At 38.6% G+C, this 123,569-nt stretch overlaps 1 protein-coding gene and 1 long non-coding RNA gene across 2 annotated transcripts; one reads left to right on the top strand and one right to left on the bottom strand.

Moving 5' to 3' along the window:
* Nucleotides 1-27,607: 27,607 nt before the first annotated feature.
* Nucleotides 27,608-84,565, bottom strand: LOC144340874 (uncharacterized). Its single transcript, XR_013417383.1, has 3 exons — nt 84,373-84,565; nt 30,787-30,880; nt 27,608-28,580 (listed from the first exon to the last, which is right to left on the bottom strand). It is a non-coding gene; the product is annotated as an uncharacterized LOC144340874 (long non-coding RNA).
* LOC717248 (keratin 18-like) lies at nt 32,932-34,101 on the top strand. Its single transcript, XM_015139511.3, has one exon. The coding sequence runs from the start codon at nt 32,947-32,949 to the stop codon at nt 34,066-34,068; it is 1,122 nt and encodes a 373-aa protein (XP_014994997.3). The 5' UTR covers nt 32,932-32,946; the 3' UTR covers nt 34,069-34,101.
* Nucleotides 84,566-123,569: the final 39,004 nt, after the last annotated feature.

The raw sequence follows: 123,569 nt of genomic DNA, 5'->3' as shown, positions 1-123,569 counted from the left end.
CAGGGGATTGTGGGGAATAAGGAACCCAACTAAGTATCGTGAGTGGAGGACTCTGGTTAAACTGACTTGGAAAGCTTCTTGCTAAAATTGAGCAATGCAGAGACAAACACAGAAGCCCAAAAGTCAGGGTGTAGTTGAGAAGAAAATTTAGAGTCTGACTAGCATTTCCTCAAGGAGAGAATCTATTACCTCTCATTCTTGTCTTTGAACCATTTTCCACATTGCCTTTTTTCTCAGTCTCCCCCGAACCTCCTTAAGGAACCTCAAGAAACCAAACTCTCAGTGCTCAAGGATTCTCAGTCCCATCACTTTTCAAATTCTATCCCTGCTTTCACAAAGGAAAAAAAAGGTGAAGAGAGATGAGCAAAGGAAAAAATCATTGGTTATTAAAAGCACCAACTTGTAATCTACGTCCTTTTTCAAGAGTGAAGAAAGTGTTGGGTTGTCTGAGCTAAAAATCCAAAACTACAATCTGATAGACTTCATGTCAGTGTACGAAATTATCCTAAAATCAATTTTAATGAGAAGCTGTCAGTCTCTAAAATATCCTATATGCAATTTAATTGCCTGCTTAGTTTATTTTTTAATCAAGATGCACAAACAATTCCCTCTACTCCCGTATTTCTGAATTAATAAAGATGCTTTTTCATCCGCTGGAAAAGTCTCACAAGACAAGTTAAGTATTAAATGTATGTTAGCTGATACTTATGAACTTGACAGAAGAAGGCTGAGTCTTTTAAAAAGTGAAAAAGAAATGAAATTGCCATAAGACACAAGTCCCAGAAATCTTAGTTTGCAGATAGGTGAGTTAATGGTCACTTTTGATCTCGGCTGAAGTCATCTAGTTCTTGCAATTCATTATACAGGCAATTACCAGTAATAAGTTTCTCCAGAAACACAGCAACTACTTTTTCAAGACTATTTCCAATTATAACAGCAATAGTTACCTGTCAGGAAATTACTAATAGATGAGTGGCAACAGGAATATATTAACAAGCAGAGTTTAAAGACAAGAGAATTTTATAAAGTTCTTTCCTTGTTACATTCTTGAGGGGAAAAGTCAATATACTGTGTAAAAAGAGACAAATGAATCCCCGGCAGTGATTATGGTGCATGGCTGTTCTAACTCACATGTTATTAACCCACAGATTTATTAGTGTGATTTGAAATACCATCCACTCCCCTTGCAAGAAATGGTTTAATTATAAGACACGAAAAACTACCTTCAAGTTCTTATGTTTTCTTTCCAATATTATACTGCCCTCCTATGGAAACAGAGATAGGTCCCCTACCTTTGGATGCTGAATTTTTAAAAATGTGTTTCAAGCTTATCACCAGGTATTTCAGGAAAGTAGAAGAATTTTAGAAAGTTATAAACAAATACCATATATACGATACCATTCCTGAATCCACTTGAGCTTCTAACTTAGTAGAGAATGCCATTTACATTTCTAAAAAATGTGTGGCCACTAGAGTTCTGAAACACGCCAAGACGATTACTGTTACTGAGCAAGTCTGTATAACTAGACTATCGTCAACATAAAAAGCCTTTTAGTAAGCTTCTAATGCTTATATTGCAATGGGGTGGTTTGAAATATTATGCTCTTCCTACCAGATCAATTTCAAGGAGTGTGAAGTAGAAAGCCCATCCTAGCAGACTTTCAAAACAGCAATATTTGAAGTTTGGAATGTACAAGAATGCAGGCAAGTACTCAAGCATGTACATCTTGTGCAGTGTTTGTGGATAAAAAAACATAATGAAAATAGAATGAGATGAGCGCATTATACAACATATCTGTTTTAGTTCTTGTTGTATGATATATGCACTTATTGTCATAAGCCATAAGATGCAATGAACACATCAATCACATAAGCAGCTTTCATATCACACACAAAGTGCTGCTCATGCTATAAAATAAAATAAAGCTATTAATTTCTTTGCCTCAGCCAATGAGCCAAAACTAGGAAAATGAATTGTCATTGTAAACACTTGCTAATATCACCTCTCTAATATTTATCAAGATACGTGAGGATGGCAAGTCTAGACATACAAACTCTTGATTTTCCCCACACAGCAGTTGGCCTCAGTTGATTCCCCTTCGCTGAGTTTTTTCTATCTCATAAATTCTTACATGAGAAGTTTAACTCCAAGAGAAAAAAAAAGCAGTCAAAGTCCAGTACTGCTATTTATGATGTATATAAATCTGAGTCATTTCAGCATCACTTGTTCACGTAAGATGAAAAACAAGTTCTATTGATTCCCACAAGTCTAACCTAGCTCTATGTCCCTTAGGATCTAATGAAACTCAGGCATTTTCTTGCATTATAATGATTCTATTTCCTCAATAGTAGTGTATTCATTGCTATATCTGTATTCATTGCTAAGTCTGCTAAAGTTTATGGCTCTTTCACTAATACTGTGATAAATATTTGGTACCGCATAATAAAATAGCCAACAAATTATAATTTTACCTTCTGCTCTGCATAATTATAATTACTGCCCTTAAGAATACAGAGTAGCCTTTTGTCAATTTTCTGTGATTATTATTTTCAAAGGTAGAGTTTTTAAATTATTAATATGAAGAGGCTAAAAATTGCAACAACAGCACTTGAATATTGAGAAATACAAATAGGTACTCAGATATCTGTGCTTAAGTCACATTTTAAGAAAGTAAGTATAGAATGCATTCACGTATAGATATGTATCAAAGATTTTAGTTAAATTTTATCTCAGGGCTTAACATTTAGCAACAATAGGGGCAGCTAACAGCTACTGAGTCGTAATACATAACAGGCTGTTTCTTAGAAACTTGATATACATTACCATATTTAACCCTCAAACAACCCCTTGGGCAAATATTGCTATGGACCAATGTTACAGATAAGGAAATAAAACTTAGCAAGTTTGTTCCAAGAACAATGAGTTGTTATTATAAAGGAGGGGCAATTGTCATTCAGACTATATTCAGACTATATTCCTGTTCAATTTCCCTGTATTCACTTCTACTCCCTAGAAGGAGGGAACCATAATAAAGTAGCAGAACCTAATATTCAAAGTATCTGTGAGACACTAAAAGCATATGGCTAAATTTCTCTTTAGCCTCTTTTACAAGATTATGATCCAGTACGGGTGGGGGACACTGTTGGCGCGTGGAAAGTAGTGGGTGGACTATACTCCAGATATCTTCCCTCTAGGATGGAGGGAAGAGATAAGATAACATAGACAAGCATGAGCACCTCTCTGAGGGGTCTGTCAGTTACCTTGACTCCAACCATCCCTAGAGTCAGAATAAGAACAAAAATTTCAGGCACCAGAGGACAAATGATAGGCTTGCTTGGGAGTACAATGCTATATAATTTATAAAGGGACTTCAAGAACTCAAGTGAGGAAACTGAGGGAATGGGGTTTCTTATGGAACAGATGAGAATAATAACATCAATAATATACATATTGTTTTGTGCCTTTTACTGTGATCTATGCCAGTACATACTGTTGAAAACAAAGCACCCCAACTTTTCATCTGGAACCGCCATCTCTTTTGTAATTTGCCAAAATGACAAACAAAAAGGGAAAAAGAGGAAGCACCCATTATATGTTCTCTAAGCTTTTTAGAAAACTTGGAGTTGTTCCTTTGGCCACCTATATGGGAATCTACAAGAAAGGTAATATCGTAAACACCAAGAGAATGGGCACTGTTCACAAGAGAATGGTCCACACATGTTACCATGGCAAACCTGGAAGTCTCTAATGTCACCCAGCATGCTATTGGCTTGTTATAAGCAAACAAGTTAAGGAAAAGATTCTTGCCCACAGAATCGGTGTGGGTGTGCATATTAAGAATATTAAGCACTCTAAAACTTGAGATAGCTTTCTGAAAAGTATGAAGGAAGATGACTAGAAAAAGAAGGATGCCAAAGAGAAGGCATCCTGGATTCAAGTGAATGCCAGCCTGCTCCACCCAGGGAAGCACGCTCCGTGAGAACAAACGAAAAAGAGCCTGAGCTGCTGAAACCTAAGCCCTGTGAACTGACAGCACAATAGACAGTAAGAAATAAAATCATGAAATAAAACATATCTGAATTGTTTAAAAAACACTCAAAACTTAGTGACTTAAAACAACAGTTGTTTTATTATATTTTGTGGTTTCTGTGGGTCAGAAATTTGGAAATATCAGACTGAATGGTTCTGACATCGATTGAGGTGACATTGAGTAGAGGTAAGGCTGGAGTAGCTGGGGACCAGCTGGGCACCTCTCTCTCTTCATATCGTCTTAAGCCTCCCCATGTGGCCCCACCATGTGAACTAACTTGGATTTCCTCATAGTATGGAAGCCTCAGAAATGACAGTTACATGGTAGGTAAAGAGTTCTAGAGTAAATATTCCTTGAAAAATGTAAAAGCTGCATCACCTTTTATGACTTGGCCTTAGAAGTTGTGCAGGGACAACTTTGTCCCATTCTATTGGTACAAGACAGTCACCAAATCCAGATTCAAGAATGCAGGATTTCGATTCCCTCTGGATGGGATAGTGACAAGGATCTAGAAGAGCCTATGGGATGGATTGCATGCATCTTTGGAATATATCATCTGCCACAGAATTAGAGACAAGTTTTTGCTTTTCTAGAGCTGACACTCTAGTTTGGGATGGGCAGGAGAAGGAAACAGACCACAGTCAAATAAACTAACAAAGAACATGATTTCTAATACCGAGCACAATAATAAAAAGAACAAGGTAATGTGAGGGTGACCAAGGCTGATTGAAAGATTACTTTGAATGGGGAGGTCAGGGAAGGCCTCTCAGTGGAGAGAACATTTGTCCTTGGGTGATATTTTTTTTAAGGGACTAAAAGGAGCCAGCCAATCAAATATTACGATGCAAATGATTCTAGGCATAGAGAATAACAAATGCCATGTACCTTTGCTCACATTTACTATGTTTATTATGCTTATGTTTACTGGGCTGAATGAAGAGGATGAAAAACAATAAAACTTGGGAGCAAGGGTTAAGGAGACGAGGATTATAAAGAGAAGTGAGAGGTACAGGCCTGTGTATTACTTTGCTAGTGCTGTCATAGCAAAGTATCACACACTGAGTGATTTAAACAACAGAAATTTATTTTCTCACAATTCTGGAGGCTAGAAGTCCAAGATCAAGACAAGCAGGGTTGGTGTCTTCTGAGGTCTCTCTCCTTAACTTGTAGATGGCTATCTTTTCACTATTTTTACATGATCTTCCCTCCGTGTGTGTCTGTGTGTGTGTCTGTGTGTGTGTGTGTGTGTGTATGTGTGTCCTAATTTCTTCTTTTTTTAAAGACACCAGTGGTATTGGATGAAGATCCACTCTAATGACCTTATTTTAACTTAATTACCTTTTTAAAGACTACATCTTCAATTACATGCATGTAATTGGATTAGGTACTATGGATTAGGTACTATGGATTAGGTACTATGGATTAGGACTTTAATACATTATTTTGGGGGAGACACAATTCAGCCTGTGACAACATGGTATGTTGACTTGTAGGCCACAGTAAGGAATATGGATTGTATTCTAAATGCAAGGAAGCCAAATTATCTGGTTTGTATTTTTTAAGGAAGATGCTGGCTACTTTGTAGAAAATAGATTATAGAGAGGCAAGAATGAAAGCATGAAGTCTGGTCAATCGTTTACTGCAGGAATCCACATGAGAGCTTATACAGGGTAGTTTGCCTCCCTCGTTACTTTTGCTGACACAAACCAAGAGCATTTCAAACCAGAGATACAAGCCAAGTAGCCTTTCTTTATAAAGATTTTTCCTTAACAGTTTTCAAAGAATTACTATGTTATCGAATGTGTAAAAACAAGTCTCAAGGTTGTAAAAACAAGTCTCAAGTTTATATAAACAATCAGTACTTTAGTAACCATGTAACTTTACACTTTCTCAGAATACCATGTTTCTACATCTTTAAGAGAAGTAGTTTAAATGAAATGATCCAAAATATTTCTTCCAGTTCTAAAATTGTAGAATTGAGCCAGTTAACAAAAAAAAAAAAGATAAATCTTGGAATGTCAAGTATAAAATTACGTGATACATAGTCTATGAATATTTTAATCAGTTTCATATCAAGTCCAGAAGTATTGGGCCAGGAGTTCAGGGATAACCTTGAATTAAAGTGAATACTTTTCAAGAATCTGTAGAGATCATTACAAGCCATTGTTTCAGTCTCCAGCAAAGAGACTTTTTACAGCTTTCTAGTTTATCATTGTTCAGCTACTGAGTCTGAAATAGACCCATCAGACTCATCTCTCAACTTATCAAAGCCTGTGACCGTTTTTAGACTTATTTCATGTCCAGACCATTAAAATCATATTCACAATCACAGGCATAACAATCATGACTAGTCACTCATCTTTTAAAACCCTCTCATAAAGACAAATTGCATCCTTCCTCCCATCAGTACTTCTGCCCGCTAATAGTGCTGTATTCTGAGAAAGCCTGACCATTTTCAAATGACTACACTCGCCCTTACCTTTACAACCTTTCCATTTCTGATTTCACCAGCCAACAAAATTGAAACTTCAGTAAGAGAAGCTGATCAAATGCAATTAATGGTAGTAAAAGCTGAAGATTCCTTGGCATTAATTTCACTGGCTTAAAGAAATCCCCAGGCCCAGTTAATAGCTGTAAGCTGAGGAAAAGCAAAAAAAATGATCAACTAACTCCCTTCTCCCCATATTAACCAGGGACATAAATCATATTATCACACAGATGTGTCCTGGGATAGGAACCTATCTCACATACTTATTCCATTTCTGTGGAAAGAAGACTTGGCTGACTAGACAACCGCCTCCACAAGAAAAAAATGCTACCTGTCATTTATCCTTCATGTCACAACCCATTTATTTTGCCATTAGGTAAAGTGAGAAATAAGGCTTTTCGTTTATCTGTTGTTGACTCAGTTGTTTGCACTGGATTTCCTCACTACTGTCCTGCACCATCAGCCAATGTCGTGCTTCCTGGAGGGCTACAGCCCAGGAACTGTTCTTGCTCTATGAATAACCTTGATTCCTAGTCAGAAGTTCTGCCCTGCCTCCTCTTCCAATCTGTGCAACTGTACTAATCTCCCAAAATGAACCTCTTGGGTCCTAGAGCAAGTTCTAAGGATCCGGCACCCTGCCTCCTGTTCTCTGAGCCCTAATCTTTGCTTGTGGCTCTGTGGCATTAGAGATTATCTCCCAAGATGTAAAAGAGTGCTTGAAATAAATGGCAGAGTAAAGAAGAGGAAATTTTTTAGCCAAAATTATCCGCAACACCCCACTATGTTCTTGTCCCACGTCTCTCAAAATGTCTAATCTTTTTAGCCAGAGATTCACCCTCACTCCAATGATAGTGACATTTGAAAAGGGAAATGTAGAAGAAAGAAGACTCCAGCCCTTTCCACATCACATATACACATAAACATAGGATACTATTACCCTTCCCCTATATTTTCCAATTTCTAGTATGATAGACATTTTCACAATTATTCATACTTTAAGTAGTAGCTTTATGTGGCTTGCCACCACTTTCCTCATTCCTTTTTCTACTACATATCTTCCATGCCACCAACTCTTCTTCCAGGGCAAGTTGAAATGTCAACATAGGACCAAGAGTTCTCAAGCCCTTTAAAGATCTGTGTCCAGAAAACTCAAGAGCCATACTTTCTATATATTATTAAGCAACTGGTAATTCATTTTAACTAATTGCTTAGCACAGTGAATGAGAATGTGATGAAGACAAGGAGACTGTCATTTACTGAGTGTTTCTAACATGCAAAGAAAAAACTGGGATCGGTATTTTATCACATTATCTCATTTAATCCTCAAATAATTTTATGAAGTAGGGATTCCTTCATCCTCATTTTACAAATAAGAAGAATAAGATTTAGAGGAACTAAGGAACTTGCTCAAGTTTGCATAACTAATAAGGAGCAGAAATGAATAATTAAACTTGGGTACCTTGGTTGAAGATTTTGTACCCTAAAACAGCACTTATGAAATAATGGAGAGCATACATTAATATTTTAGAAGTACCCAGGGAAAATTTTTTGACTGCATTTTCTTGTCGCAATCTTCCATCTGCCTGTCAGTATTGTATGATCCTTATTAAGCCTCAGCCTGAAGGAGCTAAGATTAACCAAATCCAGCCTCCTCCAGACAAGAAAAAGGCTTCCTAAATATAGGACATGGCTGAGATAAGAAAAGTCATTAGTAAGTTCTTTCCTCAGTATAAGTTTGCTGAATACATGAATGAGTGAACTGAATGAAATTGATTGGGGTTCTCTGAAACAGTTAATGCGCATAATGAAAAATATGCTTAGAATCAAAGAAAAATATTATCTTTCTCAAATCTATGCTTCCCTGCATAGCTTATTTTCCTCCTCCCAAAATAGCTAGGGAAAACTTTTCTTACCCAAGGCAGGGAAAGAGTGAGTAGTGGACTGTGACCTGTCGGCACTCCTTTTACCTTCCTTGACGTTTGAGAGTCTCGCCTGTTCATGCTTTAGAATTGATTCTTCAAATATTGCACAGAGCATCATGTATGCCATGAAGAGGTGTTTTACCATTGGAGTTCAATAAAAAGTTGCAAATAAGATCTTTTTTTGGAGAAAGACCTGCCTGGCCAAAGTAAGGGAGTGATTTGGAGATTTGAAAAGGTGAAAACAGAAAGGCCATATCTGATCTGTGTTCCTCCAGAAATTGAGCCAGAGATTTGGAATTGTGTGCAGAGTTTATTTGGGAAAATGATCCCAGGGAACAGAAATGAACCCACTGGGAAAAGTGAAACAGGAAAAGAGGAAAAACCAATCTAAGAAATCATCACTGGGTAGGTTACCTCTTTGTGCTACTGGGACTTCAATCCTCCTGGATGCTCTCTAAGGGAATGGGTATCTTTCCTAAAAGGGAGTTAATTCCTTTGCATGTCTAAGGTTGTTCACGAACAGCACGGGTTGACATGACTCCTGTAGGAATTCCAAACAGCGGCAGCAAGGAAGTCCCAGGGTAGAAAACAAGAGATACGTGGTACAGTTCAGTTGAAGAGTTATCAGGCTGCCCCTGCAGGCACCTAGTTGCCTCATCAATGATAGGAAAAAACATTTGGGATGAGAGGATATAAAACCAGTGTTTAAAAATGGCCAATCTTTAGCTAGAGTCAAGGTGAGAAAAAAGACAAACAATGGTTAACAATGGTTAACCTGCCCATTGCACTGCTTGGATTTGCTTAAGCCTTACATTAAGTCCAGTTCATCACAGAGTCGTTAAGTTGACATGTTCACAATCTCTACAAAAGACAAGAAGATACAAAAAACAGCATTAAAAGGAATAAGAAGTCTTGGTGGTTCAGTTCCTGGTGCTTCAAGATGGAATCATACCTGCCACCCATTCTATATTTTCTAACCCTCAGCCAACACATTATATTTTTCGTTTTATTTTTTAATTTGTGTGCGTACATAGTAGGCATATGTATTTATGGGTTACGTGAGATATTTTGATACAGGTATGCAATGCATATTATTCACATCAGGGTAAATAAGGTATCCATCAATTCAAGCGTTTATCCTTTGTGTTACTAACAATCCAGTTACAGTCTTTTAGTTATTTTTAAATGTATAATTAAATTACTTTTGGCTGTAGTCATGCTGTTGTGCTAGCAAATACTAGGTCTTATTCATTCTTTCTAATTGTTTTTGTACCTATTAACCATCTCCATGTCCCCCACCCACTACTCTTCCCAGCCTCTGGTCACCATCCTTTTACTCTCTATATCCATGAGTTCAGTTGTTTTCATTGTTAGCTCCCAGAAATAAATGAGAGCATGCACAAATTGTCTTTCTGTGCCTGGCTTATTTCGCTTAACATAATGACCTCCAGTTCCATTCAAGTTGTTGCAAATGATAGGATCTCATTCTTTTGGTAGCTGAATAGTACTCTGTTATGTATATGTACCACATTTTCTTTATCCATTCATCTGTTGATGGACACAGATTGCTTCTAAATCTTGGTAATTGTGAATAGTGTTGCAATAAACATGAGAGTGTATATATCTCTTGGGTACACTGATTTCTTTTTGGGGGGTTATATACCTAGCAGTGGGACTGATGGATCATATAATAGCTTTATTTTGGGCTTTTTGAGGTACCTCCAAAATGTTCTCCATAGTGGTTGATCACAGGGAACAGAAATGAACCCACTGGGGTTCATTTAAAAAAATATATTATCTTTCTCAAATCTGTACTTCCCTACATAGCTTATTTTCCTCTTCCCAAGCTAGGGAAACCTTTTCTTACCCAAGGCGGGGAGAGACAGAGCGGTGGACTGTGACCTCTCGGTCACATTCCTACCAAGAAGTAAAGTTTCCCTTTTTCCATATCCTCACCAGTATTTGTTATTGCCTTTTTGATAAAAGCTATTTTATCTTTTCGATAAAAGCTATTTTAACTGGGGTGAGATGATATCTCGTTGTAGTTTTGATGTACATTTCTCTGATGTCCAATGACGTTGAGCACCTTTTCCTATATCTGTTTGCCATTTGTAGGTCTTTTTTGAGAAATGTCTATTCAGATCTTTTGCCCATTTTAAAATTAGATTATTAAATTTTTTCCTCTAGAGTTGTTTGAGCTCCTTATATATTCTGATTATTAATCCCTTGTCAGATGGGTAGTTTGGAAATATTCTTTCCCATTCTGTGGGTTGTATCTTCACCTTGTTGACTGTTTCCTTTGCTGTGCAGAAGCTTTTTAACTTGATGTGATTCCATTTGTCCATTTTTCTTTGGTTGCCTGTGCTTGTCAGGAAATCTTTGCCCACACCAGTGTCCTGGGGAGTTTTCCCAATATTTTATTTTAGTAATTGCATAGTTTAAGGTCTTATATTTTCTTTTAGTAATTTCATAGCTTGAGGTCTTATATTTAAGTCTTTCATCCATTTGATTTGATTTTTTATATGATGAGATAGGGGTCTAGTTCTATTCTTTTGCATATAAATATCCAGTTTTCCCAGTATCATTTATTGAAGAAATTGTCCTTTCCTCAATGTATGTCCTTAGCACTTTTGTCAAAAAGAGTTCACTGTAGATATATAGATTTATATCTTGGTTCTCTATTTGGTTGCTTGGGTCTATGTGTCTGTTTTTATGCCAGCACCATGTCATTTTGGTTACTATAGCTCTGTAGTATAATTTGAAGTCAGGCAATATAATTCCTCCAGTTGTCTTCTTTCTGCTTAAGATAACTTTGGCTATTCTGGGTCTTTTATGGTTCCATATAAAATTTAGGATTGTTTTCCTATTTCTGTGAAGAATGTCATTGATATTTTGATAGGGATTGCAATGAATCTGTAGATTGCTTTGGGTAGTATGGACATTTTTAAAATATTGATGTTTCTAATCCATAAACATGGAGCATATTTCCATGTTTTGGTGTCCTCTTCAATTTCTTTCATGAATGTTTTATTGTTTTTATTGTAGACATCTTTAACTTCTTGGATTATTTCCTAGGTATTTTATTTTATTTGTATCTATTGTAAATAGGATTACTTTTTTCTTTCTTTTTCAGATCCTTTGCTGTTGGCATATAGAAATGCTACTGATTTTTGTATGTTAGTTTTGCATTCTGCAACTTCATTGAACTTATCAGTTCTAATAGTTTTTTGGTGGAGTCTGTAGGCTTTTCCAAATATAAGACCATATCATCTGCAAACAAGGATAATTTCACTTATTCCTTTCCAACTTATGTGCCTTTATTTCTTTCTCTTGTCTGATGCTCTAGCTAGAACTTCCAATACTATTGAATAACAGTGGTGAAACTGGGCATCCTTGTCATGTTCCAGATCTTAAAGGAGACGTTTTCCATTTTTCCTCATTTAGAATGATACTAGCTGTGGGTCTGTCATATACAGCTTTTATTATGTTGAGTTATATTCCTTCTACACCCAATTTCTTGAAGGTTTTATCATGAAGGATGTTGAATTTTATCAAATGCTTTATCAGCATCAATAGAAATAATCATATGGTTGTGTCCTTTGTTTTGTTGATATGATGTATCACATTGACTGATTTGCATATGTTGAACTATCCTTGCATCCCTGGGATAAATCCTACTTGATCATGATGAATCTTTTCAATGTGTTGTTGAATTTTATTTGCTCATATTTTGTTGGGATTTTTGTATCAATATTCATCAGTGATATTGGCCTACAGTTTTCCTTTTTTTTCAATGTGTCTTTGTCTGCTTTTGGTACCAGGGTAAAACTGACCTCACAGAATGCATTTGGAAATATTCCCTCCTCCTCTATTTTCTTTTAATAGTTTGAGTAGGATTGTTATTAGTTTTTCCTTAAATGTTTGGTGGAATTCAGGAGTGAAGACATTAGGTCCCAGGCTTGTATTTGCCAGGAGACATTTTATTATGACTTAATCTCAGTACTTTGCTTTTGGTGTGCTCAGAATTTGAATTTCTTCTTGCTTAATTCATGGTAGGTTGTATGTATCTAGAAATTTGGCTGTTTCATCTAGATTTTCCAATTTATTTGCTTATGGTTGCTAATAGTAGCCACTAGTGATTCTTTGCATTTCTGTGGTATTAGTGTACTGTCTCTCTTTTTTTCATCTCTAATTTTATTTATTTGGGTCTTCCCTCTTTTTTCTTAGTCTGGTTAAAGGTTTGTCAATTTTATCTTTTCAAAAAAACAACTTTTATTGATCTTTTGTATTGTTTTCTTTGTTTCATTTTCATTTATCTCTGCTCCGATCTTTATTATTTTTTCTATTAACTTTGGGTTTGGTTTGCTCTTGCTTTTCTACTTCTGTAAGAGGCATAATTATGTTATTTATTTGATGTTTTTCTTTTTTTTTTATATAGGTGCTTATAGCTATAAATTTCTCTCTTAGTACTGCTTTCGTTGCATCCCATAGGTTTTGTTATGTCATGTTTACATTACCATTTGTTTTAATACATTTTTCTGTTTTATCTTAATCTCCTTATTAACCCACTGGTCATTCAGGGCATATTTTAAAGTTCCATGTGTTTTTATAGTTTCCAAAATTCCTCCTGTTATTGATTTATAGTTTTATGCCATTATGGTCAGAGAAGGTGCTTGATATAATTTCAATTTTTTGAATGTTTTAAGACTTGTTTTGTGACCTAATATATTATCTATCCTTGAAAATGATCTATATTTTGAGGAGAAGAATGTGTATTCTGCAGCCATTGGATAGAATGTTCTATAAATATCTATTAGGTCCACTTGGTCTATAGTGCAGATTAAGTCTAATATTTCTTCGTTGATTTACTGTCTGGAATATCTGGCTAATCCTGAAAGTAGGGTGTTGAGATTTCCAGCTACTATTGTATTGGGTCTCTTTCTTTATCTCTAATAACATTTGCTTTATGTGCCTGACTACTCCCATGTTGGGTGTATATATATTTAAAATAACTATATTCTCTCTTTTTTAGATCTTGTAGGCATGTTTTGTTGTTTTTCATTCTTTCTTCTTTTGTGTCCTCTGATTTTGTATTTTCAAACAATCTGTCTTTAGGCTCACTAATTCTTTCTTCTGCTTGATCCATTCTGCTATTAGGAGACTCTGATGCATTCTTCAGTATGTCCATTGCATCTTTCAACTCCAGAATTTCCACTTGATTCTTTTTAATTATTTCAATCTCTTTATTAAATTTATCTGATAGAATTTTTAATTCCTTCTCTGTGTTATCTTGAATTGCTTTGAGTTTCCCCAAAATAGCTATTTTGAATTTTTTGTCTGAAAAGTCACATATCTCTGTTTCTCAAGGACTGGTCCCTGGTGCCTTATTTAGTTTATCTGGTGAAATTAGGTTTTCCTGGGTGGTCTTGAGGTTTGCAAATATTTTTTTACTGTTTTTGCATTGAAGAGTTAGGTATTTATTGTAGTCTTAGTAGTTTGGGCTTGTTTGTACCTGTCCTTCTTGAGAAGACTTTCCAAAGGACTTGGGTCTTGTAATGTATGTTGTATCTGCATTTGGACTCGGGTGTTGTGATCTAAGTTGTATTTGCATTCGATGTACCCCAACCCCAGTAATGCTGTGGTTCTTGCAGACTCATAGAGACCCCATCTTGGTGGTCTTGGATAAAATCTAAAAGAATTCTCTGGATTACCATGGAGAAATTCTTGTTCTCCTCTCTTACTTTCTCCCAAACAAATGGAGTCTCTCTGTCTCCGCCAGCACTTTATCTTCAAGGAGGTGAAGCCCGTAATGGCTTTATTCTTGAGTAGAGCAGCTGCAATTACCCATCTACAGTTATCACTGTGCATGAAGCCACAAAAAAAAGAAAACAAAAAAACACTACTGAATCCTCTAGTAGCTAAAGAAAATTCTTTTTGCTCTCATTGTGTGGCAGTCAACTCCAGATCATCATGATAATCAGGATCAATTTCTTCTGTCTTTATCTCAGCTGACAGTTATAAATGCAGGTTTAGTGAAACCCTTATTGCCATCACAAAATACTATTTGCAGCTTCAGGTTCTGTGAAAATACCACATCCATCAGTAATCAGAATTTCCAATTCATCAGATTTTAAAATTGTAGGAGCACAGATGATAAATTCTGAAATTGTGTCACTGGAAGTGATGATTGGAAGGCCAAAAGTCACATTACCCCTTAGGTTCTACACACAGAACCACAAATCAGCAACATAACAAAATGGAAGATTCCTTTTCCAACACTACATGGCATTGTCTTTGACCTGGCATCTTAATTAAGCCTTTAACAGATTATTCCATCATTTTAGTAATTAAGATTTAGGTGTTTTGTATCCATTCACATAGTCAATCCACCAGCCTCTGCTCTAAACTTTCTTAAATATTATCTTCCAGTTTAGTTATTTCAAGACCTTTGACAAAGCAATCAAACCATTTGCCAATGTTCTGGCATCCGTGATGTCCCTATCTCCAGTCATTTCTTCCTGCACACAACCAAGTGAACTTCTTGCAGCTCAGTTCCCTGAGAGTGTTTCACTTTACTACTGTCTTTCAAAGTCAGTTGTATGTGTTGTCAGATTAGCTCTTGTAGATTTTTAGCTACCACCAGCATATTGATCCAAGCAATCTGTAAACTAGACTTTCCTACCACCATTAGCCAATCATAGGGGACCCTGCATGAGTCCACAGGTGACAGTTGCAGAAAAGGAATTGACATAACAGAAATAGGTGACATGGTGTCCAGGCCACTTGTCATGCAACTTCCTATGCCTTCAGAACCTGTTTGTATTCAGTCTTTAATGTAACATCTGCATTGAACAAGGTGTCCCTTGGATGCCTAATCTCATGATGCAGTGGGTTTGAACTACCAACATGATTAGCAATTCTAGTTTCATACTCATTTGATGTTCCATGGTCAAGTAGTCAATCTACGAAAGCCCAGCAGGATGTCAAGGGCAGTTTTTTAAATATCAAGTAGTCATTCTTTGCTGCAGAAGGTATGGCCTTGCTCCAGAACCTTAAGGACTCTGTTGTGACTCATCACACAACATCCTTATCCATTATGATCAATTCTAACACTATTTGTTCTGTTAGATTACACATCTGGGATAGCTGGGCAACTTTTAACCTAACCTGGATGGGCTGCAGAGCCTCTCTTGCTCTGAGCCATACTCAAAGCTAGTGTCATTCTGAATTATCCAATAAAAGAGTAATAACATTTTTCCTGACCACAGCACCTTCAGAATTAAAACAAACCCATCAAACATTATGCTTCTTCTTAGTGACAGTAAATGCAAGATGCAACAAATTTTCCTTTACTTTAGAGAGAATGTCCAAGCCCACCAAAGATATCTACATACCTAAAAAAGTCACCCCTTGGACCGAATCCTAAATTCTTATAGGGTTTATCTCCCAGACTCTAGAATGCATGGGTGTTACTTATGTACCCGCAGTACTGTTTATTTGTTGCTCAGCAAATCCAGTTTGTATATTATTAATATAGCAAAGTACCATGATCTTTCACATAATTTTTTAATGATCAAGATCCCTGAGGATTATATTGCAGTGGAATTTGGGGGCAAGACAGTGAATATGTACTGCTGTATTTCCTATGTAAACACAAGATACTTTTTTTTTTTTTTTTTTTTGTGAGATGAAGTCTCGCTCTGTCACCCAAGCTGGAGTACAGTGGCACAACCTCGACTCACTGCAGCCTCCTCCTCCTCCTGGATTCAAGCAATTCTCCTGCCTCAGTGTCTTAAGTAGCTGGGATTACTGGCGCCTGCCACCACACCTGGCTAATTTTTGTATTTTTAGTAGAGACAGGGTTTTTGCTGATCTCGAACTCCTGACCTCAGGTGGTCCACCCACCTCAGTCTCCCCAAGTGCTGGGATTACAGGTGTGAGCCACTACGCCCAGTCACAAGATGCTTTTGACTCTCTTAATTATAAAGACTGAGAAAAATGTCTTCGTCAGATGCATTGCCAAATACTATAGTCTATAATGATTTGTTACAGTAAAGATTCTACAATGAGCACAACACTTGGGATTAGGGCTACTAACAGGTTATAGTTACAGTCAGTCATTGTCGTATGTCACATCTGTTTGGTTTTTGCAAAGACCAACGAATAAATTGAGCAAGGACACAATAGGAACCTTCTGAGGAACTATGTAAATTGTGCTTTAGAACAGTCCACTCAAGTCAAGACGAGTTTAATATTTACGTTAACATTAATGTGGATTGGTCAATGGTTATAGACAGAGTGTTAATGGTCTCATACTTCAAGGTTTGTACATTCATCAGAATAGGTGAATAGGCTCTCACAGAATCCCAAAGAGCAGTGGCAGAGAGGATCTAGGGTAGGTATGTGATACAACTGAGGTGCGACAGATGCTTACAACTAGAGGCCACAATAGTTGGAGCACAAAGGTGGCTCAAGAAAATGTGAGATCAGGCCTAAAAAATGCATTAGTCATTTGGCAGACAGTTGCAATATTTTAGGCATAACTCCATAAAGGTCTGAACTAAGGTACTGATGGCAGTATGACGAAAAGGAGACAGTTTCAGTAGATGCTTATGAGGAAGCTGTCAAGGAGGTAAAATAAAAAGTGACCAACATATTGTTTCTTACATTTTTGACCTCAGACTATAAGATGCCCGGTAACAAAACGATTCCTTAGAAAACAGCAAGTTGAGAAATGTTGGTTTACACACAAGCAGTCCTCTTTTCTGCAAGAGTTTTTTTCTAAAATGCAAATTCCTGTATCTAGATATCATCTACGCTAATGACCACCAGACATCAGAGAGAAAAGCCCATGTGGCAGCGTTTAAATCTAAGCCAATTTAATAGAGACAATTCTGATATTTTTATTTTACTACATTATTTTAAAATGTTAATTAGTTGAAACAGCATTCAAATCAATGATTAAGTAGCCCTTTGAATATAAAAGAAAATCAAATTAACTTCTGGCTGACTGTAAAGTAGATGAAAGCTAGCACCAGGGTAATCTCCTAATTCATGAAGATATGTCATAGCCAGGAAGGGTTCAGGTCTGGAATTCTTCAAATTGGGGGTATTTTTTAAAATTTTCCCCTTCTTTACATTGCTGGTGAGAATGTAAAATGGTACAGCCAATGTGGAAAATAATTTTGTGATTCCTCATTAAATTAAACATGGAATTAGCATAAGATCCAGCAATTTCACTCCCAGGTATATATGCACAAAAGAATTAAAACAAGTGTTCCAGCAAAAAATTCAACATGAATTTTCATAGCATCCTTAGTCACAATAGCCAAAAGATGGAAACTACCCAAATGTTTCTCATGGATGAATGGATAAACTGTGATATAGCCATAGAATGAGAATGAAGTACAGATAGATACTACAACTAAGTGAGCTTTGAAAATATTATGCTATGGAAAGAAGCTAGTCACAAAAAATAATATAATATATATATTACAGAATATATATATATATGTATTATACATACATAATATATTTAATTACATAATATATATATCTACTTATATGAAATGTTCAGAATAGGTAAAAATATAGAGAATGAAGTTCAACTGGTGGTTACTTGAGGCTGGGAGGGTAAGAGTACAGAAGGATCACTCTAAAAATTACAAGGCTACTGTTTGTAGTAATAAAAAATGATCTAAACTGACTGTGGTGATAGTACATACCCGTGAAAATACTTAAAATGCATTGAATTGTATGTTTTCTTTTTTAAAAAAAAGAATTGTATAAATTTAGGGGGCACAAGTGCAGTTTTGTTACATGGATATATTGCACAGTGGCAAAGTCTAGGCTTTTAGTGTTACCATCACCCGAATGGTGTACGCCATACTCATTAAGTAATTTCTCATCCCTCATCCACCTCTACTCTCCCGACCCTTGTGGGTCCCTTATGATTATTGTTCCACAAGTTATGTCTATATAATTATTTGGCTCTTACTTATGTGAGAATACATATTTGGCTTTCTGATTCTGAGTTGTTTCACTTAAGATGATGGCCTCCAGTTCCATTCATGTTGCTGCAAAAGACATGATTTCATTCTTTTTATGGCTGAATTGTATTCTGTTGTATGTGTATGTATAGTGTGAAATATGTATTGTGAGATATATATACATATATATCATAATTTCTTTACTCATTCATCTGTTGATGGACAGAGGTTGGTTTCATGTTTTCAGTATTGTGAAGAGTGCTGCTGTAAACATACAAGTGCAATTATCTTTTTTATATAATGATTTCTTTTCCTTTGGGTATATGTCCAGTCATGGGATTACTGAATCAAATAGTAGTTGTACTTTTAGTTCTTTAATAAATATCCAAACTGTTTTCCATAGAGGTAGCTCTAACTTATATTACTACCAGTTGGAGGATGCAAAGGAAAGCATTCCATTTTCTCTGCAACCTCACCAACATCTGTTCTTTATTTATCTTTTGTCTTTTTAATAATATTCATTCTGACTGGTGTAAGATATCTCATTGTGGTTTTAATTTGCATTTATCTGATGATTAGCATTTTTTCATATGCTTATTGACCGTATGTATGTTTTCTTTTGCAAAATGTCTATGTATGTTCTTTACCTACTATTTAAAGAGATTATTTGGGTTTTTTTGTGTGTACTGAGTTGTGTGAGTTCAAATGAGTGAATTTTATGACATGTGATTATATCTCAACAAAGCTGTTTAAATATTTTTTTAAAAAGTCTTCCCCTTCTTTTTAAAAATGTATGTCTATCTACATTTACTTTTCAAGAATGATTTTGCTGAACATAAAATCCATGCCTCAAATTTACTTTGGAGGCCCCAAAAGGATTCCCAAGTGCATTTTGGCTGCATAATAGCAGCACAAATTAATGATGGATGGATACCATCTTTCACACTAGAAAAGGAGTGAAAGAACACTTCAAAATGTTAAAACTAGGTCATAAACAACATTGGAAAAAGAAATTTTGGTTGTGCAGTTGTGAAAATTAGAAGCTGTTTCTTGTGTGTAGTAGGAAAGAATTGAGCCAAGGGATGCAGTAGCTTGTTTTAACAATATTCTAAGAAAGTTTACTTTACTCCCTAGTCAACTGTGAACCTATTTGTTACAAGAGGGTTGGAGGCAAACTTTCTGAATAACCTTCAAGTGTTCTTACCAATTTCCATCAAATCCAAACCTAAGTCACTGGAGATACTAACAGAAAGAGACTCAAAAGTCCTAAGCACTTCTCTGAGAAACTGTAGAAATCATAAGTAATCAGAATCTAGTCTTCTTTCCCAAACCACTAGTGATTTATAACAGTTTTATCAGGCTTTCTATATTAAAGCCAGCTATCATCTCAGCTCTTGAAGAAATACTGCTACAATACAATAATAATAGCTTTTTAGTAAATTGTAGGATACAAGTTGACCTTCTACAAAAGAGTTGAGAGGAAGAAGGGAGGTCTGTGTGCTTCAGGACATGGTTTCTGTATTCTATTTCATATCAAGTGCCAATTATTTTTAATTCCAAAAATGCACAGAGAAAGCAAATACTTCTATTTTATTTTTTTCCACTAGCTTTCCTAATAACTACAAAGGAAAAGACACAATAGTAACAACATGAATATTGCTTACGATTATAATTATGATATTCCCAAACACATTTAATAACCTCTTCATTTTCTCTTCAAATATTCATTGTGGAGATACAATATTCTAAGTACAATTTCCATGATCAAGACAAAGGACATAACATTAAATATTGCAACAGGAAAAACGCATGCCTTCAAACTTAATACATAAAGATACTGTGATGTAGATGTTACCCCATAGGTGATAAGCCAATTCATGCATAAGCTAATTATTCCAATTTACCATGCCTACAGTTAGGCTACCAAATAAGACCACTTGCTATTTTGCACTCTAGCCAATTGGCCATATTTTTCTCAGATAACTAAATCTAAGGACATTAGCACATAATTCATTCAAGAATGTCTTTTTTAAATGGAAAACAAGGCTTTTGTTTAACTAAACACTAATTTCTAATATGAAGCTAAGTGAATTTAAGATAATATACTATCATAGGAAAGAAAAGATAAATATGAAAGTCTTTCTGTTCAGAGTTTTAGCTGAGGACCCAAAACTCATGAAAATAAATATCTCTACATTCTAAAGAGAACTATCAAACCTATAGTCATAAGACTTACCAAAATATAACAGAACAGTTCCCTTGTTAGGGTTCCCCCAGAAAAGAGAGTCTGAGGAAAGTATTTGTATTCAGCTAGTTCATGTAGCAGTCTGTCCCAAAACAAGAGTGAAGAAACAGGAAAATTAAGACAGGGAAGGTGCAAAGCCAACTCATGGGGCATTAGTGAGGCTGCTGCTATGGGCAACAGGGGCTCCCTTCTGCAGGAACCTCTGAGGAACACAGAATGCCCCGCAGGATGGCATACCCAGAAGAGAGGAGTTTGGGGCATTTGCCTACAGGTTTGTCCAGTGGTTAAGGTTTGCTTGGAATATTAACTGCACCGCACTTTGGGACTCAACCTACGAGGGGCCAAGGGGACTTTGCTATTTACAGAAGGTCCTAAGACAGAGAAATGGAGAGATCTATAGTAGATGCTTGAGATGGAATGATATCCACATACTTAATTCTGTCCACCACAGCCATGGCTGGAATTTGGGGAAAACAAAAATGAACAAAAGGAATGGGATACAGAGTACCAAAATGCAACAGACTGAATGCTTCTGTCCCCCCAAAACTCATATGTTCAAATCCTAACTCTCAATGTGATGGTATTAAAAACTGGGGCCTTTGGGAGGTAACTGGGTCACGAGGATGAAGACCTCATAAATGGGATTGGTGCCCTAAGGGACCCCAGAGAACTTTCTAGCCCTCTTTGCACCATGTGAGGATACAAGAAAGAAAACAGATCATTTGCAAACTGGAAGACGACTCTCACCAGAATCTGGCCATGCTGATACCCTTATCTAGGACTTTGCAGCCTCCAGAATTGGGGAGAATACATTTCTGTTATTTATTAGCCACTCAGTCTTCTGCTATAGCAGCCTGAACTAAGACCAAAAAAAAAGCGTTTGTTACATAGATCCACCCCACTCCTACCCTTATTTATAAGAAACATTTGAAACGCTAAGGAAACTGATCAGAAAGAACAATTCCTTGAAGCAAAAAAAAAATTTAACACATTGTGGCATTTCTCTTACTACTCCTGTAGGAGAGAGTATAGGGTTGATTTTCAGCTGCCAAGGCAAGTGAGGAAGCTTTAAAAGAAAGAACTCTTCTAAGTGCCTGGGGATGTTTGCAAGAGAAGAGCCTTGCATCTCACCAGGCATCTTTCTCCCTACCTGAAAGAAATGCTAAGGCCTGCCTCTGCTGCTAACAGAATAGAAAACCAGAGTTTCTACAAGATCTTAACATGTCTCCTTACACTTGCCATCTTCTCATTTGGAAATTCTGAAGATAGCAGGCTAGCTGGAGCTATTCATATGCACAGAGCAAAGAGAAGAGAATGCAGTTATGAGATCAAAGGGCCCCTCTGCCATATAATGCAGTGAGGTTATATGAGCTTCCTTTGGCCATATAGACACTTTGCATGATCAGCTAGAATGGTCTTCAAAGGATATTGCCCAAGAAAACTGCCTGCAGGATGAGGGACCACAGCAGAAAGGGGCAGTGTGGGATATATCACTGAAAAGCAACAGTGAAAAGGAGTCAGAAGAGGTCAAAGAGTGCATTTTCTTGGTCACTATGGCAGACAACCAGTTGTCCCCACAAAATTATTTTCCTTTCTTGCTGGACATGTGACTGTCAAGCTTCAGATTATATTTCCCAGCCTCCTCCCATGAAAAGAAACCACATGACTAAGTTATCATCATTGCAATGGTAACAGAAATAATGGGTGCAACTTCTGCCTCACTTGCTAAAATGAAGTTGCTTGCCCTGGATTCACCTCTTTCCTCTTCTCTCTCTGAAAAACAGACATGTCCATGACAGCTTCTTGGTCATGCAAACCAGGATAACACGAATTTAGGGGGTTGGTGGATGACTAATATGGAAGGAATTCAGGTCCCTAAACGACTTTTTGAGGGAAAACTGGACTATCAAGTGAGAGAGTAATAAATCCATATTTAAGCAAATGTTCATTTTTTTTATTATTGCTCCATGAAAAAGAAAAAAATAAACTTAAGGTTAATCCTATTGATTTTTTATTTTAATTTGATTATGTTTCTAACAAGAGAGATTAAACACAAAGAAATTGACCTTATTGGATGCTAGAAGGCCACAAATCATTGTAATAAGATGCTTTTCATTCCCCCTTCCCCAAGAACCAATTTTCACTACCATTAAGGATGCATGATTTCAGCTATTGTGTGTTTTTTCTCTTTGTTACAGCAGCCTAATCTTTGCCCTCCCTTATACAGTGAGGAAGCTAAGAAGGGTGGAAATTTCTTTTGCATCCCCCCAGGAGCCCACTATTACAGCCATGAGAGAAGGCTGGCCGTAAGAAAAGTCACTTGAAAATTAAGAGAGAGCTAGAAACACCAGACAAAAGCACCAGGTAAGTAAAATGGGCTTTGCCACATTTTCTCTCATCTTTTCTCTCCTCAATCCCTGTTCCTCAACCCTACTTGGAGGAGCCAGAGACAAACAGCAGAGGAGAACGGATGTAAAAACAGGAGCTTACGGAGGTGGACTAAATCTTACTTTGCTTAGGTGAGAGAGACAGGTAGAGGAGCTTAAGAAAGCTAAGTTCTAATTTAGACTAGACTGGACATTTTAAAATTTATAAAGGTATTTAAAGCTACGGGTTTCATACAAGATGTCACCCAGAAATGACAGTGAGACATCCACAAAAGCAGTAGAGGCAGAAAAATAAACCTGTTTCCAAATTGCACTCTACCAAATTCAGTACACCCAATTAATCGAGTTATTCGATATCCAATAAGTAAAGCATATACACTGCAAACGTTCAAGAACAAATGATATTTCTCCCACTCATACTCAGCTGTTATCAAACCTGGCTAATCTAATTGTGACAGCTTTTATCCTATTTGAGATTCAATCTTTTACTTCTCTTCATAGATACCTGCTAGAACTCTAAAGTCTGTTCATGGACCCCAATTATTTAATATGCCAATTATGACGTTGCAACTACTAAAAGAATTTAGAATCCTTTGCAACAGAGGTTGTTCTATTTTTCTAGCCAGAGATTGTCACTCCATAATTTACTAATGAGCTTTTCTAGAAATAACAGAAAATGCTTAGCATCTCTACTTTTTTTATCTACTGAAGTCCAAACATCTCAGGGTGATAGCAGGATTATAGGCAGCATCATTTAATAATACCAGTTTTTCAAAGTAATTTCTTTATTTTTAAAAAGCTTTTTTATTTTTATAAAGCTTTGGCACAAAAATTGTTGTGACATGTTTCCTAATTGCAGAGGGAGAGGGTGTTGCTCTTTAAAGCACATTTTTAAAGGAAGAACTTTTGAAAAATCTACAAAGTGATTTCTTAGAAATGCCATTAGTCACAGAATTAAAATTGTTTTCCTCCACTTATTTATTTTACACTAAAATTTAATAATATTATTCTTCCTCTGGAGAGTACCAATGTTAAGGGGTAGTAGCACGAAACATTTAAAGGAAGCTCTCTTGGAAGACTGAGGCAGGAGGATTGCTTGAGACCAGGACTTCAAGACTAGCTTGAGTAAATAGCAAGACCCTGTCTCTACAAAAATATTTAAAACTTAGCCAGGCATGGTGGCACGCAACTGTCGTCCTGGCTACTTGGGAGGCTGTGGCAAGAGGATAACTTGAGCCCGGAAGTTGGAGGCTGCAATGAGCTATGATTGCACCACTGCACTTCAGCCTGGGTGACAGAGTGGGGCCCTGTATCAAAATGCTGCTTTGTTTCTTTGTCCCACCCCAGCTCTTATGATTCTAAAAGTCTGTCTAAGCATAAAGTGTGTCCAGCTTCAAATAAGAGAGATGGAGAGCAAGGAGAATCTTTATACATGTATCTATGTAACTATATAGATAGATACAAACACAGATCTTAAAGAAGTCAAAATATCCAGCTCAAAAATGTCATCTATAAAAATACTAAGGTCGCCGGGCGCGGTGGCTCACGCCTGTAATCCCAGCACTTTGGGAGGCCGAGGCGGGCGGATCACAAGGTCAGGAGATCGAGACCACGGTGAAACCCCGTCTCTACTGAAAATGCAAAAAATTAGCCGGGCGCGGTGGCGGGCGCCTGTAGTCCCAGCTACTCAGGAGGCTGAGGCAGGAGAATGGCGTAAACCCAGGAGGCGGAGCTTGCAGTGAGCCGAGATCGCACCACTGCACTCCAGCCTGGGCGACAGAGCGAGACTCCGTCTCAAAAAACAAACAAACAAACAAAAAAAGAAAATACTAAGGTCTCAGAAACTTATAAACCCAAAAAGATAAACAAACAAGCAAAAGGCTTATCTACTTCCAATTCACCAAGCACTGACATCTTCTTTAATCCTCATCTCAAAATCTCCCACACCTTGAATGTCGCCTCTCTCTGTCCTGAGATGAGATACACATCCTCGTATCTCCTCTATCTTTCCTATCCTATATTATAAAGTCCCATCTCTGTAGTGGCTCATTGTTCTGCTCCACACAGCCTTCCCTTGTTTCCCTAGTTTGGTTGTCTTTGATGCTTTTTCCAAGGATTCCTCTGAGAGAGCCACATGTACCAGGTCAACAAACTAAGCAAGGCAGTAGCCTATGCACTCATCAAGGGAGGGAATAAAGTCTTATTCAATCCTCTATTCCATTTCCCCAGTGTAGCAAGTACTAGTTGAAATTGTTTTCATTTTGTTTTGCTTTGTTCTTGCATTAATTGAGTCACTGGATGAAGAGAAAGAAAAGGAAACATATCTCCTCCCAATGACATTATCACAGCATGGGTCCTAGATGTTTATTGTCAGGAAGTCAGGCACATGGTGGGAACTTAAACTGTTTTCCTCCCCTCGGCATCCTCAGCCTGCCTATTACCTGGTTATTAGTCATTTGATTTACCTCAGCGCCTGATGAGGACAGAGGCTGAGCAGTCCTCAACCACCTACTCCTTGCTTGTTAGATGCCACCTGCATCTATCTCTGCTTGACTAGATGCCACCAAGAAGCTATCTTGAGTCACTAAACAGACCCACCATTTCCAAACTAACAGCTATCCAAAAGCTCTCATTTCGATGAATAGAGTAATTTACAAGCAAGACAGGAAAGACAGAAGGAAAGATGGCATAAAGAGTGCTGCTTCAGCCCTTTCGATAAGGTCCAACTTGTACACCAATAGCCAGTCTTGCCAATTGCTCACTCTGCTTATGCAGAGAAGCTGTTACCCTGCCGTGGAAAGTGCTGGAGGTTTTTTTTTGGCCCATCACCATTCATTATCAGGAAGAAAAATCAGCTTCTTATTTGAAGCTCTTTTTTTCTCATAGCCCATTGGCCATGACTGATGTTACTTTAAGTAATGCAGTTAAAACTGCTTAACCCCAGAAAGCCTCATACATAGGAAGTGCTTGCTCTAGTTAAGATAAAACCCAGAGGAGGCAGAAACTGTAAAGGACAACAGGTGTCTTCAAACTTCCCCTTACCACCTTTCTTATATGTAAAGGCAAAGAGCCAACTCACAAGTCACAATTTCTTACAAGTCATTACACAAATGTCCAAGAATTCAGAATTGTATCCTTATATAGCCTAAATATTTCATAATACTGTTGACATTGATTCACCTCTTAAGATCATCAAAGGACAAGGATATGTGACCTATTTTCACTGTAAATAATAAATACATCATTTTATATTTCATTTGTCATACCTCCCATTAAATCATTTCTTAAAAAGAAATCCAACAGCATCATTTCTTTTTTTAATGTTGTTCCAATTATTCTTAAAATAATTAGAATATGGCTTACTGTATTCTTTTAGGAATCAATATTTCTTTTTGGCAAAACATTATGTGACTTTTTAAAATAAGATAATAGCTTCCATTACAACAAAGTGACTATTTCTCTCAACATACTTGAACTTCATATGAAGATGGAACCAACGAAAGCAGGAATGCTCTCAGCGACTTACTAACATTTAGTCAGTTGATTTCACTTATAAGAAGGGCAACTGGCATCTTCCATTAGTTCTATTACCACAATTGCAAGGGCTAGGATGATAACGGCACATAGGAGGGAAAAAACTAAAAGAAGGATTTACTTTAAAATTAGCTCAAGATGCTTGAAGTAAACAATTTTTAAAACACATAAATAGACAGCTAGCCAATAGTTATTACATTCAATAATTTAGCATGATACGCATGACGGTTTTGACCTCCAAAATAATTTAGCACCTTGAGCTGAGATTAAATGCAGAACATTAATTTTTCCCTCTGGTTGTCAAGTCAACCAAGAGACCCGTCAAATCCATTTAAATAAAGCCTGCATCATGTAATAATATTAAAGGGTATAAAATATTAATATGGGTCTGTGGTAGAACATTGGCCAACAGAGCTGCAGTGAGGTGCCTTTAATTTATTACCCTGACAATCTGTCTTGCACTAAAACTAGGTGTTAAAGCACCATCTAAGAATTATTTTTTTGAGCTAGAAGATGGGCCCATTTAAGAAAGGTCACAGTTCCTTCAACTGCGCAGAATTTTTAGTACCTCCAAGGAAAAGAAGTCATGAGTTCCATTTTAATTGTATGAATTTGAAGAGATAACAAAGTACAAATGCCTGAAACCCATTGTAATGAAAATGGAATTTTCAAAGAAAAAGGTAAACACTAACTCATTACATGAGGCCTGATGAGCTTCCCCCATCGTAAAAGTCCATCTAAATCAATGTATTATTTACATGCCACATACACCAACCTTCATCAGTGCTCTTCTCCTAAACACATTCTGATTTTTATCTCTGAATACCATTTTTCTGGATCATTTTCCAATGAGCTTGCTAGGTTTTAAGTACATATTCTTAAATATTTTATCCTTATTCTGAAGATTGTTTCCCTGCAAGAACCACACTTGTTCCATATAAAAAATCTCATACTGATGAGTAGGGAGGTTACAGATGGAGATAAACAGTGGGAGAAACGTGCAATGCATGCTTTGTTGTATTCAAGTGTTTGCTTTATTGACATAAATACTCAATAGTCATTCATTTTACTAAATTAGAAATTTGTATAAATTCTTCAAAATACGTTTGGTTTACAATTTATTGTAAACATGCCAAACATACTCTTTAATGCTAATCGTGTTATTTTTCCAGGTACATCACACACACACACACAAACACACACACACACAAAACAAAAGCCAGAGGCTGCCTTCTCACTCCCCCATGGTCATCCACCACACAAAGCAGTAGATCTTCCTTTAAACTGAGCTTCCACTAACTTCAAAGAATCTTCTCTGTAGGAGAACAAGGTGCATAAGACACAGGAGGAAACAGAAATCTAACCACAGGAAAAAAACCTTTAAAAATTCTAACCAAAGCACAGAATTCTCCAAACAAGGGAATTGCTCAGCAACAATCAGGTCAGGCATGAAATCACAGACATTAGGGTGAAGTCAGAGAGCTCACCTTCATGTGGAGAGGGAAGACAGCACAGTGATGACACAAAATCTCACAGCAACCACAGTGACAGGAGTGGAGGAAACTGCAGATTTCCCAGGCTGACCTATAGTTACTTGATAAAATGCAATGGACACCATTCCAATGTCTCAAAGGGTGGCTATAATCTTTCAGAGCATGCAAAGCCACTTGTTTCAAAGAGTCAAAGTGTCAGCCGAGTTCTTTATTTCTAAATTTTCTGTTTATTAATGTTTTAATTTCTACAAAATAAGCTTCCTGAATTAACTAATTTGAGTTGTATCTATAATAAAGCTTGTTAATTAAATTTGAGAAAAACTCAATGTTTACCTCATATCCACTGCTAATATGGACCTGGAACTCAGGAGACGTCATTATCACATCATTTCTACAGCCTCTTATCTCATTGGCTAAGTGATCACATGCCAGTCATCGCTGTGAGGTGTTTTTCCTCTTTATCAGATCCCCATCATAGAGGTCACAATAACCTGGGAGAAAAGACAAAGAAAGTTGTATTAAGTTTACATTATTTGCCCAGATGAAAGCAGAAAACCACAGAGTAATGCAAAAAGTATCTCTGTCTCTGAAGGGCCATTATCGCTTCATCTTCTGGAACAAAGGCAGAGACACAGAGGTTTGTATGCGACTGTCTTCCTGGGCTGTCATTCTATAGAATTGCCAAGGTAAGTGTTCCCTTATAGTACAGCTTTCCTTATAAACTTCCAGGCAGTGCTCATGATAAATAGGCTCATAAATTATTAATAAATAATCTAGGCTTGGCGGGTCCTAAGGGAAATTATATAAAAATATCTGATTGTAGGCCAGATGCGATGGCTCATGCCTATAATCCCAGCACTTTGGGAGGCCAAGGCAGGCAGATCACCTGAGGTCAAGAGTTTGAGACCAGCCTGGCTAACATGGTGAAACCCCATTTCTACTAAAAACAACACACACACAAAAAAAGAAATATCTGATTGTATGGGATGCTTTTCATCCCAAAGACTTTTCCATCAATCTATAAGTACATATTAAGAACCTATCACTGCTCTTTTTACTGTAAAGATACAGTGTAGCATGCATAACCCTGTATGCAGAGACCTTATAATCCAAAGTGGTAGAAGGGGTAGGGTTGCCAGTGAAAATACAGGAAACTCAGTTAAATTTGAATTTCAAATAAACAATGAATAGGTTTTGGGGCTTTTTATTTGTTTTGTTTTGTTTTTTCAGACACAGTCTCGCTCTGTCCCCCAGGCTGGAATGCAGTGGCACGATCTTGGCTCACTGCAACCTCCACCTCCTGGTTTCAAGGAATTCTCCTGCCTCAGCCTCCCAAGTAGTTGGGATTACAGGCACGTGCCACCATGCCTGGCTAACTTTGTATTTTTAGTAGAGATGGGGCTCATGCCTGTAATCCCAGCACTTTGGGAGGTCATGTCAGGCAAATCACTTGAGGTCAGGAGTTCGAGACCAGCCTGGGCAACATAGCGAAACCCCGTCTCTACTAAAAAATACAAAAATTAGCCAGGCATGGTGACACATGACTTTATTTATTTTTCTTTTCCTTTTTTTTTTCTTTTTGTAACATTTTTTGTAGAGATGGGATCTCACTATGTTGCCCAGGCTGGTCTCAAATTCCTGGGCTCAAGGGATCCTCTTGCCTTGGCTTCCCAAAATGTTGGGATTACAGGCATGAGTCACTGCGCCCGGCCATAAGCATGACTTTAAACACAGCATGATTGTGTGTTTCTCTCACAATGAGCAGATACTAGCACAAGGGGGCAGAAAGTAAAGAAAGGGCAGATGTCCTCTTGAAAAGTAGGAAGCTGAATAGCTTTGGCTTAAGAAAGATTAAAAACAAGAAGGAAGACTATTACCTAAGCTAATAAAATCAGATCAATAAAATCTACACCTTGAAGCTGATAATTTTATAAGTAATATAATTGAATAATATTCAAATATTATTGTATGATAGTTCCCAGTAGAACTAAGAGTATCGAGGGAAACAATTCTGGGATCTAAGATTACAGACTATCAGTTCTTTTATTGATTTAATTGATGATTTACTGCATTTAAGGAAATAATGGGTTTTTTCCCATAGGTAAAACAGAAGACTAGTAAATTTGCTCTTATTTAGGTGAATATGTAAGCAAGTAAGGAATAGTTAGCATTTTGCTACTCTCTGGGATAGTATCACAATGGCTGTATTTAATTTAACAAAAGAATATATATGATTAATAATAGTATACATTTGATGATAGTAAATATTTTAATAAATTTCAGTAATTGCCATAGTTATTAAAGGCAGTCTTTTTTTTTTTTTTTTTTGAGACAAAGTCTCACCCTGTCACCCAGGCAAGAGTGCAGTGACATGATCTTGGCTCACTACAACCTCCACCCCCCAGGGTTCAAGCGGTTCTTATCCCTTCCAAGTAGCTGGAACTACAGGCACACACTACCATATCTGGCTAATTTTTTGTATTTTTAGTAAGACAGGGTTTACCATGTTGCCCAGGCTGGTCTTGAACTCCTGGCCTCAAGTGATCCACCTGCCTCAGCCTCCCAAAGTGCTGGGATTACAGGCGTGCACCACCATGCATGGCCAAATTTAGTCAACTTTTTAAATACTGGAAGTCTTACTTTTTCTTCATAGAAAATGATTTCTAGTTTTCTAAACTAGAAATAGTAGTATCTTACCTTACATAACATGTTTTCCAAAATCTTGGTGTAATTTCTCTCCTGCTTGTATGTGAAAACTGCCACATTCAACATGAGAGAATAGTTCATGCTCCTGAAAAGAACGTGCAATGGATCAAATTTTCTAGTTTTAATTTTGTTAAAAACTACCAGATATGTTTAATTTCCTTGAAAATGTTTATATGTTAAGCAACATAAAGAGTTTTTTGTATTTATGTTACTTTTACTAAGATATATATATTTTTTGGTCCAGAAACATTGAAATAATGAATACTTTCTTTCAAACTTCTCATATAATAATTATATTGCATTTTATATTTCTTCCTCAATAGACTTCATTTCAGCAATCATTTTAGTAATCCTGATTTAGGTATTGAGAGTCTGGTTTTTAAGAGCCCACTTAGAAATATGTTAAGATTCTCAAACTGCATTGCATGTATTAAAGTTTATAGTACCCAGCGTCAAACATTTTGCTATATTATTATAGTAATATTAAAACTGTTTTGGGTGTGCACATGCACACGTGTGTGTAGGGGTAGGGGGACGTTCTTCAAAGAAGGATAAAACACAGTTACGGGTTGAAATATCTTATAGATAATTGTGTACTTTCCCATCAGGGAAAAGATAAAACTAGCCTAACTATATGTGTTCACTATAAGAGTTGCAGAGATTTCACTGAGGAGGAATATTTTTTTCAAAAGTCACGAAATAATATTATTCCAAAAGGATGTTTATGTAAAATATATGAAAATTTTAAAATACAATAATTCATTCAAAAAGCACTGAAATGTCCATTTTAAGACTCATTTGATAATAATGCTGAGAAAATAAAGATAATTGGAATCTAGAGCTCAATTACATTTTTAAGTTAAAATGCAATAGATTTAGGTTCCCAGTAAATAATGGCAAGAGAGTTAAAAATGAACTTTCATTGAATGAATACATTTGGTTTTATGTAATTCCCTATTTTGAATTCGTTTTTTGCCTTGTACTATAAAGCTTAATATGAAATCATAGCTCAAGTCTTTTGGGTTAAAATATTTTTTTTTTTTTAAAAAAGAAAAAGTAAACGGCCTCAAATTTACCAGCAGCAAGCAAACAAGAGAAGGGAAGTAGCTTCATGCTGCAAATGTCAATCAATGGAAACAGAACATAAGCTAGAAATTCAGATTTGTTCGTATTTTAAAATATATGTATAAACTTTGCATTACATTTGGCATGTTTGGGGTGGTGCCACATAATCAAATACATCAAAATGTTATAGCGAGCACTATGAATATTCACAATATGTATGATAAATAAATACCATGGAATCCAACAAGACTCCCAACAGATCCTCATTCTCCGAAAACCTTACTAAAGAAAAAAGGTGGGTTGAAGAAATTCTAAGAATGCTGCTAATGTCCTCCAACTTAGAGAGAGGGCGACTGAGAGCTGAGTGGAAAGACACAGGAAGATGTTCAATACTAGAGGATCTGGAGGATCTGGAGGATCACACTCCTGGAGGATCTCAGAAAGACAAGAACAGATACTGGAACTTACCATCTTCAGATGGAGAAAACAGATGCTATCAATGGAAACAGGCCCTAGTAGGAGACATTTGTAGGATTTCAGTGAGAAAGCCAAACCCAAATTGTCCAGAACAAGGGTTATAGTTCTCTAATCCTTGAACCCTCAGGTTTCAGAAAAGCAGATAGAACAGACAACCAAGCTGTCAAAATATAGCACCTAAATTAACAAATCAAACAACTCACAAAAACAAAAGAATTATAGCAAAGAGAATTTACTCATACTATGTCATAACAGAAACTTCCAGACAAAGCTCTCTGTTAACCGATAACCAAATGAAATGCATGCCATGGAAACAATGGCAACAGACTACAGTTGGAAAAAAAATTAGCTAGTGAATAACATATGAAAAATCCATCATCAAGAAGACATAGGTCGGCAAAGCCTGAGTCCTGTCGTCTCACCTTCCTCCTATACAGCATAAGCTTCACCACTCGCTCCACCTTCTCTACCAACTACCGGTCCCTGGGCTCTGTCCAGGCGCCCAGCTACGGCACCCGGCCGGTCAGCAGCGCGGCCAGTGTCTATGCAAGCACCAGGGGCTCTGGTTCCCGGATCTCCGTGTCCCGCTCCACCAGCCTCCGGGGCGGCATGAGGTCTGGGGGCCTGGCCTCAGGGATGGCCGGGGGTCTGGCAGGAATGGGAGGCATCCAGAACGAGAAGGAGACCATGCAAAGCCTGAACGAATGCCTGGCCTCTTACCTGGACAGAGTGAAGAGCCTGGAGATGGAGAACGGGAAGCTGGAGAGCAAAATCCGGGAGCACCTGGAGAAGAAGGGACCCCAGGTCAGAGACTGGAGCCATTACTTCAAGATCATCGAGGACCTGAGGGCTCAGATCTTCGCAAATACTGTGGACAATGCCCGCATTGTTCTGCAGATTGACAATGCCTGTTTTGCTGCTGATGACTTTAGAGTCAAGTATGAGACAGAGCTGGCCATGCGCCAGTCTGTGGAGAAGGACATCCATGGGCTCCACAAGGTCATTGATGACACCAATGTCACTCGAGTGCAGCTGGAGACAGAGATCGAGGCTCTCAAGGAGGAGCTGCTCTTCATGAAGAAGAACCACGAAGAGGAAGTAAAAGGCCTACAAGCCCAGATTGCCAGCTCTGGGTTGATCGTGGAGGTAGATGCCCCCAAATCTCAGGACCTCGCCAAGATCATGGCAGACATCCGGGCCCAATATGACGAACTAGCTCGGAAGAACCGAGAGGAGCTAGACAAGTACTGGTCTCAGCAGACTGAGGAGAGCACCACAGTGGTCACCACACAGTCCGCCGAGGTTGGAGCTGCTGAGACGACGCTCACAGAGCTGAGAGGTACAGTCCAGTCCTTGGAGATCGACCTGGACTCCATGAGAAATCTGAAGGCCAGCTTGGAGAACAGCCTGAGGGAGGTGGAGGCCCACTACGCCCTACAGATGGAGCAGCTCAATGGGATCCTGCTGCACCTGGAGTCAGAGATGGCACAGACCCGGGCAGAGAGACAGCGGCAGGCCCAGGAGTATGAGGCCCTGCTGAACATCAAAGTCAAGCTGGAAGCTGAGATCGCCACCTACCGCCGCCTGCTGGAAGATGGCGAGGAATTCAATCTTGGTGATGCCTTGGACAGCAGCAACTCCATGCAAACCATCCAAAAGACCACCACCCGCCAGATAGTGGATGGCAAAGTGGTGTCTGAGACCAACGACACCAAAGTTCTGAGGCATTAAGCCAGCAGCAGCAGGGTACCCTTTGGGGAGCAGGAAGCCAATAAAAAGTTGAGTTCAAAAAAAAAAAAAGACATAACCCAAAGAAAAGAACTTATTTCCCATAAATACTTCACACTACAAAATAATTTGAAAGAAAATGAATTCAATAAAAGAACTCAAAGACGAGATGATAAAACAAATTAGGGAAACTGAAGTGCCAATGGGAAAAAAATGAGAAACAAAAAATTATATTATTATAGATCTAATACATAAATAGAAACAGAAAAAAAAAACAAGTTAAAAAATTGAAATTACAGCATGGGAATGTCTTAAAACATGTATAAATGCAGAGAGAAATAGGGACAAAAAGCTTAAAGCAAATGAAAAGAAATTGGTGAATGTAAATGGCAGATAAATGACATCTATCAATCATTGAAAAAGAGGAAAGAAAAGGTATATGGAAAACGAATACAAAAGTATTTCTTTAAAGTTTGAATAAAACTAAATAAAATTTTAAAAATATATCTTCTAATATGAAAGCTGTTGCAGAATAAGCAAACCAGGTATATTCTCATTAAGTTACTAAATTTTAAAGATGAAGTTAGAATTGTTGAAGCATCCAGGCAGTAAAAGCAAATCAACATTAAATGAGAAAGAAAAAAACATTTGGCTTCAGACTTGGCTTTTTGAACAGTAACATTCAAAATCAGAAAGTAATGGAAAATATCCACAAAACTCTCGGGGGGGAAACAGCATGACTTTATATTGTAATAATGATCCAATAATTACTCCAACAGAAAAGCAGTGGGCAAATATAGGTGCGGTGGCTCACACCTGTAATCCCAGCACTTCAGAAGGCCAAGACGGGCAGATCACTTGAGGTCAGGAAGTCGAGACCAGCCTGGCCAACCCCATCTCTACTAAAAATACAAAAATTAATTTGGCATGGTGGTACATGCCTGTAATCCCAGCTACTTGGGAGGCTGAGGCAGGAGAGTCACTTGAACCAGGGAGGGGGAGGTTGCAGTGAGCCGATATCAGGCCACTGCAGAGCTAGACTCCGTCTCAAGAAAAGAGAAAGAGAAAAGTAACGGGCAGACATTCCCAAGCATCTAAAACCACTGGGTCTTCTTGAACAAACAATTGAAAAATTGATGAACAAGAGAAAATCCAAGTACACAATTTGAAATTGAAGAACCTTCCTTAAAAAGATTAAGAATTAGCATTAACTATAAAATATAGAAATTAAATAGAATGCTTGGAACATGACAGTACATATAGTAAAAATAGTATAAATGTTCTGAAAATTTCTAACACAGTAAAAATAACCTAAATCAAAATCCAGAGGCTCCAGAAATAGAGAAGGGAAAAATGATCACTTTGTTAATCACTTTAGCTTTCATAATGTATCAGTCTATATTATTAATTTAACTATGTTGTATAATTAAAAAAAGATTCATACTTCATGAATTTTCTAATCTTTTTATTAACCTTAGAATAGTGTTAGAGACTAATACTTCTGGTGAAGAAATCTTTATATCTTTATCCTTTATCTGAAATCAATTAATGCCAGAAATTTCATTTTAACTCTTTTTATTTAATGTACAATTGAACAGATTTTACTTTAAAAGAACGTGATTCCAATGTTATTAAGTATTTCTGTCTCATGCATGAAATACATACATATACATTCATGAGACAAATGGAGAGACAAAGATTCATTTCTCTGCCTGTATATATATTTAGTAAGATTTCTAAAATGACTTCTAATGTTAAAATTTCAATTAGTTTGAGTTGTAGAGTTTGGGGATTTCTTTCTACTTTCTACTTTGAACCTGTCTGCTTTGCTTAAATGTTTTATAATGACCTTGTATTCATGTTATATCAATAAGAGTACCTGCTTTACATTTTTTAAATTAAAATGAACTAAGTTGGGTCCTCAGTCAATATTCTGACCAATACATGAAGAAAAATATTACTAATCATCTGGACGGGTTCTTCTATACCCAATAGTTAAAATAAATTTGGACTGAGTTTTCTTAAATCATTGTCATGCTTCTTGTAAGTAATGTTATGCATTGGTTACTTTGATGACCAAGAATAAAGCACATAGTTCTTTGTACTGGAATCAGATTTTTCTCTGCAAAAATCCGGTGAGAATTCTCTTGTCAATACAAGGAAATTGAACCCATTGTTAGCATTTGGACCAACAGGCTACCATTCATTGAGCATCAATTTTGGGTTTGCCTGCATAACATGTCAATGAGCTCGATGTTTTAGATCTTCATCATTGATTATTTCCAAACTACTGAAAATGTAACATTATCATTCTCAGATTTTAAAATGAGTAAAAATCAGACTTAGAAAAGTCTAAGGTAATGCAGATAATAAATGGTGAAACCAAGATTCAATACCAAGATCTATTTGCCATAATCATGATCTTTGGCTAGAATTTTGCAAACTTCACGCCTGTGTGGCTCCGTAGTATAAACAGTTTGCCAAATACAACCTCTGTTCTTTGGACATTAGTAGCCTTGCAACCCTATTTCTTGTTGCTGCCGGTGATACCCACTGTCAGAATAGATCCTATTGTAGTCTCCACTTCTTCCGGCTACTAAACCCTTATTCAAATCATTGTGTAGCGAATTGATTACCAAAGCATAAGTCATGTACCTGCATCTTATTCATATAGAAATGTATGGCTAGCATTTTCAGCTTCTTTAGTAGATGTGAAATCTAAAAATTGCCTAACATACTCTTCTTTAACTTCCCTTACTTACGTTTTTTAATAGCATGTTTCCAAAGTGGTGCTACAGAGCAATTGGAAAAGGATGATTCTTTCAACAAATCATACTAGGTTATATCTATATACAGACATGTGAAAAAATGAACTTAATCTCTACCTCATGGCACACACACACACACAAATGATTCCAGGTGAATTGTAAGTTGAAATTGGAGAACTAAAACAATAAATTTCTAGAAGATAGAATAATATTTTTATGTTCCTGGAGTAGGCAGATATTATTTAAATGAGAACCCCAAACTACTAATCACAGAGTAAAGGACCAATAAAGTACACTACTTTAAAATTTAGAATTTTGTTCGTGAAAAGACATTATTAAGCCACAAAGTATAAAAAGTATAAGAAGTATAGTAAGCCACATCGTATACTTTGCATATGAACACCTTGATCCACAAATATGTTCAACAAGGGATTCATACGCAAAACATATAATGAATTCCTAACACTCAAAAAGTAAAAGACAAACATGCTAATAGAAAATAGACAAAGGATCAGTCAAGAATGGCTATTACTAAAAAGTCAAAAAATCACAGATGCTGGCAATGTTGCAGAGAAAAGGGAACACTTATACACTGTTTGTGGGATGGTAAATTAGTTCAACCATTGTGGACATCAGTGTGGCGATTCCTCAAAGACCTAAAAACAGAACTACCATTCAACCCAGTAATCCCATTACTGGGTATATACCCAAAGGAATATAAATTGTTCTACCATAAAGACACATGCACACATATGTTCATTGCAACACTATTCACAGATTATATTCAAAGACATATAATCGACCTAAATGCTCATCAATGGCAGATGAGATTTTAAAAATATGGTACATATATACCATGGAATACTACGCAGCCATAAAAAAGAATGAGATCCTATCTTTTGCAGGAACATGGATAAAGCCAGTGGCCATTGTTTTTAGCAAACTAACACAGGAACAGAAAACCAAATACTACATGTCCTCACTTATAAGCTAAATGAAGAGAACACATGGACACATAGAGGGGAACAACACACACTGGGGCCTACTTGAGGTAGAGAGTAGGAGAAGGGAGAGGATCAGAAAAAAATAACTATTGGGTACTAGGGTTAGTATCTGGTGATGAAATAATCTGTACAACAAACCTCCATGACACAAGTTTACCTATGTAACAAACCTGCATATGTACCCCTGAACCCAAAATAAAAGTTTAAAAAACAAATAAAATAAAATAAATAAAATGAGCCAAAGACCTAAATAGTCACTTCACTAAAACACATATCCAAATGACCCATAAACAAAAAACACTCAGTCACATTAGCATGAAGAAAATGCAAATTTAAAAAATGGTAACATACCACTACACACCCAGCAGACTGGCTAAAAATAAAAAGACTAATAATATCAGGTGTTGATGTGGATGCCAAGCAACCAGAACTCTCATCCATTGCTGCTGACAACATACATTTATAAAATCTTTTTGGGAAACTAGTCAGAAGTATCCAGTGCTAGCTAAGCTGAACGTATGCATATTCCATTACCCATATTACCCAGCAATTCTCATCTAATACATACCCAACAGAAATGTGTGTGTGTGTGTGTGTATATATGCTCACCAAAAGAAAGATATAGAATTGTGTACAGGAGGACCATTTATAATAAACAAACTTGAAAACAACACAAACTTCATCCACAGGAGAAAAGAGAAATAAGCCATGATATATTCATCTGATAGAAGACTATTCAGCAAAACTATCACTATACCACAACCAGTACAAATGAGTCTCACAAGCATAATGTTAAACAAAGGAAACCAGACACAGAAAAGTGTATGATATATAATGCCATTCACATACAGTTCCAAACAGACAAAACTATTCAGTGGTGTCAGAAGACAGAATAGGTAGCATTTGGGGGGAAGTTAGTTTATATCTTCTAGAGCAGCAGCCCAGCTTCTTTTTTAAAATTTGTTTAACTTTTAATTTTTGTGGGTACATAGCAGGTGTACATATTCATGGGTCATATGAGGTATTTTGATACAGGCATGCAATGCATAATAATCACATCATGTTAAATGGGGTATCCACCACCTCAACCATTGATCCTTTGTGTTCCTAACAATCATATTGTTTATACTCCTTTAGTTATTTTTAAATATACAGTTAAATTATTTTTGACTATAGTCATCCTGTCACGCTAGCAAATACTAGTTCTTAAGGGTTTCTCTCCTAACTTGTAGGCCTTAATGGGCCTTTACAGACACCTTAATAGGCCTTGCCATCACCTTTGAATCCCATGAGCATTATCCTCTTGCCATACTTCTTTGATGTAAAGTGAGTTCTTTGGTCAGAGACATGTTGTTTGAAATAACTTCATCCAAAGTCCATGTCAGTTATGATTCTTTCAGCTCCAATTAACAGACAACCCAACAAGAATGTGGCATTAACAGAAAGGACATTTATTATCTCATTTAACAAACAGTTAGGCGCTAAGGTTGGTACATAATTGGTTAATTCAACAGCTCACAAAGCTCTTAAGTTGCTTTTTTAGTTGCCTTCATGGTCAAAAACCAGAGTCACATTCAGAAAAGAAAAGCTCTTTATCCTGCAGTATAAGGAAAATTCACCTCTCCAGAGACTTCCTCCCTCATTTTGTTAGCTAGAATTTGGTCTCCTGTCCATTTAAAATAAAATATAACGGTTAAGAGAAAGAACATGAGCTAGCCTGCCTAGGTCCTGCTTCAATCACTTCCTAAATGTGTGGAGGTTTCTTATTTTCCCTGGGAATCAGTTTTCTCATCTGTAAAATGTGGATAATAATGGTTTCTGGATCACAGAATTAACTGAATTAAAACATGGAAAGCACTTAGATTCATGCCAGGAATCTAAGAATCACAGAGGAAATGTTCACCAATATTTTTATCATCATTACCATCATCATTTTTATTATTATTCCCAAATCATTCTTTGGCAAGGAAAATAGAATCACCATGTTAGTTACAGAACCCTATCCTGGGAGTGTGGGACATCCAGTCTCTTCTGAAGAACATGGCAGCTGATACCTGCATAAATCTTAGTGCCAATCATAAAATAGGTCACATATAGCACAGCCCTATTATCATTTGCGTGGTGAAAACTTCACAAGCAATCATACTACACTACCTGTATCCATTATTCAGTTAAATGTCTAATGTAAATAAGTTAATTGCTCTTCAACGTTAGAAGAGAGAGGTTAATATTAATAAAGCCTTAGGACAAAATGTCTGACAAACACACACACAGTGTATAACATAATATCACACACTCGAGGAATGTGAAGTCAATAATCAGACTATTCACCAGGCAAAAAACTCTGACCTCATTTTCCACCCCCATCATTGACAGAATTTTTTTGTTTTAAGTAGCATAGTCTCCACATTTCAAGTCTCTAATAAAATAGTTTCTAGCACACTATGAACCTATGCATCTCTTGCCCAAAAATTTATCTCCAGTTTCACTGGACCATCTGTGAAAGAAGTACAGTATTCTGTTGTCTCATTGTCTTCCCTTACCTGATAGTCATCAGTAAGAAAATAGTAGTTTTCTTTCCCAAAACAGTGGTTTCGAGAGAGGATTATTCACAGGACAAAATTTATACTGCCTGAGGTCATGTTTATGCAGTGCATAACAATAGGCTGATAAATGATCTGGTGTTTCAGGTCACTTTCAAGATTCAGTTGGATCATTGTGAAACTGAAGTAAGGATTGTGCAGGTTTCACACAAAACAAAAGTCAATGAAAAATTCAACTCACTGATAATGCACAGAAATAGGCATACGTCCACATGGGTCTGTTTCTGTGTTCTCTTCCTTACTTCTGTAGAGAAGATGTGCTATATCTCCTAATGACTTAGTTGAGGCAAAATGTCAATAAAAATAATCGTATGTATCAATAACAATGCACTAAGATTAAGCTCTTGTTACGTGTCAATCCCTGCTTTAATTGCTTTATATCATGTCACTTCAATCCAGTCAGCAAATTGTAAAGTAGATATTCCTATCAGCCCATTTTACAGATATATCAGAGGAAAATACAGTGCCTTGCACAAAATCACTCAGCAAGTTAGGAACAGTACCAGAGTTTAGAGCCCAGGACTTTCCTCCACTCTCAACTATGTCCCCCAAAATGAGAAAGGCTACAGTGATATAAATTGGACTTGTTTACTGTACTGTCCAGTCCCAACCTCATGCTTAAGACATATGGTTTTGAGGCTTTAATATTATTATATTGATGGTGACTCTTTACTAAGATAGATTTTATGCACCACTGATCCACAACATTTCTAGACTAAAAGTTGTAGTATTATTAATGCAAGTATCATTTTCAAACAATTGTCCATTTTCTACAGTTTGCATAATAGATGTAGATATGCAATTTACATTTATATGATAACAGCTATTAAAAAAGTCCTTGTTCAAAATCATGTTGTCCATATATTTTATTAAGATGAAATGTTTTCTACATGGCATTTTCAACTCAGATGGAATATCCTATCCCTGAAAGTCAAACCTGAGATTACTTTTTATATCACACTTCTAACAATGACCTCAAATCTTATGCTTTAAAAATATTTTCCATTATTTGTCTCAAAACATGTAATAATGATTAGAGAACATTTACTAGTTAGGTGCCAACAAATACCTGTTGAGAGACTACTTTTGGCTAAACACTGTACTAGGCACTGGAGAAAGAATGAATAAAAAGAAAAGTCCTTGTTCTCATGGAGCTTTTATTCTGATAGGAATTACAGACTAATAAAAGAAGTAAACAAATAAATGAATCAATTAGATATTATAAGTGCTGCCATGATCATGATTAGGGGTCAATAGGGAGATGAGAAACATAGGTTGTATGGACAGAAAAGACCATTCTGACAAAAACAATATTAGATGAGAAGATACTGGCCATATTCAAAGCAAGAGGGAGTTCTAAGGGGAAGAAAGAGTGTGTACCAAGATCACAGGCAGAAGAGAAGGATGTGCTTTTAAGATGACCAATGTGTTTGGAATGCGGCAGGAGAGCACATGGATGAGCATAATTGAGCTAATGATAGCAATAGATATCATTACTATAACTTGACTTATCTTTACTCTTCTCATTATTCTATTTATCCATATTCTGCTGTCCTGAAGTGCTGATATGAGTCAGTCACTACGCTCCAGTTCTCTGTCTAGGGGCTAAGCTATAAATGCCATTCCTCATGAGACATACGTTGCAAATTCACCATACACAAAGCAATGTGGCAGCCACTCAGGACACAAAGGTGAGCATGATTTTGCACCAGCCCTTGTATAGGTCAAGTGTCATCTGCAGACTAAAAAAGCTAATAAACACAGACTTAGGTGATGAGCATTTACAGCACACATGTTCACTCAGAGAAGGGCCGTAAAAGCATGGAACACTAACTCAGGAGGCTCATCTTCCTTTCTGAGCTGTGCATCTGGGGCATCCTCCATGTCTTTCCCTTTAATATCCCTCTGACCTAACTTAGGAGCACCGGTTGGATCTGCCTACAACTTCCAACTCATTTTCCAAAGAGAAATCTGTCAGTATGCACATGCTTGCTTTTAGTGTGATCTCTGATAGGGCTGAAAATCTTTCTAAACAAATCTTGGCATCTCTTGCTCTCATAGTTTCAGCAAGTTAATTATTCTTCTGTAAGATGCTGTTTCCTGGGATTCAGTGAGCTGACATGCCTTCATGTTAATTTATTCAAGGCTGAACAGTTACATTGATTAGACAACTCAACAGCACCAGGTCATGATGCCTATGGAGTTGCTCTCTTTGAATTTCAATGCAGTTAAATGACAGAGAAGTGAGGCTTGTATGCCTCTGCCATCACCTTTGTGAAAGTCCAATAGACTTTTTTAATGTTCTTGTTAGGAATGGGTGTTGTTTCTATGTAATACTCTGAAGAGGATCCTCTTAATAAATTTCAGTAATACCAAAGCTTAGGAGGAACAAGCTGATCATGCAGAGCAACGTAGACCCTTTCAGGGTAAGAGTTCTGTATATAATGAAGAGTATTCCATTGAAAGTAGCATTTTGAAGAATGGTGGTAGTGTGATGCACACCAGGAACTGACACAGGAAAAGTGCTACAGTGAATGACTGGCATTTCTGCATGAGCTGCAAATAGAGTGATAGAATGCATTGAAGCAAACTATAGAACAGAGCATAGTACAGAGGAGCTGAAGAAGATGACAAGGTTATTGATTAGCAAACAGCCCAACTTGCCACACTGTTTAAGCACAGTGACCACCTTTCTAACTCTTCATTATTTAAACCTCAGATTACACCTCAAGACAGTTTTGTCGTCTGCTTATGTACACCTTTGAAGACCACAGAGAACTTCAAAATACCACTCCAGAGAAATTCACTAGGACTTCTGACTAGTGAGGGATTTTCATAGAACAGAAAAGATGTGCGAGAAGATGCCTAAAGAAGAAATAATTAGAACTCTAATATCTAATGTTCCACTTCCAATAGTTGCTTGCAGTAATTTTTGCTGTTATTCCTTTCCATTACCTCAAACCTTCTTCAAAATCTGCTATTATCATCAGTTTCGGTTAGTGATACACTAGAGAAATAAAGGAAGTAAGAAATTGGACTTTATTGCATAGCAAAGGGGATAACAGAGTTTCTAATAACCAGATATCATGAGAATTCCATCACAAGACAGCACTAGGTGCTAAACCATCAGAAACCACCCCCATGATCCAATTACCTCCCGCCAGGTTTCACTTTCAATACTGGGGATTACAATTCAACATGTGATTTGGGTGGGGACGCAAATCCAAGCCATATCATTCCAACCCATATTGTCCCAAATCTCACATCTTTCTCATATTTCAAAACACATTCACGCCTTCCTAACAATTCCCCAAAGTCTTAACTCATTCCAGCATTAACTCAGAAGTCCAAGTCCAGAGTCTCATCTGAGACAAGGCACTTTCACCTATCAGTCTCTAAAATCAAAAACAAGTTCATTACTTCCAAGATACAATGGGGGTACAGGCACTAGGTAAATGGTTCCATTCCAAAAGGGGGAAATTGGCCAAAATGAAGGTGTTACAGGCCCCATGAAAGTCCAAAACCCAGTAGGGCAGTCATTAAATCTCAAAGCTCCAAAATAATCTGCTTTGACTCCATGTCTCACTTCCAGGCAGCACTGATGCAACGAGTGGGCTCTCAAGGCCTTGGGCAGCCCCATCCCTGTGACTCTGCAGGTTACAGCCCCTGTGGCTGCTTTCATGGGCTGGCATTGAGTACCTGTGGCTTTTCCAGGCTCACAGTGCAAGCTGTCTGTGGATCTACCATTCTGGGGTCTGGAGGACAATGGTCCTCTTCTCACAGCTCCACTAGGCAGTGCCCCAGTAGAATCTCTGTGTGGGAGTCCCACCCCACATTTTCCCTTTGCACTTGCCTAGCAGAGGTTCTCCATGAGGGTTCTTCCCCACTGCAGCAGACTTCTAACTGGACATCCAGGCATTCCCATACATCCTCTGAAATCCAGGTGGACGCTCCCAAGCCTTAACTCTTTCCCTCTGTGCATGTGCAGGCTTAACACCATGTGGAAGCCACTAAGGCTTAAGGCTTGCACCCTCTGAAGCAATGGCCAGAGCTGTACCATGACCCCTTTTAGCCATGGCTGGAGTGGGAGCAGCTGGGAAGCAGGATACCATGTCCCAAGGCAGCACACAGCAGCAGGGCCCTGGGCCTGGCCCATGAAACCATTTTTCCCTCAAAGTTTCCAGGCTTGTGATGAGAGGGGCTGCCATGAAGGTCTCTAAAATGTCTTGGAGACATATTCCCCATTGTCTTGGCTATTAAACTTCAGCTCCTCTTTGTTTAGGCAAATTTCTGTAGCTTTCTTAAATTTTACCCCAGAAAATGTTTTTTTCTTTATTACAATATGACCAGGCTACAAATTTTCCAAACTTATAGGCTCTGCTTCCCTTTTAAATATAAGTTCCAGTTTCACATAATCTCTTTGCTCATGAATATAATCATATGCTGTTAGAAGCAGCCAGGACATTTCTTGAGCACTTTGCTGCTTAGAAATTTCTTCTTCCAGATACCCTAAATCATCTCTCTCAACTTCAAAGTTCCACAGATCTTAGAGCAGGAGGACAATGCTGACAGTCTCTTTGCTAAAACATGGCAAGCATGACCTTTACTCCAGTTCCCAATAAGTTCCTCATCTCCATCTGAGAGCACCTCAGCCCAGACTTCATTGTCCATGTCACTATTAGCATTTTGGTCACACTCATTTAGCAAGTCTCTATGAAGTTCCAAACTTTTCCACATCTTCCTGTCTTCTTCTGAGCCCTCCAAACTGTTCCAACCACTGTCCATTACCCAGTTCCGAAGTTGCTTCCACATTTTCAGGTATTTTATAACAATGCCGCACTTCTCTGGTCCCACTTTTCTGTATTCGCTCATTCTTGCATTGCTATAAAGAACTATGTGAGGCTAGGTAATTTGTAAAGAAGAGACATTTAATTGGCTAATGGTTCTTTAGGTTGTACAGGAAGCATGGCTAGGAAGGCCTCAGGAAACTTACAATTATGGTGGAAGCGAAGAGGAAGAAAATATATCTTCAGGTGGCCAGCAGGAGAGAGAGAGACAGAAAGAGAGAGCACACACTTGCAAAGGGGAGGGGCTACACACTTTCAAGCAACCAGATCTTGTGAGAACTCCATCACAAGACAGCACTAGGATGATGATGCTAAACCATTAGAAACCACCCCCATAATCTAATCACCTCCCACCAGGCTCCACTTTCAACACTGGGGATTACAATTCAACATGAGATTTGGGTGGGAGCACAAATCAAAACCGTATCAAACAGTTTGCACATAGGAAACTCAGAGAATTCATTAGAAGAGGAGATCAGCAAACAATACCAAGAAAATGGAAACTCCCAGCAGTACTGGGAGATAATAAGAATCACCACGTTTTCTACAATGCAAAGGGTAGAGGCTTAACCATTCTATCAGATACTAAAGGAAAGAGGACTCAAGAAAGTTGAAGGATGTGGGGTCACTCAGGTTACAGATGATTGGTTTATCTACATGCATTAGGTACAAATTTCAGTCCATATATTAAAGCAATTATTTTCTTTTATAACAACTTAGTTTCTGTTGCAAACTTTGACTTTGTGGTGGAAAATTAATATCACTGCTTTCCAGGATGCATATGAGTTTCCAGTGAATATGGAATACCTGTGAAACAGAGGAAAACCTTCTCCTGGTCTTGTTCATCCTGTTTCCATGTTGGCTGCCAAAGAGGAAGGCCTATTCTCTCCTGGTCTCTCTCATGGTTCAAAGAGGAAACTAAATCCTGTTGCAGTGGCCCCTTCTATCTGGTTCATTAGATTTGCTTAATTTAGTGCCTTCTGCAAATGTACCACTACTTCCTTCCCCGCATTGGAATATGGAGGACCTCTGTAAGTCCAACATATGATGCAGTGCTAAGTGTTCCATGTCTCTGGGTAATTCTGGTGTGCAGGGGGCCTTACTTTCCCCAACCCTGGCATGGGAGAAAAGGATGCAAACAGGAACCTTACTCTTATATCATCAACTTTCCCTTTGGGCCTGAGATTTTTACAACATAAAAGTCAATACCTTTGAAACCCAAAAGCTTTTCTTCGCTGTTTTGTAGAATCATAGACTTCCGAGGCAAGGATTGACAACTGGCTGAAAAGACAGAAGGACAGGAGGGAGAACCAAAAGAAAAGTGGAAATATTCATATTTTGTAAAAGTCATGTCCCTTTACATAAGGAAATGTTTTTGTTTTTTGGTTTTGGTTTTGGTTTTTTTTGTTTGTTTGTTTGTTTGTTTGTTTTTTTTTTTGTAAAAGACAAAGGGTTTATAAGATCCAAAGAGAAACCAGAGTATGAGGAAACGTTATTGGCTACTCATTAAGCAATTAGTTTGTCCCACAAAAAAGGCGCTATACTTGCAAGGCTCTTGCTTCTTCCTTGTGACTGTAGAAAGCATGCCAACAGTTCACAGTCTGCTCATTTGATTGTTCCTGAGTCTCAACCCAATCTCTGATTCTATAAAATCTACCTTCCTGGAACATTCAGTCTTTCAAGTTCTTAACGAGTAATAAGTAAACATAGTGATTCCTGAATAGGCTTAATTTAAAATGAAATTAGTTGGCTAGTTTTAGCATTCATTTATTTATCCAGATATTGATTACCTACTTTCTGCCATATGCTAAGGAAACAACACTGAAAAAAAAAAAAAAAAAAAACAAAGCCTTGTATATACATTCCAGGGAAAGAAACAGAAAATATACAAATGAACAAGTTAACCTCCCTACTCGATCACCCTTACCCTTCTAATCCACTAGGAGAATTTTCAATTAACACTAGAGTCCGCTACATTTTAAGTAAGCTGATTTTAACTAATAAAAACAAGTTCATGTATGTTCCTGACAGCACCATGACAAGTATTTCCTCACCTCTCTTAGCATCTTCACCTTCTGCAATCTATTTGCTTCTCATTTCAATAATGGCCTTGGGATGGCATTGCAGGAATTGCAGCATTCTCCAAAAGATAATATCTGTCCCAAAGTTATATGGCTAGCTGTCTTTTTAAGAAAGGCAGGTCTTTCAACTGACTCCTAACTCTTTTAGATAATAAAATTCCTGATAATAGAAATGCCTTTTTCCCATTTCTCAAAACTACATGTTAACAAAAGGTCACAAGCTGGCTCCAGTTCCCTGTGTACTTTGCAAGGTAATATAGTTCTGAAAAGAAAAGCTTAATGTAAAGGTCAAGATACAAAATCTATTTTTCCTGACTATAAACTATTGAACACTTCCTGAGATTCATGAGCCATGCTTTAGTAGCCTGGATAGTACCAACATTCCTTTAAACTAATGAGAATTTTTAAGTATGAGAAAATATGCGAGAAAATAAAACAAAACTAACTACACAAAAGTGTACTGAAGGCTGTATGGATTCAAGTCTCTGAAATTGACTTATGTCCAACACCTCATTTCATAAACATACTCATACATGAAACCAAATACAGTTTACATGGCTTTGTGTAATAAAGGTATTTAAATAAAATTTTGTTAAGATTTTTCCAACAAAGGTGACTCTAAATTTGAATGAATTATAGCATCAAAAATGAATTACATTTTAAAGTCAGAGTATGTTTCCCGTAAGAAAACACATTCCTGGGGAATTGAGATGAAAATGTTTTAAAAAGACCACAGTAAGATGACATGGCCCTGGGAACTCTGTTTAGAAAGACCATAGACCAGCTCTCTGGCTGCTCACATCCACTTTTGGGCATCATGAAACTTGAATAATTCTACCCATCCTAAATGAGGGCTCCCTCAGCCAGTGACCTCACTCACCTAAAAGCCTTACTATTGCCTGGAAATCTCCTGGTTCCCCTTCCCAATATTTTTTACTTTAAATGGAATTCTGACTTTCAAACAGATTCTTCCCATTTTCTCTTTTGTCAGAATATTTCAATAGCTCTTAGAGCTGGTTACACATTTCTTTAATCAATCATTATTATTTATCACTCAACAAACACTTTTCTCCTTTTGTAAATTCTTTAATTAAAAACTAAAGGTATTTTGTTTTCTTCACGTGTGAATTAATCATGCAAAAGCATGGCAAGTAGCCTAAGAAGTTTCATCTTTCTTAACTTTTACCATTTTGGGGGAAATTGTGACAAAGAAGGAACAAGGAGTGGTGTGATTTATGGAAACATAAAACAAGGACAATAAAACTGCCCTAGATGGATAGGAAACTTTCTCTCTAGGAAACGGAGCCATCTCCTATGAAGTACCTTGCTTACAAATGTAATTTCACGGGTTAGGGGTGTGTGAGATGGGGAGGTGGGTTTGGTTGTTTTTGTTTGTTTTACAAATATTGGAACGCTCTAAGACTTCTTCTCCTCAATTTTCACAACCTCTAAAAAATACTGAAAAAGCTAATAACTGTTATTAAATAAGTTTTCGGTGCCACAAAGAAATAGCACTAAAACATAAATTTAATTTTCTCAGCAAAGCAATCTTTACTTCTATAGAAGGGTACGACTCACGAATGGAGAAATGGCCAGAGCACACCTGAACAAGGGAGGGGAAGGGGTTCTTATCCCCGATGCAGGTAGCTCCTACTGCTGTGTCACTCCCCTATTGGCTAGGGTTGGACCACACAGTCTAAGCTAATTCCAATTGGCTATTTTAAAGAGAGCAGGGGTACAAGTCAGAGTGGCGGGGTGAGTAGTTTGGCAGGAACGACAGTTACAAAACAGGTGACTCAGGATGACTCAGGTCAGAGCAAGTGACCAGGGATGACTCAGGACGGAGCAGGTGATAGAGGCTAGGAGGGGGTTGTTTACTGAAACTAGAGGCAAGAAGGTGAAGAGAACCAGGAACTTAAACTTTAAAATGGAGAACAGGGAATAAGAGAGCTGAACATACTGACATACTGATTCTTTGAAGAGAAACTTGGAGTTCACTATACTTAACATAACATTTTTAAGTAGATCCCCTTTGCTTAGTTTTAGCTCTATAGAGTAGAATAAAATGAATATAATGAAACTTCTTTTTAAATTATACATTATATATAAAGATATATATCAACTATGTAAAAAATAGCCATTTATCATAGAACCTAAATAAGTAAAAAACAATTATACAAATTTATTTTTCTATCCACCTAATTGAAAGTCAAAAATTAAATTAAATATCTGTTTTATTTCTTATTAAAAACTAGGGTTCATCCAAGCCATTAGATAAAGGGTTGTTCGGCAGTTTAATATCTGTGTGTTAAAATAATAAAATATATATTGTAGCTGATGGCTTCAATAACAATAACAAATCTAGATTTTTGTTGTCATTGTTACATCCATGGGACAAGAATTTATTCACTTATGTATCCTCAGTAGCAAAATTTGAAAAAAAAAAAAAATGCCTAGCACTTAGTAGAGCAAAATAAATATTAGTTTAGTGAATAAATTTGTACTCTGAATTTAAGTACTTTGGTCCTTTCCTAAGATTTGCCCAAAGCAGAACTCAAGATGGTCAATCTTTAACCATCCCTGCTACCAACTTTGTAACCAAGTCTCAGCACTGCAAATATTTCCAAACTGTATCTAAATTGCAGGACACTTTATTCTAGTTTGCTAGAGTTGGTGCTTAAATAGAAAAAAACAGCTCCTTTCTGGATTACTAATTATTTTATGAATCTAGAATTTAATTTTGAATTGGCCATGGTAGAGGGATAAGAAAAGATAGTAGAGCTGGCCGGGCGCGGTGGCTCACACCTGTAATCCCAGCACTTTGGGAGGCCGAGGCAGGCAGATCACGAGGTCAGGAGATCGAGACCGTCCTGGCAAACACGGTGAAACCCCGTCTCTACTAAAAATACAAAAAATTAGTCGGGCGTGGTGGAGGGCACCTGTAGTCCCAGCTACTCGGTAGGCTGAGGCAGGAGAATGGTGTGAACCTGGGAGGCGGAGCTTGCAGTGAGCGGAGATCGCGCCACCTTACTCCAGCCTGGGAGACAAAGTGAGACTCGTCAAAAAAAAAAAAAAAAGAAAGAAAGAAAAAAAAGAAAAGATAGTAGCGCTAAATAATAATTCACGGAAATAAATTGCTTCCTTCGGTGTTAATTGTATGAACATCGACACACATTATCCTAGGAGAGCTAGAAATAGAAAAAGTAAACAGTAACCTAGCTGGACATGGAGACTGAAAAAATTCCCATTTACTTGTATATATGTAAGGTACCAAAAATAACAAACTCATTCAGAGGCTTTCGTTTTGCAGGAAAGGAGGGAAGAAAGATTGAAAGACAGGCAGGAAGGAAGTTTAACTATTCATTGTTTTCTCAATGTTTTCATGATTGCTATGACCAATAATTGTATGTGGTGATAGCCTGGATATTGCATGAGCCTGGTGGTTGGGTCCTACACACAGCAGGTATAATAATCAATATAACTTGTTTTGACTCGTTGATACATAAAACCATTAAGCTTCCACAAACTCCAAAAAATTCATGAGAAAGCAGAAGACTGAAGCAAGTTTAACTTACAGAAGTATGAGTTGAAAATTCACTAAAATATCAGTTCAGGTACTTCCATGAAGCAGATATTAAACCCAAATGGTTCCAAGTTTTTTAATAATGAAATTAACCTTTCAACAAATTTTCTCTGAAAGTACGTATTTCATCAACAGATTTGAAAAATAACAATTATTATTTTTATAAAAGACAAATTTAACTAAGGGAGTTTTCATTCTAATATTTCACAAACATATTGTTACTTAAATTATCATATCCAAAAACTAGTTGCCTTAGATACTATGGTATCTAAGGTGTTTAAATGTGTTTCACTCATTTAGAGAACTGACTTCTATGCTCTTTGAAATTTTTTAAGAGAAAAGTTGAGTATTACAGCAGTAAAAGAACTGACAGACCAAAGTCATTATTGCTTTCAAAAAGGTTACAAAAGTGCAGCTGATTATGAAAAGAAGAAAATATTATATCAGAAAAACAACAAAGACTAGATACTGTTAATTGCTTCTTTGAAACTGGCAAAAAGAATCTAAAAAATGAATGAATTGGGGATATGTTTTTAAAAATCAGTAAATCCATCACTTTATTTTTACTGTGAATATGTGTACTTATTGTATAATGAAGGTTTGACTTTTTATATAATTATATATGATGACAACAAAATTGCAATAAATAGAGAAAATAAACATACCCTTTGAGTGAGACATATTGTTATGTACTACATGAAGGATAAATAAATTGAAGAATATTCAACCATTCCTTCTAGGTGAGGAGGTGTCACTGCATTAGTGCCATAAAATAGATAATGTTATTTCCCATGTTAAAATAAGGATATTTTTATGTTATACTTTTAAAATAACTTGGCAGTTAGAACATCTTTTAAAGGTAGTTTTTCTAATAGTAATATTTTAAGACTACTAAACTAGGACAATCACAGAATATTATTGGTTTGTTTAATTGATTTTACTCCTTCCCAAAAATAATTTGGAACAACATATAAACTATGGTTTAAAAAGGTTTATAAGGCCGGGCGCGGTGGCTCACGCTTGTAATCCCAGCACTTTGGGAGGCCGAGGCGGGCGGATCACGAGGTCAGGAGATCGAGACCACGGTGAAACCCTGTCTCTACTAAAAATACAAAAAAAAAATTAGCTGGGCACGGTGGCGGGCTCCTGTAGTCCCAGCTACTCAGGAGGCTGAGGCAGGGGAATGGGGTGAACCCCGGAGGCAGAGCTTGCAGTGAGCCGAGGTCGAGATCAGGCCACTGCACTCCAGCCTAGGCTACAGAGCGAGACTCTGTCCCAGAAAAAAAAAAAAAAAAGGTTTATAAATTGCAATATTATTTCAGAACCATAGAAATAAAATGTAAGTGTGTAAATATTACTGAGTTCTTATAACCTGAAAGAAAGAAACTTAGCAACAGATTCTTCAGGAAAGACAAGTTTTTTACCTGTAACCAAATTCTAAAGGAATGGCTCATGTGAGGATTTATACAAAGTACATTAAATAATGTAATAGACGGCGTCAGAGTAAATGAAGGAGCAAATTTCTGCCTCTTTCTTGTTGCCACCTCCATAAAAACTGAGAACATCCCATTATGCTGAAGCTCAGGGAGGGGAGCTACAAAGGGCAAAGCTAATAACCAGGAACATTGCTTTTCAGCCATCGAATCTGACTCAAGGACACCACTGAAAGCACACTGAGGATGAGATGTCAATTACTGTCCCAAGGTGACTTTTTCTAATAGATGCTTCTTTCAAAGGGGCATTTTAAAAGGTCTGAAATAGGGCAATTTGGGTTCACACTCTCAGATGACACTGTAGTAAATTTCTCCATTGGGCTCAAGGGCAGACCTGCATGCTGTAGATACCATAGGAAGCTTAACCAGTACTTTTGCCCTGAGGGTACCCACCCCATCCCTGCATAGGACACTAAGCAACGGTGAACCAGCAGGAAAGCCAGAATTTTCTTTAGGTACTATTGATTTACACTTTAAGAAATTTTACTTTGTACAAGAATAGAAACCCATGCTTGCAAGAACTAGCAATGCAATTTTGGTTCAACAAAATGCTTCATTTTCACAATTTCTTTATATTCAAAAACATGAAGCTTAATAAAAATGTTTATAGTCACAAAATTAATAACCAAATTTGTCCTATATTATTTAGAGGATTATGGTTAGGGTTAAGTTTAGAAAAAAGAATTAGGGTTTTTTCCAAGGGTAGGATAGAGATCAGGATTACTTTAAAGTCATATTCCAGTTTATTTTTCTTTCTAATTTTATGTCTAAGATTTTTCTCCTGTTATGAATAAGCCATATAATTTCCAATTCTATATTAAGGGGTTCTTAAGCATACAGGAGTTTACAAATTCAGGCAAAAGGAGATTGGAATTTAGATAACTTAGATTTATGACGTTACCTTTTCATTTCATCTTCTGCATCCTTGAGTAGAAATCAAACAACTCAATTGCATAGATTTCACAGGTTGTAAAAGGATGAAGACAGCAAAACAAGACTGAAATTTCCAAGCAGCTAAAGGCTCATATTATAGGCTTAGCTACTGACCAATCAAAGACCATCAAAGGAGGTTAACAGCACCTTCTAAAAACTAGGGATGAGTCAGTGAAGACGTGGCAGCAGCTGCAGTGCCACTGAACAAGATTTTCTTCTGTAATAAGGCTCAGTTTTGTCTTATCTGATGCTCCTCAACTGCATTCAACTGCATTTACTTACTTCAGCAAAATCTTCCAAATATTCAGAAACTCTTTTCTTCTGTCTTTCAAGTAAGTAAATAAACGGGAGTCAAAATAAGCTGGATGAAGCTACTATGGGTTGCCTGACATTTTTACCAAGGCAAGTAACTGCTAAGCTGAACATTCATGACCATATGACTTAATCAGAAACTAACTTTATTCTTTATCCCACTGCTCTTTAAACTCTCTCTGTGCGCCAGCTCTCTCCCTGCCACTGCATGAATTCTCTGATAAAGTCCATAACTTCTTCAATCACTATTCAATACTCAAAAACCTCTATTTACCTTCAATCGTAAGAATAGTAATAAATACATACAACTTGGTCCAATGTTTTTCAAAATTTTACCTAATGTAAAATTCACCTCGCCTCTACTAGGTTAGACAAGCTCAGAAGGTTGTAATGGGGTACATTTTAGCTTCTTTTTCTGTTTCCCCACCTCACTGCCTCTTCTCCCCGCTGATTTTCTAGCTCTGACATGGGTCCCTCCAGGCGTGGAGAAGATTAAGGAAGAAAAGTCAAGGTCGGCACCAGTACAATCTGGAGCTGGTTTTTCCTGGTATTTGCAGATGTCTCCAGCCACCTCTCGCTGGGAGGGATGACCAAAACCGACTCCTTTCCTTGGATGGCTTGTGTGGGTGCTTCAGTCTCGCCGGAGAACAACCAAGGAGACTTATCTAGACAGCAGCAACAGATTTTTCTCAGATAGGCTGCTCATGTGAGGTCCTTCCAGCGGTACTGCGGGGACCTCTTCCACAGAATTTGAACGGCCCCAGAACAGCTCTCTCGTTTGGGGCTCACCTCTGGCCCACAAGGAACACTCCAATGCATGCTCGCCCCCACCACTGGCACCCAATTCATCTGCCTTAGAAGGATCAGAGCCAAGGCCTCCTGCCTTTAGTCCTCAGATGTATACCTAGCTTCTCTGATTTCCCTAAAAGCTGATTTATTCCCCATCTCAGTGCTTCAGGAAGGCTGGTTGGTGCTCTTTCTCTGATCCTCCAGCGCCCTCTACTGGGCCTTCACTTACCCAACATCTTCACAATCAGGTAAGACGCCTTCTTTCAGAAAGCACTCATACACAGTGGCTGTTTTCCTGACCCAACCCTCGCTGGTACATTCTTATGTAGGTGGCGCTACAGGAATAAATCTGTTAGATCCTGTAACTTGTCCCTGAGGCTAACTGGAAAAGAAGTGAGGTTCCACAAAGAAGGAGAAAACAGACACTGAGGTCTGCTTGAGGGGTGAGGGTGGGAAGAGGGAGAGGAACAGAAAAGACAGTATTAGGTACTGAGCTTAATATCTGGGTGATGTAATAATCTGTACAACAAACCCCCATGACATAATTTTAACCATGTAACAAACCTTCACATGTGCCCCCAAACCTGAAATAATTTTTTTCAAGTGAGGTTCCCTATAATGTGTCCCTTAACTGTCCAAAAATAAAGCTCAATGGGCATCTAAGCTGTCAGCCATGGCATCAATAGTAAGGGACAGTTCCAGTGGCATCTCCTCTGACATATTTGAAGTATATAATTGGAATGCCATGTGCTAGCTCCATTATCTCTTCTGGTCAAGGGGAAATATCCTCGATGTATTTTGCAGAGTTCAGTAAATCTATCAGGATAGGGGTCTTCCTGGGAAGTAGCTCCAGTTACCTCTACAAAGACTAACTGAAACCCTTCCAAAAGCAGTTGGTTTTCACTGGAAGATCTCTGTCAGCGTGCCTGACGACTTGGTGCATCCTACTAATCCAAGATATAAACTTGTGCATGATGGGTAAATGTATCCAATACTACAAATTTATCTTCTAGATACCAACTATTGGATTCTAATTCTTTCCACCAACTCCAGAGCTCTCAGGATAAGCTGGCCATTTCACTAGACTTAGGAGGCACACAGCTCACATTTGAAATGGCATCTTCTGCCATTTGGGGCCAAAAGGAGTGTTATTATCCAACACCAAGGCAAAGGAGATTAAATATTTCATGCAACATGCTGTGAGGGCCACGTGCATCACCACCATCTGCAGTGCTTAATGAATATTAAGCACTCTGTGCCCACCTCAAACAGACAGAACGAGAATTTCTCTTGGATGCAGGAAACTACGTATTGAAGAAACACTCCAGGTAATCCTCTTGCACAACCAAATTTCAGAATCCTGAGGTAGATAATCAGAGAAGTCAACACCAGAGGAATTACACTGTTTAACCTCATTTTTCTTTAAACCTTTGTTCCTGACTTCTTTGCCAGATGGCCTCACGCTCTCCCTTTTTACATTCAAGGCTGACCTTAACAATGAAAAGCAAAGGTACTGCTGACAGAACCATGAGAAAGAAGAGCTAGAAAAGATTTACAAAGAAGGATGAGAGACATAATATTCCCACTTACAACATGGAGCATTAAAGGATGCCATTTACAGGTGTTGAAACAATACAAAAGTAAGCGTATCATTTATAGCTACCAAGGTCATCGTAAAGATCTAAAGTAACAAATAAAAGTGCATTTGGCAAGGGCAGCAATAGTCTTAAGCAAGCTAAATCTATAGCACAATTTTTTAACCACAGATATGTATTATTTTCTAAAAGTGTTTATATATCCTTTTCAAAATAAATTTTACTACCCATACTGATAGACAATAAACTCTAATATTTTGTGTGGCCTGATAGTGATTCTTCCTCCCTGAAGGTCTAAGGGGTTGGTTCTGAGCCAATCAGAAACCTCCTCTGAACATTCTGGGAGATTATTTTCCCATTAGGTCTAGAATGCTTTGACATGTCTGCAGCATGCTTCTGCAGTCAAAAATGGAAGGGATGAGGAAAATTAAATTCTTTTGAGAAAGTAGCTGAAGAGGAACTCTGTTCCCACAGAGCCATGACACTACCCATGTAAGACCATTAAACATCCCTCTGCTACCAGCGGCCCAGAACATAACAGTTAAATCATTTCATGCCCAATATAGCAGGAGTTGTATGTCCCTGGAGCTAGCACTGATAAGGTCGAAGTCAAGACCTGGCCATTGATCATCACCTTTTATGTCCACTGGATTCTTTCCAGTGTTGCCAATGATACATACGTCATAGGAGCTCTATCCCTGAGAAGCCGTGTGTGAAAGAACGACAATTCCTTTAATTTTCATGTCAAATGGAAAGAATGTAGAAGAGGAAACATTCATTGCATCATGATAGTATGCTCAGTATTTTAGTATTTTAAATTACTTCATTTGATTCTCACCCTTGAAGTGGATATTATTAATTACAACCAATTTAATCTTTTGGGGAGACTAATCTTCAGCAAAGTTAAGTATTTTGACCAAGATCCATTTAGAATGCAGTGAATTCGGTCTTAAGTTGCCTAAAAATCTATTCAGAGCTGGTGGCTACTGGTAGATATGCTGTGGGACTCTTCCACACCACTGAATTTTTTCAAGGATTAGGTGGTATATAATGAATGTTAAGGCCCCTAGCATAGTGCTTGGACACAGTCAAAATTCAGCAAATGTTAGCTTGTTTCTTTAAAATGAAGGCCTCCAGCCAGTCTTGTGGTAATAAACAAGAAGTAATGATCTATTTATATCTCCAACTTCAACTTCAGACTCCTTGAGGATGCTGATGTATCCATCATGGTATCCATAAAGCTGAGAATAGTACATGTACCAGATGACCTGCTGAGTATTAAATGGTTAAGCAACAAGACTGGGAAAAAAAAAAAAACGGAATTAAAGATTCAGTTCCAGTTCCTCATTCAAAAGGAAAGAAAAAAGGACTGGAAAGTCTAGAAAACAGCAAAAGCAACCCAGTTAGATATCTTGACATAACCAGCTGATGTCCTAATGCTAACACTGCCTGGCCAAAGTGCTGCGTCAAAATGAAAATCACTGCTTTCCTCTTTCTTTAACCAAGTGTACTAGATTGTTTGCTTTACTACAAAGGAATACCAGAGGCTGAGTAATTTACAAAGAAAAGAAGCTTATTTAAAGCTCACTGTTCTGTAGGCTTACAAGAAGAATGGAGCCAGCATCTGCCTCTGGTGGGACCTCAGGAAGCTTTTGCTCGTAGCAGAAGGCAACGGGAGCTGGCATGTCAAAAGGCGAGGGAGGGAGCAAGGAGGACAGAAGATGGCAGACTCTTTCTAACAACCAGTTCTTGGGTGAACTAAGAGTGAAAACTCACTCATCACTGTAGAGGAGCAAGCCATTTATGAGAGATCCACCCCCATAACCCAAACACTTCCCACGAAGCCCTACCTCCAACATTGAGAATGAAATTTCAACAGGAGATTTGGAGGGGACAAATATCCAAACCATATCACCGAATTAGTATGCAACAGAAATCCCAGACTCTTTCTCTCCTCCTTTCTCTGGTGCCTGATCACACATAATTTACCTCCCAACCCCTGGTCCTACATAATGCCTCCATCTACTGGCATCATGTCTAAATCCCACACCTAACAGGGTAGTTTGCAGTGTGAATTGTGCAATAGCCAGGGTGCTTGTACATAACTGGTAAATTCCCAAGTCCTTGTAACCATTGGGGGCACTATGATAATAGACATAAATAGTGTTTTCAAATATCAAGGGATATTTGGACTTGTAGTTCTGCATGTTTAAATAAGGATTCTGCCTGAGATATGTCTCTAGCTCCATGTTTAGCTCCATAGCCTTCATCAAGGACTCTAGTAGGTCACTATAAAAGCCCAATAAACTTACCGATCTGTCTACTCTGTAGCTCTGGTTAATTTGCAATTCATATGCACAAATCTACATCTTCTTCACACACATTCTGTGGCCCACATACATGAGTGCATACACACAACTACAAATGAGTGTGGTCGGTCAGGGAGGGAGGCAAGAAATATCAAAACATATGAAATCTAAGATTACTAGCAAAAAATCAGTAACTGTGAATACAGCGTTCACACTCTAGTGAAGATTGCTTCTGTCCCTCGGTCTTTAATCAGATAAGAAATTCTTCACTTCAGTTTTCTACAAGTTTCAGTCAGCTGTTTCTGATGCATTTTTTACACCGAAAATTAATCCAAAGTCTCTGCTATGGATCAACAAATTCCATTATAGCCAGCAGCATCTGGTTATTGATTTATTATGTATTCTCACTTGTCATAATATACCTTAGGTTCTTTCTAAAAACCTCATGAGCTCTACCTTTGTCTCATATGGCTAAGTAATAGAATTGAATCCACTGTGGTCATAGCAGAATCCAGGTGCAGCTTTCCTTGTCATTTTCAAAAAGCTCAGGTATTCCTTCCAGATTTCAACTTTCTTGTGAACTTGGATGTCTGTTTTGCCTGGTTTGCTCTTCAGCAAGTTATCATTTCTTGTGCTTTAATGCAAACCCTGCAAAATGCCAACTTAGCTGGACTTTTTAACTGACTACATTTGAACAGAGTCTATTTTACTACTGAGTCAACTGGCTCAATTTGTCTTCATGACAGCAAGTTAAATAAGAGCTGTATTTTATATAGAAAGAAACAGGTCTTTTAATAAAAAATGAGTAATGTTAAATTTTAAAAGGATTGTGGGAAACAGGTCCATTGTTTCTGTGAATTATAAACAATGGGCACTTCACTCTTGATATCAGAGAATAAGTATTTGAAGAACACCCATGCTACTCTCCAAGGTGGGTTGTACAACTGAAGTTGTAGATCTATTGGACCATATCATCTGCTCCCTCATAGGACAAGGTTTCTTTAAGTAACATGTCTGATTGGTTAGAACTATCAGGATATTCATGCTCAAATCGATTCTATAACTTTCCTTGAAATGACAATACAGACATCATAATATCATTTTCCCTTAATTTTCATATGACATATATTATAAAGTCCATTCAGTTTTTATAACAAAATGATACTGACTGGGCGGCTTAAACAATAAGCACTTATTTGTCACAGTTCTGAAAGCTAAGAAGTCCAAAATGAAGGCGCCAGCAGATTTGGTACCCGGGTGGGACCACTTTCTGAATCACAGATGACCATCTTCTCACTGTGTCCTCACAGGATGGAAGAAGCGAGGGTGCCCTTTGGGATCTTTTTGATAAGGGCACTAATCCCATCATGAGGGTTTGCCCTCATAACCTAATCACCTCCCAGCAGCCCCACCTTCTAATACCATCACATGGGGGTTAGGATTTCAACCAATGGACTTAGAACACAAACGTTCAGTACATACCACATATTTACAAATCATCTCACAAATGATCTGATCTAAATATCTGCTTAACCTCCATTCTTGACCCCCCACTTATTTTCTTGTGACATAGAATATAATTTTCTCATTATCAAATAATTTTTTAAAAATTACTTGCCTCCCTATGAGAAGAAACACTTTGATTAAGGAAGAAAAAGAAGACATATGGAGAGAAATTGATCCCTTAGCCACAACCAATCAAAGCTCCACCGTCAGGGGCTGGCAAGACAGACCCATCATGTCTCCGTGTGTTTTGTGTATTTTAATGTGATTTATGTTCACGAGCAAGACAATCCTTCTCCTCAAAATTAGAATGAAAAGGAGGAAGAAGAATAGCTCCGTTTTACAAAACCGCTCGTTGCCCTGCTTCCTTTCTAGTTGTTCTCTAGAAAGGGGACCTACGGATAGAATTTACAGGGCCCACAAAAGTGAACTGAAAAAGAATAAATCTTTTGTTTTTAATCTCTAGTGAAAATTTAGCATTTCATTAAATTATAAATATAGGAAAGAAGTACTAGTGGCATCTGTCATTTTGTCACAAAAATAGCATAGATATTTTCATACCACAATATGGTTTTCACAGGTATATCAAAATAATATTTATACTCATCCCTAATTTGAAATCATGGTACTTATTAAACCCCTTTAGAAATTGCGTGGAATTTTTCTAACAATGCTTATGCAAGATAGCTTGCCAACTAGTGGGTAATTCTTCCTCTCAGTTATTCAATTAACAGTGATATCATGTATTTTCTTACTGGTGACCCAGACAATGACTTTGTTTTCCAGTGTTTCCCACCCACAATTTTTTCTGGACCAAACTTGGAAAAAGATGAAAAGTCAAATGTTAAACTTTTACAAATCTATACTGTTCAAATTTCAATTCTTAATCCTCTATAGGACTATACAGCTTGCTAAACATGAATTGGGCAGAGTCAACAAATGGTTAGCCTTCACACTGACAAATACAAGATAATATTTAACTTGTCCATATTTTAAATGATTTATCTTGTCATTTAAGATATTAACACAAAGTACATATATTACTATATCACAAATGTGTTTAATGTTATGGTAAAAGTTTTTAATCTACTTGATTTCCTTTCTTGTATCTCTGTATTTTATTTTATACATAGAGATATGTGTTATTTCTATTTATTTTATTTTCTGTATTTTAAAATATTATCCTGCAAAGAGACTCACAGGTTTCACCAGACTTTCAGAAGGTATCCATCTGTATCAAGTTCCTATTGCTGCTGTAAAAATTTACCATAAACATAGTGGTTTAAAACCACACAAATTTATCTTACAGATCTGGAGGGGTCAGAAGCCCAAAGTGGGTATCACAAGGCTAAAATCAAGGTATAGGCAGGCTACACACCTTCTGGAGGTTGTGCGGGAGAATCTGTTTCCTTGTCTCTTCCAGCTTCCAGAGGATGACCACATTTCTTGGTTCATATCTACCAGTCACATCACTCTGATCCCTGTTTCCATCATCATATCTGCCTCTCTCATCCTCCAGCTTCCCTCTTTCACTTAGAAGGAAACTTGTACTTAAACTAGGCCCATCTGGAAAATCCAAGATGCTCTTAATCATGTCTACAAAGTTCCCTTTCCATGTAAGGTAACAGATTTATAAATTCCAGAAATCAGTGCATGGACATTTTTCAGAAGCTATTATGTTGCCTGTCACAGTGTCCATAGCGCGCACACGCACACGCACACACACACACACACACACACAAAACTCAGAACTTCTGTTCAATTTGCTACCACTTTTCTGATATTACAAAATTATCAACAGCATCTTCCATCACTCTTTAATTTTGTTAGAAATCTTATTTAGCTAATAACTACTCTTGAGATTCACAACCATGAATCTCTAGAGAATAGGGTAAATGTAATCACAAAATCTGTGACATAACAAGTCAAAAAATCAATAGAAAATTATCACATATACAAGTCTAAGAAGTTGAGAAGTCTAAAATGTGTACTAAATTGGTACAACGTATTGAATAAAACAAAATGATTTCAAGGAAAGCATCCTTCTTACATCCCTTGGAGGAAACCGTCTAAGAGCCTCAGGGAACAAATCGAGAAGTCTTTTTTTTCCACCAATAAGAAAATACCTAAACAATCTGTCCTGAAATAAAGTTCAAAGCTGATCGATAAAAAGCGGGTCTAGAAGTTACGTTGTATTCCCATTTCTCTCCATTTGCCATGCTATGTTGGAAGATTTATGGGATGGTCATCTCACACACAGATTCTCACTCTCTCTCCTTTGCCAAATAAATTTTGATACATTTAGGTTACATTCTTAGATGTTTAGGAGCCTAAAACAAAATGTGCAACTACAGTATCAAAGGCTTATAACTGTCTGATCAACTTAAGCTGTTTCTCAGTTTCTTATCACACACCTACTCTCTTCTACCTACCTAAGGGGAAAAAAATATAGGATGTCATTGAACATCTGAAAGCCTGCCTGAGTTGATGGCATCAAACAATGCTTTCTGTTTCTTTAACACTGAACTGATGGTCTCTGTTGTCTGATTCTACAATGTGTTTAAAACTGTAAGAAGCCTCACATCCTATTGAAGATTAGTGGTGATTACCTTCAAATAATTAACATTAACATAAATAATGATAACCATGTAATTTGTTGACATAATCTTTAAATTCTAAAATATTATATTTATGTGAAGTTGTTTATAATTTTGCATTTTAATAATTATAGTAAAAATTTTGCTGTTATGTATGTATGCACATATACATACATATATATATATACACACACACAGATGTATAATATATACACGTCCTATCAAAAAGTCACAGCTAAAAGGAGAGAATGAACTGGCAGAAATGCCTCTGCTTCCCGATATATATGGTGATAATGCTATGGTTGAGGCAGGCAAAGTTTTCAGATAATTTTCACCTTGCTGCACTTTTATTACAAAGCTGCTGCAGAATTCATTTTGCTCTGGAATAAAAATCACATTACTATTCTCAAAATAATTTAGTAGAAAAAAAAACTCCAGATATTCTTAAACACTTTTGTAGAATCATAGTTTTTTAATCAAATGTGAAGCTTTCTAGAATCCAATGGACTTTAATAACCTGTTTTTGTCTGTTCCCTCATTTACATACAAATTCTTTTCTCCTACTTAAATGCCATCGAGTTATCTTAAATTAGCGGTGAGGTGAGGAAATAGGAAAAAGTGGAGTATTCTAGGAGATAGAATAATTACTGCTTTTGCAATTCAGTAGAGATAATTGTCTTTGGTGCCGTGCTATTTAAGAAGCAAGCTTGGAAGGGGCACTCCATCTACCTGTCTGTACACGTGAATGCTATCACCATCTCAGGCACTTCATTGGCAATTCCATCCTGATAGCTTTCCACAGTTGACACCATATCATGATTATTACTTTGGATCCTCTTGCTCTACTAGTTAAATATGTGACATTATTTAAGTTTGTTGATTTATTTGTTTGTATCATTCCTTACTGGGAGAAAATTTAAAGGACATTCGAGGAGGTAGTATGGTTTGATGTGAGTCAATTCACATGAAACCTGAGTCCTGGTCTCATGTGAATGACAAACGATACTATCCAGTTGTGGGACTTAAGTGAATCATTACCTCACAGCCTCAATGACCTCTTTAGGTCCCTGCCATCCCCCATCTCCTACCCCACACCATGCTCCAGGATTCTTGGAAACCATGATATTTATATGTTATTGTTGATTCTAATTATCAGGCACATTGTTTCTCAAATATTTTAATAAATCTTAAAAGTTAGAGTAAAGAAGCTGAGAGATTATCAAGGAGACAATGCTTTTGTTTAAGGTGCACTAAAAATGTAGAGAAAGATGGGAAATGCAATTATATAAACAGCTGGTCCCCAGATTTCCTCATTGGAGGTAAATGTGCCAGGAGACATTGTTTCAGGTGAAACTGAGCTATGGTAGATAAGAAAATAAATTTGCCAGACATTGCAGGGAGAGAGAGGATTGGGTAGAAAGTGGGAAAAAAAAAAAAATGATGTGTAGAGTTCGAAAAGAGTCAAAGAGCAATAACTCCAGTGTGAGCACTCCGCAAGGCATGTGTAGCTGACCCGTGAACAGCACAGCTCTGAACTGCATGAGTCAACTTACGCCTGGATTTTTTTCAAAAAAAAAGTTACACCGAGTGTGCCTGCCTCTCCTGCCTCCCCTTCCATGTCCTCCACCTCTTCTGCCTCTACTACCCCTGAGAAAGCAAGACCAGCCCCTTCTCCTCCATACTCAACATAAAAACAATAAGGACGAAGACATTTCCAATGATCCCCTTCCATTTAATGAATAGTTAATATATTTTCTCTTCCTTATGATTTTCTTAATAACGTTTTCTTCTGTCTATTGTAAGATTACAGTATATAATGCATATCACATACAAAATATGAGTTAATTGACTATGTTTTCAGTAAAGCTTCTGTGAAATTCATTCTTAGTTCACAGGCCATACAAAGACAGGCAATAGGCCAGATTTGGCCTGCAGGTAATGGTCATAATTTGCCAACCCCTGCTCTAGAGCAGAGTGAAAGGCAGAATAAACAAAGCAGCATTTATCTCAGTGATGAGAAAGTGGCCCCAGACATTCAGCAACTGGAGGGAGAATTCTGGACTGTCACTAGCTGGGGAAGCAAGGTTTCATCGAATTTAATCAGATCCCTGGGAAGTAGCTAGGCACCAAAAGACACTTCGATTCTAGGTAGAAGTCTGCAAATAACTCAGAATAATTTTGGCAAGTGTGAGCCAAGAAAAACAATAGAGAAATGGAATTAGTATAAGGACACAAGGGTGTCTCACTGAACACAAGTATAAGACAGTATGGAATAAATCTCTACATTTGCAGAAGAAATTCTAAGTGCTTAAGAGTTAAGATGACAAAAGCCTCGAAGGATGAGTCAAATTTGAAATGTCATAAGGAAAAGGACTCCAGAAAACAGCAACTGTGTGAGTGAGGGTTCAAAGGCAAGGACAGGCTAGATGTGCTGTGGATTGCCAAGCAGAAACTAGGCTATGAGAAAAGAAAGAAAGTGGTGACCACTTGCGGTCCCTGGAGACCCAGGGCTCTCAACCCCCATGTAGGAGCAGAAGGCAGGCATGTCCCTCCCTGAGCCCCCAGCTGCTCTCAGAGAATGCTGAGACACAGAACCCAGCCTGAGCCAATAGCCCAGGGAAAGACTGGAGGTCTTGTGCACCAAAGTCATGAAACTCCAGCAGAAGATGCCCAGGAGTCATGAAACTCCAGCAGAAGGAGATGCCCAGGAGAAGACAGGCCTGTGTCAAAAAGCTATTGTTGGCAACAAAATGGGAAAGCATTGAAATACATGGTATTGGCTGAAATGACTGACTTCCAGCAGGAAGTCAGTGCTTTTTTCTCCCCCTACTGCTCACCTCCTCTACCTCCAAGGAAGAAGAGAAGTCTCACTAGTAGTCAAAGTGAACAAAAGCAGGGGGGCTTTAAAGACACAATTTGGGCATTATAAAAGGTGACGGATCACCTTACAATAAAAAGCAAATAGGACGCTCTGAGTGAGTAGTCTTGTGTCCTCTTTGACCCCTCCATACAGCTTTGAATGGCCTCTGTGTGGCCGGTGCAGGGACAGAAGTCAGGGCTGCTTTTTGCAGGGGAGGAGCCCGTGGCTGGCGATACCTAACAGGACTTTTCATGAGTTTATCTTTCCATATCCTTTTTCACCTACAGAGTGATATGGCCATGTAGCGTCAGGCGTAGGGGCCCTCTCCCCATCGGTAGTTGAGACCTCAATGAGAAGGCAAGAGGGGCCCTCCCAGCTCATGCAAGGTTCACTCGCCAGGGCACGAGAGGTATTCCTCCAAAGCCCTGCCTTTTCATGAGGAACAGTCCTTAGCCAGAGTGTCCTCTCAGCACTTCCTCTCCTTTAGGGCCCTATGGGGAGTGGCTGAGCTATAATCTAATGATTGATTGAGAATCCAGGCATTCAGAAACGAAATTCAATCAGTTTTCATGAGAAATATATCGAGTCCATGCTGGAGGTCAGAGTAGCATTCTGAGGCCTGAGCCAGGCAGACAGTGTGGACGGGGGCGAGACACAGTCACAAGCTCAGCAGCAGCCCGGAGACACAGCAGTCACAGATGGTACAGGAGGAGCACTAGTCTGAACTAGGCGGAAACAGAGTTTTTGCTCTTCAAAAGAGGATATTTCCAGCCAGCATGGTGGCTCAAGCCTGTAATCCCAGTGCTGTGGGAGGCCAAGGCAGGAGGCCTGCTTGAGCCCAGGAGTGAGCCATGATAAGGCCACTGCAGTCAGGCCTCGGCAAGAGAGCTGTGTCTAAATAAAAGGGGGCGGGGGAAGGGAGTGGATACTTCCCTTTTAAAAGATCTAACAGATAATCTCGCTGCTATACCCTAAGGCCTGGAGAAGAAGGAAAACATTTCCTTTTTGGTACTCAGAAAACAGTCCAAATCTGTTTCCATGAGGCGCCTTAGGGAGAGGCCTCTCTAGATACCTCCAAGAACGAAACAGCATCTGTCTTGGCACCACTTAGCATAAAAATAACCAGGACTATCAATTCTTCTTCCCTAGATCATAAACTTATCATTAGTTGAAGAGAGGGAGCAGTTTTTGCCCACCTGGGATTATATAATGAGACATAGTCTAGGAGGTTTTATACTTTTCTCACAGGCAGCCATGGGGATGAAGAGAAATGACAGAGACCCACCAGGGACAGCGTTCTGCTGGCATCTGCCATCCCAGTGCTCTGAAATGTTTAGAATGCAAACTGGGCTTCACTGAACATGGCTCCCACGAGCACGGCACCTTCCCTACTTATGCAGAGGTGTATTCTGAGGTGGTCATAGATAGACGAGAATGTGACAGCCATGGCTAATATTTTGGAAAGAAAAATACTGACATAGGGCTTATGCTCAATGAGGGAAACTGTCAGTTTTCAGGCTTCCCTACTATGTTATGTGACATTTGACTTGGAATAGAAAAGAAAATGCAAAAGGAGAAGTCACTGAGAGTCTTCTCAATATTTGATTTGCCCACCAGAAACAAAAAAGAGTAATCAACAGGCATTCCCACTTTTCTCTGCCAGTTCAGACACGCCACATGCTTTTCACAGACTGAGAAGATAGCACATGAGTTTAACAATGGCGTCCTTCTGAACAGCTCTGAAAGTCATTGGTTCAAAAGCTATATTAAGGAATTATGATGTTTCCTGAAACCAGTTTAATGTAGTTTTTGTCTCTGAAAATATCTTGTAGACAATCACTATTCAATGACCACTCATTTCCTCATCCATATTCAGCATGTATAAATTACATAAATTTCCCTGTTGGATGTAAACTTCCTAACACATACATACACATGAACACACACACACAAAGATCTAGTTCCTTTCTTCAAGGAGCTTACAAGTGGCTGACAATCAGAGTCATATAAAATCGGTTATCATTTCCAAAGTTATTGTTCAGTCAAATCCCTTAAAAGCTCATTTTAGACATAAAAACTCTTTTTCAGAAAAAAAGGAACATTGGCAATTTCTAAAACACAAAGAGATAATATACAAATAACATAAGGTAGCCAAAACACAGCACAAGTTATTAAACCTTTGCTATACCTGTCTCATTACCACCACCAAAAACCTTCAGACTGGTCAATTTGGGCTACAATGTGATTTGACTGAAAATCATGATAAAGTCAAACTTTTCTCCCAAATCACTTTATTAAAAAAAAAAATCATAATTCCAAGAACATGTTTTTACTCACTAACAAAGAACTAGTTTAATTTGTAATTTAACATTGTTATTTTCACCACATTCTCTGTTTTAGAAAGGCTACCTGTTTTGTTGAAACCAACCTTATTCCTAATATTGCATAACTGAATATTTATTTTTAATTTTAATATATTGCTATAGCAGTCAATGAAACAGTAAAATTAACTTTACTTCAAGACCTGTGATAAAGTCTGAACATCTTGCAGAAGTTGTTAATCATAGTATGAAAAAAAAAAAACTAGCATTAGCAAGATTGAAAATAAGAGATCAAGAATGCTTAGCCATTGTGTTGAAAATAGTATCCAGTCTCCTCTAAGTCTGCAAATGTATCTCCTAAATTAGAAAGAAAATCATAATAATACAACTATTTAAGGTTAACCTTTCTTTTCTTTGGAGTAATTGGTAGAGAAATGGAAAGAAGAAATGGGGTGGGGAGTTAAATGACACATTATTTCACTCAGTATTTATTCGGTGTAATGTCTGTGCCAGTCACTAGAGGCTGGAAACACAGGAGTGAACAAAACCTAGACCTGCCCTCCAAGGACTGACTGTGCTCACACTGAGAAAACATTTCCTACAAGTGGATGACTGACAATTCTGTGTCTTTCATCCCTGACCTCAATCCTAAATTCTGCCTGCTAGCTGGACCTTAATTAACAGAAAAATGTCTTATCAGTCCTTCAAACTCCACATATTCAAACCTCAACATTTTCTCAACAAAACCTAGTTCCTCATGTGCTGCATACCTCGCATAACAAAGCCATCATTTCTGCCCCCACAGGCTAGAAAACTCTGAGCTAGCTTCAGCTCTTCCTGTTTTCTCTCTTACCTCTGTGACATGCCATGTCCTGCCTTACCTACTGCAGAAGTTCTTCTTCTTATTCCCCTTATGGCCCCTTCCCTAATTTAAGTCCTCATTATCTTGGTGATGAGCTAACAAAAACATTCAGTTCTTGTTCCAGTTTGCCTCTTGCTCCATAAGTCAGTCACCCTAAGACAGCTATCTTCCAAAGACGTAAGAAGAGATGGTCATATCTCATTATCCTGTTTGAAAACTTCAAGTCTACAAGTCATTGCCAAGCTGTTATGAGTGGCATTTGAGCCCCTTATGATCGCATGGAGCTTAACATTAGAGTCCACTGCACCATATGCATCCACACGCCCCAAGCCATGCTGAAATACAGGCTGTTCTTCCAGAAACAACCGAGATGTTCATATTTCCAAGCCTTTCACTGGCTCTCATGCTGAGAATTGCTTTCTTAGTTACTGCCACTCCCCCAACTGCCCAAGTCTAAAATCTCCAATGGGAAGCCAAAAAAGTAAAGACTTGTGGAAAACTGGTTTTCGAAGCAAAAAAATGAAAAAAACAAACAAAAAACAAACAAAAAAAATCATGGGTGGACATAGTATGGTCAGTTATTGGCAAAGTTTATGACTGACAAATCTCAGTGTGCAGAGGCATCGAAATCTGAAAAGGCAAATCCAAATGCAAAGCTGGCAAACTTCAACAAGAAGAAAAGCATGCTTCCTATGCCAGGTCTTTAAGATGGTCACGGACAGTGATTCTTGATTTGGTTCTTCTTTGCAGAATCCAGGACCCAGTTCCCATGGGTTCGCCTGTAGGCACAGACCTTTATACAGCTAAAGTCTGACAGAACATAACAATACGGCCCATTCATAGCAGGTGATCATTAGGAAATGTCACTTGCTTAGAAAATAAGAAACTACTTATCTTAGGTTGACTAGCACGTTGGTTTCAAATGTTTTTGGTAGCATTTGTTTCATAATGCTCTCTCTTTGGCAGACTTTCCTAACTCTAAGATTTTTTTTTAAGTGAAAAGAAAATTACTGCCATGCAAGGAAAACCTAAAAACAGCATATGCAGTTTTACATAACCAGGCTTGTACTAGCATGTCAGGTCACCTTAATCCCTCGGTGAGTAAGCGCTAGTTGAACTACTGAGATATTTCCATTCATTATAGTCTCATCTCTTAAATGTCCATGGCATCTGTAACCAAGAGCCAATTACCAATGTAGGTCATTAATCATCAGTGTTACTTATTGCCAAGAACTGGAGTGAAGCTGCCTACATTGCTTTCGTTAAATTTCTCTACAAAATGCCACATAATGAATAGTTAGACTTTTAAGAAGAGGCCATTCTTGTGTAGGCTCTGAATTAACTGCACATTAAGCTTCATAAGAAGTTTTTTTCCCAACAAAATGGGACATTTTAAGTAGTTTATTTATAACATTCTTAAGTTTTAGCAATGGAGCATGAATTCAGATATAATAATATTTTTATCTGTCATAAAATATACATTAGACAATTAAAACCATTCACAATTTTTACTATATCAAGAGATCCATTAAGGAAGTTTTTTGAAAAGGCCAATATGTATTAATAAATGCAGCCTGTAATATGGCTAATGAGCTTATATCTGAGGCCTAATCACTATAAAGCATATTTTTTCCAAAATAAATAGAACTCTCCAGATGGAGGAATGGTTTTCGTTTTAAGAAAACTATGTTTAGTCAAATTATCCAGGATTGTAATACTTTCACAGAGCCCCAGAAGACTGAGAAGCACCGAAAAAGGGATGTTATTTGTTCTAAATGAGCATTACAGAATTAGGAAAATGAATTTTATCCACTAATGGGTAGAAACCCTATGAGATAGTCTGGCTCAGAAATAAAAGAGTGCTCTGATAATCAGATGTCCTAAGAAGGAATGCAGTACTTTGGGAAAGAGAAAAAACAAAACTGAGGAAATGGAAGGAGACTGGAGTTTGAGTAGATGAATCCACCAAAAGTTCTCAGTGCAGAAAGTAATGGCTTTTAAGAAAGCAAGGACCTACACATTAATTATTCCAAATCTTAACCAAGCCTGCTATACACAGAGCTGTGGGGATTGAAGGATTCAAGCATGCCCAACAGAGCAACATGATGCAGAAAAAGGACAGTACGCAGGGAAGGCAGAATGCAGAATGCAAACAAAAACTTCAGAGGAAATCATGATTTAGAGCTTTTGAAAACCAAAAAGAAGGCCATGCACGGTGGCTCACACCTGTAATCCCAACACTTTGGGAGGCCAAGGCAGGTGGATCACGAGGTCAAGAGATCGAGACTATCCTGGCCAACATGGTGACACCCTGTCTCTACTAAAAATACAAAAATTAGCCGGGAGTGGTGGCACACACCTGTAGTCCCAGCTACTCAGGAGGCTGAGGCAGGAGAATTGCTTGAACCCAGGAGGCGGAGGTTGCAGTGAGCCAAGATCACACCACTGCACTCCAGCCTGGTGACAGGGTAAGATTCCATCTCAAAAAAATAATAAGAAGAAAGAAAGAAAAATTAAAGATATTTAAGTTCCCCCAGGAACTTACAAGGAGCATTAGGAGCTAAACACCAAATGAGGGACTTAGTCCATTTTTCTTTGCATTTCAGATCACAGTATAAGCACAGAAGATACTTGGGTTACCATTCATCTATCAAAAATTTATTGAGTACCTACTATGTGACAGCCACTATTCCAGGGTTTGAAGATAAGGGAAAGCAATGGGCCAGTGTGGCTGAAGCAGAGTGAGTGGGGAGTATGAGGAAATGAGACAAGAAAGCTAACATGAACAGAATGAAGGGCCTGGCTGGCCACTGCAAGGGCCGTGACTGGAACTTTGAGTAAGACAGAAAATGATCACAGGATTTTGAGTGGAGGGGTAACATGATCTGACTTAACATTTTAACAGACCTCTGTCTAAGGTGTTAAAAAAATAATCTAACAGGAGCAAGAGGGAAAGAGGAAGACCAGTTTGAAGACCAGTAGAGTCATCCAGGAGAGAGATGGTGGCCATGACACAGAAGCTCACAGAGAAGATAGTAAGAAGTGATGGAGTATGAATATATTCTGAAGGTAAAGGTGACAACATTTGCTGACAAACCGTATGTGAGGTGCAAGAGAAAAAGAAGGTCCAAGGAAGATTCCCAGGTTTTTAGTTGCACATCTGTAAAAGTGGAAATCAATTCTGACTTTCAAATCAGAGATATTTTTACCCTGCCTTTAAACTCTAGAGAGAGACAGAAAAAAATGTTTGAGTGGCCACATTAGAATATGCAAGTTTTGGCCACATTAAGCCTGTTTCCTTCTCCATTCTTACCCTGAAACATTAAAAGAAAGGCATTTTGAGCCTGCTAAAAGTTATACCTCAACAGTTTTTAGTAGAATTTGAACGGCAAATAGTAACACTTCGTGCATGTTCTCATTCAGTATAACTAACTTAGTGCTATGGTTTAAGAGTGTTCACCAAAGTTTATGTGTTGGAGACTTAATCCCCAGTGCAGCAGTGTTCGGAAGCTGGACTTTTTAGAGGTAACTGACTCATGAGGGTAGAGCCCTTATGACTGGATTCATGCTGTTACTGAAGAAGTGGGTTCCTGATAAAAGAATGAGTTCAACCCTCTCTGTTGTGCATGCTCTGTTGCCCTTCCACCTTCCACCATGGGATGATGCAGCAAGAAAGCACTCACCAGATGCCACACCCTCGATGTTGGACTTCCCAGCTATAAGAAATAAGTCTCTGTTCTTTATAAATATCTCAGTCTTGGATATTCAGTTATAGCAGCACAAAATGGATAAAGACCCTTAGCTTGTTTTGATTTTAAATAACTTTTGAACATACTTTCATTATTTGCAGTTCTCTCATTAAGAGGAAAATTGCCTTTATTTTAAAACAGTCTGGTATATAGAATACTATGTAGTCATATGAAAGAATGAATCATATCCTTTGCAGCAACATGGATGCAGCTAGAAGCCATTATCCTAAACAAGTTAATACAGGAACAGAAAACCAAATATCACACGTTCTCATTCATAAGTAAGAGCTAAACATTGAGTAGTTATAGACATAAAAGTAAGAACAGTAGACACTGGGGACTACTACAGGTGGGAGGGGGAGGGAGGGCAGGTGCTGAAAAACGAACTGTTGCATACTATGCTTACTACCTGGGTGACAGGATCAATCATACAACCAAACCTCAGCCTCATACAATATACCCAAGTAACAAACCTGCACATGTACCCCCTGAATCTAAAATACAAGCTGAAATTATAAAAGGTAAATAAATAATGAAAAGCAAATGTGTGGCATAACTTTAAAAAAAAAGTCTGTATACATTTATGAGTTCCTTGGACTATGATTAACATGGTTCTGAAAATATGTCCATATTCCTGAGTCTTCATTAATCCTGCAATGGAGAAAGAAAGAGAGGAGAAAATGGGAAATAGGAGATTACAAGTAGTTTGGGCCATGAAAGGCCACCCAAGACATACTAGTCTCTGGGCCTGCTTTCCAAGTTGCAAACTTAAAAACATATCACAGGACATGGTGAGATGAGGAAATGTCTTCCTCACTTTTTACATAAAACCATTCAATGAAAGTACTTAGACATTACCGATGTTTGGAGTATATTTTTACTAAGCAGTAAAAGTAAAATGTGGTCAGACAAAAAAGTTGTGATTGCTTGCCAGTTTCAAGCTAACGAGCTCTAGAACTTGCTTCCTTTTCAAAATATATGGCCATTTTAGCCACTGCTAAATCCAACAGCTCCAAGATGATTGTCCACAGAATCACGCACTGCTGTGCTTATTCCCTTCCTCATGAGGGTGTGTGAAGGTTTCCAACCATGCAGAGACTTCAGTGATGTTGCTATGCCAGCTGCAGCCCCAATTTCATGTGCTAGAGGAAGATAGGACTGACCAGTCCTAAACTTTATTAGTGATCTTGTTTCTATTATTTAATTTCTGTATTCCTTGCACCACTGTTGCACAAATGCTTATATTTACTTTCCACATTACTCTTAAACTTCTTGGTTCATAGACCTTTCAGGCAGTTTGTGGAAGTCTGAGTCCTTCTCAAATATCATGTTTTAAAATTTATTAGTGTAAAATGCATAATTAAAGGGAAATTGGTCACATGGAACTGCAGTTCTCTCCGCACTCCCCTTGGGGATCCATGGACAAAGAAGTGGGTTCACAAGGATTTCTTGTTAGTAATCATGGAAATCCATTTCAAATTACTTATATCTTAAATCTCAGTTTTATCTCAAATAATCTTACAGGAAATAAGAATGTTCATCAGAGAATTTACATGAGATGAGACTTAATACAATTTGACATGCTGATGAGGGGGCAGTGACATTGCTTGATGCCCCCTGACAAACCAAACCACAGACAGTTCCCGTCGACCACCCGCAACAAGTTCATAATCCACAAGCCCAGCTCACAGACCCTGAGGTGAGTACAAGGCACACTCTTGCCTGCATCCAGTCCATCATTCTTGACTGCTTTTTTCTAGCCACATACTTATGCTCAAATAGTAGTATCATTTGGAATATCAATAGTATGGCCAAGGGAATTACAGGAGCTTCTGAGGCATTTTTACTATGCAGTAGGGCCCAGGGCCTCCAGGGGTTTTATAAGTTTGAATGTAGAATGGCCTGGAACATAGTAGAGTTGCAATAATTATTTTTTAATAACAAATGATGAATGTATAACCTTTTACATCAAAAAAGACAGTCACACATTTTACTTTAATATACAACAACCTGTGCTGTCTATTGAACTGGCTCAAACAATCTACTGTTATAGTTACTGGGTTACTGGTACTTTTTTTTTTTTTGACACAGAGTCTGGAGTGCAGTGGCTCTCTCTCAGCTCACTGCAACCTCCGCCTCTCAGATTCAAGCAATTCTCCTGCCTCAGCCTCCCAAGTAGCTGGGACTACGGGTCCATGCCATCACACCCAGCTAATTTTTTGGGATTTCACCATGTTAGTTGGGATGGTCTCCATCTCCTGACCTCATGATCTGCCCAACTCAGCCTCCCAAAGTGCTGGGATTACAGGCATGAGCCACTGAGCCCAGCCAGTTGCTGGTACTTTTAAAAAATCAGATCTAGCTCTAGGTCCTTACCTGATCTGTGCACCATTTCTCATTAATCATTCTTAAAGAAAGTCTGCAGCTTCCAAGACAAAAGAAGTTTCCAATTTCTGGTTGGTGTCACAGGGTCTAATAAAATTCAAAAAGATTTCAAATTTCCAGGATTGGTATGTTTAGACATTTTTAATTTCCTTTAGCTTTGTAGTCTGTCAGAGATAAGCAGAAGAAAGGGAAGAGGAAGATCTCCAACAGAGGAATAAAAATACAACAGAAATTAGGATTCTCCTCTGCAGCGAGTATCACCCGTGTAATTAAAAGAAGGAACAAGAAATACCTTCTTTTATGTAAATTATGAGCATGACATATGAGTTATTTTTCATGGATCACCCAAACTGGATCTGATCCATAATTATGAGTCCTAACATAAACCTGTGTACTACATAAACCTAACCTAAAATGCTGCTATTTAATAGGTTGGTTTTTAAAAATTCATTAAAAAACCCCAGTTCTATCTCCTGAGATGGATTTTAAGTGCTCTTTAATTAGAAGCAGGAAGGTGATTTAAATTTTAGATATAAATAATTATTAAATTCCTTTCCAAAGTATAAGTCTATGGCATTCTTCTTTGCTTTTAAAATAAAATGTAACTGATTGAATTCCACTAAATTTTATTAGATCTTCCCTGAAAAAGAAAAAAAAAATGTTTTTTTTAAGATTTTTAAATTTCCAAAATTCTAAAAAGAAAAAGTATTATAGAATTGCAGTTGGAATTCAATTGAGGATTATTTTCTATTCATTCAAGGAAATGGGTTTTAATAAATACCAATTTGCCCTTTCAAAATACACTGATTAACACATATTATTAACAGTCTACTTTTTGTGTTGGATGCTTTTGGTTACAAATAATGGAAAATCCCACCTAGAGTGCTTTAAACACAGGATACTTCTTGTGTTTAACAAAAGGCCAGAAGAGGCTGTCTCATGGTTGCTCCATAATGACCTGGGGACCCACTTTCAAACTGAAGCTCAGCGTTTCATACTCAGTTTTGTCTCAGTCAGTTGGCTAATGGAGCACAGGCCTCAAGTTCTCACATAACAAAGCCCAACACCAAATAGAACTCTTCCTCCAATCCCTCTCTCTCTTCAAGGTGAAAAGCCTCTCCTAGAAGCCCCAGAGGTCTCCCTGCTACATATCATTGGCCAGAAGTGAATTTCATATTTCAAAATCAGTCACGGCAATGGAAAATAAGATTGCCACAATAGTACAAAGCAATCAGGACTAATTCTCTGGCCCTGGGTACGCTGTGACTCTAATATCCTCAGGATTCTATGGGCAACGAAAGAGTAAGGAAACCCAACAGCTTCTGCCATGCATAACATGTGCAGAGTATTACATACATACTTTTAAACCTTTTTTTAAAAAAAGATGCATATACTTACAACTTATAAATGAAGAAACAGGCTTTAAGAAACCCCATAATTTGCCAAGGTCACACTGTTCATGAGCAGCCAAGTCTGAACCGAGGCTTGCCTGGCTCCGCAGCCTCTCTCTGAGCCATGCAGTCACTGATTCTACCATACCTAGAAGAAAACAATGAGCCAGGCTACTGAGGCTTGCAAGCCACTCATCTCAGGCTCTGTTTGCCGAGACATGATGAGAGTTTCAAACATATTTTCTTAGGAAGAAATGCTCATGTGTATCTTCTGTATATCCTCCACAAACGAGTATGTTTTGGTTCAAAGACAAACTTTCCCTCAAGTTGAGATGACAGGGACCATCAGTTCCACAGAAGGAAAAATATTACCCCTTCTAGTCTCTTCATAAACGGGTGCCGAGACCAGCATAGGTCATATGTCATTGGTGGCATCTTTTTGATGATTTGAGAGCCTCATAATTGTTTATTGACTCATACCCAGCTTCACTTCACTTCTGCTTCAGGAGAAACTATTTTTTCTATAATTTAGTGGTAAATGACTTTTGAATAATGAGAACTTGGAGGGAGGAAAGAGGAATTTATATGAAACGAGGCAAATAATTGAAGATGTTCATAATGCTAGTCATTTTTCTCCAGAAATAGCACCTGCTGAATTCCCTGTCTGGTTTTTTTTTCAGGTAGGAAAAAAACTAATAAAAAACAAGGCTCTGTGTTATCTTAAGATCTTGATGCTTAGGTAGTAAGTGGCAGAGCAGCTGCTACTCTCATAAAATTCGACAGTAGCAAAATTTAATGTTCTCGACAAGCTGCTAATTATATTTTTTGTTGATATATTCTTACTAAAATTTCGTATTCTTTGTCTTATTTTATATTTGCAATCTTCCATCATGAAAACATATATATACTTTTTATAAAGTATATATTTTTTATATATAAAGTATGTATACTTTATATATGTATACTTTATATATAGTATGTATATACTTTTTGCATATATATACTCTTAATATATACAAGTATATATAATTACATATAAATATATATAATAAAATACATAAGTACAGAGAGATGTACTTTTATATGTACATATATATATACACCCACCTTTCTAAGCTTTTAATACATTGTTTTAAAGTAAATGTTTACTTTAAAAACACTTTCAATCCCAAATGCATTTAATGAAACTATAATTATATTGATAAGTGAATAGAAGCGAAAAAGAAATGGCCCTTCGGGGTCATATTCCTAGCGTTGCTTTTAACTTGCCAATTGATGTGAATTTTGGTAATAGCTCTTTACTTTGTTTTTCCTTCTTTTTAAAATAGAACTTGAAAAACTCTCTAAGAAAATGGTGTGTTTTGGTATCGGTATCACAAGAAGAGAGCAAAGGAAACGTGTCATGCATATTTTACTTTAAGTAGCCACAGTTCACCTGTCCCTTTACCTCTCGTTTTTGCCTGCAAAAATATAAAAACAGCTCCGAGAGATGGAGTTAAGAATGGGGTAAGTTTCCAGTGTTTCTGGGAAGCAAGGAAAGAACTGAGCAATCTGCAACCTGAAATTATGCAAAATACAAATTCAGGTTGTCTGTAATGTACATGCTCCATGCTCCTTACAGTATCTCCCAAGAAAGCCTTTTGGAGTGAGAGTTTCATGTTGGATGTGGTAGCTAAGCAAATGTTGTCAATTCTTCCTAATTTTATATTTTTAGTTGCGCCTATCAGTTTAGAAATGTGCCTTTAAATGCTTTAAATAGTGCTGATCATTAATTATAGGTAGTTGTGGAAAAAAAAAGTATCCGTGCTCTGAACATTTAAAATATCCCTTCAAACATAATAAGCACAGTTCTACTTGGCCCATAGAAATGCCTTATCTTTTAGAACTTGATAGTTTACAGAGTACAGCGCCAGGCACGGTGGCTCACAACTGTAATCCCAGCACTTTGGAAGGCTGAGGTGGGTGGATCATGAGGTCAGGAGTTCAAGACCAGCCTGGCCAAGATGCTGAAACCCTGTCTCTACTGCAAATACAAAAATTAGCCAGGTGTGGGGGCATACACCTGTAATCCCAGCTACTCAGGAGGCTGTGGCAGGAGAATCTCTTGAACTCAGGTGGCAGAGATTGCAGTAAGCAGAGATTGCGCCACTGTACTCCAGCCTGGGCGACAGAGCAAGACTCCATCTCTAAATAAATAAATAGTTCACAGAGTACTGTGTGCTACATATCTCATTTGTTATCACATATCCCCATCTTCTTAGGTACACAGGTGCACCTAATTATTCCTGTTCCACAGGTAAAGGTGGGGTTCCAGGATACAAAGTAATGTCACATGGATTGTAGGGGAGCTCAGAAAAAAAAAATGGGTCATGGACCTAAAGTTAGACATTCCAGCTATTTTACGAGGTATACGGTTAAAAAAAAAATGGCTGGCAAAATGTCTTAAGAGAAATACAGGTAAAAAATCGAATAGCCTCATTCTGGTTTGTTTATACATAAGACCTACAAAAGGCAGCTTCAAAAGGCAGCAAAAAAGCTTTCTTCAGTGTGTGCATGATACTGCTGCCAAACCCTGATGCAGTTGGAATTCAGAGAACTTCAGCACTAAGACTAGCCCCTTCCTTTAATGGTGCTGTTCTCTCCTACTGATATTTTTAGTTTTATTTTTTCAATATCTTAACATCTTTATCAAAAACCTGTTGCCATTTTCTATATCTAGAAATGCAAAGTGAAAGACTATATTAACATTAACTTGGCCAAATTCTTATTGCTGCCAACGAAAAGCCTGTTATATACTGGCTGGTTTAAATGTAGACTATGCAAATTATTCACAATGTAGAAAGCATGATTATTGCTTTTCATAGTCTTATTTTAATGATGAAGACTTTCTTGTGCCTCTTCAAGATTTTTAACTATGTATTAATATACACTAACTTTTCCATATGGATGGTTATATACTTTGAAAATCAGCTCAGCATCACCCTGGTTCATGGGAGTTGTTAGTATAATATTTTGACATTGTTGTAAAAACAAACTAGGAAAAAATAGTTTGGCAGTTCTTCAAAATATTGAACACAGGTTTACCATATGACCTGACAATTTCACTTCCAAATATATACCCATGAGAAATTAAAATGTATGTGCAGTGCACACAAAAACTTTCACACAATATTTATAACAGCACTATTTATAATAGCCAAAAAATTAAAACAGCCTATGTGATTTTCAACTCATTAACAGATGAACAAAATGTGGAGCGTTTGCACAATAAAATACTATTTGGCAATAAAAAAATGAAATACAGATTATCATTTTAACATGGAAGTGTTACAACATTATGCCAAGCGAAAGAAGCTAGTCACAAAACACCGCCTCTCAAATGATTTCATGTGTATGTAATGTCCAGAATAGGAAAATCCATCAGGACAGATAGCAGACCAGTGCTTGCCTAGGACGAGGGTGGAGGCAGGCCTTTAGGGGTAAATAGGAAGTGACTGGTAGTGGGGAAAGGTTTTCTTTTGGGCATTTTGACATGTTCTATAATGTGGTGATAACTCCATAACTCTGAGTAGGTTTGTACTAGTTCATTCTCACATTGCTATAATGAAGTACCTGAGACTGGGTAATTTACAAAGAAAATAAGTTTAATTGACTCATAGTTCCACAGGCTGTAGAGGAAGCATGGCTGAGGACTTACTTACAATCATGGTGGAAGGCAAAGGGGAAGCAAGCATCCTCCATGACTGGAGCAGGAGGAAGAGACCAAAGGGGGAAGTGTTACACACTTTTAAACAACCGGATCTCATGAGAACTCACTCACTATCAGGAGAGCAGCAAGGGAGAATCGGCCCCCATGATCCAATCACCTCCCACCAGTCCTCCAACACCGAGGACTACAATTTGACATGAGATTTGGGTGGGGACACAAATCCAAACAACAGCAACACTAAAAAACAGTCCAGTTCTGTACATATTAAATGAGTGAATTACCTCAATAAAGATGTAAAAACAAAGTGCCTACTATACTTCTCTCAGGCTTTCTAATTTGATATTCAGGATTGGCTAAGTCAAAAGACCTCGATTCAGATCCTGGGTGACTGAGCAGTGTGTAGGCAATCACTTATCTCTCTGCTGTTACTGTTGCTGCTTCCTCCTTTTACACAAAGCAAGGTTTCCACTAGCTGATTTAAGATCAGTTCTAACTCTATGAACTGGGATTATTTGGATCTCTTCTTCCATAAAGGCAGAATAAGAAAAATGCTTTGTAATTACACATTACTTTGCCTGCCTTTTACTAGAATTCTCAGACATCGTGACTGAGGGATACGCAATTGCTAAGGGCAGATTTCCAGCTGAGAAAAACTTGAGCTCACATTAATCATGTGACTCAGAGTCCAGATGTGTGTTCACCAACAGGCTTGCAAAATACTCAAAAGCTTCACATTTGTAAAATCTACTCTGACATATACCTGATTACTCCTTATCTAATGTCAGCAGACTTTAAAGAATCTATAGACTTATGGAACTTGAGTTGGAAATATATGTCCTGTTCTATAGTACCTTTATGTATTCCCTAGACTGCAGATTCTATACTTTTTTGTATATTTGCTAAAATATAAAACCCATTGTCATTTAGGTAAATAAATATTTCATTTGAGATATCACATGCTCATTCTGATTATTTAAAAGGTGAAGGGAAAATATGTACCTCTGGCTGTGTGTTTCAGCTTATTATAAGTTAGCAATTTCCTTAGTTCCCTGCTCCCACCTTCATCCCATCCTTTTATTCCAAAGCAAAAAGAAGTCTAGAAACTGACCGAAAACAGAAAGGATGTGTTAAATGAGTACCAGTCTAGTTACCCCTGCTCCTACCACCACCACACACAAACACACACAAATCATTAAAATAAGACAGTCTATGTGTAACAATCTGAAAGGTATACAAATGTATTCATGACACTAATATTTGTAAATGCTCATAGCAGGCATTTTTTTTTTTTTTTTTTTTTTTTTTTTTGAGAAAGAGTCTCGCTCTGTCGCCCAGGCTGGAGTGCAGTGGCGCGATCTCGGCTCACTGCAAGCTCCGCCTCCCGGGTTCACGCCATTCTCCTGCCTCAGCCTCCCGAGTAGCTGGGACTACAGGCGCCCACAACCGCGCCCGGCTAATTTTTTGTATTTTTAGTAGAGACGGGGTTTCACCGTGGTCTCGATCTCCTGACCTTGTGATCCGCCCGCCTCGGCCTCCCAAAGTGCTGGGATTACAGGCGTGAGCCACCGCGCCCGGCCAGCAGGCATTTATCTTAATACACATGAGACCCAACTCTACAGGTGAAAAGGCTAGATAAGACAAGGCCACGTGTACTTTCTCTAATCCTCTACAAGGAATGTACCCATTCACTTTTGAGAGAGGAAAACAGGACCGATAGGGAAAGAACCTGCCTTTTTGAGGCTCTGAAATCATATCACATGTCTCTCTTTCAATTCTTCATTCTCCAGGTGCCCATAACCTGAAACACAAAGTATGCACAGGGAGCCCTTGAGATACTGTCCTATAGTACACATCTCACCTGAAAGCAAAGCAAGATCAAGCTATTGAAGCTCAAGTCTCCAGGATACATCCATTTCAATATATAAAATGAAAACATAAGTAGGGTAACACAGTGATATCAAAGGAGTGGTTTGATTTTCATCCCGTCTTATAAGTATGCTCTAACTCATTGCTACAAGAGGTCATATCTGAAAGTGGCAAAGTGACGACAGAGAATTTTCTATATTTAAAACTTCACTGTCAAGAAGATGCACGGGTGTACCTGTGGTAAATCATGGAACAAGACTGAAAATGAGCATGACACACCCTTTCTGCCACACACAATAAAGATTCCTTTTCTCAAGCTGTAGGAGTCATTGTTTGCAAAGCTCCTCAAGGCAAGCTGGGAAGCATGTCTGGAAAACAAAGGACTTTTTAATTGCTGCTGACATGAATGAACTCTCTGAAATAACAGCTGTGTCTTGAGATTACATTACAAGGCATGTGAGCAGGATGCAAAGCATCCTCATAAAAAGACAAAGCCAAAGAAGCCTTTTATTGCTTCTGAAAAAAATTCCCAAAGCTGGGATGCTTAATTTCAATTCCTACAGGATGCAGCAATCATATGTTTACAGAACGAAATTGAAAAACAACCTTTGTATTTGCGGTGGCTGATAAGAAACAAAATCCAAACAGACAGTTTGGGTAGGAGTTGGAAATCAGTTGGCAAGGTTATACTTGTATACAACGTAAAAGTTGGTGAGTGGCAATGACATCTGGCTATTAAAAATATTGTGCCAAGGGATTATTTCCTTTCTGTCTTTCTAGTCACAGAGTGTCTGCTACTGGGTTTAAATTATGGACAAAGGAACTCATTTAGAGAAATATTGACCTAGTCATACTTTAAAAGTTTATTACTACCCTGAGAGAAATGAACCTTGTGAAATTATAACTGCTGAACTACAACCAAGATCCTTTCAAAGACAGACCTCAAGAGGAAAGGAAGAGAAGGTTAAGGTTAAAGAGGAAAGAAGAGGACAAAGAAGATAGGGATTTAGCGAATAGACAAATGGATCTGACATCAAGGTAAGGATTATATACTATTTCTATAATTCCATTCATCACGCAACCTTATTTTAGACATTAAGTCTTCAGGGTAAGTGTTTCCACCAAAATTGCATACAAATGTGATGAAAGTGCATTTCCCATATTCTTCATCAGGTTCTCAGAAGGCTCTATAAACTTAAAGGTTGATAAACTATAGTGTGGAGCGTAAAGAAAGCTGAAAAACTTCTGACCCTCCTTCCATGCAGAGATGGAATCTATTTCTCTCTCTTGAATCTAAACTTGTGGACTACACTTTGACAATAGAGAGCATCAGAGATTATTCCACTCCAGTTCCAGACTCAGCCTACAGGAGAACTAGTGTCTCTTCCTTGATCTTCCAGAGCCCTGAGCTACTATCCTGAAACCATTGTATGTGAGAAGCCCAGGCCACATTGGAGAGGCCCTGGAAATGCTGTATGGAAAGAAAGAGAGGCCAGGGAGCACCATGGCACCAGATATGGGGGTGGAGAAGCCAGCTTGAGTGTATTCCACAGCTTCTACTGCTGCCAGCTTGAGCAAAGATGAATCACCCAGCCAGGCCCTTCCAGAATTCCTGACCCACAAAATCATGAATGAAATAAAATTATTGCATGAAATCATAAAATTCAGGTGTTAGCTATTTTAGATCAAGAAAATCCCACAACACACTGGGATTTTTTTTAAAAATTCTTAAGCATTTTACATACAACTCAAAACTTTTAGACATGCTATTAGATTATAAACTAACACATAATTCTACGTCAAAACTATTCATAATGTATTCCTATCTATTTTCTGTCCATCATGTTGTTTACTAATGAAGCACTTAACAGCTTTTGGTGGGGGGGGGGGAGGCGGGGATGAAAAGTTACCAAAAGAAAAATATAAACAAGCAAACAAACAAAAAACAGAACTCATCATTTTCAAAAATGTTTTCTTCAATGCAAATATTTAGTTTTTATCATTCTTAAACTTTACATCATGCCTAATTTCTTTCCAGTCCTCTAACTTCTTTATACGTTCTGCTCGCTGTTTTTTATTGTTCTTGCCTTTTAATACCTAATGACATTAACTAGTTCACACTGCCATAAAATGCTTTTGTCCTCAAAGGACTCACAGATAAGGGTTTTTTTCTTGAATAATCTGTAGACGCTTTACTGTTTATAAAACAGTTCTCATTTTATTTTTGCTAAAGATTGGTCTAAGTAATTTATATACACAAGAGAATTGAAAAATCATGATTTTTTCACTTGTTCAAGTTTAGATCCTATTACGTTTCTGAGTTCATATGACATTTTCCTTTCCCACAATATTGAGATAAACGAAAATGTTAGCTATATAAGGTCCAACTTGATTAAAGTGAAGATATTCTTTAAAATGTTCTATCTTCCCACTTACCTGGAATAAAGACTTTTGAAGTCTCAAAACTTTGGGGTCAACGTTAAGTAATTGCAATTTTAAACTCCAATTGGTCAAAAATTAAATGGTCTCATTCCATATAACAATCAAAAGCCCATATTTGTTTTTACATTAATTTAACATTTATTTAGTTAAAGTTTGCTGGAAGCAAAAACCTTTGACATCTTCTGGCGTCTTCTTTCTTTCCTACCAATTTTTTCCTTAGCCTACTCATCTTGGCTTCTACATCCTGCAATTATTTTAGGAAGAGGGTAGTAGAGGGGAAAAACTTGGGAAAGTCAAGTTCTTACCTCACCAGTATTGTTCAATTTGCTTTATGCTTCCTTGAATTTGAGAGGTTTTTACAGCTCACTCTTTCGCTGTGTTAGAAACAAACGCTGGGTGCTGCAAAGAAAACCAGAACTTAGGCAGAAAATATCTCAGCAAGCCACATTTACTTCTGCAGAAGGATGCTGCCTATGTCAGTCAGGATGGCAAGAGCACACCAAGCCAGGTGGGGCAGGGGTTTTTATCCCTAACGCAGTTCCTGTTCTGTGTCCTTTACCCATTGGCTGGAGTCGGACCACACAGTCTAAGCTGATCCAATCGGCTAGTGTTTGAAATTGAATAAGGCCAATTAGGGAAGAAGGGAGAGGCTGTCCCTTACCAACCAGGCAGGAAGGGTTGTTTACAGAGTAAGAGGTTTGCTAGTTACAGATTAAGCAGAGAAACAAGTGCTCATTACAGATTAAGCAGGAGGGGCTGTGTACAGAGCAAGAAAAGCCAAGGAAGCCTAGAAAAGGAACTTATCATTTCTGGCACCTGGTACGTGTAGGAGTTCTTAAGAAATTCCTTCATTTCTACAGACCCCTTAAGGATCATGCACTCTCTTCTGGTTTGTGTGTCTTCAGGGCCCTGAAAATCCAATATTTCACCTCCAGCTCCTTCCACTGGGCTCCCATTTCCCCTCTAGGAGTCTCATTAAATTAACATCTAGGATAACTCGACCCTGCACCTCTCATTAGCATTAGATAGAGAAGAGTAGTGATAGAGATTTTGCTTTAAATCCCATATTGCCACCTCCTCTCCCTATAACTGAATTTCTTTTTTTACTTGACCATGACGATTTGGATACCTAATTAGATAATAATACAGCATAATTCTGTTCAAAAATCTATAGGCTTGTGCTCATATAACCCAACTACCTTTTTCTTTCTCACTGATGTTCACCCTTCCCAAAATGTTTTGTCTGCAATAATACTTACTGTTATAAAAGGTTGCCTGATAATATTTTCTAATCTGTATTAAGCAGTATTGTGAGTCCCCAGAGTTAATATCAATTCAAAATTACTCTTTATTTATTTACATTTTTTTCATAGAGACAGGGTCTCACTACATTGTCCATTCTGGTCTTGACCTCTTGGACTCAAGCAATCCTCTTACCTCAGCCTCTCAAAGTGCTGGGACGACAGGAATGAGCCATTGTACCCAGTCACAAAACAATTCTTTAAAGATGGTTATAATGGTCCTTCAATCATAATCATAGTATTTTTAAACTTTTAACTTTAGTGTATAGTTTCATTTAGCTGGCTTTGACATAAAGGTATAATTATAATGAAAGATATCTGCTAATCTCACCTTTCCTGGAACCAGTGCCTTACACAAAGATCCTAATACCAGCTCTACAGAGAAAATTATGGAAAAAATCATCTGTCTTGTTAGTCCCTAGTGATAGCACCTGAGGGACATGAGTATCAAAACTATGTTCTATCTTTCTTATTCAATCTTTGTTTTTTAAATTATAGAAATAAATATTATGATCATTTGCAGTCATTTGGCATTTCTCTTCTCAGTATCAAAAATGGTGATTTATTTTTAGTACCTGAAACATCACACCTATATTAGCATTGCGGAATTTCTTGTCCTTTTTTGTTCCTCACAGAACTTCTAACCCAACCTATAACAATCTTCAATGGAAAACACTCATTATCATCTAATTTTTTCTTTGAACTTGTTATTACTCTTCTTTATAAAGAAATTTACATGAAAATTTTTAATAAGAAATAGCTCTTTTACAAATGCCCAGCATTTGAGTCTCTTTATATCTCATTTCTTAATTTAATTTGACATCTTTTCATCACTAAATTCTGAAAATATAGAAACTACTTATTTGATTATCATTCCCCATGTATACAAGTCAAAAGGTGGTGATCATGCCTGTAATTGTTCATTTGGAGAGTGAACTTGACTGGGCTATTGGGTGCCCAGATTACACATTTTTCTGTTTTGGTCTATAAGGGTGTTTTCAGATGAGATTAGTATTTGAACTAGTTAACTCAGTAAAGTAGACTGCCCTCCACAATGTAGGTGGGCGCTTTTCAGTCTGTTGAGAGCCTGAATAGAACAAAATGCAGGGAAATTAAGAATTCTTTCCCTTACTACCTACCAGGTTGAGCTGTGACATTGGTCTTCTCATGCCATTGGACTTGGATTTATACCATCAGTTCTAAGGCCTTCAGACTCAGGCCAAAATTACACCACCAGCTCTCTTGGATCTCCAGTTTTAGGTGACAAATCATGGGACTTCTCAACCTCAGTAACTCATGTATGTACATGATTTCATTTATATGTAATGTCTAGAATATGCAAAAATATAGAGTTAGAAAGTAGATTCATGATTGCCGAGGGCTAAAGGAATTAGGAGAAATAGAAACTAACTGCTAGTGGCTACATAGTTTCTTTTGTAGTTGATAAAATTTTCTAAAATTAGATTATAGTGATGGTTAAATAATGTGAATACACTGCATTATCTACTATAAATATGAATGTGTGATCAATTGTGAATATACTAAAAACTATTGAACTGTACACTTTAAATGGGTGAATTTTATGGTTTGTGAAATGTATCTCAATAAAGTCATTTTAAAAAGATGATGGGTGGTTGCTTTTTTAAATGTTCTTTTAAAATTTATTTGTAGAATCATTTTGTAATATACATAATGACTTGGGGACAATAAAAGTATACTCACTATTAACATGCTAAAATTCTACTGACTTTTATTGATACGTAATAATTGTACATGTTTACGGGGTGCACATAACATTTGGATACACTCATACATGCATAATACTCAAATCAGGGTAACGGGGATTTCTATCACCTCAAACATTTATAATTTTTTTGTGTTGGCAATATTCAAATCTTTTCTTCTAACTATTTTTAAAATTACAATGACTTATTAACTGTTGTCTCCTGTAGTGCTATCAGACACTAAAACTTATTCCTTTTATATAATTGTATTTTTGTACTCATTAAACAACCACTCATCATCTCCTCCCCACCTTACCATTCTGGTAACCCTCATTCTACTCTCTACCTCCATGGAATTTCAATGTTTTTAGCTTCCATATATGAATGAGAACATTCAATATTTGTCTTCCTTAACTTGGCTTATTTCACTTGACATAACGTCCTTCAGTTTCATTCACGTTGCTACAAATGACAGCATTTTATTATTTTTTATGGCTGAATAATATTTAATTGTGCATATATACCACATCATCTTTATTCATTCATCTATTGATGTTCACATGCATTGATTCTATATTTTGACTATCATAAACAGTGCTGCAGTAAACATGAGAGTGCAGATAGCTCTTTGATATACTGATCTCCTTTATTTTGGGTATATATACCCAACAGTGGGATTACTGGATCATAGATGTAGATCTCTTTTTAGTTTTCTAAGGAGCCAGTACCCCATTTTCCATAGTGGCTGTACTAATTTACATTCTGATCAACAGTGTATAAGAGTTCTACTTTCTCTATATCCTCACAAGCATCTGTTATTGCCTTTCTTTTTGACACAAGCCATTTTCATTGGGGTGAAATGGTATCTCATTGTGGTTTTAACTTGCATCTAACTGATGATTAGTGATGTTGAGCATTTTTTCATACACCTTTTGGCGTTGGCCACATTGGCTCACCCCTGTAATTCCAGCACTTTGGGAAGCCAAAATGGGAAGATCACTTGAGCCCAGGAGTTTGAGACCAGCCTAGGCAACATAGTGAGTCCCGGTCTCTACAGAATATTTAAAAATTAGCCAAGCATGGTGGTATGCACCCATGGTCCCAGCTACTTAGGAGGTTGAGGTGGGAGAATCACTTGGGCCTGGGAGGTCAAGACTGCAGTGATCCAGGATGGCACCACTGTAGCCTGGGTGACAGAGTGAAACTCTGACTCAAATACACACACACGCACACACACACACACACACCCCTGTTAGTCATTTGTATATCTTCTTTTGGTAAATGTTTGTTCAGATCATTTGCCTATTTTTTAATTGGATTATTTGTTTATTTTTCCTATTGAGTCATTTGTGTTCCTTATGTATTCTGGTTATTAGTCCTTTGTCAGATGAATAGTCAGCAAATATTTTATCCCATTTTGTAGGTTGTCTACGTTCTGTTAATTGCTTACTTTGCTGTGCTGAAGCTTTTTAGATTGATGAAATCCATTTGTTGATTTTTCCTTTTGTTGCCTGTGCTTTTGAAGTCTTGTTTAAAAAAAAAAATCTTTGCCCAGACCAATATCCCGAAGTATTTCCCCAGGTTTTTTCTAGTAGATTCATAGTTTTAGGTCTTATATTTTAGTCTTTAATCCATTTTATTTTATTTCTGTGTATGGTGAATGGTAGGGATCTAGTTTCATTCTTCCGCATGTGGATATCCAGTTTCTTCATCACAATTTATGGAAAAGACTGTCCTTTCCCCAGTGTGGGTTCTTGTAACCTTTGTTAAAAATAAGTTGACTGCAGATCTGTGAATTTATTTTGGGGTTCTCTATTCTATTTCATTGGTCCATATGTCAGTTTTTATATCAGTAGCATGCTGTTTTGATTACTATAGTTTTGCAGTATATTTGAAGTGTGATTCCTCCAGCTTTGTTTTCTCTGCTCAGGACTGCTATGGCTATTCAGGGTCTTCTGTGATTCAATACAAATGTTAAGACCATTTTTTTCATTTCCATAAAGAATGTCATATTCGTGGCACCAATGTGTTTTGACAAGGATTGCAATGAATCTGTAAGTAGCTTTGGGTAGTATGGACATTTTAACAATAATATGTTCTTCAGGGTTATTGGTCTTTAGGGTTTTGTTGTTGTTGTGTTCTGTCCTGGTTTGGGTATTAGGGTAATGCTGGCCTCTTAGAATAATTTTGGAAGTTGTCTTTGTTCATTTTTGTGTCGTTAAAAAGGAATACCTGAGGCTAGGTAATCTATACAGAAAAAGGAGTTCATTTGGCTGATGGTTCTGCAGATTGTACAAGAAGCATGGTACCAGTACCTACTTCTGGTGAGGGCTTCAGGCTGCTTCCACTCATGATGGAAGGCAAGCATAGGGAACATGTGCAGAGATCAATGGCAAGAGAGAGAAAGCAAGAAAGGAAGGAAGGTTCCAGGCCCCTTTTAAGGATCAACTGTTGGAGGAACTCCCATGGGAACTAATAAACCAAGAATTCATTCATTACCCCAAGGACAGCATCAAGCAATTCATGAGGGATCTAACTCCAAGACCCAAGTACTTTCCCTTAGGCCCCATCTTTAACATTGGGGATCAAATTTCAACATAAGTTTGAAGGCACAAATACCCATACTATAGCATAAGTATTACCTTCTCTTCGATTTTTTTGGAATAATTTAAGAAGACTTGGTACTTGTTCTTCTTTAAGTGTTTGGTAGAATTCAGCAGTTAAGCCATCAGGACTGGGTCTTCTTTTCAATTGGAGACTTATTACAGACTCAATCTTGCTACTTGTTATTCACCTCTTCTATTTCTTCATGCTTCAATCTCGATAGGTTTCGTGTGTTCATGAATATGTCTATTTCTTCTAGGTTTTCCAATTTGTTGGTATTCATAATAGTCTCTAATGATTCTTTGAATTTCTGTGATATCAGTTGTAATGACTTCTTTCTTATCTCTGATTTTATTTGTTTGGATTTTCTCTTTTTTTGTTAGTCTACCTAAAAGTTTGTCAATTTTGTTTATCTTTTCAAGAAAATAATTTTTTGTTTGGTTGATGTTTTGTACTTTTCTAAATCTCCATTTTCTTTATTTCTGCTGTTATCTTTATTATTTCTTTTTTTCCACTAATTTTGGGTTGGGCTATTTCTTGTGCTTCCAGTTCCTTGATGTGAGTTATTAGGGTGTTTATTTGAAGTATTTCAACTTTTTTGACATAAGTGTTTAATGCTATAAACTTCCCTCTTAGCATTGCTTTTGCTGTATCTCATAGATTCTGCAAGTTGTGTTTCCATTTTCATTTGTCTCAAGAAATTTTTTAACTTCCTTTTCAATTTCTTCATTGGCCAATTTGTTGTTCAGAAGCCTGTTGTTTAATTTACATACATTTGTAGACTTTCCAATATTCTTTCTGTTACTGATTTTCAGTTTCATTCTATTGTGGTCAGAAATACTTGATACAATTTCTACTTTTTGTTAGTTTATTAAGACTTGTTTTTTGACCTAATATATAGACTATTCTGGAGAATGTTCCATGTGCTGTTAAGAAAAACGTTTATTTTTCAACTGTTGAATGGAATATCCTGTAAATATCTGTTAGGTCCCCTTCTTCTACAGTGCAGTTTAACTCTGATGGACCTTTTTTAATTACCTATCTGGATAGTCTGTCTATTGCAAAAATAAGGTGTTGAAGCCTCCTGCTATTATTGTGTTGCAGTCTTAATATTTGTTATATATTTGGGTGCTCCAGTGCTGGGTACATACATATTCACAATTTTTATATTCTCTTGCTGTTTTGACTCCTTTATCATGATATAATGACCTTCTTTGTCTTTTATTTACCATTCTGACTTAAAGTATACTTTATCTAGTATCGCTACTCCTTCTCTTTTTTGGTTTCCATTTGCACGGAATATCTTTTTCCACCCCTTCCCTTTCAGTCCATAAGAGTCTTTATAGGTGAAGTGGGTTTATTTTAGACAGTATATATATTTGTGTCATTGCCTTTTTTATACATTTAGTCACTCTCCTTTTTAATTGGGAAATTGAATTAATTTACATTCAGGATTATTATTGATAGATAAGAGAATATTACTCCCATTGTGTTACTTGTTTTCTGGTTGTTTTGTAGATTCTTTCCTCTTTTTTCCTTTCTTTTTTTTTATTATTTTTCTTTTTTTTAAATTTATTTATTATTATTATACTTTAAGTTGTAGGGTACATGTGCATAACGTGCAGGTTTGCTACATATGTATACTTGTGCCATGTTGGTGTGCTGCACCCATCAACTTGTCATTTACATCAGGTATAACTCCCAATGCAATCCCTCCCCCCTCCCCCCTCCCCATGATAGGCCCCGGTGTGTGATGTTCCCCTTCCTGAGTCCAAGTGATCTCATTGTTCAGTTCCCACCTATGAGTGAGAACATGCGGTGTTTGGTTTTCTGTTCTTGCGATAGATTGCTAAGAATGATGGTTTCCAGCTGCATCCATGTCCCTACAAAGGACACAAACTCATCCTTTTTGATGGCTGCATAGTATTCCATGGTGTATATGTGCCACATTTTCTTAATCCAATCTGTCACTGATGGACATTTGGGTTGATTCCAAGTCTTTGCTATTGTGAATAGTGCTGCAATAAACATACGAGTGCATGTGTCTTTATAGCAGCATAATTTATAATCCTTTGGGTATATACCCAGTAATGGGATGGCTGGGTCATATGGTACATCTAGTTCTAGATCCTTGAGGAATCGCCATACTGTTTTCCATAATGGTTGAACTAGTTTACAATCCCACCAACAGTGTAAAAGTGTTCCTATTTCTCCACATCCTCTCCAGCACCTGTTGTTTCCTGACTTTTTAATGATCGCCATTCTAACTGGTGTGAGATGGTATCTCATTGTGGTTTTGATTTGCATTTCTCTGATAGCCAGTGATGATGAGCATTTTTTCATGTGTCTGTTGGCTGTATGAATGTCTTCTTTTGAGAAATGTCTGTTCATATCCTTTGCCCACTTTTTGATGGGGTTGTTTGTTTTTTTCTTGTAAATTTGTTTGAGTTCTTTGTAGGTTCTGGATATTAGCCCTTTGTCAGATGAGTAGGTTGCAAAAATTTTCTCCCATTCTGTAGGTTGCCTGTTCACTCTGATGGTAGTTTCTTTTGCTGTGCAGAAGCTCCTTAGTTTAATGAGATCCCATTTGTCAATTTTGGCTTTTGCTGCCGTTGCTTTTGGTGTTTTAGACATGAAGTCTTTGCCCATGCCTATGTCCTGAATGGTACTACCTAGGTTTTCCTCTAGGATTTTTATGGTATTAGGTTTAACATTTAAGTCTCTAATCCATCTTGAATTAATTTTCGTATAAGGAGTAAGGAATGGATCCAGTTTCAGCTTTCTACTTATGGCTAGCCAATTTTCCCAGCACCATTTATTAAATAGGGAATCCTTTCCCCATTTCTTGTTTCTCTCAGGTTTGTCAAAGATCAGATGGCTGTAGATGTGTGGTATTATTTCTGAGGACTCTGTTCTGTTCCATTGGTCTATATCTCTGTTTTGGTACCAGTACCATGCTGTTTTGGTTACTGTAGCCTTGTAGTATAGTTTGAAGTCAGGTAGCGTGATGCCTCCAGCTTTGTTCTTTTGACTTAGGATTGTCTTGGAGATGCGGGCTCTTTTTTGGTTCCATATGAACTTTAAAGCAGTTTTTTCCAATTCTGTGAAGAAACTCATTGGTAGCTTGATGGGGATGGCATTGAATCTATAAATTACCTTGGGCAGTATGGCCATTTTCACGATATTGATTCTTCCTATCCATGAGCATGGTATGTTCTTCCATTTGTTTGTGTCCTCTTTGATTTCACTGAGCAGTGGTTTGTAGTTCTCCTTGAAGAGGTCCTTTACATCCCTTGTAAGTTGGATTCCTAGGTATTTGATTCTCTTTGAAGCAATTGTGAATGGAAGTTCATTCCTGATTTGGCTCTCTGTTTGTCTGTTACTGGTGTATAAGAATGCTTGTGATTTTTGCACATTAATTTTGTATCCTGAGACTTTGCTGAAGTTGCTTATCAGCTTAAGGAGACTTTGGGCTGAGACAATGGGGTTTTCTAAATATACAATCATGTCATCTGCAAACAGGGACAGTTTGACTTCTTCTTTTCCTAACTGAATACCCTTGATTTCTTTCTCTTGCCTAATTGCCCTAGCCAGAACTTCCAACACTATGTTGAATAGGAGTGGTGAGAGAGGGCATCCCTGTCTTGTGCCAGTTTTCAAAGGGAATTTTTCCAGTTTTTGCCCATTCAGTATGATATTGGCTGTGGGTTTGTCATAAATAGCTCTTATTATTTTGAGGTACGTTCCATCAATACCGAATTTATTGAGCGTTTTTAGCATGAAGGGCTGTTGAATTTTGTCAAAAGCCTTTTCTGCATCTATTGAGATAATCATGTGGTTCTTGTCTTTGGTTCTGTTTATATGCTGGATTATGTTTATTGATTTGTGAATGTTGAATCAGCCTTGCATCCCAGGGATGAAGCCCACTTGATCATGGTGGATAAGCTTTTTGATGTGTTGCTGAATCCGGTTTGCCAGTATTTTATTGAGGATTTTTGCATCGATATTCATCAGGGATATTGGTCTAAAATTCTCTTTTTTTGTTGTGTCTCTGCCAGGCTTTGGTATCAGGATGATGTTGGCCTCATAAAATGAGTTAGGGAGGATTCCCTCTTTTTCTATTGATTGGAATAGTTTCAGAAGGAATGGTACCAACTCCTCCTTGTACCTCTGGTAGAATTCAGCTGTGAATCCATCTGGTCCTGGACTTTTTTTGGTTGGTAGGCTATTAATTATTGCCTCAATTTCAGAGCCTGCTATTGGTCTATTCAGGGATTCAACTTCTTCCTGGTTTAGTCTTGGAAGAGTGTAAGTGTCCAGGAAATTATCCATTTCTTCTAGATTTTCCAGTTTATTTGCATAGAGGTGTTTATAGTATTCTCTGATGGTAGTTTGTATTTCTGTGGGGTCGGTGGTGATATCCCCTTTATCATTTTTAATTGTGTCGATTTGATTCTTCTCTCTTTTCTTCTTTATTAGTCTTGCTAGTGGTCTGTCAATTTTGTTGATCTTTTCAAAAAACCAACTCCTGGATTCATTGATTTTTTGGAGAGTTTTTTGTGTCTCTATCTCCTTCAGTTCTGCTCTTAGTTATTTCTAGCCTTCTGATAGCTTTCGAATGTGTTTGCTCTTGCTTCTCTAGTTCTTTTAATTGCGATGTTAGAGTGTCAATTTTAGATCTTTCCTGCTTTCTCTTGTGGGCATTTAGTGCTATAAATTTCCCTCTACACACTGCTTTAAATGTGTCCCAGAGATTCTGGTATGTTGTATCTTTGTTCTCATTGGTTTCAAAGAACATCTTTATTTCTGCCTTCATTTCGTTATGTACCCAGTAGTCATTCAGGAGCAGGTTGTTCAGTTTCCATGTAGTTGAGCGGTTTTGAGTGAGTTTCTTAGTCCTGAGTTCTAGTTTGATTGCACTGTGGTCTGAGAGACAGTTTGTTATAATTTCTGTTCTTGTACATTTGCTGAGGAGTGCTTTACTTCCAATTACGTGGTCGATTTTGGAGTAAGTACGATGTGGTGCTGAGAAGAATGTATATTCTGTTGATTTGGGGTGGAGAGTTCTATAGATGTCTATTAGGTCTGCTTGCTGCAGAGATGAGTTCAATTCCTGGATATCCTTGTTAACTTTCTGTCTCGTTGATCTGTCTAATGTTGACAGTGGAGTGTTGAAGTCTCCCATTATTATTGTATGGGAGTCTAAGTCTCTTTGTAAGTCTCTAAGGACTTGCTTTATGAATCTGGGTGCTCCTGTATTGGGTGCATATATATTTAGGAGAGTTAGCTCTTCCTGTTGAATTGATCCCTTTACCATTATGTAATGGCCTTCTTTGTCTCTTTTGATCTTTGATGGTTTAAAGTCTGTTTTATCAGAGACTAGTATTGCAACCCCCGCTTTTTTTTGTTCTCCATTTGCTTGGTAAATCTTCCTCCATCCCTTTATTTTGAGCCTATGTATGTCTCTGCGTGTGAGATGGGTCTCCTGAATACAGCAGACTGATGGATCTTGACTCTTTATCCAGTTTGCCAGTCTGTGTCTTTTAATTGGAGCATTTAGTCCATTTACATTTAAGGTTAAGATTGTTATGTGTGAACTTGATCCTGCCATTATGATATTAACTGGTTATTTTGCTCGTTAGTTGATGCAGTTTCTTCCTAGACTCGATGGTCTTTACATTTTGGCATATTTTTGCAATGGCTGGTACTGGTTGTTCCTTTCCATGTTTAGTGCTTCCTTCAGTGTCTCTTGTAAGACAGGCCTAGTGGTGACAAAATCTCTAAGCATTTGCTTATCTGTAAAGGATTTTATTTCTCCTTCACTTATGAAACTTAGTTTGGCTGGATATGAAATTCTGGGTTTAAAATTCTTTTCTTTAAGAATGTTGAATATTGGCCCCCACTCTCTTCTGGCTTGGAGAGTTTCTGCCGAGAGATCTGCTGTTAGTCTGATGGGCTTCCCTTTGTGGGTAACCCGACCTTTCTCTCTGGCTGCCCTTAAGATTTTTTCCTTCATTTCAACTTTGGTGAATCTGGCAATTATGTGTCTTGGAGTTGCTCTTCTCGAGGAGTATCTTTGTGGCGTTCTCTGTATTTCCTGGATTTGAATGTTGGCCTGCCCTACTAGGTTGGGGAAGTTCTCCTGGATGATATCCTGAAGAGTGTTTTCCAACTTGGTTCCATTTTCCCCCTCACTTTCAGGCACCCCAATCAGACGTAGATTTGGTCTTTTTACATAATCCCATACTTCTTGCAGGCTTTGTTCATTTCTTTTTCTTCTTTTTTCTTTTGGTTTCTCTTCTCGCTTCATTTCATTCATTTGATCCTCAATCGCTGATACTCTTTCTTCCAGTTGATCGAGTCGGTTACTGAAGCTTGTGCATTTGTCACGTATTTCTCGTGTCATGGTTTTCATCTCTTTCATTTCGTTTAGGACCTTCTCTGCATTAATTACTCTAGCCATCAATTCTTCCACTTTTTTTTCAAGATTTTTAGTTTCTTTGCGCTGGGTACGTAATTCCTCCTTTAGCCCTGAGAAATTTGAGGACTGAAGCCTTCTTCTCTCATCTCGTCAAAGTCATTCTCCGTCCAGCTTTGATCCGTTGCTGGCGATGAGCTGCGCTCCTTTGCTGGGGGAGATGCGCTCTTATTTTTTGAATTTCCAGCTTTTCTGCCCTGCTTTTTCCCCATCTTTGTGGTTTTATCTGCCTCTGGTCTTTGATGATGGTGATGTACTGATGGGGTTTTGGTGTAGGTGTCCTTCCTGTTTGATAGTTTTCCTTCTAACAGTCAGGACCCTCAGCTGTAGGTCTGTTGGAGATTGCTTGAGGTCCACTCCAGACCCTGTTTGCCTGGGTATCAGCAGCAGAGGCTGCAGAAGATAGAATATTTCTGAACAGCGAGTGTACCTGTCTGATTCTTGCTTTGGAAGCTTCCTCTCAGGGGTGTACTCCACCCTGTGAGGTGTGGGGTGTCAGACTGCCCCTAGTGGGGGATGTCTCCCAGTTAGGCTACTCAGGGGTCAGGGACCCACTTCAGCAGGGAGTCTGTCCCTTCTCAGATCTCAACCTCCGTGTTGGGAGATCCACTGCTCTCTTCAAAGCTGTCAGACAGAGTCGTTTGCGTCTGCAGAGGTTTCGGCTGTGTTTGTTATTGCCCTGTCCCCAGAGGTGGAGTCTACAGAGACAGGCAGGTTTCCTTGAGCTGCTGTGAGCTCCACCCAGTTCGAGCTTCCCAGCAGCTTTGTTTACCTACTTAAGCCTCAGCAATGGCGGGCGCCCCTCCCCCAGCCTCGCTGCTGCCTTGCCGGTAGATCACAGACTGCTGTGCTAGCAATGAGGGAGGCTCCGTGGGTGGGGGACCCTCCCGACCAGGTGTGGGATATGATCTCCTGGTGTGCCTGTTTGCTTAAAGCGCAGTATTGGGGTGGGAGTTACCCGATTTTCCAGGTGTTGTGTGTCTCCGTTCCCCTGGCTAGGAAAAGGGATTCCCTTCCCCCTTGTGCTTCCCAGGTGAGGCAATGCCTCGCCCTGCTTCAGCTCTCGCTGGTCGGGCTGCAGCAGCTGACCAGCACCGATCGTCCGGCACTCCCCAGTGAGATGAACCCAGTACCTCAGTTGAAAATGGCTCAAGCCTGTAATCCCAGCACTTTGGGAGGCTGAGATGGGCGGATCACAAGTTCAGGAGATCGAGACCATCCTGGCTAACACGGTGAAACCCCGTCTCTACTAAAAAAATACAAAAAACTAGCCGGGCGAGGTGGCGGGCGCCTGTGGTCCCAGCTACTCCGGAGGCTGAGGCAGGAGAATGGCGTAAACCCGGGAGGCGGAGCTTGCAGTGAGCTGAAATCCGGCCACTGCACTCCAGCCTGGGCGACAGAGCCAGACTCAGTCTCAAAAAAAAAAAAAAGAAAATGCAGAAATCACCGGTCTTCTGTGTCGCTCGCGCTGGGAGTTGGAGACTGGAGCTGTTCCTATTCGGCCTTTTTTCCTTTCTTACTATCTCCCTTTGTGATTAAGTCGTTTCCATTAGTAATATGTTTTGATTCCATGCCATGAATTGTTAGTGTGTCAATTATAAATTTTTGCTTTGAGGTTACAGAAAACATCTTACAGTTTTTTGTGGGGTTGTTTGTTTGTTTGCTTTTGAGACAGAGTTTTGCTCTTATTGCTCAGGCTGGAGTACAGCAGTGGGATCTCAGCTCACCACAACCTCTCCCTCCCGGGTTCAAGTGATTCTCCTGCCTCAGCCTCCCGAGTAGCTGGGATTACAGAAATGCGCCACCATGCCCAGTTAATTTTGTATTTTTAATAGAAACGGGGTTTCTCCATGTTGGTCAGACTGGTCTCAAACTCTCGACCTCAGGTGATTCAACCGCCTTGGCCTCCCAAAGTGCTGGGATTACAGGTGTGAGCCACCTCGCCTGGCCCATCTTCCAGTTTTATCGTTATAGCAGGTTATTATAAACTGATAACAACTTAAATTTGATCACAAAAAAAAGAAAAGTAACAAAAACAAACTTAGCACTGTAACACCATTCTCCCACATTTTGACTTTTTAATGTTTTCATTTAAAACTTTTTATATTTCCTGTCTGTTAATTGTCATAGTTATTGTTTTTAATAGTTTTATCTTATAGTCTTCACAATGAAGATATAAGTGGTTTACTTACCCCAGTGACAGTATTTTATTGATTTTACTGATTGGTCTGTTTTCTTCAATCAGTGAGTTTTCTACTTGTGGACACTTTTCTGGTTACACATTAGCATCTAGTTCTTTCCAGTTGAAGACATCTCTTTAGCATTTCTTTCAAGATAAACCTGATGTGAAATTCTGATGAATTCCCTCAGCATTTGTTTGTCTGGGAAAGTCTTTATTTCTTCTTTATCTTTGAAGAGTTGTTTTGCTATGTACAGTATCCTTGCTTGGCAGATTTTTTCTTTCAGCACTTTCAATAGAGCATCTCACTCTCTCCTACCCAGGAAGGCTCCTGCTGAAAAAATTACTGAAACATATATTGGGGTTCCATTGAGTATAATATTTGTTTCTCTTGCTGCTTTGAGTATTTTTTTCTTTGTCCTTGATTTTTTTTCTAATTTGATTATAATATGCATTGGGGAATTCCTCTTTGGGTTGAATTTTATTGATGACCTTTGAGCTTCCAGTACCTGGAGACTGTCATCTTTCTCCAGATTTAGTAAAGTTTCAGACAATAGTTTGAGATGCTTTCACAGCCATTTCCTGTCTCATCTCTTTCAGGAAATTATATTATATGGCGACTCAATTGCTTGATTGTGTCCCATAATTTTAATAGGCCTTCATCACTTTTTTATTACTTTTTTATTTTACTACTCTGTGTAATTTCATATATTCTGCCTTCAAGATTCCTAAGTCTTCCCTCTGTTTATTCAATTCTCCCTTTGAATCTTTCCAATTAGTTTTTTAGTTCAGTTATTGTGCTCTTTACTTCTGGAATTTCTGTTTTTTTAATTATTTTGTTTTGTTTTTTAAAATTTCTCACTTTGCAGCCAGGCACAGTGGCTCATGCCTGTAATCCCAGCACTTTGGGAGGCCGAGGTGGGCAGATACAAGGTCAGGAGATCGAGACCATCCTGGCTAACATGGTGAAACCCCGTCTCTACTAAAAATACAAAAAAATTAGCTGGGCGTGGTGGCAGGCACCTGTAGTCCCAGCTACTCAGGAGGCTGAGGCAGGAAAATGGTGTGAACCCAGGAGGTGGAGCTTGCAGTGAGCCAAGATCGTGCCACTGAACGCCAGCCTGGGCAACAGAGCGAGACTCCATCTCATATATATCACTTTGTTCCTGGGTTATTTTCCAAATTGTATTAATTCCCTATTTCTATTTTCTTGTGCTTCCCTGAACTTCTTTAAGGAAATTGTAATTAATTCTTTTTGAAATATTTTCTAGATCTTCAATTATTCTTGATCTATTGCTGGAGCTTTGTTTGTTTCTTTTGGTGGTATCATATTTCTCTGAGTTTTTACAATTATTTTTATCTTTACATTGATGCTCACACATTTGGGCCACCTCTTCCACTATTTGCAGATATTCTTTGGTAGTGTTAGACCTTTACTAATTAGTATCAAAACTTAAACACCGACTTGTTGGTGCTCCCTATTCTGGGGATGACTTATAGTAAACACCTGAACTTAAACACTGCTCTGGAACAAAATCACTGCCCTGCCATTGCTTTCGGGTCCGGGAAAACATACTGAGCCCTGGAATCTTGCCCATTGCCTCAGACCTATACTGCTACCCTGCATTGTTCTCTGGTTTGGAAAAACTTAAATGAGCACCAAAACTTAATCCTGACCCTTTAGTTCCTTTTTTTTCTTTTTGAGACAGAGTCTCACTCTTTCAACCAAGCTGGAATGCAGAGGCACAATCTTGGCTCACTGAAACTTCTCTCTCCTGGGTTCAAGTGATTCTCCTGCCTCAGCCTCCCAAGTGACTGAGATTATAGGTGTGCATGATGCCCAGCTAATTTTAGTATTTTCAGTAGAGATGGTGTTTCACCATGTTGGCCAGGGTGATCTTGAACTCCTGACCTCAAGGTATCAGCTTACCTCAGCCTCCCAAAGTGTTGGGATTACAGGCGTGAGCCACTGTGCGCAGCCTGAGCATTTAGTTCTTTCCAAGCCAAAAGAAGGCTCCACACAAGCACCTGGGAGTGCTTTGTGGAAAATCTTTCTGGAAAATCTGGCCAGGGATTTGGACCTCCCTGTGAATTGTGCTACCTGAAGTGCTATGACACCAGCTAGTCTCTTCTGTGTGGCATCCTCACTGATCAAACTACTGAGTAGCTGTTAAGATTCATGTGCTGATAGCTGTGATCAGCACTCTGCTCTTTATCCTCAATTCACCCCAAGTTTTTTATCTCTCCTGGCACTTTCCAGGGTTCCTGTGAGATAGGACCAGAATGGGATTTCCCACAAGATTCCAAGACTGGTATGGAGACTGAACGTTAACCTCCAATTCCCTCTTCTCACCTCAGAAACTGTATGTCTGGGGAAATTCTTTGTGAATGACATTATGCTGGCTTGGCAGAGAGGGTGGTAGTCTAAAATGACCGTTTCTCTTAGTGTCTGCAGCTTGTCTCAATTCTTGTCAGCCCAGGAAGTTTTTCTGCCAGTGGTAAAGTCAATCACCATTAACCTATTGAAGCTTTAGTCATTTTGTTTATTTTTCCCTTTTCTTCTATTGTGTCTTATTTATATATCAGATCTTCCATTCTTTTGCCTTTTTCTTTGTTGCATCATGGCATTCTGCAATAAATAAAATTGCAGATCCTGAGGATTCTCAAAACCTAACAGCTAGCTAAAGGAGGATATTGAGACTTGGGAGAAAGAAAGGTGTTTCTTCATTTCAATCCTCATGAGCCATACCCTGTACTAACAGAAATGTTCATGGGCCCCAGGTATGTGATAAGAGGTCATGGTTATCATTCTCAAGTTATTAGAGGAAGCCATTAGAAGTAAATTTTTCAACCCCCACATTTTATAGATGAGGAAACTAAAGTCAGGAGAGGTGTGTATTATTCCATTTTCATGCAGCTGATAAAGACATACCTGAGACTGGGCAATTTACAAAAGAAAGAGTTTTAACTGAACTTACAGTTCCACATGGCTGGGGATGCCTCACAATCATGGCAGAAGGCAAGGAGGAGCAAGTCGAGTTTTACATGGATGGCAGCAGGCAAACAGAGCTTGTGTATGAAGTTTCCAATTTTTAAAAACCATCAGATCTCAGGGGACCCATTCACTATCATGAGAACAGCACAGAAAAGACGTGCACCCATGATTCAATCATCCCCACCATGTCTCTCCCACAACACGCAGGAATTATGGGAGCTACAAGATGAGATTTGTGTGGGGATGCAGAGCCAAACCATATCATCCTACCCTTGGCCCCTACCAAATATTATATCTTCACAATTCAAAACCAACCATGCCTTCCCAACAGTCTCCCAAAGTGCCAACTCATTTCAGCATTAACTCAAGAGTCCACAGTCCAAAGTCTCATCCAAGACAAGGTAAGTCCTTTTCACCTATGAGCCTGTAAAATCAAAAGCAAGTTAGTTACTTCCTAGATACAACGGGATTAGAGGCATTGGGTAAGTACAGCCATTCCAAATGGGAGAAATTGGCCAAAACAAAGAGGCTACAGGCCCCATGCAAGTCCAAAAACTAGCGGGGCAGTTCAACCTTAACGTTCCAAAATGATCTCTTTGACTCCATGTCTCACATCCAGGTCACACTGATGCAACAGGTGGGTTCCCATGGTCTTGGACAGCTCCACCGCTGTGGTTTTGCAGGATACAACCTCCCTCCCAGCTGCTTTCATGGGCTGGCATTGAGTGTGTGTGGCTTTTCCAGGTGCATAGTGTAAGTAGATCAGTGGATCTACCATTCTGGCTCTGGAGGACAGTGACCCTCTTCTCACAGCCCCACTAGGCAATGCGCCAGTAGGGACTCTGTGGGAGCTCTGACCCCACATTTCCCTTCTGCACTGCCCTAGCAAAGTTTCTCTGAGAGCCCTGCCCCTGCAGCAAACTTCTGCCTGGAGATCCAGGCATTTCCATACATTCTCTGAAATCTAGGCCAAGGTTCCCAAACTTCAATTCTTGACTTCTGTACACTTGCAGGCTCAACACCATGTTGAAGCTGCCAAGACTTGAGGCTTTCACCCTCTGAAGCCACAGTCTAAGCTCTATGTTGCCCCCTTTCAGCCATGGCTGGAGTGGCTGGGATGCAGGGTGCCAAATCCCAAGGCTGCACATAGCACAGGGACCCTGAGTCTGGTCCACAAAACCAAATTTTTCTCCTAGTCTTCCAGGCCTATGATGGAAGGGGCTGCTGTGAAGACCTCTGACATGCCCTGGAGACATTTTCTCCATTGTCTTGGGGATTTAAATTATATATATATATATTTGTTTATTTATGTATTTTATGTTATTTAAATATATATATTACATATATTTATATTATATTTCTCCATTGTGTTGGGGATTTGTTACTTACGCAAATTTCCACAGTCGGCTTGAATTTCTCCTCAGAATATGAGATTTTCTTTTCTATCACATTGTCAGGCTGCAAATTTTTCAAACTCTTATGTTCTGCTCCCCTTATAAAACTGAATGCCTTTAACAGCACCCAAGTCACCTCTTGAATGCTTTGCTGCTTCGAAATTTCTTCTACCAGATACCCTAAATAATCTCTCTCAAGTTCAAGTTCCACAAATATCTAGGGCAGGGACAAAATGCCACCAGTCTCTTTACTAAAACATAACAAGAGTCATCTTTGCTTCAGTTCCCAATAAGTTCCTCATTTCCTCTGAGACCACCTGAGCCTGGACTTTATTGTCCATATCGCTATCAACATTTTGAGCAAGGATTAAATAAGTCTCCAGGAAGTTTCAAACTCACCCACATTATCCTGTCTTCTGGGCCCTCCAAACTGTTTCAAACTCTGCCTGTTACCCAGTTTCAAAGTGTCTCCCACATTTTCAGTTATCTTTCCAGCAGCACCTCACTCCTGGTACGAATTTACTGTATTAGTCTGTTTTCACACTGCTAATAAAGACATACCAGAGACTGGGCAATTTACAGAAAAAAAAAATAAGTTTCATTGGACTTATGGTTCCACATGGCTGGAGAGGCCTCACAATCATGGCAGAAGGCAAGGAGGAGCAAGTCACGTCTTACATGGATGGCAGCCAGCAAAGAGAGCTTATATATGGAAACTCTCATTTTTGAAAACCATCAGATTTTGTGAGACCCATTCACTATCACAAGAACAGCACGGGAAGGGCCCACCCCCATAATTCAATCATCTCCCACCAGGTCCCTCCCACCATACACGGGAATTATGAGAGCTACAAGATGAGATTTGGGTAGGGACACAGAGCCAAACCATATCAGGTGTTAATGATAGTTACACAGCTAATGATGAGTTGGTACTAGAATCTGTTCTTAATGACTCACAGTTACGAATGAAAGTTTACAACAAGAAAAGATATGTTGAAGTCCCAGCTCTCCAGTACCTCAGAAGGTGAAATTATTTGGCAAGAGGATCATTGCAGATGCAATTAATTAAGATGAGGTCATACTGGAATAGGTTGGGCCCCTAAACCACTATGCCTGTTATTTTTATAAGAAGACAGCAATGTAAAGACATGAAGATATAAAGGAAGAATACCATGTGAAGATGGAGGCAGCAATTGGAGTTATGCACCTGTAAACCAAAATACACTAAAGATTGAAGCAAAACAGTTGAAGCTAGGAAAAAGAAAGAAGGAATGCCCTACAGGTTCCAGAGGGAGATTGAATCTACCAATCACTTAATTCCAGACTTCTAGCCTCCAGAACTGTGAGATACTTAAATTTCTGTTGTTTTAAGCCACTCAGTTTGTGGCACTTCGTTATGGTAGCCCTAAGAAACTAATAAGCACCCTCAGAAAATATGAATTCTTACCACCTCATCCATACTGAGATCTGGGGGACAAAATCACAAAACCTACTAAGGAACTGCTTCTGAGTTAGAATACTATGATTGTTTGTTTGTCTCTTTGTTTGTTTCTAAATATTTTTAAATTATACTTTATGTTCTAGGGTACATGTGCACAATGTGCAGGTTTGTTACATACGTATACATGTGCCATGTTGGTGTGCTGCACCCATTACCTCGTCATTTACATTAGGTATATCTCCTAATGCTATCCCTCCCCCCTCCCCCCACCCCACAACAGGCCCTGGTGTGTGATGTTCCCCTTCCCGAGTCCAAGTGATCTCATTGTTCAGTTCCCACCTATAAGTGAGAACATGCGGTGTTTGGTTTTCTGTTCTTGCAATAGTTTGCTGAGAATGATGGTTTCCAGCTGCATCTGTGTCTCTACAAAGGACACAAACTCATCCATTTTTATGGCTGCATAGTATTCCATGGTGTATATGTGCCACATTTTCTTAATCTAGTCTGTCATTGATGGACATTTGGGTTGGTTCCAAGTCTTTGCTATTGTGAATAGTGCCGCAATAAACATATGTGTGCATGTGTCTTTATAGCAGCATGATTTATAATCCTTTGGGTATATACACAGTAATGGGATGGCTGGGTCAAATGGTATTTCTAGTTCTAGATCCTTGAGGAATCGCCACACTGTCTTCCACAATGGTTGAACTAGTTTACACTCCCACCAACAGTGTAAAAGTGTTCCTATTTCCCACATGCTCTCCAGCACCTGTTGCTTCCTGACTTTTTAATGATTGCCATTCTAACTGGTGTGAGATGGTATCTCACTGTGGTTTTGATTTGCATTTCTCTGATGGCCAGTGATGATGAGCATTTTTTCATGTGTCTGTTTGCTGTATAAATGTATTCTTTTGAGTAATGTCTGTTCATATCCTTTGCCCACATTTTGATGGGGTCGTTTGATTTTCTTCTTGTAAATTTGTTTGAGTTCTTTGTAGGTTCTGGATATTAGCTCTTTGTCAGACGAGTAGATTGCAAAAATTTTCTCCCAGGTTGCCTGTTCACTCTGATGGTAGTTTCTTTTGCTGTGCAGAAGCTCTTCAGTTTAATTAGATCCCATTTGTCAATTTTGGCTTTTGTTGCCATTGCTTTTGGTGTTTTAGACATGAAGTCCTTGCCCATGCCTATGTCCTGAATGGTATTGCCTAGGTTTTGTTCTAGGGTTTTTATGGTTTTAGGTCTAACATTTAAGTCTCTAATCCATCTTAAATTAATTTTCATATAAAGAGTAAGGAAGGGATCCAGTTTCAGCTTTCTACTTACAGCTAGCCAATTTTCCCAGCACCATTTATTAAATAGGGAATCTTTTCCCCGTTTCCTCTTTTTGTGAGGTTCGTGAAAGATCAGATGGTTGTAGATGTGTTGTATTATTTCTGAGGACTCTATTCTGTTACATTGGTCTATATCTCTGTTTTGATACAAGTACCATGCTGTTTTGGTTACTGTAGCCTTGTAGTATAGTTTGAAGTTGGGCAGCATGATGCCTCCAGCTTTGTTCTTTTGACTTAGTATTGTCTTGGCAATGCGGGCTCTTTTTTGGTTCCCTATGAACTTTAAAGTATTTTTTTCCAATTCTGTCAAGAAAGTCATTGGTAGCTTGATGGGGATGGCATTAAATCTATAAATTACCTTGGGCAGTATGGCCATTTTCATGATACGGATTCTTCCTATCCATGAGCATGGAATGTTCTTCCATTTGTTTGTGTCCTCTTTTATTTCCTTGAGCAGGAGTTTGTAGTTCTCCTTGATGAGGTCCTTCACATCCCTTGTAAGTTGGATTCCTAGGTATTTGATTCTCTTTGAAGCAATTGTGAATGGGAGTTCATTCATGATTTGTCTCTCTGTTTGTCTGTTATTGGTGTATAAGAATGCTTGTGATTTTTGCACATTGATTTTGTATTCTGAGACTTCGCTGAAGTTGCTTATCAGCTTGAGGAGATTTTAGGCTGAGACGATGGGGTTTTCTAAATAGACAATCATGTCATGTCATCTGCAAACAGGGACAATTTGAATTCTTCTTTTCCTAATTGAATACCCTTTATTTCTTTCTCTTCCCTGATTGCCCTGGCCAGAAATTCCCACACTATGTTGAATAGGAGTGGTGAGAGAGGGCATCCCTGTCTTGTGCCAGTTTTTAAGGGGAATATTTCCAGTTTTTGCCCATTCAGTATAATATTGGCTATGGGTTTGTCATAAATAGCTCTTATTATTTTGAGATACATCCCATCAATACTGAATTTATTGAGAGTTTTTAGCATGAAGAGCTGTTGAATTTTGTCAAAGGCCTTTTCTGCATGTATTGAGATAATCATGTGGTTTTTGTCTTTGGTTCTGTTTATATGCTGGATTATGTTTATTGATTTGTGAATGTTGAACCAGCCTTGCATCCCAGGGATGAAGCCCACTTGATCATGGTGGATAAGCTTTTTGATGTGCTGCTGGATTCGGTGTGCCAGTATTTTATTGAGGATTTTTGCATCAATGTTCATCAGGGATATTGGTCTAAAATTCTGTTTTTTAGTTGTGTCTCTCCCAGGCTTTGGTGTCAGGATGATGTTGCCCTCATAAAATGAGTTAGGGAGGATTCCCTCTTTTTCTATTGATTGGAATAGTTTCAGAAAGAATGGTATCAGCTCCTCCTTGTACCTCTGGTAGAATTCAACTGTGAATCCATCTGGTCCTGGACTTTTTTTGGTTGATAGGCTATTAATTATTGCCTCAAATTCAGAGCCTGCTATTGGTCTATTCAGGGATTCAACTTCTTCCTGGTGTAGTCTTGGGAGAGTGTATGTGTCCAGGAATTTAACCATTTCTTCTAGTTTTTCTAGTTTATTTGTGTAATGGTGTTTATAGTATTCTCTAATAGTAGTTTGTATTTCTGTGGGGATGGTGGTGATATCCCCCTTTATCATTTTTTATTGTGTCTATTTGATTTTTCTCTCTTTTCTTCTTTATTATCCTTGCTAGCAGTCTATCAATTTTGTTGATCTTTTGAAAAAACCAGCTCCTGGATTCATCGATTTTTTTGAATGGTTTTTTGTGTCTCTATCTCCTTCAGTTCTGCTCTGATCTTAGTTATTTCTTGCCTTCTGCTAGCTTTTGAATGTGTTTGCTCTTGCTTCTCTAGTTCTTTTAATTGTGATGTTAGGTGTCAATTTTAAATCTTTCCTTCTTTCTCTTGTGGGCATTTAGTGCTATAAATTTCCCTCTACACACTGCTTTAAATGTGTCCCAGAGATTCTGGTATGTTGTATCTTTGTTCTCATTGGTTTCAAAGAACATCTTTATTTCTGCCTTCATTTCATTATGTACCCGGTAGTCATTCAGGATCAGGTTGTTCAGTTTCCATATAGTTGAGCAGTTTTGATTGAGTTTCTTTGTCCTGAGTTCTAGTTTGATTGCACTGTGGTCTGAGAGACAGTTTGCTATAATTTCTGTTCTTTTACATTTGCTGAGAAGTGCTTTACTTCCTACTATGTGGTCAATTTTGGAATAAGTGCAATGTGGTGCTGAGAAGAATGTATATTCTGTTGATTTGGGGTGGAGAGTTCTATAGATGTCTATTAGGTCTGCTTGGTGCAGAGTTGAGTTCAATTCCTGGATATCCTTGTTTACTTTCTGTCTCGTTGATCTGTCTAATGTTGACAGTGGGGTGTTAAAGTCTCCCATTATTATTGTGTGGGAGCCTAAGTCTCTTTGTAAGTCTCTAAGGACTTGCTTTATGAATCTGGGTGCTCCTGTATTGGGTGCATATATATTTAGGATAGTTAGCTCTTCTTGTTGAATTGATCCCGTTACCACTATGTAATGGCCTTCTTTGTCTCTTTTGATCTTTGTTGGTTTAAAGTCTGTTTTATCAGAGACTAGGATTGCAACCCCTGCCTTTTATTGTTTTCCATTTGCTTGGTAGATCTTCCTCCATCCCTTTATTTTGAGCCTATTTGTGTCTCTGCACATCAATGGCTCTCCTGAATAGAGCAAACTGATGGGTCTTGACTCTTCATCCAATTTGCCAGTCAGTGCCTTTTAATTGGACCATTTAGCCCATTTACATTTAAGGTTAATATTGTTATATGTGAACTTGATCCTGTCATTATGATGTTAGCTGGTTATTTTGCTCATTAGTCAATGTAGTTTCTTCCTAGCATCAATGGTCTTTACATTTTGGCATGTTTTTGCAATGGCTGGTACCTGTTGTTCCTTTCCATGTTTAGGGCTCCCTTCAGGAACTCTTGTAGGGCAGGCCTGGTGGTGACAAAATCTCTCAGCATTTTCTTGTCTGTAAAGGATTTTATTTCTCCTTCACTTATAAAACTTAGTTTGGCTGGATATGAAATTCTGGTTTGAAAATTATTTTCTTTAACCTGTTGAATATTGGCCCCCCTTCTCTTTTGGCTTGTAGACTTTCAGCTGAGAGATCTGCTGTTAGCCTGATGGGCTTCCCTTTGTGGGTAACCCGACCTTTCTCTCTGGCTGCCCTTAACATTTTTTCCTTCATTTCAACTTTGGTGAATCTGACAATTATGTGTCTTGGTGTTCCTCTTCTCAAGGAGTATCTTTGTGGCATTCTCTGTATTTCCTGAATTTGAATGTTGGCCTGCCTTGCTAGGTTGGGGAAGTTCTCCTGGATAATATCCTGCAGAATGTTTTCCAACTTGGTTCCATTATCCCCATCAATTTCAGGTACAACAATCAGACATAGATTTGGTCTTTTCACAGAATCCCATATTTCTTGGAGACTTTGTTCATTTATTTTTATTTTTTTCTCTAAACTTCTCTTCTCACTTCATTTCATTCATTTGATGTTCAATCACTGATACATTTCATTCCATTCGATCGAGTCAGTTACTGAAGCTTGTGCATTTGTCACGTAGTTCTTGTGTCATGGTTTTCATCTCTATGAGGTCGTTTATGGACTTCTCTGCATTGGTTATTCTAGTTTCCCATCGTCAAATCTTTTTTCAGGATTTTTAGTTTCTTTGCGCTGGGTTTGTAGTTCCTCCTTTAGCTCTGAGAAGTTTGATCGACTGAATTCTTCTTCTCTCAATTCATCAAAGTCATTTTCCGTCCAGCTTTGTTCCATTGCTGGCAAGGAGCTGCATTCTTTGGAGGGGGAGAGGCACTCTGATTTTTTGAATGTTGAGCTTTTCTGCACTGCTTTTTCCCCATTTTGTGGCTTTATCTACCTTTGGTCTTTGATGATGGTGACGTACAATTGGGGTTTTGGTGTGGATGTCCTTTCTGGTTGTTAGTTTTCCTTCTAACAATCAGGACCCTCAGCTGCAGGTCTGTTGGAGTTTGCTTGATGTCCGCTCCAGTTAGGTTACTCCTAGTTAGACTCTCCCAGTTAGGCTTGAGCAGGCAGTCTGTCCATTCTCGGATCTCAACCTCCATGCTGGGAGAATCACTATTCTCTTCAAAGCTGTCAGACAGGGACATTTACATCTGCAGAGGTTTCTGCTGCTTTTTGTTTACCTATGCCTTGTCTCCAGAGGTGGAGTCTACAGAAGCAGGTAGGCCTCCTTGAGCTGCGGTGGGCTCCACCCAGTTTGAGCTTCCCAGCCGCTTTGTTTACCTACTTAAGCCTCAGCAATGGTGGACACCCCTCCCCCAACCTCACTGCCGCCTTGCAGTTAGATCTCAGACGGCTGTGCTAGCAATGAGGGAGGCTCCGTGGGCGTGGGACCCTCCGAGCCAGGTGCAGGATATAATCTCCTGGTGTGCCATTTGCTAAGACCCTTGGGAAATCACAGTATTAGGGTGGGAGTTACCTGGTTTTCCAGGTGTTATGTGTCATGGTTTCCCTTGGCTAGGAAAAGGAATTCCCTTCCCTCTTGCACTTCCTGATTGATGCAATGTGTCACCCTGCTTTGGCTCTCACTTGTTGGGCTGCACCCACTGTCCTGCACCAACTGTCCAACACACCCCAGTGAGATGAACCCGGTACCTCAGTTGGAAATGCAGAAATCACCCATCTTCTGTGTCACTCATGCTGGGAGCTGGAGGCTCGAGCTGTTCCTATTCGGCCATCTTGGCACTCCCTCCACATTTTCTTTATCCAGTCTATCATTGATGGACATTTATGTTGATTCCATGTCATTGCTATTTTGAATAGTGCTACAATGAACATACATGTATACGTGTCTTTGTAATAGAATGATTTCTATTTATTTGGGTATATACCCAGTAATGAGATTATTGGATCAAATGGTATTTCTGGGTTTAGGTCTTCAAGGAATCTCCACACTGTCTACTACAATGGTTGAACTAATTTACATTGTCATTAAGAGTGTATAAACATTCCTTTTTCTCTAAAACCTCACCAGCATTTATTATTTTTTGACTTTTTAATAGTAGTCATTCTGACTGGTGTTAGATGGTATCTCCTTGTGGTTTTGATTTGCATTTCTCTGATAATCAGTGATTTTGAGCTTTTGTTCACATGATTGTTGGCTGTATGCACATCTTCTTTTGAAAAGTGTTCATGTCTGTTGCTCACTTTTGTATGAAATTGTTTGTGCTTTTTTTCTTGTAAATTTGTTTAAGTTTCTTATAGATGCTGGATATTAGACCTTTGTTGGATGCATGGTTTGAAAAAATATTCTCCCATTCTATAGGTTGTCTGTTTACTCTGTTGATAGTTGCCTTTTACAGAAGTTCTTAAGTTTATTCAATCCCATTTGTCGATTTTTCTTTTTGTTGCAATTGCTTTTGGCATCTTTGTTGTGAAATCTTTGCCCATGACTATGCCTTGAATGGCACTGCCTAGATTGTCTTCCAGGGTTTGTATAATTTGGGGCTTTACATTTAAGTCTTTAATCTATCTTGTGTTAATTTTTGTATATGGTGTAAGCAAGGGATTCAGTCTCAGTCTTCTGCATATCACTAGCCAGTTATCTCAGCACCATTTATTGAATAGGGAATCCTTTCCCCATTGCTTTTTTTTTTTTTTTTTTTGTCATGTTTGTCAAAGATCAGATAGTTGCATGTGTGCAGTCTTATTTCTGGGTACTCCATTCTGTTCCTTTGGTCTATGTGTCTGTTCTTGTACCAGTACGATACTGTTTTGGTTACTGGAGCCCTGTAGTATAGTTTGAAGTCAGATAGCATGATACCTCCAGCCTTTAAAAATAATAACTTTTGCTCTTAAGGAGCACCAAATACAAACATCATCTAAGTTTACCTGGACTCAATCCTCACATTGCACTAGAGCTTCTCAAAACCGATGTTGCATTAATGACACTTTGCTTTTAATTGTGTTTTTTAATGACTGGAAGTCCTCTGGATATAGAAGACTAGGAATGGAATACAGAAGGTATATAAAATATGATTGGATTTTCTCTTGCCCCGAATTCAAATCTATACACTTCCAATTAGTCATTCTCCTTCACATAACCACAACTGGCTCCATTTTTTAAAGTTTGAAGTCTTCAAAGAGGAAACAACGTACAAAATATGTGATAGCTGGCAACATATAATAGGATCAAATTTTAGTCTGTGGCTTTTATTTTCCTTCATTCTTTATATACTCTTTATGTCCCTTGTTTTCATGTCCCAATGTAAAGCTCTAAGATGTGCATCATTCACTATATCCACTTTATTTTATCACAGTTCTGTCATTTCCCTAGGCTTAACACTCTCATTAGCATTATTTAAGGAGTGTGACAAACAACAAAAAAACCCTGATATGGAAATTCTGGAGCATTCTTAATGTGGATTTCAACAAGAACTGTTTTTAAATCCCTGTAATATGACTGCCACCTAGAGAAGACTAGAGATACTGAAATTAACCAAACTAATCAAGTATCTTTATGGGCTTACTTTTTTCTAACCCTTTGATAAAAGTCATAAGGAAAGACATTTTAAACAAGAAATGTAGAAAATACTTAAATGTTTGTTGTATGGTGTCTTCAGATGGGGCCATTAATCCGTTTTTCTAAAACAATATTTAGAAATTGTACTCTGTTTCTAAGGAGAAATGACACTATTAGTGATAGCAATCAGCTTGCCTTTGAATTTATTTTATTGATTCCTCATGAAAATACACATCAAGGTAATGTAGTTATTATATCTGCACATTTCCAAAGCTGTAATTAAAACTAGATACTTGTTCCAATTAAATTCTCTAGATTGTGGTTTCTTTCCTTCTGCCATATGAGGTTTCATCTTAAAACAGATTTCTGAACCTGTCCATGACGTTCTTGTTATATTAATACTGATATTACTAGACAAGAAATTTCTCCAGCTTTGTAAAATGCCCTTTTAGCAATTGTATTATTTTGTGGCTTAAAAGAATAAAGGTAGACATGAATTTAAAACATGATTTTAAATGTTTAAATATGGTTTCTGTTAGACAACCACCCCAAGTCTCCTTTATTTATATGTATCAAATATGTTGATTTTCCACTAACTTCTACTACCAAGAAATCTAAAGGACTTGATGGAGTTCATTGTCTTTTACATTACTCTAGGAATTATCTGTTACTCAAGTATCAAGGAGTCAAAACTTGAGCTTAATAATATTCCCAATCATTTCCACAGCAGGATTTTCATTTGTCACAGTTTGCAAATAATAAGAGTGTTAAATTCAGAAAATTGGCAAAATTGAAATATAATGGTGTAAATACAGAGAATAATTAACATCTAAAGACTCTATATAGTTGGACATGATGGCTAATCCCATCACTTTTGGAGGCTGAGGCAAATGAATTGTTTGAGCCCAGAAGTACAAGACAAGACTGAGCAACATGGTGAAATAAACAAAAAAACTCTACAAAAATTAGCGGGGCATGATGGTGCATGCCAGTAGTCCCAACTGCTCAGGAGACTGAGGCAGAAGGATCACCTGAGCCCAGCGAGGTCAAAGCTGCAGTGAGTTGTGATGGCACCACTGCACTCCAGCTTGCGTGGCAGAGTGAGATCCTGCCTCAAAAAAAGAAACAAAACAAACAAACAAAAAACTGTATACTGGGACAAAGATGTAAGGGATATGAAGGATTTATAGAAGATTAGTAGAAACCCATAGACTAAATTTCATCTCATTCCATGTTGCTAGGTATCACATTTTTGTACACTATACCTTCTTTGAAAATTTTATGTTTAAAATTGGGACCAGATGAGTTTATGTGAAAGAGAATTATTATTTGGAAGCATATAGAAGCAAATTTGTAGCAAGAGGAAATCAATAAACTGTGCGTATTTTATGCCTAGTTTCCTTATCCAAAATACTTTAAGCTATTTTAAAATACGATTGCAAGGAAAGTTATTAAAGTAACATTAGCTCTGAAAAATTCAAGTGTGAGATTACTTATTTTTAGAAGAGTCCAGGTAAATAAACATAGGTGAAGTCTGAGTACTTCGAATAGGGATCAGAAAAATTTTTCTTAAAGGTCCAGACAGTAACTATCTTTAGCTTTCCAGGCAATATAGTCATAACTACTAAATTGCCAGGGTAGCATGAAAGTCACTACTGACAATATCAACAAATGGGTGTGACTCTGTTCCAATAAAACAAATTTACAGGAACAGGCAGCTGCAGTTTGACACCTATTGTGTTGGAACAAGAACTTTTAGAAATGTCGAGCAACCCCCTTTGGGTCCCCTCCCATTTTATAGGAGTTCTGTTTTCACTCTGTTAAATCTTGCAACTGCACACTCTTCTGGTGCATTTTTGTTACAGCTCAAGCTGAGCTTTCACTCGCCATTCACCACTGCTGTTTGCCGCTGTCACAGACCTGCCACTGACTTCCACCCCTCTGGATCTGGCAGGGTGTCTGCTGTGCTCCTGATCCAGTGAGGCACCTATTGCCGCTCCCAATCAGGCTAAAGGTTTGACATTGTTCCTGCATGGCTAAGGGCCTGGGTTCGTCCTAATCGAGCTCAATACTAGTCACTGGGTTCCATGGTTCTCTTCCGTGACCCACGGCTTCTAATAGAGCTATAACACTCACCTCATGGCCAAAAATTTCATTCCTTGGAATCCATGAGACCAAGAACCCCAGGTCAGAGAACAAGAGGCTTGCCACCATCTTGGAAGTGGCCCACCACCATCTTGGGAGCTCTAAGAATGAGGACCCCCCCCCCGACCCCAGTAACATTTTGGTGACCACGAAGTGGCCTCCAAAGTGATGGGTAATATTGGACCACTTTCGTTTGCTATTCTGTCCTATCCTTCCTTAGAATTGGAGGAAAATAGCAAGCACCTGTCAGCTGGTTAAAAATGATTAGTGTGGCCGCCAGACTTAAGACTCAGCTGTGAGGCTGTCTGGGGAAGGGTTTTCTAACAACCTCTAACCCTTCTGGGTTGGAAGCATTGGTCTGACTGGAACCAGCTTCCGCTTTCAATTTTCCTGGGAAAGCCGAGGACTGACTAGAGGCAGAAAGCTGTCACCCCAAACTCCCCACGTTAGCTGGTTGAGATCATGGCACAGCCAGAAGTCTCTACTCAACAGTAGCCCATGCGTGCACCCCTACCTTGCCTTCTGACCTATACTTCCTGGGTACCAACCAGGACTTTTTTGAAAGCGTAGCCCCAAAATTCTCCTTACCTCTGAATCTACTTCCTCCGATCCCTGCCTCCTAGGTACTAATTGTTCAGACTTTCATTTCCTCTCCTAAGTATTAGAGCAAGTTGTATCTCCAAAGGGATCTAAGGAAGCTCTACACTGTGTCCCTAGGCATCTAGGCTATGAACCCAGGGAGTCTTGTCCCTGGTGTCCCTCCCAATTTAGGCATGCAGCTCTCAACATGGGCAGTTATGTGGGACCCATTCCCCACCACCCTTGCCAGGACCCCAAGTTTGTAAAAGGCTAGGAGGATTGGTCTCCCATTGTGTAAGATGCTCTCCTCCTCTGATTTCTACCCAGCTCCAAGCCTTGGCTCCTTGGCCAGGACCTTAGAACTGATGACCCAGTACTTTAACAGCTGGAACTGGGTCTATAACAACATCAGGATCAGGATGAAAGTGAATTGAGTAAGTCAAGGAGAGCAGAGACAGAGAGAGAAAAGAGAGGGAGAGAGAGAAAAAGAGAGATATAAGTAGTAAAGAAAAAACAGTGTGCCCTTTTCCTTTAAAAGCCAAGGTAAATTTAAAACCTATAATTGATAACTGAAGGTCATCTCCATGACCCTGTAACACTCCAATACTACCTTGTCAGTGTAAACAAGAGCATAGCCTGAAAACACTGAGACCACTGACAACCATTAGCCTTCCTATCAAAAATCCTTAACCCAGGAACCCGCAGATGGCCCAAATGCATTCAATCTGTAGTGGCAACTGCTTTGCTAAAGGAAGAAAGTAGAACCTTAACCTAGCAGATTTCTTAACAGGGGATTTAAATCTTAATTACCATGCAAAGTTCCGACCAGACGTAGAAAGAACTCCCTTCAGGACAGGATATAGATGGCTCCTCCCGGTGACTGAGGAAAAAAAACCACAATGGGTATTCAGTAATTGATAGGGAGACTCTTGAGGAAGCAGAGTTAGGAAAATTGCCCAATCATTGGTCTGCTCAAACGTGCAAGCTGTTTGCACTCAGCCAAGCCTTAAAGTATTTACAGAATCAAAAAAATCTATCTCAATCCTTACTCAAAAAGTTACCTACACCCTCTCTGAAATGAATTTGCACAAGAATTGTTGTTTATGGGAATGCATCTTGATAGGGCAGCTGGGTTGTTGTGAAATATTCAGGAACCCAGCCCAGCTCTAGAACTCACCCCTGAGTGCAAAGGCAATGTTGGGCACGCTGGTAAAGGACTACTAGAATCCAGCAGCCCGGACCCCTTTCTCTGTGGCCAAGAAAGGCAGGAAAACATGTGCAGGACTGCTACATCAGTGAGCATAAGTAATTCGATAAGCAAAGGTCCATGGGTGGTTACGCAGCCTGGAAAGGAATAAGCATTAGGACCATAGAGGTCGTTCTAGGACTAATGCTTATCAGAAAATGACTAGGGGTGCTGGCATCCCTATGTTGTTGTTGTTTGTCAGATGGGAAACATTCCCCCTAAGGCAAAAACACCCCTTCAATGTATTCTGGAGAATTCGACCCATTCAGAATGCATGTACCTTTTTCCCGTCAGACTTAAAGCAAATTAAAATAGACCCAGGTAAATTCTCAAATAACTCTGATGGCTATATTGATGTTTTACAAGGCTTAGGACAATCCTTTGATCTGATATGGAGAGATATAATGTTACTGCTACATCAGACACTAACCCCAAATGAGAGAAGTGCCACCATAACTTCAGCCCAAGAGTTTGGCGATCTCTGGTATCTCAGTCAGGTCAATGATAAGACGACAACAGAGGAAAGAGAAGGATTCCCCACAGGCCAGCAGGCAGTTCCCAGTGTAGACCCTCATTGGAACGCAGATTCAGAACATGGAGATTGGTGCTGCAGATATTTGCTAACTTGCATGCTAGAAGGGCTAAGAAAAACTAGGAAGAAGCCTATGAATTACTCAAGGATGTCCACTATAACACAGGGAAAGGAAGAAAGTCCTACTGCCTTTCTGGAGAGACTAAGGGAGGCATTGAGGAAGCATACCTCTCTGTCACCAGACTCTATTGAAGGCCAAGTAACTTTTTTTTTTTAATGTGGCCATAAACATTTTATTTTTTTATTTAATGTTTTTAATGTTTTTTATTATTATTATACTTTAAGTTCTAGGGTACATGTGCACAACGTGCAGGTTTGTTACCTATGTATACTTGTGCCATGTTGGTGTGCTGCACCCATCAACTCGTCAGCACCCATCAACTCGTCATTTACATCAGGTATAACTCCCAGTGTCATCCCTCCCCCCTCCCCCTCCCCATAATAGGCCCCGGTGTGTGATGTTCCCCTTCCTGAGTCCAAATGATCTCATTGTTCAATTCCCACCTATGAGTGAGAACATGTGGTGTTTGGTTTTCTGTTCTTGTGATAGTTTGCTGAGAATGATGGTTTCCAGTTGCATCCATGTCCCTACAAAGGACACAAACTCATCCTTTTTTATGGCTGCATAGTATTCCATGGTGTATATGTGCCACATTCTCTTAATCCAGTCTGTCACTGATGGACATTTGGGTTGATTTCAAGTCTTTGCTATTGTGAATAGTGCCGCAATAAACATACGCGTGCATGTGTCTTTATAGTAGCATCATTTATAATCCTTTGGGTATATACGCAGTAATGGGATGGCTGGGTCATATGGTACTTCTAGTTCTAGATCCTTGAGGAATCGCTACACTGTTTTCCACAACGGTTGAACTAGTTTACAATCCCAACAGTGTAAAAGTGTTCCTATTTTTCCACACCCTCTCCAGCACCTGTTGTTTCCTGACTTTTTAATGATTGGAAGGCCAAGTAACTTTAAAGGATAAGTTTATCACTCAGTCAGCTGCAGACATTAAAAATAAACTTCAAAAGTCCACCTTAGGCCTGGAGCAAAACTTAAAAACCCCATTGAACTTGGCAACCTCAGTTTTTTATAATAGAGATCAGGAGGAGCAGGTGGAACAGGACAAATGAGATAAGAAAAAGGCCACTGCTTTAGTCATGGCCCTCAGGCAAGCACACTTTGGAGGCTCTGGAACACGGAAAGTCTGGGCAAATCAAACACCTAGTAGGGCTTGCTTCCAGTGCAGTCTACAAGGACACTTTAAAAAAGATTGTACAACTAGAAATAAGCCACCCCTCGTCCATGCCCCTTATATCAAGGGAATCACTGGAAGGTTCACTGCCCCAGGAGATGAAGGTCCTCTGAGTCAGAAGCCACCATCCAGATGATCCAGCAGCAGGATGGAGGGTGCCCAGTGCAAGCGCCAGCCCATGCCATCACCCTCATAGAGACCCGGGTATGCTTGACCATTGAGGGCCAGGAGGTTAACTGTCTCCTGGACACTGGCACAGACTTCTCAGTCTTACTCTCCTGTCCTGGACAACTGTCCTCCCGATCTGTCACTATCCGAGGGGTCCTAGGACAGCCAGTCACTAGATACTTCTCCCAGCCCCTAAGTTGTGACTGGGGAACTTTACTCTTTTCACATACTTTTCTAATTATGCCTGAAAGCTCCACTCCATTGTTAGGGAGAGACATTCTAGCAAAAGCAGGGGCCATTATACACCTGAACATAGGAGAAGGAACACCTGTTTGTTGTCCCTGGCTTGAGGAAGGAATTAATCCTGAAGTCTGGGCAATAGAAGGACAATATGGACAAGCAAAGAATGCCTGTCCTATTCAAGTTAAACTAAAGGATTCCACCTCCTTTCCCTATCAAAGGCAGTACCCCCTTAGACCTAAGGCCCAACAAGGACTCCAAAAGATTGTTAAGGACCTAAAAGCCCAAGTCCTAGTAAAACCATGCAAGAGCCCCTGCAATACTCCAATTTTAGAAGTACAGAAACCCAACAAACAATGGAGGTTAGTACAAGATCTCAGGATTATCAATGAGGCCATTGTCCCTCCATAACCAGCTGTACCTAACCCTTGCTTTCCCAAATACCAGAGGAAGCAGAATGGTTTACAGTTCTGGACCTTAAGGATGCCTTTTTCTGCATCCCTGTACATCCTGACTCTCAATTCTTATTTGCCTTTGAAGATCCTTCGAACCCAACGTTTCAACTCACCTGCTGTTTTACCCCAAGGGTTAAGGGATAACCCCCATCTATTTGGCCAGGCATTAGCCCAAGACTTGAGCCAGTTCTCATACCTGGACAGTCTTGTCCTTCGGGACGTGGATGATTTACTTTTAGCCGCCTGTTCAGAAACCTTGTGCCATCAAGTCGCCCAAGCGCTCTTAAATTTCCCCGTCACCTGTGGCTACAAAGTTTCCAAACCAAAGGCTCAGCTCTGCTCACAGCAGGTTAAATACTTACGGCTAAAATTATCCAAAGGTGCCAGAGTCCTCGGTAAGGAACGTATCCAGCCTATGCTGGCTTATCCTCATCCCAAAACCCTAAAGCAACGAAGAAGTTTCCTTGGCATAATAGGCTCTGCTGAATATGGATTCCCAGGTATGGCAAAATAGCCAGGCTATTATATACACTAATTAAGGAAATTCAGAAAGCCAATACCCATTTAGTAAGATGGACACCTGAAGCAGAAGCAGCTTTCCAGGGCCTAAAGAAGGCCCTAACCCAAGTCCCAGTGTTAAGCTTGCCAATGGGGCAAGACTTTTCTTTATGTCATAGACAAAACAGGAATAGCTCTAGGAGTCCTTACACAGGTCCAAGAGAACAGCTTGCAACCCGTGGCATACCTAAGTAAGGAAATTGGTGTAGTGGCAAAGGGTTGGCCTCACTGTTTATGGGTAGTGGTGGCAGTAGTAGTCTTAGTATCTGAAGCAGTTAAAATAATACAGGGAAGAGATCTTACTGTGTGGACATCTCATGATGTAAACAGCATACTCACTCCTAAAGGAGACTTGTGGCTGTCAGACAACCGTTTGCTTAAATATCAGGCTCTATTACTTAAAGGGTCAGTAGTGCAACTGTGCACTTGTGCAACTCTCAACCCAGCTACATTTCTTCCAAACAATAAAGAAAAGATAGAACATAACTGTCAACAGGTGATTGCTCAAACCTGCACCACTCGAGGGGACCTTCTAGAGGTTCCCTTTACTGATCCCGACCTCCACTTGTATACTAATGGAAGTTCCTTTGTAGAAAAAGGACTTCGAAAAGCGGGGTATGCAGTGGTCAGTAATAATGGAATACTTGAAAGTAATCCCCTCACTCCAGGAACTAGTGCTCAGCTGGCAGAACTAATAGCCCTCACTTGGGCACTAGAATTAGGAGAAGAAAAAAGGGTAAATATATATACAGACTCTAATTATGCTTACCTAGTCCTCCATGCCCACGCAGCAATATGGAAAGAAAGGGAATTCTAACTTCCGAGGGAACACCTATCAAACATCAGGAGGCCATTAGGAGATTATCCTTGGCTGTACAGAAACCTAAAGAGGTGGCAGTCTTACACTGCTGGGGTCATCAGAAAGGAAAGGAAAGGAAAATAAAAGGAAACTGCCAAGTGGATATTGAAGCCAAAAGAGCCACAAGGTGGGACCCTCCGTTAGAAATGCTTATACAAGAACCCCTAGTATGGGGTAATCCCCTCCGGGAAACCAAGCCCCAATACTCAACAGAAGAAATAGAATGGGGAACCTCACAAGAACATAGTTTCCTCCCCTCAGGATGGCTAGCCACTGAAGAAGGAAAAATACTTTTGCCTGCAGCTAACCAATGGAAATTACTTAAAACCCTTCACCAAATCTTTCACTCCCACTGCACCGCCTCCACGCTGCTGTACTACCAGTAGCTCCCCTTACCAAGAGCTTCTATGGAGAATGCGGCTTCCTGGAAATATTCATGCCCCATCATATAAGAGTTTTTCTAAAGGAAACCCCACTTCGACTGCCAACACCCATATGCCCCTACACTTGAGGCCATACATTTCAATCCCTGTGTCTTTAACCTCCTTGCTAAGTTTGTCTCTTCCAGAATTGAAGCTGTAAAACTACAAATCGTTCTTCAAATGGAGCCCCAGATGCAGTCCAGGACTAAGATATACTGCAGACCCCTGGACCAGCCTGCTAGCCCATGCTCCAATGTTAATGACATCATAGTCACCCCTCCTGAGGAAATCTCAACTGCACAACCCCTACTACACCCAAATTCAGCAGGAAGCAGTTAAGAGCAGTCGTTGGCCAACCTCCCCCACAGCTCTTGGGTTTTTCTGTTGAGAGGAGGCACTGAGAGACAGGACTAGCTGGATTTCCTAGGTCAACTAAGAATTCCTAAGCCTAGCTGGGAAAAGTGACGGCACCCACCTCGTAACTCAGCTCACATCCAACCAATCAGGTAGTGAAGAGGGCTCACTAAAATACAAATTAGGCTAAAGCAGGAGGTAAAGAAATAGTCAAATCCTGTATCGCCTGAGAGCACAGGGGGAGGGACAATGATCTGGATATAAACCCAGGCATTTGAGCAGGGAGTGGCAACCTCCTTTGGGTCCCCTCCCATTTTATGGGACCTCTGTTTTCACTCTGTTAAATCTTGCAACTGAAAAAAAAAAAAAGAACTTTTAGAAATGTCAATGAGATAGTTCCCACCTATGAGTGAGAACATGCGGTGTTTGGTTTTCTGTTCTTGTGATAGTTTGCTAAGAATGATGGTTTCCAGCTGCATCCATGTCCCTACAAAGGACACAAACTCATCCTTTTTGATGAGTCCCAGCCCCTATAAGTGAGTATGAATAAGCAGCATACCCTGAACTTGGACACAAACCTCCAACATGGTGCTTGTGATAGGGCTGGACACATGCTAGGGGTATGGTAACTGGTCCCTACAGTCATGCATCTGCATGTCTTCAGCTTCAGTCCCTGCAGCTGTGTATACGCATAAAACTGTGTGACCCTGTCACCCACCCCCCCCGACACACCCATGCCTATAGTTGGCCACTGCAGCAGTTACACACATGCTTGCAGCAGGCCTCAACCCCAACAGCTGCATATAAGCACACAACCACTCTCACCCACCAGTCCTCACCCTCGTCACTGAGCTTGCATCTGGCCCCTGCAGCCATGTGCCAACATGCCACCAGCTCAGGCCCTGCAGCTGTGCAGACACTCACAGATGGCCTAGCCCCTATCACCAACTGGCTACTTTCTCTTACAATCATACACACATTCTGCCAGCTCTGACTTCCATAGCCATATGCACACACACTGTTGGTCCCCAGTGTCATGTGTGGACCCAGAGAAAGCTCAAGCTCCTGCACCTGGCCCTGGCCGTTACTACTATGCATGTGCCTGCAACTGGTCCCTATCACCATGCATGGGCCTGTAGCCAGCTCCCACAGCAGAGTGTATATATACTGTCAGCCCCAACCCCCACTGTTGTCTGCCGTGGCCCCTTTCTGCTGGACCAACAGGCACCACTGAGGCTCCTAACAACCCTCATAGCCATGGCCAACCGGCACCAATTTGCCATCAAGAAATTTGTAGTTCCCAACATTATGAACCCCAGCTGCCTGAACCAATAAGACACCATGACTCTGTCAGACCTGGAGACACCAAAATTCTCCATACTTGGTTAGCCATACCACTAGACCCAGTGTAGCATGCCCCCATCTACCCTTCACCACCCCAAATGAAGGTATTTTCTTACCAAAGCCAGTCTAAAAGTCTGGAATAGGTGACTGCTTCTTCTAATGTGCAAAAACCTGCTCAAGGCTACAAGGATTATGAATAATCAGGGAAACAACACCACTGAAGAAACACAATAAACTTCCAATAATCAACCCAATGATTTGGAAATCCATGAATTGCCTGACAAAGAATTAAAATAATTGTTTTAAAGAAGCTCAGTGAGCTACAAGAGAATACGGATAAACAATTTAATAAAATCAAGAAGAAAATACAAGAACAAAATTAGAAAACTGACAAAGGGACAGAAAACATAAAAAAGAACCAAATTGAAATTTTTCATGTGAAGAATCCACTAACTGAACTAAAAAAAGCAACAGAGAGTTGCAATAGCAGATTAGATCAAGCAAAAGAGAAAATAAGCAAGCTCAAAGACAGATTATTTGAAATCATCCTGTCAAAGGAGAAAAAGAAATGAAAAGCAATGAAGAAAGCTTATGGAAATCTATGGGACACCATCAAAGGAGCTAATATTCTAATTATAGGAGTTTCAGAGGAGAAGAGAATGAGAAAATAATAGAAACTATATTTTAAAATATGCATGAAAACTTCTCAAATCGGGGGAAGATATTAATATCTAGGCATAAAAAGCTCAAAAGTCTCTAATCAGATTTAAGCCAAAGAGGGCTTCACTTAGACCCATTATAATTAAATTGTCAAAAATCAAGGACGAGAGAATTTTGGAAGCAACAAGAGAAAAAAAAAACAGATTACATGCAAGAGAATCTTAATAAGGCTATCAGTGAATTTCTCCACAAAAATTTTGCAGGCCAGGAGAAAGTGAGATGATAATTCAAAGTGTGAAACCAAAAAATACTAACCAAATATTTTTTACCTGGCAAAATTTCCCTTCAGAATAGAAGGAGAAATAAAGACTTCTCCAGAAAAACAAAAGCTGATGGAGTTCATCACCACTAGACCTGCCTGACAAGAAATACTAAAGAAAGTTCTTCCAGCTGAAATGAAAGACCACTAATTATAACATAAAAATATAAAAGTATAAAACTCACAGGTAAAAGTACATGGTCCAATTTAGAATACTCTAATACTGTAATGGTAGTGTATAGGTCACTTATAACTCTAGGATAATCATTAAAAGACAAAAGCATTAAAAAGAATTGAAACTGCAATAACTTGTTA

The sequence above is a fragment of the Macaca mulatta genome, chromosome 5 (genome assembly GCF_049350105.2).
Source record: "Macaca mulatta isolate MMU2019108-1 chromosome 5, T2T-MMU8v2.0, whole genome shotgun sequence".
Lineage (NCBI taxonomy): Eukaryota > Metazoa > Chordata > Mammalia > Primates > Cercopithecidae > Macaca > Macaca mulatta.
This window is presented reverse-complemented; position numbering and strand designations above follow the sequence as displayed.

Bases quoted from the DNA above. Each gene is read 5' to 3' on its own strand.
- LOC717248 (XM_015139511.3), top strand. From the start codon at position 32,947: ATGAGGTCTGGGGGCCTGGCCTCAGGGATGGCCGGGGGTCTGGCAGGA.